The sequence below is a fragment of the Saccoglossus kowalevskii genome, chromosome 11, assembly GCF_978046115.1.
Source record: "Saccoglossus kowalevskii chromosome 11, keSacKowa6.1, whole genome shotgun sequence".
NCBI classification, from domain to species: domain Eukaryota; kingdom Metazoa; phylum Hemichordata; class Enteropneusta; family Harrimaniidae; genus Saccoglossus; species Saccoglossus kowalevskii.
Window position 1 is genome coordinate 11,353,224 of NC_140651.1, and position 144,179 is coordinate 11,497,402.

Here is a 144,179-nt window from a genome sequence, read left to right on the forward strand (position 1 = left end):
TTGATGTAACGACATGAGAGATACTTAGAAAGGTGACCTAAGTATCTTGTATGACATGAATAGACTGATGACATATGCTTCAGTATCATATGTTTAGTCTAATGACATAATACGTGACTGGTGTGACATGTTGAGCCAGTAGTATGACCTACATTTCAGGCTCCAATGTATTTAACGGTATTGCACACTTAATTTTTCTCTAAAGCTGCTTTGTGCAATCCTTCATGCATTTCCAGCGATAACTCAAGAAAAACAATATATATATATATATATATATATATAAAGAGTTCATTATAATATATATAAATCAGATATCATGTCTTATTGTGGCAATGTACTGCACATTGAAATGAGTGGACATGACATTTATTAGGATAACACAGTGTTTGGAGCGGTACAATACGTTGTAATAATAATCAGCAACTATTTAGTGATTACGCAATATCAACATCACTCTCGGTTACAGGCGAAGACTCGTCATTTGCTTGTATCGAAAGCTGTAATACAGGGAGGGCTTTTTCAAAGTGTTATTTGTATAATGGCTATATATTAGCGGTGAAATATATTCTGCATATTGTTTGTGACGTCAGAGACACTTTATGCGCATTTTACTCCACACTAGATATAGCATAACGGAAAGCACGTCTGCAAACAAACACTAGTACTGTAAATATTACATCTAAAGTATTTAATAGTACATGTAGTATAATTACTAAGAAATGATTGTAAATTCATAGTAGCTGCTGACATAAAAAGTAAAGTAAGTAAATAACACCGAATACACGGCAGAGTAAATAATATGTCAAATCAAAGTGAATATGTGTGCGTAACTCGAACCGACGCCCCTGGAATTCTCCAAAACGGATGCTCAATAACCGCGTTTATGACCTACAGAGAGGGTATACCTCGTCCACGCCGACCCACATATCGTAACATGGGACATTCATTCAACTGTGACCGTATAGTAGACAAAACTTATTGACGAATTATTGAAATAGTAAATCATATGGCGGTGCCAGGCTTGTATTGACCGCAAATTATGGTTATAGCTTTTGTTGAAACTAATACTTGTTGAAACTAATTGTACTTATTGATATTAATTAATTAAACACATTTCGATAACTTGAATTTGTATTTATAAAATGTAGTCATAGGACATTGCGACCTCCAGTTCAGTAATACTTAACACCCAACCCCACAACACAAATACGCACATTGTTGTTTGTAACAAAGTCTAAAAACGGATTACTGTTATTTCAAAAGTAATACAATAATCTTTCACAAAGTGGACGCGAGGGCAATATACTTAAACTCTCTCACCGTACAAATAAGTCTTTTTAATTGTTTAAAATTGTTTCATTATCTCGAGTTTTAAAAAATCGCAAGGGAATTTTCCAATTGAAAGGATCAAGTTTTATTTTCCCAAATAGAGTCCTGTAATGTTACCCTCGCAATCCACATAATAACATATTTGAGTCCTTGACCCTATTGTTTCCATATATAATTTTGTATGGCGATAGGAATAGAAAACAAATTCTTTCATAAAAACTGCACTGATCAACCATAACTCAATACTGTTCATAATAAAACTGACGACACAACACATTAATCAACTAATTATTCAAAGAATTGGGCATATGTGAGTGCAAGCGTAATGAAGTGTCTGCGTTTATCTATAGTTTATAACTCGTTTTATGATATTGGTTTGAAAATTATGTGTCGTAAATTATGCATTTTAAGGAGTGGGAATGGATGAGATATAAAGCAATTAGAAAAGGACAGGGGGGTTGGCATGATGATGTTAGTGTATACACCATAATTATTTAATCTATGGAGTGTTTTATTGTTGTTGTTTTTTAAAATGTTTTATGATGTATCTTAGCATGGCACAGATCTCGTCCCCCCCCCGTACATTCGCAGGTACACCTACTACTCCAAAGCGATTTACTGCTGAGATGTGAAGATCGCTGATAGAACTACCTCAAAATGCATTTAAAATGTTGCCAATGTGTCGCCATTACCGTAAAGAAAAAAAATAATTATGTTTTAATCGCATGTGATAAACTGACCTCAGAATATATTCATGAAATGGCGTACTTTGTGCAAATGCGTAGAACGCGCAAAAAGCCGTAGACTCACTCACACAAATAACGATTTAAATGTTAGGTTCTGTTGACGGAATGCAACTACTTCTTTGATATCTAAACAATCATGGAACTTACAATAACATTTCCTCATTTCTAACAATTATAATACAAGAAGCAAGTCTTCAGGAAACAATCCAAAGCTTTCATTTGTGAATTGACAGTGAATCACATATTGTAGTTTTTTATGTATTTTTTTCATTGTATGTTTTTTATATACTGATAAGGGACCACATTTTGCATGACTTGCTGTTATATTGCATTAAATTTGCAAATAAAATAACTGATCATATATCAGAGATCTAAATTGTCTAAAAGTAATGACATTTATTGAAATTCTAAAATCCGAATACAAAATATCGTAAAGGGTAATTTGCGATATTCCGTACACACATTACTACCGGTATATGCTCGGTGTTGAGCATTCACGCAAATGAGTCTTCACGTTGCGATCTCTACAATTTGTCTAATTCTCTATGTCACATAGAGAAAAACATTCATCATGTCCAGTCTAAGATAATTATAACCTGGCAACGTGTAATTATTTTGCATTACAACTAGAAGACAATTTCAGCTGGATATACTGTTACAGTAATCCAGGTGAACATCACAGTAATCCGTGTCGACCGAACTATGTTCAATAATGACTTGCAATCAAATCAGGGAATTTGGCAGACGCTGAACTCAGTGCACGATTTTTCGCGTTCCCCATACTCATGCAAAAAGATTCATACATGCATACCACAATCATTGCCGATAAATACTTCCCCCACCTCTCAAGGTTTCTCCGCCGTCATGTTATGAAATAGATTGACTAATGTCAATGTCAATCTATTTCATAACATAACGGCAGCCGTTGTTTATTTGTTGTTCAACATGTTGGGGTCGGTCAAGTTGTCCGACTATCGTACGTAGGTGGGTAGTAATTATGGGAGAAAAACACATCAAAACATTCCGTAAACTTGAAATTTGCATTACAATAATCTTGATGTTGTATTCAGTTTTCACAAAGCACTAACATGACTAAAAAACGAGTAGCATTTAAAAAGTTGTTCTCATACCGTACTGTCTGGTTCACTCGTCGAGTATATGTTCAACAAGATTCATGAATGAATTGGTTCATTACAGCTTCGAAACTCACTATATATAGTCCGTTCAGTTTTATTGTGCTCCCATGGCCCGAATACAGCCATATTCGTTAAATATTCCAGCAAATTGTTTACAAATAGCGAGGATTATCCTGCCACTAAGCCTGACAAACTGAGACGCCAAGTATCCCCATGGAGTCATGACTGAATGGTAGTATACAGTTTACAATTTATTTTAAGAAAACTCTTCGAAAGAAATAAAAATGGTTACATAACACAGACAACATGCAATTGCGGAATATTACAAACTCATACGAAAAAGTCCCCTGATGAAAGGATTCATAAAAGTGCCAGTGAAATTGCAAATAGAGTCGTATCGCCGCTCGTGTCATTCGAGCCGCATCACACAAGTCGAGGACGTGTATACGAGGCACCAACTTTTGTGATGATCACGGCCCGAACGGCAAAATTCCACAAAACACCGTCCAGTAAAACAATTTTACATAAAAACCCACCCCTTGAAACACATTTCAAGGAAACCCCACCTCTTAAATGGTTTGAACATTTTTGTGTGCAGAAGCAGAAATCATGGTAAAATGGAACTATAATTTCCACATATCATACATTACACGCACTAGTAGTGTACCAATACAGCTTTGATTCCTGAAACATAATTTACATGCCCCTTGGGTGTCTCATTAATAAGTTTCTACTTGTGGGATACCAGGTTCAAACGACGTTCGCGTACACACGGGCAGTCAAAACCGACGTCAATGCCTTAATACAGCCATCCATCCATACATGTATATTTAAATTAGCAAGTGGGGGAACTGTAACATGTATATACAAGATTGTTGCGGAATGCGTACGTGGTCATTAGCGTCACCGATAGATGTGAAGTTCCAGCCACAAATTACGTAAACCAGTTTCCTGACACGGATAACCATCTTTACAATTTGGATCAAATAACTTCAAGAATGGTTAAAGAAACAACACCAAAAAATACTAATCATTTTGACCAAATAGAATGAAAATACATCTTATCACAACATCTGTTAAAGCAAGTGAAATGTGTCAGGGAAATCAAATATATCTTGTCACCGTGCGATATTTTATCATGAATACAGCTTATATTCTTGGCAAAGTAAAGATGCAATTTACATAAATGTGGTCATCCAATATTTTGAATTATAGTATTGTGTCCTTGTGAAATGAAATGCTACTAATTTAAACGTAGAGTATAGGCCGATGCGACTCCGCTGTTAGAGAGGGCACACACAGCATATATTAAACGGCTGATGAGCATTCTAAATTCATGATAAATAAAAAAAAAACAATCTCGCTAAATCATGCTATGAATGGCTACCGACTGATCATTTGAACTATGTGGCTGTGGGAATTCGGTTCGAATAACTCGCCACGTTTAATAAATCTCCACAGAACATACAGCAGACTCAAATGATCGAGTTCAAAAGAAAGTCGTAATGACTTCTTTATTCATGGGTAGAACGCTGAACATTTCAACCAGTAATTACATCAGTGGTACAAACTTCTGTATTAAACTGTGAGTGCCCTTGATGAGGGGCAAATAGGTGAATAACTTGAAAACTATGAACTAAATTCAAATGTGGACTCCATTGATGACCGCCATATCCATCGAGAGTAGGAATCATGGGTAACACTGCATAATAATTAGCATGTTTGAGGTCGATTCCATTGCTCATAGGGGGTAACTCTTAATGTAAGAACACATGAAAACGATCTTAACAGTGAAATAATAGGGTAATTTCCTCAGTTAATAGGGAAATATGAATAAACTAGAATAATCTAAACTGTTTATAAAGATAACACTAGATGAATAAATGTAGAAATGTATTGATACATATTCTTATGCATTTAACTAATTAACAAACACATGTTGACCTGTGCCCCGACAAACTATGAGCCATAGGGCTTTTGGCTTTGATATCCAAATGAGTAAACTATTCATTGCATCAGTAAGCAATCTGACATTCATAGACATATTATCTAAAACTAATACGAACTACTGTTTTAAAGAAAGAATCTTTTTAATGATTATATTCAAAGTCACTTAAAAAACTTTGCTGACACTGATAAAATAAGGGCATATCGTGCTGAAAAATACTAAACAATACTATACATGACAATCAAGGAACAGAAATTGAAAATGATATTTTCAACTTAACAACACCAACAAATTCGAACATATATAAAATGACTTATAATAATCTAATCTGATAGTAGGTTTTAGTTTATTATCACTCCTGTCATTATTCATTGCCTGTAATGTTTGATATCATGGAGTCACCGACCGTATTGGCACGTCGGTGACCTAAGAGATTCACGAACCCTTGACGAAATTGCTTATTTTGGAATCCATATATGAAAGGGTTCATGCACGAATTACAAAACCCTGTTAAAGTAATTAAATGATAATATACGCTACTGAAATCTAAATGCATCCCAAAATTATAGCAAAGAAACAGAAACTGATTAGGAGCCCAGCAAATGCCGAATGTTAAAACCACGATGAAGAGCATTTTCACTATCTTCTCCCGTGCTCGAAGAAGTGAAAGTGCTGGTCTTCTCTGTTTATTGTCGCCAAGTTCTTTAGAACGTTTTTTTAATATTATCATGATGCGCCAATAAGCGGAAAACATGATAATTACAGGGAGAAAATAAGTTGCAAAGAACAGTCCTATACCCACAAATGCTTGAAATGCCAATGATCCCGGCCAATCCAGTTTGCAGCCACCCTCTTCGCGATCATATTGCCAGATATATAGACAAAAGCTATGCGTAACGACCGATAAAGCCCATACACCAATAATCAGTACTTGCATCATCTTCTTCGTGAAATGGATTTTATGTTTTATCGGGTGGACGACTGCAAAATATCTCTCGGCGGTGACGACCATAAGGTTGAATACAGAGGCGTCAAAATTCATCCATAGTAGAAATCCCGAAACATAAAATCGACAGACAAGTTCCCCAACAAATCCCGATGGAATGTGCACTAGTGGATATGGAATAATAAGAACGGACGTGAAAAGATCAGCAACCGCGAGACTGACAATACATGTGTTTGTTATACTCTGTAATTTCTTGGTTCTTAAAACGATGATGATAACGATTGCGTTTCCAATGGCACCTATGATTCCCATAGCGGATTTACAGATATCAACCCAATTAAAATCCACCTCTCGAACCATCGGGGTACCTTCCGTCACATTGTGTGACATAAGTGCTGTCGTGTTATCTGAATTGTTAATTTCCATTTCAATTTCTTGAGTCTTCAGCGAAAATGATAAAGGTCCGAACTGCCTAGTTGTTCCTATTAAAATAGTACAAAATTATGTATATATTATGCACTAATCGAAACAAATTGTGTTTAAAAACACGGACTAGAATATCATTTTAAAACATGAAATACACGATCGCTGTGAATTATTTTCATGAAAGAAAGACGCTGCAGTGATATCATTCCAATCTGATAATTTTCAATATTTCTAAATTCCCCGTATGGAATAAGCTTTTTGATTGGTTATTAACTTGTACATCCGGGATAATAACTCCGTCTTGTCATCGATTGTAGTTATTGCACACTAGAGAACATTGAGTATGATTGATATATGTCAAACTTGATATAAATATGGAGATGAAAGATATACGTCGAAAATAATTATATAAAATATAAGATACATTTTAAAATAAGGTTGAAATAAATATGTGGAGAATTATTTATATGTAACGTGAGTGAACATGGTACGCTGGTTCTAAGGTAAGTTTAAAGTTGAAAATCGGAAAAGCAAAATGAATAAAAAAAATGTTGAGTAAGGCTTTGTGAGGACTAATATGAAGTATTCGATTGCACGTGGTAACTATGACTTTGGTAATGATGATGTATCTCGCCCGGTAACTGATTAACCTCGTACGCGCGAACTGGGCCTAATTATAAGGAATGTACAATACAGCACCCTACAATGAATGTACTACTCTAATATGATAGGAGGATACTGTCATCACCTTCAAAACTACGTCTCTTGCGAAACAAAGTACATACGTAGACTCTCCATTCACATAATTTTTCGATAAATTTTTTTTGAGAGACTAGATATTTTGTTTGTCATAATGATTTATCGTGTATGGTACGAGCGGCTTCCACGTCGAAATGTTGAATTCTTGTTGAATTATTGCTTTGGCTATAGGTACTGAATTTAAACCCATTTCGAGTATGAGACAGCGGAAGTACTCTTGGATTGAAATGTTTAAGAGTACAACAAGTTAACGGGTAAATATTCACCGTTCGCCACGAGTACTACACTCACTTGCAGCATATGGTCGAGTGGCCAGATATGATCACACACTAGAGGAAAATGTATTCCCAAATTTGTGGTGAATTCAGTGAGAAACAGCGGCAACAGATTTTAAAAAGTCCGAGTCACTGGATACAATATTCTCATCGCATAACAATTAGACAACGACCAAGCTTATACAAGCGTTGTAAAACAAGAATTTAAGCATGTTTCAATGTGTGTTCGTTGTCTAAATACTGAGCAAAATGTCCCACATTGTTGTCCCCAATTTATATGTAAATATACACAATATTGCTTAAAACCGAAACTTAACATGCACATGTTGGATATAACTACGCACGTGCATAAGTCCTAGATACAGTTTAGGATTTGAGTTCTTGATGACATCGGAAATCAAGTTTTATCGAACATACGATTTTCCAGACTACAGTTAGTACCTAGACATGGTATTGCAATATCTGGTTCTTTCACTGACAATGTCATACATATACGACATATTTATTTATACACAGCTAATGGTTATCACTATGTGAGGGATACTTACTCAAACGTACCGATAAGAAACAAATTACAAGAACAAATCCTCAGTAAAAACAAACATATACATGGCAATTGTGTTAAATGGCACAACATATGATGACTAACCTTAAAGACAGCAGAATATTCGACATATCGTGTAAGGACGGTGATGACAAGGTTCGATAAATGCACACCCCGCGATGGTGGTACACATAATCAGTCGTCCAACCACGTATATAATTAGCATAATGTATTTAATATATATAGCACAAGGGGGGGTGCACACATTTTAAATAGAAAGTAATTGATTGAAACTGAATATGAAGACATATACTACACTGTACAAATGTTCATCCCAACGGGGGTGGACATACAATTTTAGATCTCAGAAGGTCAATAAAACTGTTTGTCTACCGCTATTGGCGTGAACATTTGTATTATTATAACGTATAAATCTAAAACAGAAATTGTGGCACTTAATCGTACATTGCAATCTTTCTAGGCATCATCGCAGTGCAAATATACAAGTTGAATGAGTTCAAGAGCAGTGATTGCATTTATTGAGTTTAATCATGGTTGTATAAATCTAATTTCAGCAACTTCAGCCTGGCGAAGAATTAGCCGGCACTACCTTATGATCTCCGGGTCGCCGCTATACGCCACACTGAAACAGCTGCACAAAGAACTGCACACTGCTTGAGTATAGGCTTATGTCAACATCATTCTCTTTCAAAAAATATATTATGCATAATATGTTAATATGTGGATATAATGTCAAAACACACAAAATCAAACACAGTGGTACCGTACTGCGGCAAAGTCTACGTCTCTCGGATTCTTTAGAGAGAGGAATCGCGCAACCACAATTATTTCATGAATATTTCCGCGTAATGTGGTCCATTGATAAGTTATTGGACAAGTAAATTCGGGAGGAAGGTACACGGATGGAAGTAGACATACGAATATGTCAACAGGAAGTCTACTTACAATACGCGAATCTGATTGGCTGTCATAGTCATGTGGTATAAAATACATATATAATAGTACATATAATAACTAAGATACCTACTATATAATTCATGCAGATGAGAGAAAGGTACAAATAAACCTTAATAAAAGATACAGGTTGCTAATATATATTACATACATAGCTACGTGATACATGATTCAGATTGCAATATCTGACAATGAGAGATGGTCACGATGATTGCAATGATGTTATCAAACTAACAATGCGTACTAATTTAATAGATGTCTATTAATAACGATGACGTGATTGTGATAATGTCGTGATAAGCCCTCAATCACGTGGTCATTTACAACTAGTATACGTGCAATGAAGACAAGAAAATCTACATTATTTATAGATAGTACATCGTCAACAGCTAATCATGCATCATTGCACATCACATTGCCAGACTGAATGGCTTTCTTCATGAATGTCATAATTTTTATAAACGCACACATATCATTTCAACACTGAAGATATGCACACGGACTGATAGTTGTGTTGATCTGTTTATTACAAATGACTTCTGCAAGCATGATTCGCCCGTGTCAATCAATCAATCAAATATCCAACCATCTATTCTTCTATCTATCTACCCTTTTTTTCTTTCTATCTATCGACCCTTTCGTTCTTTAATTCTTTCTTTCTCCTCCCTTTCTTCCTTCCTTCCTTCCTACCTTCCACCCACTCATTCATGTTCATTCCATCCATCCAACCATAAACACTGCCACCCATTCGTCCACATATCAATCCATCCACCCATACATCTATCCATACATCCATTCACACACGCACGCCAGCTTATTTTTAGCTTTATCTGATCAGCAATCATCGATAAGACATACAGGGCCACTTTGTATATCTCGCCGTATTTCTTTTTGTTACAATTAAGCTTGAGGTTGTATTCTTGATTTTGTACAAATCTCCGTATTACATACTAAACTGTGCTGCAGCTATTGGTGTCATGTCGGTTGTGTAGCTGAGGGGGTATACACAGAAAATGCTTAACTATATTAATATAATGTGTCTCTATTTGCTGGCTTATTTATGGCACATAATCACATGTGGAAGATTTCCCAGGACTTCAAATACAATGTAAAAAATTAAGATTTACGTATTTGGGTCGGCGGGCTTAATTGACCATATGCATTATTAAATGAAACCATGTTTATGTTCAAATACAATTAGCGAAACAGATACATGATTAGAAACAAGGTGTAATCAAAATATTACCAACAAAATATTGTCAACAACACACAAATCTGCTTTTCATTGATTATTTGTGTTGCTTTTGTGGCCATTTATAAGATTTAGCTTACGCCATTCAGCTATGTAAATATTTGGCACGTCTTACATACTTACGTTCACGTTAAACTGTGAGTTATCTATATTAACTATTTGACTTCTTCGAGAACTGTTCTTAATATTAAGGTGCGAAGAGTGAGTAAGTGAGTATTGTTAATATGCATCTTTATACTAATAGTGACATTGTACTAATGGTAAAACTGAACCTCGAAAATAATTCATTTATAGGATTTTATTAAACCATCATGGTATATTTATTTAATAGTAGGTCACATCTTTAAGGTTTTTTTTGAAAATATAATGATTGATTTATAACAAATTATTATATTATTGTTCTCACATACAGTCATTCAGGCGATTAGAAAACATTAATGTGTACGTTTAGTGATTGCTTAATATTTCCTTACCAATAAATTTTACCTATAATACAATATTTCACCTGTCGTGAATTGCCCGGCCACAGATGACGCCGTGTCAGAGCCCAACGCGTGACACCTTCCAACGCATCAGTTGATATGCTACCTAGTTTTGTAACACGTGGTTTTGTATAATTCCATTTCTGTTCAATTTTATTATCCTGGTTATTAAAATGATTAATTTTCATGTTTTAGTAACTTTATTATTAGCATTGTGTTCACACATACAATACAAAACTAAGTTTATGAGAAACAAAAACCCATAATTCGTGGAATTATGCTTAAACTTTTGAAGGCTGCTTTAAAAAAAAATCGCGATCGTTTATATGGATCGTAGTAATATTTCGTAAACTCTGCTTCATGGCCACAAATATTTCAGTGGCACCCGCGTATAGTTACAGTGAACTTTAACAAATGTGGCCTACATTTGAGATACCCACGAACGAATCACAATGCGTGGTCACATACACGGTATATCTCAACAACCAGTGAATTTTGTTTCATAAGTCAATTTGATAATGGAAAACCGTTATCACTTAAAACAGGCCTGACAACGAGTTTCTTAGTTTATAGTTATATGACAAAAGAACCAATATAAGACAAATGTATTCTAGTATAAGGACAATTATAACTTTGATGTGCTTTTAGTATTTTCGACCATATTGTATTACCCGTTGTGATTTCCTTTGTACTAATAACGTATCTTTCTCGTAGTAATGCACAATGCATGTCACATCTAATCACTCTGTCAACTTACAATAGAGAACATATTAAATTCATAATCAATTTAAAATACAATTTTCCAAATTGATGCTTTTCAGTTTCGTTCTTTGCTGGCAGTATTAATATTCACAACCATTACGAGTGTATGTGATATATGTGCTCTTATTAGACTTAATTAATTCAAACGCATATTGACAAATCGTTAGGAACACACGACGTCTTGACACGCAACAAGAATAACGAGCACTTTCATGGGAACTAAAAGTTTTCCACATATTACTTGGTGATGTATGATGCAGAAAACAGCCGCAATGGGTAACATAATCTAAAAAGCATTGCCCCAGCTATTTGCGATATTAAAAGCTGTATCACATTTCAGAAAACAGTGAAATGCAATAGCTGTTTCTTTCTATGAACAGACAGTGCCTTAGAGAATTATAATATTTTCCAGTTTCAAAAATTAAATTCTAATTCTATCACAAATTGTGTTAAATTCTTTTAACACACTTTTAATACACCGTGTTTCATCTCCAGCATGGTATTCCAGATGATTGTGTTGAATATTATGCATGCATATACTTTACGCGAAATATAATAATTTTCCCCTCCCAGCCATATAGTTTATTTACTGCAGTCGATATACATGGGATGAATGTACGTTATATCTAATCTTCCTCAATCGTCGAACACTCCAGGGCATGTCGCGTTTTAATTCATCAAAACATGTTGATGCTGCAAGCTTTTAAATCATTATGTGCTTCCAATCAATATCACTGTATTAAAATGATGTTTCTGATATAAACTGATATTTTATTTATATGACATCAATGTCATTTATCTAAATTAGAAAACGAGTTTCTAACGTAAACTTCTGGACTATACATTACTACAAGAATACATTACTTGAGGTTCATGTATATGTCACTGAGTTCTTGAACTTGTAAATTCCATGTAATAATTATAAATTTGGATATCAATGTTATTTTACTAGTATAATCGATTGTGGGGCCCCACTTTTCGTAGGCGCTTCGTCATACAATTGAGTTATGGTTTAAACAACTATATGAAATTACCAGGTTGATAAACTATTAAATAACCCGAGTCAGAGAATTATAAATTGACATACAAAAAGTAATGTCCTTAATGGCGAAGGGAAAGCGACATTTTTATAAAATCTATGGAAGGACATTATTTTCACTTGTAATATGTTCAGTGAAAATAATATCCAGTGAATATAACTTTTCCCCCTATATTTTACATTTAACCCATCAAATTACAGTGAAAAACAGCCAAAATGTTTTTTTCTTCAGCGAAAATTAAATCCAGCTAATAATGTATGTTACAGCAACTCCAAACAATGGACATGGGAAAATTTCTTCCTGATTTAACCGAGATCCTTTTGCTTTATCAAGAACCTTGTAACAAAATACATTGAGTATATTCTATAGCCATGAATATAATGTTCTGTACTTTTATCATGGATTGACAGAGATGCATATCAACTACAAGAAATTATAAAGTTAATAAGATATTAATGTATTATATGATTTCCAAAATCCAGCTGCCAACACATGGTCAATCCATTGCGGAGCACTATAGAGTTGTCTAGTACCTTCAGATCTTGCATTTTCATAGTATACGGATCCTCATGTCCCTGAGTTCGCATATGCAAATCTGATGACTACAAACACCAAAATGGAAATGTTTAAAAAATATCGGGTCTAAATATCTTTTTAGACAGTGTCACTTATAAAATGGACGAGAAACCGATTATTATTATTTTTACTCACCAGCATTACCTGATGCCTTCTCAGCTGTTATGGATGCCGCTTCTTTTGTTATAACAGTAAATAAAATATTATCTCCATTGTTATTGAGATCACTCAGGGATAATAGTATCTCCCTTGTTGTTGGAACCACTCAATGACTGCCATTCATAGGTTTATGCAAAACCCGAGCTGTTTGTTTATTCTATGGGTATGTTTATGTAAACATGGTACTAATGATGTTAGTGATACGTTCTGAAATGTTTGTCCGACCACTTATGCAAAATATATATGCAAAACAAATTCAACAACACATACTTCTTTGGAGTATCAACACACACAGATACACTAGCGGTTACAGGGCTCGTAAACTCCGTCTTTTCTCAGCGGGAACGGAGTAGAACGCCGTCCTGAAGAGTGAATCCATGAACGAAGTTTCGATAAATGAACATGAAATTGTGTTCACCACAATGTCACTAGGAAAAGACGAACCAAGCAAGTGTTCATTCCACGGCATTGATCTAGATTCAATCATTGGCTGGTGCGACGCGCCTGGTTGACTCTGTGGCAGTGATGATGAACTCTTATACTGGCAAGGGGACTTCTTTTTTATTTCGCGATCACGGCCCCGTTAAAGGAGTAAAAATTTAGCTAAAATATTCAAGAAAAATAAATGTGCAATGTGAACTGACGAAGCAATAATATACTAGTACTGACAACGCTTTAAATTTAGATCATTGTATCATGCAAACGCACGTAAGGGAATGATATATTCACGTCAAACCCAATAACGAACAGTCCCGGTAGAGTAGCATTGATCTGTAATTATGTTAACTCACCATCGCGTAATTCTAAAATGGCGGAAGTTGCGAAGCCATGTGTGAACCCACCTGTGCCTGAAAACAGAATTGGCAGAATAAAAAATAAGATTTGAATCTACACGTAGCTCAGTTTCAAGAGACGTTGTGTCCGGTCATTTTGCGAAAGAAATGACCGAAATTCTCGTGTTATTTTGATTTGTTTTATTCCAAGTAATAAGTTAGAACCGGGGATTTAAAACGGCAATAATGTAACTAAATGTTCGAAATTCATTGATCTATATGTACATGCAGAATTTTATTTTTAGAAAAAAAAATGCATCAGAAGAAGCAACTAAAATGGCAAATGAGCGTCAATAAGTCCTTTCAACAAAGATAATGGTCTCCGGCAAGATGTAAGCACACGGAATTAATACCTCTGGTTGAAATTATAACATATGTGTAAAAGTAGGCGAGCCATACAAATTTCATTTCCCATGATGTACTAGAGCATTACCTGGCATTACAGTGCTTTAATTATAGATTCAAGAAATATTACATATACCATATTAAAACACATTTTTGGTGAAAATGAGAATATATACGATATAAACAGTAAATAATCATAGTTCATAAACATTGCCCATTTTATTAGTCTGATATGTGATAATTTTCTTATGTGGTGTCATTTGAACAACGCCCTCTGATATGAGATATCACCCTCTATGTTATGAGCATTGTTCAAATCATGATAAAAGCATGAAATTTGAATGCTCTTATCGAAATGACCCACATGAGATGAGAGTGGGTGTTTTTCTTATTTTGGGGAGAACATTAAACTTTACATGTGTACCAAGTTCCATGCTTTTATCATAATTTGAACATTTCTTATCTGCTGGGAAACCCATAAAAACATGAATAATTCACAAATAAATGAATTCCTTCAGGTAAAAGATTAAAAGATCACATATTATTCATCATTGATATTGATATCCCCACACTGACAGTGACAATTCAGCCTTTGAGAAAGTTAACTTTTAATAAAAAAAAAAAAAGAAGCTTTTTGGCGTCATAATAAGAACAATGTTTCCAAAAAACAGAGAACAGAAGCAAGTCTGACAAATGTCAAACCTATATACCCATCTATAAGATATGAAAAAAAGGTATATTTGGCAAATCGAAATACTCATCTAGACTCTTCAGGTAAACATGTCAACACTTGAGAAGCAGAGATTCACACAATGTCACACGACTTATCAACAGATCATTTCAATATCTCAACAGATTGTAAAAAATTCTAGCAGAACTATGGTGTTGATCAGTACATTAGATTATATTTATAGTTTAAATATTTTATAAGATGAAGCTCTTTAAAACATGTTTCAGTGTTAAAGGGCAAATAAATAGTATGAAATATAGCCATCAGAGACAGAAATCTTTGAGTTTAGTAGTACCTTATAAGTCTTAAATTTATTCGATTTATTTTGATTTGTTTTGTTTTGCTAAATATAAATACTGAGGTACAAATCACGTCTCATTTTAGGAGATTACTTTCCGCTTCGTATTTTCACGTTTATTTGTCAGAGATCCTCTTCAAGAACTGTTGATAGATCTAATCTTTGAAAACTAACTTCTTGTTCAAACCATTTGGCAACTTGCAACATTTTGTAATCTTGATACCTTTGACCTATGAATTGCAAACCGATGGGAAGTCCAGATGATGATAAATATGCAGGAACAGTGACTGCAGGCACACCTGATAAAAAGAAGAGACAGTAACTGCACAGGGACACGATAATTGTTCATATTTTTGGATTTGCATCAGCAATCTTAATGCAAAGATTGATTGTTTAAAAAATATTGCAGTTTTATAATATATATTCATGACATGCATAATGTACATCTCCACAGTGTGATAAGATAAAGAAAAAGTTCACATCATATATTGTTGATATAGGGTATGTTAATACAAATTGTGGTGAAAATGGTTCATTTTAGCATAGACCTTAGAGAACAGGGCCATAATACTGTGGGGTATCCCTTTCATGTAACCTTAGTTATAATCCTCTGACAATAAATCTATGTCAACACCACTGTTACATTCTCTCCTCTTCCATAAGCCAAACATATGGCTGCCAGGGAGTAGCTACACAAGATGAGCCAACTTTGTGGTTAGAATATTATCAGAAAAATTATATTTGATTAAAACTGAATAGCCAAGTCCATTCTATTGATACAAGTGAAACTAAAAATTGCAAAGTTAACAGTTTTTATTCCATTATGAAAACAGGAAAGGAAAACAAAAATGGTCAGTTTTCTCTACAAGAAAACAAAACTGCCTAAACGTAAACAATGACCTGTCAAAATTTGTGTCATTATAGAAGTGGATTTTTCATCATATTTAGAAGAGATACAGCATAGTGCACCCGTTATACACTGACAAATGTGAATATTGGCACAGCATAACTTATCAAACATATAAAAAAGCATAGAAAGGTAACAACTAAAACTGTTTCTGACGTATATTAATGGGATTATCTACACAGGAGATGATAACCCACGTTGCATACAGGAAATTGGATTTTCCTTTGTCTCAGACTTAAGTTGCATGTCCCTGTTTTCTAAGGTCTATGATTTTAGCAAGCTCAAGTATTTTTAGAATTATTATTCAGTCCCTCTAAAAAATTTAAATTATAATAAATCCTAGCAAAATTGGAGAAGATATCACAGAATTGCCATAAAGTAGCCATGAAGTAGAATACTGTGACAACGACAAACTTAGAATACAAGGCTGGAAAATTATATACTGTAAAACATGTTGAAAAAGCGGCATGCAATTTTAGCGAATTGTAGTAAAATGACGTAATAGTGAAATGTTGATTTTATAGCGAATCTCTTTTGTCATTGTTGATTTCTTTGTTTGGCGACCATTTTGAGTTGATAATAAAGTCATTAGCGACATCTTGAATTAACGAATCAGTTCTCTCGCTAAATTCGCGAAAAAGACATGCTCGCGAAAAAGAAATGTTTTACAGTAATCACATTCAGTGTCATTTCAAAATTTTCATGTGAAAATGGATCCCATTTTTAAATGTAACTTTTTTGTGATCATTATATCTATATAGAACAGTTAAATGTTACAAGATTTTAAACTTACCAGCCATATTTATTGGTTGTGTTAGTACATCTTGTTGTTCAGACTGTTTTCTATGATCAACTGTTGTAAAGTCTTTATACGTTGGTGCATCACTAATGGTTGTTGGGGTTAATAAAATATCCACACCACTGTTAAAAACATTCATAAAATCGTCACTTATTAATCTACGTATCTTCTGAGCTTTTAAGTAATATTTCTCATACATCCTGCAATAAATGTAAATATAGTGTAGTGTTATACATAAGGTTAATATTGGTATGAGGTTTATCAAATTGACAAGCACAAAGTTCGTTATTTAATAAAAAAATCAAAGAAAGCTTAGAAAGAACTCCCGTGTGCTGAGAGTTTTGGAGACACATTACAAATTAATTCAAAATTACTTATAACTGAGATATTGATGGAATAGCTGAAAACTAATTATGCAAATAAGGTAACTAATATGAACAGATTTATGTGTAAAACTAATAATTTCTGCACAATGTACCAAGTTTCATTGAAATGTGATTAGAACCAAAAAAATATTAATTATTATACTAATTAGAGAATTAATATGAACAGATTTTAACCCAAAATTAATCAGACTGTCTATTGTCCTAGAGAATTTATGTACCAAGGTTTATTCAAATGTGATGATCAATACTTGAGATATAAGTATTAAATAATTATGTTAATTAGGTTATTAAGAAGCATAAATATTTACCAAAAACTAATATGGTGCATAGTCTTAGGTTCATTGAAATGTGATGGGTACTCTTTAAATGTTTCATTGAAATCCAATGAGTGGTTTTTAGACATCATAGAACAGCAAAAAATTAACTAGTTATGCAAATTAGGTAATTAATAGGCACAATTATTTATCCCAAAATTAATCAGGTCTCTGCATAGTCCTAGAATATCTATGTCGCAAGTCTCACTGAAATGTGATGATTAGTACTTGAGATATCAGGTGAAAAGCTGAAAATTAACTAATTATGCTAATAAAGTGATTAATATGCACAAATATTTACCCAAAAACTAATTAGGTCTCTGCACAGTCCTCAAGTAACTATGTACGAAGTTTCATTGAAACGTGATCATTACTACTCGAAATATCAAAAGCTGAAAATTAATTAATTATGCAAATTAGGTAATTAATATGTACTGATATTACCCTAAAAACTATCAGGTATGTGCAGTGTCCCAAGTTTTACTGAAATGTTATGATTAGTACTTGAGATATCAGTGGAAAAGCCGAAAATTGATTAATCATTATGTAAATTAGGTAATTAATAATATTAACAGATTTTTACCCAAAACTAATCAAATCTACGCATTAGTTCAGAGCATCCATGTGCCAAGTTTCATTGAAATCCAATGAGTGGTTCTTCAAAAATCAGTGGAACAGTCATAGAACAGCTTAAAATCAGTTAATTATCATGCAAATTAGGTAATTATTATTCATAGATTTTTACCCAAAACTAATCAAATCTGCGCACTAGTTCAGAGCATCCATGTGTCAAATTTCATCAAAATCCAATGAGTGGTTCTTTAGATATCAGTGGAACAGTCTTGGAACAGCTAAAAATCAGCTAATTATCATGCAAATTACGTAATTAATATTCATAGATTTTTACCAAAACCTAATCAACTCTGCGCATTATCCCAGAGCATCTATGTACCAAGTTTCACCAAAATTTGATTAGTGGTTCTTGAGATAACGGTGGAACAAAAAAAGTGACATACATACATACATACATACATACATACATACAGACATACATACAGACATACAGACAGGGTAACTGCAAAGACTCCCTTTTGTGCTCGCACACGGGAGTCAAAAAGTTTGCATTTTTAAAAACTGTAATTATTTTTAGATCAAAACAAGTCCAGTGTAGACTCCATTAAAATCGACTTACCGGGGTATATCCCTAATAATAATTCAACCAAGGTGGCCCCTGTTTCTTTTTCTGCTTCTGTTTGGATCTCGACTGATTTTTCTCGGCAAGACCAAGGCCAAAGAGCAAGTAATACCCTTGACTTTTAGATGCTTAACCCTATTTTATTTTATTTTATTTTTTATCAGTTTCACTGATCAGGAATTTCAGAACAGAAATTAACAAAGAAAGGTATTTCATGTAGCTCACAATACTCAAAATTAAAGTTGGTTTGTTTGAGTTTTTAAGGATGCTATCTGTAATAATTTCACAGTGCATGTAAGTATATATTCCAGAATGATACAAACAAAACAGAAACACAACATTTTCATTGGGTGGCCACATTTTTGAAATGCTGAATGCACATTTCAGAAGGGAATAAGCACTCCATTCAACAAGTTATTGTCTCTCAATTTGTATATTGTAGTTCTCGGAATTGTTGTTTGACATTAATTTCATCAAAACAAAAAAACAAATTGACTATAATGAAACTGAATGCATTACAAAATGATTTGAATCGATTTGACTTTGCACGATCAAAATACATGTATGAGTAAAACAATTGCAGATACAAATGACCAACTGTTAATTGAACTTTTCTTAAAACTGAAAACATGGGTAATAGTTTATTTTGTTTGACGACTAGTTGCATGCCAGACAATACATGTATTTGCAATGCTATATGTTACTGAATTCCAAAAACACCTGTGAATTTGTAAATACCTCTGAATTGACTGATTTTGGGATAAATTAATTGTAGGTAAACATGATCGCGAAGTATAGTATACTGCTGCAAATAAATTGTGTTTTATATCTACCTTGTAATTTGTAATTCAAAGTAAACGTGTTACAATATTAAGTCTTGTCCACCTACAAAACCAGTCATACTATGTCCAAGCAATGACATGATCCATTAACAGATAACCAACAAACTCATTTGAACTACAAAAAATGTACATGTGTACTTTGTTATAAAACAATGGTGCATGAAATGTGAAAGAGGAATAAAGTCAAACTGAAGTGAGATGATGATACCCTTTAAGAAGAAAATAATTGCCAGCCAGTATTCTGCCTCTAACCACATCATTAAAACCTTCATGCCTCGTCTCAGAAAACAATTCCTCCACTGAACGGTTCACATCAGCACGATGACCTGTGAAGATAAGAAATATTTGTGTCTTAATTGCTTTTTTCATTTATCATTATACACACTGGAAAGTATGGACAAATTGAAAGATTTGGAAGCCCATTAGAAGAACCATTAATTCAAAGAATCAAGTTCCACAATCACCATGGCGACACATGGTTCATGATGCAGAAAAGCTGTGGCTAGATAATAGAGGTATATAACAAATAAATTGTGAACATGATATTTTGAATTACTCAATTAGAATGATTGTATAACATCAGCTTTGTGGTTAACAACACTCAACTAGATGTGATTTTACCAATATGTGCCTATCAGGCTAGACACAACAGTTATGTTACATACTAATTAGGAATGATTAGACTCTGCAACACTTTTACTATGTTGTATAATTGATTGAGGCAACATTTGATCTGATATGACTAATTTTGAACATATATTGAGCCAAATGATGTTCAGTTATCTACATGAAATCAACCCAATTTGCATGAGGTGTTTAGCAAGTCAGCACACTGATCTCTTTCCAGAACAAATCACCAACAACAAACCATTTTTATTTGAATAAACACAACCAAATAAAATATGATCTAGCACAGATTTAAAAAAAAATGTTTGTGGCCTTCTGGAAATTATCAGAACTAATTTTCAAAAGTTGAGGTGTCACTCAATACAATTATGCATAGTGAGTCAAATATAGTTGAAGATAATTTTGCAGTAGATATAAGAATAACTTACCAAATTCAATTCCGTCATAGCGTGCCATATTGGATGCCACTTCTGTAGCACATAGTACTGAGTAACATACAATTGAATATTGTGTATTTGGTAGACTCACTTCACTCACTTTAGCCCCTGCGTTGTCAAACAAATCGGCCGCTCTCTTCCACGATTCGATAACATCATCTGATAAAGATGGGGCATAATACTCCTAGAAAGATAATTACTTTATAAATAAAATTTAAAAAAAAAATCACTGAAAAAAGTACTCCCAACTTGTGTATACACAAAAACGTAACCAAAGTTAGGGACAACGTCAAAAGATCGATGTTGGATAAAAAACTTATTTTCTTTAGTTTGGGGGTGGGGGGTGGGTGGTTTGACCTCAAAAAGTTTCCATCCTACAAAAACGATTTTATTTGTTAATGAAGTCAAAAAAATCTTGGAGTATTTGTAGTTCGTTTTTTTCTATCCAATCATGGACAGAAATAACCGAAAAGGGGAAAAAATGGTTTGGTTCGAGTGTAAATTTGTGCGTCAAACGAGGTGCATTTGTAAAATCTTTTTACACCCACCCGACAACCAACTGCTATGCAATACTACTGTCCGATTATCAATTTGTATTTAATGGTGAATGTAGTCTGACGCCATGACCAATATTTATCAATTTAGTTTCAGTGGGGGGTAGGGGGGTTTGGAAAAAAACTAAAGAAATTAAGTTTTTTATCCGACATTGATCTTTTGACGTCGTCCCTTACTGTACAAATATTTCAGTAAGTCTTTGATCTACAAAATCCATTAAAATCTGACATGGGTATTCTAATTGTCATTGTTCAACTTTTTTGTTTTGTTTTATCAGCAGTGCAGTTTTGCATTTAGTGTTTTTGCTGACTCAGAACATTTCAAAACACTTAGTCTAGCAGTTCAAGCAGCAACATTAGACAGGGAACCAATAACAATTCATGATCAATAACCATTTATAATTTAGAAACATTCCTATTGGTGGAAATATAATTAAATCTATATAATAAATTAAGTAACATTTTTTGAAATTTTCTGTCTGACTTTTTTTCAAAGGACAAATTGACATCAATATAATAATTAAAACTTGAATGGCATGCAGTATATACACAAAGTCAAAGTCAGAGTCAACAAACCAAACTATTTGTGTAATACACATAGTGACAGTACTATTATAAGAATTTCTTTCTCATTAATTCAATGATGAAAATTCAAGTTAAAAATGCATTTTGACTGATGTGTGTAAACTTACCTTTGGAATACCTATATGTAAATTTTTAACTGTGATGTCATCAGGAAGTATTTCAGGATGAAATGAATCCATTACAGTTGTAGAGTCAAAAACATCATGACCACCAATAGCACCTTATAATATAAGTTTATAATATTATACATCTATCACCGTAATGCCATAAGTTACAGTGTGCTGTAATTTTGCGGTATTTTACTGGGTATTTTCATCCTACGATATTAGGAAATGCGAATTCCAAATATGGAATGATTACGCACGTAAGCGTCCTCCAATAATAAAAACAAACATGGCTGACACCAGGGTTTGACCGGACTCCACACAAAGTTTGCTGATTCTGTTCTAAATTTTTTGGATTTCGGTATTCCCATGATGTACCGATATCCTTGAAAAAAAGGAAAAGATGTATATTACGATACCTCAATGTATACACACAGATAGTACACCGTCATCTTCATAATAACCTCATAATATCATATGTGCAACGTTTTCCACGTTTGGGTCAAATAACAGATTGACATACGAGGGCATGATTTTGGCCTAGAGGGTCTTGACTAACATGAACGCAACTGCTGTAATTTTTGTGCAAACATAAAAGATTTGGGCACATACCAAGATTCCATAATGTGAACATAATGTCACCAACATTGACTCATTCCAGGTTATTGACATTATTCTTGAATATTTTCCTTTGTTTACATTGGCCACAGACACGCTATTGAGTGCAATGCAAATGTTCACACAGTTCAAATTAGTAATGAAGTTACAAAATACACCTGGAACATACTATCAATTGACCAATCAATTCAATCTTACCTAAAACTGTTGTAACATCATTTACATATCTACCGAATACACCAGGTACATCCAATGAATTGACCAATGGTATTCAATCTTACCTAAAACTGTTGTTACATCATCTACATATCTACCGAATACACCAGGTACATCCAATGAATTGACCAATGGTATTCAATCTTACCTAAAACTGTTGTTACATCATCTACATATCTACCGAATACACCAGGTACATCTAATGAATTGACCAATGGTATTCAATCTTACCTAAAACTGTTGTTACATCATCTACATATCTACCGAATACACCAGGTACATCCAATGAATTGACCAATGGTATTCAATCTTACCTAAAACTGTTGTTACATCATCTACATATCTACCGAATACACCAGGTACATCTAATGAATTGACCAATGGTATTCAATCTTACCTAAAACTGTTGTAACATCATCTACATATCTACCGAATACACCAGGTACATCTAATGAATTGACCAATGGTATTCAATCTTACCTAAAACTGTTGTTACATCATCTACATATCTACCGAATACACCAGGTACATCTAATGAATTGACCAATGGTATTCAATCTTACCTAAAACTGTTGTTACATCATTTACATATCTACCGAATACACCAGGTACATCCAATGAATTGACCAATGGTATTCAATCTTACCTAAAACTGTTGTAACATCATCTACATATCTACCAAATACATTAGGTACATCCAATGAATTGACCAATGGTATTCAATCTTACCTAAAACTGTTGTTACATCATCTACATATCTACCGAATACACCAGGTACATCTAATGAATTGACCAATGGTATTCAATCTTACCTAAAACTGTTGTAACATCATCTACATATCTACCGAATACACCAGGTACATCCAATGAATTGACCAATGGTATTCAATCTTACCTAAAACTGTTGTAACATCATCTACATATCTACCGAATACACCAGGTACATCCAATGAATTGACCAATGGAATTCAATCTTACCTAAAACTGTTGTAACATCATCTACATATCTACCGAATACACCAGGTACATCCAATGAATTGACCAATGGAATTCAATCTTACCTAAAACTGTTGTAACATCATCTACATATCTACCGAATACACCAGGTACATCTAATGAATTGACCAATGGTATTCAATCTTACCCAAAACTGTTGTAACATCATCTACATATCTACCGAATACACCAGGTACATCTAATGAATTGACCAATAGAATTCAATCTTACCTAAAACTGTTGTTACATCATCTACATATCTACCGAATACACCAGGTACATCTAATGAATTGACCAATGGTATTCAATCTTACCTAAAACTGTTGTTACATCATCTACATATCTACCGAATACACCAGGTACATCCAATGAATTGACCAATGGAATTCAATCTTACCTAAAACTGTTGTTACATCATTTACATATCTACCAAATACACCAGGTACATCTAATGAATTGACCAATGGTATTCAATTTTACCTAAAACTGTTGTTACATCATTTACATATCTACCGAATACACCAGGTACATCTAATGAATTGACCAATGGAATTCAATCTTACCTAAAACTGTTGTTACATCATCTACATATCTACCGAATACACCAGGTACATCTAATGAATTGACCAATGGAATTCAATCTTACCTAAAACTGTTGTTACATCATCTACATATCTACCGAATACACCAGGTACATCTAATGAATTGACCAATGGTATTCAATCTTACCTAAAACTGTTGTTACATCATCTACATATCTACCGAATACACCAGGTACATCCAATGAATTGACCAGTGGTATAAGACCATGCCTTGAACATAATCCATATGTTGGTTTCAGACCCACAACACCACAATATGAAGCTGGGTTCCTAACAGATCCACCAGTATCTGATCCAAGTGCACTATGGAACAATTAAGCAAGAATATATATATAATATTCAAATACATCTATGAATGGTGAAAAGCATGCAAGTGAAATTATTTGATGTGAACTTACATACTACTAAACTAAGTAGTATTAGTGCTTTATAGTAGCTTTTATTCTTTCTTTAAGTAATACATTTTTGTTTATACATAGTTTCCAGTTTAATCTTGTTTGTAAATGTTTTGTTTTGTTTATTTCTTTTGTTTATAAAAACCATAAAAAAAACTTCTGTAGTAAGTTTTTTGTGTTGAATTATCACAATCAAAGTCTCAGAGACTTACAAGATTACAGGTAATTTCATTTTTCCCAAAATAACAAGTTATGACATGGCATACTCTTCATCATGCAAATGTAAACCCAATTTTAACATTTGAAACAGAAACTGAAATGAATGCATGTCAATATGTGTGACATGATAACATATGCGTATAGTTTGAATGTGATCAGTCCACCATGTCTGAGATACAGGTGCTAGCAGCCCATACATGGATACACTAAAGAGGAACTCGAAATATCCATTTTTGAACAGTGACTAAATATTGATTTGAGTTCAATTGTAATGAGAATCAGAAATCAGAACAACAATATACAGATGGTATTTTAAAATCAGCAGATATTGCTTTAGACAACAGTCACAATATCTTAATTTTATCTACCTAATCTTTTTTAAATATACCGGTACTTTGAAAATCAATATTACACAAATAAACTTACAAAATATAAAATAAAATAATTCCATGCAGTTTTGAAACATAATCACACATTAATACACATGAAATACTCACACAAAGGCTGTGCCTGTTGCCACTGCAACTGCACTACCCCCAGAACTACCACCACTGACAAACCAATCAGATCCATCAGTACCAGTCACATGACTATGTGGTGATCTGGTTCTTCTTTTGATTGGTTCATTCGTCGTCAAAGGTGATTGTGAAGCATGTTTCTCCTTATATGGGTATTTCCAGGGATTCCTAACTGGTCCATGTATACTCTCTATGCTGCCAGATCTAAATAGATGGAACAGGAATTAATAATTTATTATTATTAATAATAGATAAGTCATCAATTTTATGTATTAAAAATGATGGTGATTGGTGCCAAATTATTTATTCATTACAATATAAATATACTCACAAATAAAACATTCATATAAAGTTTTAAGGATACACGTAAAACATGTACCAATTTGTCTGTGCACAACTGAGATCCAGATCGAGAATTACAGAACTGTAATTTGGCCATCTTGAATCGTATCACCAAGTGAATAAATATGCACATGTGTGACATGATGTATTTATAAAGTTTGAACATGATCTGTCATGGCATGTCTCAGACAGCATTCATTGAAACATAAATAAGCCTACCAGTCAGCCATTTTTAATCCAATCCGAAAAATAAAAAATAATTTCCATCAAGATCCCATAATGTCTGATCTGTGTGCCAAGTTTGATAAAATCTGTCCATACACGTCCAAGATCCAGTAAACGTGCATTTGTATTCCAATAATGTATTGCAATAAACGTGCATTTGTATTCCAAGATGCATGATGATCTAGGCATATCTACGATACAGATGAAAATGGGGATCATAAAACGGTATTGTAGTTAATACAAAATATAAGTTAGGTATAGTAACTTACCCCATCGCAAACTCATCTAAGTTGGTTTTACCCATTAACACAGCACCATTATCTAATAGTCTCTGCACAACTGTGGCTGTATAGGGAGGAACATAATCTGAAACAAAACAAAGCAAATGAAAATAGTAAATAACCATGTTATATTGACAAAGATGATTAACACAGTATATAACTAGAGAGTACATGTATTACAATATTTAATAGAATGTCATTAATAACTATTTTGAGTTTTGAATAATTAATTTTCATCCAAATTCTTAAAGATGTACTTATGTTTCTAAAACCTAACATGAATTTTATAGACCAATATTAAAAGGACCTGGTCCTTTAAAGACAGGTAAGTTAAACTATTCGGGAAAGCCTAGAATTTCTGAGCTTTTCAACACCCTAAACAATAAAATATAGCCTGCTAATCTTAGCTATCTGATTATAAATATGCAAAATTATTTAACTGCCCAATAATTGAAACGCAAGTTGTTTCAGATTTCACCAGTCCATAGTATGTGACATTTGAATATATTTGCATGGGTAATAAGCTAACCTGACAAATGAACTGGGAGTATTTTACTTCCCATGATTCTGATTTGACAGCCCAAAGTATGTGACATTTGAATATATTTGAATTGCTAATAAGCTAAACTGACCAATGAACTGGGAGTATTTTACTTCCCATGGTTCAGATTTGACAGCCCAAAGTATGGGACATTTGAATATATTTGCATGGCTAATAAGCCAAACTGACCAATGATCAGAGAGTATTTTTCTTCCCATGGTTCGGATTTGACAGCCCATAGCATGTGACATTTGAATATATTTACATGGCTAATAAGCTAAATTGACCAATGAACAGAGAGTATTTTACTTCCCACAGTTCAGATTTGACAGCCCAAAGTATGGGACATTTGAATATATTTGCATGGCTAATAAGCCAAACTGACCAATGATTAGAGAGTATTTTTCTTCCCATGGTTCAGATTTGACAGTCCATAGCATGTGACATTTGAATATATTTGCATGGCTAATAAGCTAAACTGGCCAATGAACAGAGAGTATTTTACTTCCCATGGTTCAGATTTGACAGCCTAAAGTATGTGACATTTGAATATATTTGCATGGCTAATAAGCTAAACTGACCAAAGAACAGTGAGTATTTTACTTCCCACAGTTCAGATTTGACAGCCCATAGTTTGTGACATTTGAATACATTACATGGGTAATAAAACTAACCCACCATCTATGCAAACCATCAGGTTGCAGAGACCTAGTGCATGGAATACAGACTAGTATTTAGGAGTAAAGTACACATGGTCTTGATGCTAGACGGAAGTTTGATATTTGCAGTATCAAAAATTAGCTATTCTCAAATTAACATAAAGAAATGAAATTTATTAACAATGTGTTGTACTTACTTCTTAAAATATTTGATGCACATGTAGTTCTGATATTTGTAGTACTGAAATTGTCTTTAACTGCTATTGGTATACCATCTAGAACACCTTTACTTCTGCCTGGAAATCATTTACAATAACATTGACTGTTACATTATACATGTATGTCCTGTTTGATGTGACGAAGAAATGCAATAGTATGATGTTTACTTAACATTTGCATAGTGATCATGGTTTAAGCATAGACCTTAAAAATGGTCTATGGTTTAAGCAACACACAAAAAATAGCATATTGGGGTAGGCAATTTCCTTTGGAATTAGCACTTTCTTAGAAAATAAGAAAATATAATTTAATTAATTAGTTTAAACATTAATATCCATGCCAAAAAACTGCATGCTGTAAATGTTTTAATTATTTACTGGTTTTTAATTTCACTCTTTTCTTTGATAAGTGGGATTTCCTAAAATAAAAATGAAAATAGATGGTTTTAGAGTATCGTGCAATTAAAGACCATCATGTTGTTAATGAAATGAAAAATGAATAAATAAAAAATGCAAATTGATATAATGCTTACCTTTCCTGAGTCTGCTATCAGACTTCTTCCCTTCTTGCAAAGCAATATCATGAGTCTCTGTTACATAGGCATTTAACACTCTTAACTGCTTGGCTCTCTGAATACACTTTTTACACAGCTCTTCAGCAGAAAGATGACCATCTTTTAACTTTGATGCAATCTGAAAAATACATCTCAAAACAATTACTACACTTAAAACTCAAACAAACAATTAAGAATGATACCCAGTTCTGAACTTCATACACAACCCAGATTGTAAATATCTTTTTATTTAGTGATTTCGACCTCTACAATTCTTTTTCTGAGCTGCTCTTGCATGGGACAACACATCAACTGAATGAAAGCAGGGCTGCCTTGAAGCAACAAATTTGAAACAATTCTTCTTATACACAAACCCATAACTGTTATCCCATTCTAACACTAATTCTTATTGCTCCAATTCTTGGCATTTTCACCACCTGGTAACAATTACGATGAAAACAGAGGCCAAAAACTTTCAGAAAACTGTACTTTGGGATGGTTGTTGAGTATCCACTGAACAGCGTAACAAGATTACCCCTACATGTACAACATATATAAATTTTGTTGATCAGGATTACTTCAAAGTTGAGTTTGTGCTGTTTCCCTAATTAGTTGTTTTCATCGGCTCTTCTTCTAAAATGTTGTCCTTGTGTATTGTGGAATTAAATAAAGTGATGAATCCACATTCTATTATTTATTGCATGTAAACCCCAAACCAAACGACTTAACCCCAGATGACCCCTTATGATACTTATTTCCAATCAAGTGCAATTCTTTAGATGAGTGCGCAGATCCTCAGATTACCCACAATGCTATGTATTTTTCTAATAGATATTGGCTGGTAAAAGTTTGGTAAATGTCACCAGTACACACAAATCTGTGGATATGCTTCATGCATTCTGAAAACATTAATTTTTTTCAAAATGTTTTTCTTTTTTCCTAATGTTTTAGTCAAATGTAAACAAAACTCAGTTCATATATGTCTAATGGCATAAACCACCAAAGAATTCTGGGTAATTTATTATGCTGCTGTTTCTACCAATCACATTGCAGGATTCACAATCTATATTTTCTGCATCGATTCAACCATAGACCTTAGAAAACAGGGACCACAGGACGGCACCAGCGAGATTCGAAAGCCAACCGTTCAGTCAAAACCAAAGCAGTTAGCCAATTCGCTAGCGAATTTGCAAATTGGCTGCCCCAATACTTCTGAGACTTGCTATAACACACCTCTCTCAATAATGCAGATGGTTCAATATTAAAACCATAAAAGATGAGCTGCATGTGGATAGCCACTTAGATGCCTTTATTGAATATTCACACAACACCTCTGACCATTTTTGGTTTATTCATGAAAGAAGCATAATGAATTTGCAGCAAGCTACATACATCTGTTGCAATAGACAGTAATATTATTGATTAATAACTTATTAGGTTTTCACAAAAACATTGTTCATGATCACTAATATAAGAGTTGTCTCGTCTCGAGTCGGGCCAGGTTTAATACATAACCCTAATTATTAGCACTATAATAATTGCATACTATATACAATAAGTACCATTTATACTGCATATATGGATGCAGGGATGTAAAACAAAATCTAATTTTACCTCCGTGATCATTGTCATCCTACGTATAACTGAACCCTGACTCCAACACTCCAACCCCATTGTAATTAAATATGCCCCTCCAAATGATTACAAGTGACCCAAAGAAGGCATTTAAAACAACTGAAATAGAGGAGGGGTACTGGAGGGGCAGGGTTAGGATTAGTTCATGAGCAAGTGGGCCCTAAGGAACCGTTACGCGTTACCTGTTGATCGGGCTGAATGACGATGTTCCTACACGGCGGCTGTCGGATCACTTGTCAGAATGATACTAACTACCGACATCTCGTTCATGATCATACGATCATCAATGTATATCACATATATTTACAATAACTGAAACTACTGACGACTAAACAGTGCAAGAAATATTACGATTACCTCTCGAATACTCATTCCCAACATTTTCACGTGTTGTTTCTCAAGATGGCGTCTGCTATGACCTTTGACCTGCTGAAGTTTCGAAGTAAAATATTTTTAGTTGTGCAATATCCTGATAATCTACTTATTGATGTTTCCATATTTGAAAATATTCTTTCCAATAAAAATGATTTGGGATAGGCATAAAATCTCGTATTACCATCCGTCAACTGAAGGGGCAAAAGTTCAAAGGTTAGAGTTCAAAACAAGGTTTGCTGCTTTTGTGAACTCAGTTTGTATATCTCACAGGGACCTAACGGTATATCTATTTAAACTCGTCTTTTTTGTCTATTTTTGTTCAGTATTTATTAGTAAATAAGGACTTCGAATAATCCAGAAGACGTACTTTGCAAATCATGTAAAAATAACATCTGAACAGTCGAATATTTTAATCGGTCGAATCTTCCTGAAATTGACAAACCACGCTTTTCCTTCAACGTTTGCCCTGGCCCACCAATCGAGTACGTTGAGTCAAAAGACACATGTAATCCAGTGATGTCATCTTACGTAATTACACGTGTCACTTGGGTTCTACAACTTGGAAGCATACGATGCTTTGCGCGCAGCATGACGTCACTGCCAACGCAGATGAAAGCTTGGCAGATTCATAAGTACGGGGATAACAGAGTACTAGAATTGCAAAATACACGTGTACCTGTCATTTGCAAACCAAATCAGGTCATTGTCAAGGTTCACGCTGCCAGTATTAACCCTGTGGATATAGCAAATAGAGGTAAAGTTATTAACTAATTAATTAATTCCATTTTGTTAATTTTTGTACTAATATTATGCGCCAGTCTATGTAAGCTGAAAATATCCCACCGTCTGGGGCAAATTGGAAATCTGAACACTCCAGCCCCCCAAATTGTAATTCAGTATGCCTTTCCAAATAATTATAAGTGACCCAAAGTAGGGTATATACAATTGAAAATGGGGAGGGATAGGGTTAGAATTAGAGTTACCCAAAAGAACTCTTACTAAAAATGCAATAGTCCCATCCTAGAGGCCTAATCCACGCCCCCTCGAAACAAGCTTCGTCGCTTTTAGTTTGGTCTTGACAAGCTGAAAATTTACTGCTATTTGCCCTGTAGTGCTATAGTCTGGTTACTATCTATAATTTTCATAGGTTCTCTCCATGCTAGTGGAGAAAGGTTGATGTTGCTTATTAACTATGTAAATTTATTCTAACATCATGAAGAAAGGGGCAGTCTCAATTTAATATTTGCAGCAACTATCAATTGATACAGCACATACAGGGCACTTATAACTGTCGTCCATGGTTACTGACTTTAGCATAGTCAGATTAGTGGTGTGCTATATTTATCAACCAATCAACATACAGTTATCCATTGACCATATAAGCAAATTTGAAACAACATTTCCAGACTAGTATGGAGGAGAGAAGAACCCATGACATTTATTGGAAGATAACCAGAATCTGTAGTGCCTAATTATCCCCTTTATTTTTTATTATCCCTATTTTTTATAGCTATTTTTGTTTGTTTGTGATTATTTTTTTGGTTTTAGCTACTGTTCTTAAGTTTCTTTTATATCAAAAACTACAATAAAAAAATATGAAAATTGAAAAATTAAATAAAAAGAAAAAAATTACCTTAATCAGATTGGCTGGAGCCATTGTTCAAATCCTGATGTCATAAAATCTGCAGCTAGCAATGACGGTCTCTTTAGTTATGATTTTTTTTTTGTTAAATTCAGGTGGTTATGGCCGACAAATACTTTCAAAAATGAGGAGTGAAGGCAGTGGGGGTGACAGTTTTCCTATCACTCTAGGAAGAGACTTCTCAGGAGTTGTCATGAAAACTGGACAAGACGCAAAGAAGTTCAAATATGGTGATGAGGTTAGTATTGTCGCAATTTGAATAATTTAACGCATTTCGTGCTCAAATCCTTTACAGATGAATGGTAAATATAAGCCTACTCACCACCAGACTGTCTTGCCCAAATTATTATGCACTTTTTTTTCTATATTCTTCAATATTTCTGCAAATTACCTCCAATTTTGGAGCCAACACACAAAATTTCGATCAATTTTCAGTTTTTACTCAAAAAGTTTGCTATTTGTATCCCAATGTTCTGAAGGGAAATGCAGACTATAAATGGGACTATTTTGTGATGAAGAGAGGGAACTGGTGGTGAAAAGGTTAAAAGATCTCAACCACTGGAATTGTATCTAGAATTAAATTACATGGATTACAGATTTATCATTGATCTCATACCTTCACTTCCATGCAAATTTGATGTATATTATAGAAAAGAACATTTGGGGTATTTTGTGTTCCACAGTAGATTGTATTGTCACTCAAAATAGCAACAATGTTCATTTTTTATTGTTACAAATCAGGGATTGAAATAGAATTTTTTCCCTGCATGCACAGTGTGCATGTTGAATTTGAAATTTACCTGCACTAACTTGTTGTGAAATGCACCACTTTTAAAGTTTAAATAAAATTTACGGTTTATCGATTGATGATTGATTTTTTAGTTGTCTTACAATGTTACTTAATTTAGGCTTAGTGAATATAATGAAAAAATTTCGTTATAATTTCTACATGCACAGCGTGCACATTGTATTTTGAGTTTACTTGCACTAGTTAATAATCTATGTGCATAGCACAGTGTGCACCAGAGTATTTCGACCCCTGCAAATTATGTATAGGAGTGGAGGCATATTTCTGAGAAACTTTAAGACTTTTCCTACGAGCCAGTGTATTGAGCCTTATGCTCCTTAACGGGCAGTGATTGTTGCACCGCACATGTTTGAATTTCGTGCACATCGATATGAGTCCCATATCAAACAGAAGGCAGCACGATGACCACCGCCCTTTAAAGATCAACACCATAGTGATAACAAAGGTAAAAATCATGGAAATAAAAATTTTTGCAATTTTTAGACTGCAATACATGTAACCACCTGAAAGTGACAGAATGTGTGACCATTATATTCCAATTGCAGGTGTGGGGGATTTCATCATTCCAGAATCAAGGAAGTCATGCAGAATTTGTCTTAGTCTCTACAGATGAAATTTCTAAGAAACCAAAATGTCTGAATCACATTGAAGCTTCGTCTATGCCATATGTTGCCTTGACAACATGGGCTGCTCTTATTACATTTGGAGGACTAACCAAAGACACCACGCTTGATAAAAAGTAGGTATATTACTTATATTTTTGGCTGTAACATTGATTCCTCACAGAATTTTGATGCAGATCCTCATTATATTACATTTTTAGTCCCCGTTAAGACGCAGTCCGAAAATGGGGACTTATGTTTTGACTTCCGTGTGTGTGTGCGTGCGTGTGTGTGTGCGTGCGTGCGTGCGTCTGTGCGTGCGTCCGGACCTGTATCTTAGAAATGCCTGGACCAATCACAATCAAACTTCACACATACATCATACATGATATTATACATATGCACGTCAATTTGTTTCATGATCTAATTCAAGATGGCCGAATGGCGGCCATTTTTGTGCTAAAAAAACATCAAAATCGAGCATTTCTCGGCTGTTTACAGATGGATTTTGTTCAAACTTAGTATATACATTAGACATTATAGGACCTTGATGCACATCATTTTGTTTTATGATCTGATTCAAGATAGCCGAATGGCGTCCATTTTTGTGCTGAAAAATCCTAAAAATCAAGCTTTTCTCGGCTGTTTACAAATGGATTTTGTTCAAACTTGGTATATACATTAGACATTATGGGACCTTAATGCAAATAATTTTGTTTTTCAGATAAGATTCAAAATGGTTGACTGGCGGCCATTTTGTATCAAATGAATGTGGTTCTCGTGCCATATCTCTGACTTGCTTTCACTGATTATGTTCAAATTTTAAATATTCATTATACATCATGTCATAGATAGACAGATATATTGGTTTGACGATCCTATTCAAAATGGCCAAATGGTGGCCTTTTTTGTGCTAAACAATCATCAAATATCAAGCATTTCTGGCATTTATGGATGGATTTCGTTCACACTTTGTACATACATTAGACATTACGGGTTCCTGATGCATGGCATTTTTTTTTTTCAGATTGGATTCAAAATGGCTGACTGGCGGCCATTTTGTTTTAATGATTGGGCTTATAGAGCCTACTCTTAAATGCTTTGACTGATTATATTCAAATTTTATATATTCGTTATACATCATGTGATATATATACATGTATTCAAAATGGCTGATTTTGAATGCTGTTCCAGAGCAATATCTCTAAATATGGACAAGTACTTGTTTGATGATCAGATACAAATGTCAATCATTTTAATGTTAAAAAACCATATTCCTGACATGGTTATATTCCAGCTATATTACTATAAAATTTAATAACTAACGGGGACTGTGCCATGCATGGCTTGTATAAAGATGATTTTACAAATCGGGTTTAAATTTGGTACAAAGGCAAGATATAATGGGTTACATGTGAATATTGCTTTGTTTTATTTTGTTGACCTTCAACTGACAGCCATTAATTGTCCCAAAAATCAACTTTTAGACATGTCATTAACAGTTTCTGGAGCATGCCTCGACAATTTCATTCAAACTTGGTCTTTATACCTGTTTCATTTCATGCACATTTGTAGTTAATATGCTAAATACCAGTACTAATAATTTAAACATAATCTGACTGCTTTTTATTGTTTGACAATGTCACTAAAACATGATGGGACTATGTCATTGACATGACTTGTTTAACTGTTTTTCTGAAATGACCTGCATGGTTTCGTTCAAACTCTGTACAATAATTCTATATACTGGATTTTGATTTTTTTTGTGATTACAGTACATTGCCAGCAATGATTGATAGCATCAAAGCACTACCGGGGGTATTTACCGAAATGTACACCCACACTACTGGATTGCTGTTAGTGGTGGAATTTGGCATTAAATACAAAATGGTGACTGAGCATTGTTAATGTTTGTTTTCACTTACTTTGTGGTTATATGTAACATTCATGACAATTTCAAAGACAGGGAGGGATATAAAGTTACTGCAGGCAATAATTCATTTTTGAAAACAACGACAATTCATGTATATTCTCAAAACCCAACAAATCTGTAGGATTGATCTCAGTGTGCAGTTTAAACAGGAATAATTTGTGCAGATTAATTATTAAAAATTGATAATGGTTTTATGTAGTCCTATAGTTTGCACTGCACCTCTCCATTTTCCATATGGTTCCCATGTGAAGAATACATTATTTAATACAATACTGCCTTTATAAGTAAAACTGATTTGATATCTTCAATTTTCAGTTTTAGGGCCATGGTCTTGCATATTAAGTAGCTAATTTGCATATTGTTTCAATTCAGTCTTTGTAAACAAAATCTCAAAATTTTTTTGGATGGATTCCCGTCAAATTTGTTATATATTGGTGCAGAAAACCTGCTGGCTGATTATTTTAACCTCTAATTCTATTGCTCTTTTACTGAATGTTGTGATTCTTTCATCTCCTAGATAGGTTTTTATAAATAAATCAACATCGATTGCATATTTTGTATTTACCCAAGAGTTTTTGCAGAGTTTAACTTTGATATTGTGTTTGTTTCCAGAGTTTTAGTTTATGCTGGATCTGGTGGAGTGGGTTCATTTGCCATCCAGGTACATAAATTTATTCCAATATTATTGTACAGTATTCTAGATTTGATATAATTTAATTTGTATGAATAGATTTGTGCAGAGCATGTGACTATGAGATCAGCAGCATTTGCCCTTACAATATAACAAAGAATGCGCAAAAGATACAACACTGATATACAGTGACCAAGTGTGCAAGATGTCAACAGCTACAAAACTATTTTTTTAAAGCGAAAAACATGGTGTACTTTATTTCATGATGTGAATGTGACAAAATAAAAATGAGTGATGCATACATGTAGGTGGAAACCGATGGTGCCAGGATTTTTCATGCTGACCATTTTACACTTACATTTTCCAATCTTTTTGCTTGTTATAATATTTTTGGAAAACACACCTACACACAGTACAATGTTGTTGAATCTGTAACGATGTTAGACAAGTTACAAGAACAAAAATAAATTTTATTTACAACCATTCATAATTTGTATCCATTTATGGGAGTCTGAACAAAAATCAAGTGGGATTTTGTCTGGGAGTTTTGTTCCACGCTGCAATTCATGATTTGTATTTTCTGATAGCTTCTCAGATCGATGGGTGCTGAGGTGGCTACTACATGTAGTACGGATGCAGTTGCCATGGTATCATCCCTAGGACCTGATCACATTATAGATTACAAAACACAGAATATTAGATCAGAAATAGAAAAGCTTGAAGGGTAAGCATGTTATGAATGAGAAACCTTTCTTGTGTCAGTGTGAAAATTTAGACTATGATTCTATATCATAGCAAACACAATTTTCTGGTCAGTCTGCTCTCTCAAATGTATGTGATGACAACAGTGCCCTCTAAGGAATTTGGTAAATATTTGTGCATTTTATTAGTTCCTCAAACAAATGGTACTGTTGTGTATTCAGAAATGAAAATGTACAAGAAAATACAGTTATACACTGTAACTAATTTGTAATTTGTAATTTTTTATTAACACTTACACATTCCCCGGAGGGATTGGCAATGGTTACAAAAGTTTAAAAAGGAATAAAAGGTTACAAAACAGTAAATAGATAAAAAAAGCAAAAAAACAAAACAATCTAAGCTAATACATTACAGATAATAGCAAGTATAAAATTATGATACTACGATAGATAGAAGACAAAATGCAATACTCAAAATGGTGAGAGAAGGTTGTCACTGGGGTTGCTGTCTTATTTCAAAACACTTCTTTAGGTACCTTGCTACGGGGAGTGTTAGGCCACTGTTGTTTAGCAAGGCTGTGAATTGTGTCTTTGGTGGCAAATTTTTAAAGTATTAAACTAAGAGATTTAGGCGATGTATGTTCTAAGTCTGTGATTGATTCAGTATATCATAGCAAACACAATTTTCTGGTCAGTCTGTTCTCTCAAATGTATGTGATGACAACAGTGCCCTCTAAGGAATTTGGTAAATATTTGTGCATTATATTAGTTCCTCAAACAAATGGTACTGTTGTGTATTCAGAAATGTAAATGCGTAACATACAGTTATACACTGTAACTAAGAGATTTTGACGGTGTAAGTCTGTGATTGATTCAATTGTTTGGTTTACATTTTCAAAGGTCACAAAAATTGCAGTTGAAGTTGAATAGGAAAAGTTAAAGGGCTGTAGTCATTGCACCATGTCCTGTTCGATATGGGACTCATAGCGATGTTCACAACACATGTCAAAATACATTGTTAATTTTCATGAAATTCAAAGATGCGCTGCACGACGACCACCACCCTTTAACATATAGTATCAGTTTTGGAATTAATATATTTGTAGATCATTATAACTGTTTGACACTCATCATAACTTTGCATGTTGTCTGGCTCACCAAACCATGAATGAGAACTGCTAGAAGCTTCCGGGTAAGGTAGTAAATACACAACACTGATTAAGTATTAGTTGACCTACGTGTACGTCTATCACTTACAAACAAATTGTGTTCCAACAGAAGCATATACGAACAATGATAGAAAATAAAATACATAGTCCTCATGTCCTTTTTAAATACTCACAGAAATTATGTTTTTTTTTTTATCTACAGGATGGATTTTATTTTAGACACACTAGGAGGAGATACAGCTGAAAAGAGAGACCTACTGAAGAAGTGGAATAATTCAACATTGGTTTCCATAGTTACACCTTTAATTAAGGATACAGATCAGTATGGTCTTCCATTTGGTCTGGCCTCAACCGGTTTTTCATATATGAAGAATCTATTTCAGGTGAGAGACATGTTCAGTATTTGCTTGCTACTTTTCAGACCTCATAATGTTCCAGTTGTTGTTTTCTCCTTGCAACATTTTCAAAGGACAAGGCTATAATAGTTTAATCATGTCTATTCAAATTTCAGCTGTCCATGATTGCGCTCATTGGTCTCACTGCTATGTATTTACGGTGTAGCAGCTAGATTCACTATACACCATAGGAATTGGCTCGAGAATTAAGACAATATGTGTCCAATCACAGACATTATTTTACTGATGGAGGCATATTACTGAAGATAATATTCATGTCAAATCAGATCTTGCAATAAAGCATCTCCCATCAAATATTAAAACCTTCATTCTCACTGAAAAACATATACGTCAAACCTGTGTTGGTGACCACATCTATATATAGACCACATTCCTCTAGTGACCACTTTTTAGGCAGTCCCAACGCATGACATATGAGCAACCAGTGTATTAAGACCACATGTTTTGTTTGATCACCATTTCAGCAATATTTTTACAGATTTCCTCTTTGTTTATAAGTCAAAATAATAATTAGCATTATTTTTATAAAATAATTTTTAATTTCCTCAAGCTAAACTTATTTTATTTTGATCAACTCAAATAAATGTGTTTTTGTTGCAACACTACCATCTTATTTTTTTCTAGACAAATATTATATCAAATAGGCAGAGATGAATAAAAAAGTAATCCAACCTCTATCCTCGGGGGAGCTAAGTCACAAGACGTTCCACATTGCTAAGACACAAGCTCTGTGGGACTCCGGTCAAAGAGCCTGTGAAAATAGCTAAATTCGGGAAAACAACAAAAAATCAACTTTGAAGTAATTCTGAACATCCAAATTTATATATGCTGCACACGCAGGGGTAATTTTGTTACACTGTTCAACAACTATCGCAAAGTACCATTTTCTGAGAGTTTTCGTCGGTTGTTTTCACCGTGATGGTTGCCAGGCAGTATAAATGCCAGGATGTTCGTCCCGAGAATAGAGAGACAATATGTCTATAACAACCATTTCAATTTTTCTTTAGTGATCGCTATATGAGCGTACAACGCAGGGATTTTTTTAAACAAGAGAACAGGGACGCAGCGCCCTCATGCCCCCTTACCCTGGGGAGCAGATCCTCTGGCAACCATAACATTCTGATTGACCAAGGATCACATGTGGCCACAGTCTTTAACTGTGACCTGTCTGATAGTAATTTTGGCCCCAAGGAAGCCATAGAATGCTCCATTTTAACTTAGAATAATCAATAACTCCTCACCCTGGTAGGAAGAACCCTATCTCCCCCACTTGGTGACGCTGCTGAATTGCAGTGCTCCCTGTTATAATTTTTTTCTAGAAAAGACCCTGCAACGGATTGACTAATGGACTATTTTATGACAGCTGACAAAAGTTAATAATGGCATACAAATTTGTTTCCTTTGCATTTTATAGTATGAAAATAATATCTATTATGAATTTTATTTGTTATTATTTTGTTTTCAGGGCTTACGAGGTGGTAGAACGTACAGATGGGCTTTCTGCATGCCAAATGCAAAGGCTTTAGAAACAATCAGCAAATTAGTGGAACAGCAACAGGTGAGGGCAGTATTTATATCAATGTTGTGACAATGTTTTTCCAAACATTAAATATGTAAATTTTGTTCATATTTTGTGTCTATAAACCTAACATTAATCTAGTTGTATGTGAGGTGTAAAGTAACATGTTTGACAGCTGTTGACTCACCTCACATATTGTATATGTATCTATTGCTTCTCAGCATACACATTCTTTTTGAAAATTACTTGTAATTAGAAATCTATATTCTCTGTATTCAGAGATCAGCTTAAATATATGTATATGTTTTATCTTGCTGTAAAAAAATCATTGAGACAGCTACTAATTTGTCATTGTTTTTTCGTCTTATAGATCAGACCAGTCATAGATGAAGTATTCCCATTTGATAAACTCCCAGATGCATTTGAGAAATTAGAAAAAGGAGGAGCCAGGGGTAAAACTGTTATAAATGTCATTGGAAAATCTAATTAATTAATTCAAAACCAGAGACTGATGATGCATAACAAAAAACAGGATTTTCGGGCCTTAATGACAGTTATGTATTGAGAGGAACGAGGATTAATTTTAGGAATGGGGAGCTGAATATATATTGATTAAAATGAGAAACACAAGTTTGTTACAGATCTGGAAAAGATGTCCAATATAACTAGAGAATTGTACATCAAGTTTCTGCTGACATTCTTTTATTAAATGCAAATGAATTGTGGTATTTGTGTTTTTCTTTTTTCTTTTTATTTTGTTTCAATAAACAAATTGAAAAGAAAATTGCAGTGCTGTGATTCATTTTTCTGAGGAGGGGGGGGGGGGCATTTAAATACTGAGATACTGTGAACGTCATTCACTTCCCTGTTTTTCAAGAAACATTAGCATTGCCAAGAGCTGGGAACAAAATTAATTGTTCGTTTCACACAAAATTTTAATAATGCAGAATGTTGAGTGGATTACTGCTCTTCATAATAATAATAATTGTGCCATGATTATATCCTGGACTACGACAATAATCAGTATTCATACTTTAGTGATTATGTCAAACCTACTTTTTTCTTCATTCTTATAAAAAATTAAATACATACATCAGTCTACTCTCAGTTTCCATTCCCTATCATTATGAGAACAGCTTGCAGCGAGAGAGACTTTGAAAACTTGTAGTCTCCCTTGTGTCTGGCAATCATACTGAGATGTGAAAATAAACAATATTACCATAGTAACAAATCCTTATTAAAATATAAATCAACAATCAGTTTTTGATTTATATACTCTCAAGTTCAAGTACTGTAAAATGACTAATTTTCACTGGGTTTAAATTTCACTGATTTACCATTTCAGGCACATTCAATGGGTTTTAAATTCACGGTTTCGTCATTTAGATAATGTGTTCTATGCTAAATTTTACATATTCACTGGGTTTTAATTTAGCGCATTTCTCCAGTCAGTGAAATAAGCTAAATTAAAACCCAGTGAATAATTACCCCCTTTACAGTATTATGTTGTCATTTCCTTGTTATTTAAAAGCACAACATTATTTCTTCAGTTTGTGTCGTATGTTTCTAACATTGAGGCCAGTATAACAGGAATATTAGAAAAATCGCAAACTATATTTATTATAGTGTCAATCCAGATTATCACATGAGACTGTTATGTGAGATTAGTGAGATTATTACATTGAACAACATAACATACTTTATAGATAATCATATTCATCAGAACTCTAGTAAAATTACTTACCCCCCCCCCCAATGGTTTGCATCCAGTTCATGAAAAATCAGTGATAAATAAATTACTCTGGTGCAGTTTTATCTAAAATATAAAATAATCCACATCACCATACTAAACCATTAGATTACATTATTGTATACCAAATCATTACATTACATATCAATCTATTACATTATGTTATTATATATCATACCAAACTATTGCATTGTAATGTATAAAGTAAAACCATGAACCCTAGAGAATCACAATGCCACAATTATAATTTTTGTTCAACTATTATGATTATATAACACCGTTAATGAAGTGGGAAAGTGTTCCTTAAGCCCCCCCCCCCCCCATCCCTAACCTAAACCCCAATCATAACACTACAGCCCCCCTAATGTAATTGTATATGCCCCTCCAGATAACCATACATGTTCTGAACTGGGGCATATACAATTAAAATGGACGGAGAACTGGAGGGGCAGAGTAAGGATTGGAGTTATGGGTGAGGGGGCCCTAATTTCTGTTGAGACAGATTGTTCACAATTTTTTTCCTAAATTATATCAAACAGTTCACAAACATCCCATTGTGCAGGAACTGCACATGGCGACATGTCCCAATGCAATATATATACAACCTGTATGTTGTGAAGGGAATCTGCCAAATGTGACTTGTGTCCACAGTTTTGCACACACCCCCGGAGCCTGTTTTTATGGAGGTTTTCCCTGCTCGACTGAAGAAAAACACAAATCTAGTTGATGAGATGAAGCTGTGTAGATTATCTCAGAGTTCAACTTTAAAGTAATTATTATAGTATGAAACATTCAGTCTAAACTTCAATGAATTTTGTCGAATTTTTCCTGTATCTAATTATTTTAAAAAGAACGCATCGTACCGTTCTCTGATCACAAGGAATATAACGCGAAGAGGACAAGGTACGAGTTTTCTTCGTGTATTGTTTTGCGTTTGAGGGCGCACTTATCGGAGTGATTTGCATCTGTTAATCTCGCAAAGCCCTATGGGTAAATAATGATTTCATTCTACCCCCGTTATTGACCGCTATTTATATCATGATATTTACAATATTTAATTGACTACGCATATATAATTAGTTTCATTGCCATTACAGCATGCCTGTATCATTTACGTTAACAAATAATTAAGCATCGATATCATAGTCGGCTACTCACCGTGTCTAGTTATTTGGAAAGTTTATTATATTTTCTTTTCCGGACCCAATTGACCTTCATGCCTTAAACTAATGAGTAAGGAAAATAACGAATCCGAGTGACGTCGGGTTCCACAGCTACCATAGTCTGTGACGAATTTTTGCCGGGGGACAGGTCGCTCTAGGTGTGACCCGCCTACTTTCGCGGGATGCCCTTGCCGTGTGATCTACCCCATATATTTACAAAACAAGAATAGAATTCAGCAGTGTAATATATGTCAATAGAAAAGCCAAAAAACAGGTGCCAAAAAAATATATCTTTCGTCAAATTTGTTTCAAAATTCTGTGAAGGATAATGCTAGAACAGATTATAATCGGTAAGGCCACATCGACTTAATTTTATGGATGACACCCGCGCGCGCATTAGTTTTCGCCTGTTCTCAAAAAAAAAAAAAAAATCTCCGACGACGAGACTCCACAGATCGGTTTTCTGTCCGGAACTTGCCGACTCATATTGTCGCAAAGCGCCGACTTGTCGTAATACTCGTTTTGGACTACCTCAAAAACCAAACTCCGCACAGTTAGATGCGCGTTACGTAAAGCGCAAAGACCTATGGGAAGGAGATTGCGTCGAAACATGCCAATTTTGTCATAAATGATCCAACATGACGACCACACCACCAAAATTCGTGAGCATAAAAGTTCAGAGGTCAAACGGAGGGATTGTTGTAGACTGGTACGCAATTGACGTTGGCCAGGGAAATGCGACGTTTACACAGCCATATGAGAGATCGGTAGCGGCAAGCGAGTTTCGCTCAGACAATTTTAAGGACATATTATCCAGAGTGGCTGTCCCGCGTTTCTTCTGCAACGATGAGAGAAATGGGAGAGAAGTGGAAGTGTATGGTGACCTAAAAGTCGGCCAGGCGACAAGTCAGTTCGGTTGCTTTGTCCGCATTGAAGTCGACAAAACTGCAACAAAAGCAGCGGAAGCTCCTTGGCCGAAGTCCCCTTTCGGGTGAAGAAAAGTTTCTTATTATTTTTGTTTTCATTTTCTGATTCGGATAATTTGCTTGCACGCACAGTCAGTAATATTTTGATCATATGACAAATTTTCATCAATTTTCTGCATTCAAATTTTTGTTGACTCTCTGTTGGTGTTTTAGTTTTTGTTTCAATATCGAGCCTTTTATAATTTGTTACATAGTTGAAGTAGTTCTAGAGCATTTGTGTGTACACTTAGTCTATCTGAAGTGTCACTTTAAAAGCTGTAGTTTGAATGTCAAAGATGTTAATTTCCAGGTTGCTGTTGACAAACTTATTGTTCATTTTTAATTAATTTTTTTTTCAATACAACACAGTAAGTTTTTCTTTTTTATTGAGTTGACGTGTATGCCTTTGGCAAAGCTAACATCTGCCTTATCCTCTTGCCCTTTCAAAATCAAAGGTGATGATACTTGTGACAGTAATACAGTACGAGATGTGTACATCAACATGTGCCTCCTACAAATAAAGACTTGTTGTTTTTTGATACACTGTGTTCTGTGGTTCAATTCGTAATACCGGTAACAGCTCCATAGCATTTTTTTTTTTTTGCAGGTTTTTTTTTTCGCCCTCTCGCATTAGTTTTGGGGTCTTCGGAGGATGTAAAAGTTCTAGTAAGCAACTGCACTGATTTAAAAATAGTAAAAGTATTCAAATTTTGATTAAGATTCTATCAAACCCTAAAACAAGATGTAAACTGTATACCAGTTTAGTTAAATATTATTGTACATATTAATTGTTTGAGCTTGTCAGCAACATGTTATTAAAAGTTAACTACATCTTTAAGTTTGTAACATTACAATCAGGAATGAATGAATACATAGTTTTTATTCAGCATTCCAAAGGGGTATCAAGGTCGGTCGGTGGGAAATGGCGCCACCTATAGTCCAATGAGGTTAGACCTCAAATCGTAACCATGTACTACCGGTAGAATGAATTAAGCGGGTCTCCGGTGGGATTGCGGGAAGCGATATTTGTTAACAAACCGAAGCAACAATAGCAGCAACAACAACAACAATAATATTATAAAAATCATGTATGAACAAAAAATGTTTTCGTGATAGTGATTTACTTTAATTACTGTCAACGTGTTTTCCTTGAATTGCATGGAGTGATACCACCCACATGACGTACGTAATACTTCACTTGTGACTGGTACGTATTACATAGTAACATGATACTACTGGATGTAAATTAAACTCTACATTTCCAAAAATAATTATAATAGCTAATAATTTATTATATTTACGTAAAGTTTGTACATTAACTCTAGACTAGAAAGTAACTCTATTGCATTGCAAATTAAAACTTTCACTAATTAATTTGCATATATTTAGTTGTTACTCATCGTATCTAGTTGTTTTGAAAAGCTATCATTTATTCCTCCTCGAAGCTGTTTGAATTTCGTGCCTTAAACTAATGAGTAAGGAAAATAACGAATCCGAGTGACGTCGGGTTCCACAGCTACCATAGTCTGTGACGAATTTTTGCCGGGGGACAGGTCGCTCTAGGTGTGACCCGCCTACTTTCGCGGGATGCCCTTGCCGTGTGATCTACCCCATATATTTACAAAACAAGAATAGAGTTTAATATTATGTCCTGCACCAGTCATTAGAAAAGCCACAAAATATATCAATTCCGTCAAATTTGTTTCACCATTCTGTAAAGAATAATGCTTTAAAAGAGTACGATCGTTATAAGCAAAAGAAATAGATGAACCGTTGTAAAAGTTCGTTATAGTAAGGTTCAGTACAATCTCGTCGGTTTAACACAAATACTGATTTCAAAATGGAAGTATTCAAATTTTAATAAAGATTCGATCACAACCTAAAATAATATGTAAACTGTATACCAGTTTAGTCAAATTGAGCAATTGAGAAACGATAAAACAATCAAAAGAAAAAGAAATAGACGAATCATTATAAAAGTTCTTTATAGTAAGCTACTGCACTGATATTAAAATATAATATTCATATTATGTATCCTCCTGTGAGTGACAAGGTACACCAGTGTGGCTTGCACCTATTTATTAGAAAACGCCACAAAATGTATCAATTTCGTTACAGTTGTTTCAGAAACGATAAAACAATCAAAAGCAAAGGAAATAGATGAACCATTGTACAAGTTCTTTATGGTGTGTTACTGATCTACATACTCGTTTGATATCTATACTCCAAGTATTGATTTAAATTGAAAGTAATTATATTTTAATAAATTCGATCACTGCCTAACATAATATATACACTGTATACCAGGTTAGTTAAACATTTTATTATACATCATTTGTCAAGATTGAACAAAATAAATGTTGTTCTTTGTTATAGTGATTACTGTCTACGTCATAGGTGCGTTATTTGCTTGAATTGCATGGAGGGATACCTCCCACATGACGTACGTAATACTTCACTTGTGATTGGCACGTATTACATAGCAACATGACACTACTGGATGTAAATAAAACTCTGCATTTCCACAAATAATTATAATAGCTAATAATTTATTATTTTTTATCAAGTTTGTACATTAATTCTAGACTATAAAGTAATTCTATTGCACTGGGCTGTAAATTATCATTTGGACTAAGTAATTTGCATATATTCAGTTAATCACCGTATCTAGTTATTTCGAAAGTTATCATATATTCTTTCCCGACGGCGTTTGACCTCCATGCCTTAAACTAATGAGTAAGGAAAATAACGAATCCGAGTGACGTCGGGTTCCACAGCTACCATAGTCTGTGACGAATTTTTGCCGGGGGACAGGTCGCTCTAGGTGTGACCCGCCTACTTTCGCGGGATGCCCTTGCCATGTGATCTACCCCATATATTTACAAAACAAGAATATAATTCAGCAGTGTAATATATGTTAATAAAAAAGCCACAAAATATATCAATTCCGTCAAATTTGTTTCAATATCCTGTAAAGAATAATGCTGGAACGGAGTATAATCGTAAAAAGCAAAAGAAATAGATGAACCGTTGTAAAAGTTCTTTATAGTAAGGTTTCACTACGCTCTCGGTTAATAACACAAAAACTGATTTAAAAATGAAAGTATTCAAATTTTAATAAAGATTCGATCACAACCTTAAACAATATGTTAAATGTGTAACCAGTTTAGTCAAATTGACCAATTCAGAAACGATAAATCAATCGAAAGTAAAAGAAATAGACAATCATTGTAAAAGTTCTTTATAGTAAGCTTCTGCACTGATTTGCAAATATAGTATTTATATTCCAATAAAGATTCGATCAAAAACCTAAAATAATATGTAAACTGTATACCAGTTTAGTTAAACACTATTGTACATATTAATTTGTTGAGCTTGTCAGCAACATGTTATTAAAAGTTAACTACATCTTTAAGTTTGTAATATTACAATCTGGAATGAATGAATACATAGTTTTTATTCAGCAAGCATTCGAATGGGGTATCAAGGTCGGTCGGTGGGAAATGGCGCCACCTATAGTCCAATGAGGTTAGAACTCACATCGTAACCATACCGGTGGGACTGTGGATAGCGATATTTGTGAACGAACCGAAGAAAATAGCAACAACAACAATAATATTATAAAATCATGTATGAACAAAAAAATGTTTTCGTTATAGTGATTACAGTAATTACTGTCTACGTGTTTTTCTTGAATTGCATGGAGGGATACCACCCACATGACGTACGTAATACTTCACTTGTGACTGGTACGTAACATGATACTACTGGATGTAAATTAAACTCTGTATTTCCACAAATAATTATAATAGCTAATAATTTATTATATTTGTATAGAGTTCGTACATTAATTCTAGACCAGAAAGTAACTCTATTGTACTGTAAATTATCATTTGGACTACTAGTAACTAATTTGCATATATTTAGTTAATCACCGTATCTAGTTATTTCGTAGGTTACCATATATTCTTTCCCGAAGCCGTTTGACCGTCATGCCTTAAACTAATGAGTAAGGAAAATAACGAATCCGAGTGACGTCGGGTTCAACAGCTACCATAGTCTGTGACGAATTTTTGCCGGGGGACAGGTCGCTCTAGGTGTGACCCGCCTACTTTCGCGGGATGCCCTTGCCGTGTGATCTACCCCATATATTTACAAACAAGAATAGGTTTCTAACAAGAAGTCGTGTTTGCGTCAACTGGGGGATTCCATTACTGATAGGAAGATGTAAGCCGACAACGTACAACAGCGTGGCTTGCACCTGCCGTTAGAAAAGCCGCAAAATATATCAATTTCGTTAAATTTGTTTCACATCTTTGACCGACACGAGGACCGCGGGCTAAATGCCTTTTCTTTTAAATAATTTTCTCAACCGGGATTTATCATTATACTAAGATATTGCGACGTATTATATAATTGTTATAGATCAAAATGAGTGGTAGAATTCAAGTTGACCAATTCAGAAACGATAAAACAATCAAAAGAAAAAGAAATAGGCGAACCATCGTAAAAGTTCTTTATAGTGAGATACTGCACTGATTTAGAAATATAGTATTTATATTTTAATAAAGATTCGATCAAAAACCTAAAATAATATGTAAACTGTATACCAGTTTAGTTAAACACTATTGTACATATTAATTTGTTGAGCTTGTCAGCAACATGTTATTAAAAGTTAACTACATCTTTAAGTTTGTAACATTACAATTAGGAATGAATGAATGCATAGTTTTTATTCAGCCAACATTCGAAAGGGGTATCAAGGTCGGTCGGTGGGAAATGGCGCCACCTATAGTTCAATGAGGTTAAACAATAATATTATAAAATCATGTATGAACAAAAAATGTTTTTGTTATAGTGATTACTTTCATTACTGTCAAAGTGTATTTCCTTGAATTGCAAGTAGGGATACCACCCACATGACGTACGTAATACTTCACTTGTCACTGGTACGTATAGAAACAGGATACTACTGGATGTACATTAAACTCTACATTTCCACACATAATTATAATAGCTAATAATTTATTATATTTGTATCAAGTTTGTACATTAATATTAGACTATAAAGTAACTCTATTGCACTGTAAATTATCATTTGGACTAAATGATTTGCATATATTCAGTTAATCACCGTATCTAGTTGTTTAGAAGGTTGGCGTATATTCTTTTCCGAAGCCGTTTGACATTCATGCCTTAAACTAATGAGTAAGGAAAATAACGAATCCGAGTGACGTCGGATTCCACAGCTACCATAGTCTGTGACGAATTTTTGCCGGGGGACAGGTCGCTCAAGGTGTGACCCGCCTACTTTCGCGGGATGCCCTTGCTGTGTGATCTACCCCATATATTTACAAACAAAGAATAGGTTTCTATTCCACGCTCTGGTTTATTCGTAGCATATCGTAAGGGACGACGTCAAAAGATCGATGTCGGATAAAAAACATAATTCCTTTAGTTTTTTTCCAAACCCCCCTACCCCCCACTGAAACTTAATTGTTAAATATTGGTCATGGCGTCAGACTATTATTTGCATACTTGTTTTCATCTTCTAATTGTGACTAAATGACTGCAAATAGACCCGGGAAAGTATATATTTTTAGAATCGCCAGACGTCAAGCTTTTCACAAGTGTATTTTGCATGCCCGTATCTGCATTCTACGGTGCGTTACTCAATCAAAGGTGAAAAATTACTTTTTCTGTAAAAAAAATAACTACGCATTTATGCTGGCGATAAGAAGTATTTTTTTCACTTTTCCTAGTTGTTCAATAGTCTGGTAAATTGAATGTGTCTGGTTAGTTTTATTCAAGCAACGTGTTTTAAAAAATAGTGTCCTGAATTTCAATTACTGTTTTAGTCGCATTGCCCCCAACTCAAACCACAACTCGTTGGTAAATAATCGATGAAATAGTTTGTCTAGACACATTCAAGTTCCTCTCATTGTCACCTTAAATCTGTGAAAATTTGGTGTTAATCCGACGACAATAAGTATACGTTATTTTTTGTTAAAGACCTTGTATTTTGAAAAACATAAACTCCTAGAAAACGTCCATGAAGTAACAGCAAAGATTTTCAAGCTTGTTTATCGGCACAATCAACTTGTTTTCCAATCAAGGTCTGTTTTACCATGTGTAGGGACATCCAAATGTGTAAGGCTATTGGAAACCAAAAAAATAAAGGAATGGGATAGCTATAATTGGATAAATTCGGCATATGAAAACACCAAAATCAATGATTTTTTTTCAGTGGCTGTGTGACCTTGTGTCTGACACATTCATATGCAAATGACTAATCTGTGAAACAAACAGGGGCGGAGACAAACCACTCAAATGTTTGGAAACACTCATTGTGTGTCAGATAGCTATTGATAACACATCCTAACATTGCTTTGTCTTGAGTTTATCTTTGAAACTTATAGGCACACAGATTAAACCTGTGTTGTTGATTTTGGAAAACACTACTGAGGCTGCCTCGTTTCCCTTCAGAAAATCTATATTTTAACCAACTTACATGACATTCTATGTTATATTGACTTTATCATATGAAAGTTTATGGTGCATTTCATCAATTAATAAATAAATGTGAAAATCGTAATTTTCAACACAAATAATAATCTCGCTACCTTAAATACAAATTGATAATCGGACAGTAGTATTGCATAGCAGTTGGCTGCCGGGTGGGTGTAAAAAGATTTTACAAATGCACCTCATTTGACGCACAGATTTACACTCGAACCAAACCATTTTTCTGTTTTTTTTTTCCATTTTCGATTATTTCTGTCCATGATTGGATAGAAAAAAAACGAACTACAAATACTCCAAGATTTTTTTGACTTCATTAAAAAATAAAATCGTTTTTGTCGGATGGAAACTTTTTGAGGTCAAAACCCCCCACCCCCAAACTAAAGGAAATAAGTTTTTTATCCGACATCGATCTTTTGACGTCGTCCCTAACAACAAGCTATTAGATACAAAAGCCCGATTTGGTCTTTCGGTTCCAAGAAAATCTTGACATGTATGAAGCTGTGGACGTGTAACGCTTATGTCGACTATGACTACCTCTGTCACTTCGGAAAGAAATGATTCAGTTACAAGTTTTTTTTTATAAGTTGTTAAATAATTTGCACTCCGAGAGAACCCGTACAGATGCGAGTAGACAAAGTTTTACAATTCGTATTTTTAACATATGGAATGAAATACCAAACAGATTCATCCTATATATAGCACCATTGTTGCGAGAGAATTATTTTTTGAATCCTTTGATACAAATTGTAATTGGCGATTGTTAGTTTTAGAGATTATGCTTACACTGACGACACCCGTTTTACTTATCACTTCACTTACTCGACCCTCTCAACAAAAAACAAACTTTATTGAATTTTGCAACAGGATTCACTGAATATGTACCCCCATGGCTTGTCTCTCATTACTAAAGGAAGTCACCAGCTGTGACGCTGTCAATAATTTGGCCTGTGTGTAATAAATTTGGTACAACTAATATGATATATAGTAGAAATATTTGGTAATAGTTTACTTAAACATGGAAGGTACCTTCCATGACTTAACTATTAAAATAGGTAGACGTTTCAAGCAATGGCTATTTATCAGTAGCATAGATTTGAAACTTCTTGCTATTTTTTATAGTTACATTACCAAATAATGTCTACTATACATGTATATCATATTTATCAGTCCGAGCAGTGTTTATTTACTGCTGGTATAAACATAGTTTGGAAGTGGGAGTCCCCATGTTGGTTTCGAGTATAGGTAGTTTGTACTCTTTGGTTCTAGGTTCATAAGCAATTGTGAGCAGAATCTTGAAAAGAATCCCATTGGGCATTACAAAGTAGAATAAAATATTTTAAAACATGAATTGAAAGTAAGATTCCCAACCAAACGTAATAAAACGCAGCTTGTAATGTATGGCTATACCAGCCATCAAGATATTTAAAGCAACCAAAAATTAAGAAAATATTACTGAAGAATGAAGATTTATAGTAACAAATTTTTATTGATACTTGGGGGCCATTACAATGAGGTTCTTGGATTGATGGTTTACTATGAAAAAATATACTACCTAGTCTATATATATCATGACAAAACCAATAGTATAAATGTCATACTACAGTTTAATATGTTAAAAACACGTTTGGTTTAAAAAAGATTCTGCATGTCCATAGCCTGTAAACCTCCAAATTTAAAAAAAGAAAACTGTGAAAATCCACAATTCTTTGATTCAACTTAAAATCACACATAAAATGGGCAGCAGAAAAATTATCTTTTTGGGGGTATGGACATTTCATTATTATTCACATTATACATTTTATCTTGTACTGTAAACTAGGAATGTAAACCAGAATCATACCGGAAACTGAGCACAGTGATTCGGGAATACATTCACAAATCAAAGACCAGAATATTCAAAGAGTTAAAGAATTAATATGCTTGGGCAATTGAATTTGGATTGTACAGTACAGGCAAAGTGATAGGAAGTAGCCAAGACAGAAATCATTTCCTACTTGGCCACATCAAATGCATGCACAATACTTTCCGACAGCTGCTAGATGCAGTGTGTATAAAATACAAAATGAATTTCACACAGCAAAAATAATCGAAGTAAATACATTTCAAATTACAAATCATTTCTAAATAATAATCAAAATGCTGAAATAATCTATAGGATCAAGTTTTGTAAAAGAAAAGACCATGCTATTTTGAATAGACATACACATTTCAGTATAAAATATAAAATTATAAATATACATTATTACACTCAAATGGGATAACTATCAGGTAAAAATACAAAATAATAATGTACAACACATTTTTGAGCAGTTTCAATATTTGGCGTCACTTGTATTACAATGCTCATTACATTAATATGATACTAACATTCAGGAAGAGATATTTAAGTTGTATTTATGGAAACTAGAAATAAACTAACCGTATATCACATGAAATGAAACAGAATGAGGAAGCACTGCATACAAATAAATTATGATCATTAATACATTACGACTATGAAATCTCAGTTGCATTATACATAACCTCTCAGTCTCGCATTTCACTTCCTGGGATTATACACGACTACCCTGGTATATGATATGTACTGCAGCTGAACAACAAAAAATGCATATATATTACAAATAAAAATACAATCAATCAAAGAAAGCTTAGAAAGAACTCCCGTGTGCTGAGAGTACTGGAGACACATTAAAAATTTATTCAAAATTACTTGAACTTGAGATATTGATGGAAACGCAGAAAACTAATTATGCAAATAAGGTAACCAATATGAACAGATTTAAGTGTAAAACTAATAAGGTCTGCACAATGTACCAAGTTTCATTGAAATGTGATTAGAACCAAAAAATTATTAATTATTATGCTAATTAGAGAATTAATATGAACAGATTTTAACCCAAAATTAATCAGGCCATCTATTGTCCTAGAGCATTTATGTACCAAGTTTTATTCAAATGTGATGATCAATACTTGAGATATCAGTATTAATTAATTGTTATTTAGGTGATTAAGAAGCATAAATATTTACCAAAAACTAATTAGATCTTTGCACAGTCCTCAAGTAACTATGTACCAAGTTTCATTGAAACGTGATCATTCCTCCTCGAAATATCAAAAGCAAAATATTAATTAATTATGCAAATTAGGTAATTAATATGTACTGATATTACCCTAAAAACTATCAGGTTTGTGTCATATGACATCTATGTACCAAGTTTTATTGAAATGTTATGATTAGTACTTGAGATATCAGTGGAAAAGCCGAAAATTGATTAATCATTATGCAAATTAGGTAATTAATATAAACAGATTTTTACCCAAGACTAATCAAATCTGCGCATTAGTTCAGGGTATCCATGTGCCAAGTTTCATCAAAATCCAATGAGTGGTTCTTCAGATATCCGTGGAACAGTCATGGAACAGCTAAAAATCAGCTAATTATCATGCAAATTAGGTAATTAATATTCATGGATTTTTACCAAAACCTAATCAACTCTGCGCATTATCCCAGAGCATCTATGTACCAAGTTTCACCAAAATTTGATTAGTGGTTCTTGAGATAACGGTGGAACAAAAAAAGTGACATACATACATACAGACATACATACAAACAGGGTAACTGCAAAGACTCCCTTTTGTGCTTCGCACACGGGAGTCAAAAACAAGAAAAAAATAATTAATTAAATATGCTTAAGTTAATTTAATAATAAAAGGAATTAATAAATAACCCCAAAAGCTGCAAAGTATGTACTCTAAAATGTAGGATGAAGTGTCAAACTAATATGGGGAAAATCTGCCATTCAGCTGTGAGATATCTGAGATTTGGAAAAATTTATATCAGAAAACGATTGAATCGTTAATCTTTGTCATAATCTGCATACAACTGACAGATAAACGATCTTCATATAAAGATTTAGTTGACAAATTATGGAGTTTAATATGGTGAAGGTAATAAAGATATTTTCTGAACCAAACAAAGTAAACTGAATCCAGATATACCCCCCCCCCCCCCAAAAAAAAAAATCAGGTTTCTAATCTATACCCAAACCAAACTCAAACTCTTTCAATTATAACATTGGAAAAAAACTGTATTACTACAATATTTACAATGGAAGGAGTTTTCTAAAAGTACATAGTAGAAAAAAATTATAAAATAATAATACACTAATTTGTCAGCTTAGTTTGGAAACAAATTTAACTAAAATACAAACACAGCAAGTCACATCAAAATGGAGTATATAAAATACAAATAATGTTACATTTTCTACCTTCATGGACATCAAGTGATGACGCAATACATGTAAAGAAATTTACTTCACTCACTCATTCATAGAAAAAGTGCCAAAACTTGGAAATTAAATCATCAATAACTGTCATGTTATATGAAGTTAGGGATTCCTAATGTGCTTTTTCTGGCAGTGACAAGCAGATTTATATCATTTTTTGAGGAAGATGTTTTCTATTTAAATCCATGATCCTGAGATATTAATATGGACATGACAATTAACTGCAACCCTGGAAACTGATGAGCTGATTTGTGTGAATAGTATTTTATTGGTATTATTTCTTTTTTGTTCTTGATAGTTTTGAATATTTGTAGTGCAATAAGCAAATGTCTACTGTAAAAACGAGTGGTTTTGAATTATTTGAGAAAGTTACCAGCTAACACACATAAACAAAAGCTCATAGTAAATACCAGCGATATACTGACAAGAGAAGAATGATGGTGACAATGCAATGACGTTCACAAAAACAGGATGGCGATAATCCAAAGATGATAACAATCCCACTTGACGAAAAAATGTTGACCATGATAGGATCTACGATTGAATGTATCCTCCAGCATGTTTCAAAATCACTATCTGCTTAAATCAGCTGAGGATTACACATACAGGATACAGGCATGCACATGTTGACAGACGAACATCGCTAGAAAGGTGAAACTACACAAGTAACTATCAGCATATCTTTCAGCTAAGGTGGAACAAAACAGAATGCCCATACTAGGTAATCTTAAGGCGATACAGAAGACTTAATCCACATTATCTGAAGACAGCAATGACATTTGGAATTCTTCTCAAAACAAATTCTTGAAGAGCTGTACCACTGTTGTAGAGGTTGAAGCGTAAAGTGCCACATTAACTGCTTTTATCCAGCAAAATAACTCACAATGTGGTACTTTCAAATCCATAAATAGTTGGTATTCAAGGCAACAGCTCTTGATTTTTTGTTTATATAGTGTGAAAATTGGACTAAACGGAAGCCCTAACACATGAACACCACTATCAAGTATCTGATTTACATCTATGAAGACTTGGACTCTTTCTTTGACACCTGTGATAACTGCTTTGTCAAATTACGATTTTTAGTCTGAAAGAAAAAACAACAACTTTACATTGATAAGAGGTACGTGTATGAGCCGTAATGCAATGTACGCAACTTTTCACATGCAAGAGAAGACCAAGTATTTCTACAACATAATATCTATCAGATACAACTCAGATCTGCAGTAGCTTTGACAGTTATATCACAATGGATTATACTTGTAGGTCTGTTGATAGGGAGATGTTTGTTACATATCAGATGGTATGAATAAACACAAAGAAAATCAAAACTGCCACCAGTCGGCCATTTTGAATCAAACTGAAATTAAGTTAAACACATGGACAGACCACAAAACACAAGTCCCTGTATTTGACGATGTGGAACATAGACTGAAAGGCATCCACTCAGAATACTATGAGATGCCAATGTCATATAAGGTAAATATGATAAATATTTTTATAAATATCAAGAAAATACGTGATGTGTAATAGAAAATGCTGTTACCAAAGGTAGTGGAACAGAAAGTCATAATAAGCATGAAGATAATATATAGACTACACCCCTATTCTATCAACATGCAGTATTCTTGTATAAAACTTACTTGCAATACTTCAATAGCATCCAGGTGAGTTTTCTGTACAGTGGTTATTTTATTTTTGAGTAATTTCTCTGTCTCCCACAGCTGGGCTTTTAAGTCGGTAATCTACAGAGGGGTGGAGAGATTAAGATAGATCACCAAACACATTCAATAACGAAAGATTATTCATCCCAGATATTCTAGTCTGTAAAACTATAGTGGTGAAAGGTCTGGAGTATGCAGAGCTCAATGTAATTTCAATATGTAAATTAAAATCCATGTTCTCAGGTTATGAGTTTTATATGCTGTCTCGCAGAAAACTAACATCTTGAGAGAGTAAATTATATTGAATGCTACAGAACTGAATTAACACATCAGAAGTAACAATTTGATAAGATCTAATTTATGATTATTGTAGTGTAAAAGGCTTGCTGTTCATTTTTTAGATACACAATTTCAGGCGAAAACCATACACACGAGTATATAGTTTGTAAAATACAGTCTTACATGATCCATGCAAAGAACAATACCGTATCTTTATGTTTATGTACCTTCTTATCTTTTTCCAGTATCACTTTATCTTTCTCATTGAGTTGTTTCTTTAAACTAGCAACTTGTTCCCTAAGTTGTGTCATGGCAACCATGTGATCGGTATTGCCGGCATCCATAAAAGTAATATCTGATGACACTGAGGTGGCAGAGTTTAAACTGAGTGGGAGAATAACAAAAATTTAGTTCATGTTACATGTATAAATACCACAAACAATCATGCAAAGGTTTGAGCTACTGTAAACAACTTAAATTATCACTGCCAAGGAATTCACATGATTTTATGGGTACAGTATTTGTGAAATTAAAATTTTGTAAAAGTTGATGACGCTCCAGATGGTATGAAACCCTTCCCCCAAATTTTCACTACTACAAAATTTCACAGTAGACACAAACTGCCGTCAGACTTGTTTTTTGTCCCTCAGCTAAAGCCCCCCCCCCCCCCCCCCCCCATCATCACAAGCACTGTTACAAAAACCATTGTGATGTATCAGGGCAACACTGCTTACGATGACAGCAGAGAAAAAGGTACAACATTTGCGGGTTAAAAAGAAGTCTTTGCAGCCATTCACATTTATACTATTTACAACAACGACAAAAAATTTAATTTCCTATTCATGCATGAAGTTAACTCTCCTAAAACAATTGCATACGATCAATGGTTAACAAAAGCCAGTCGAATTTTGTCAATCACTGCCATCTCAGCAATACATGCGTCACTGGAATGGCAAAACATCCTGAATGATTTTATTTCTAAACCATGTAGTAGCAAGTCATTGTCAATGACACGTCCCTGTTCCGTTCATATTTGAGTGACATGTACATTCAAAGCAGATCATGACCGAAATGCACCTGCATATGTACAACACATTGTACTAAATCTGAACAAAATCCATCCATGCATGACTGAGATCTGGTTCCGGAATTGTGAAAATACGTGATTTTAATGCATTTTCGGTCTTAAAATTGCCATCATTCAGCTATTGTTAAGCGGATCATGAAACAAATGCACATATCTATTTGTGACATGATGTACCATGTGTGTGTGAAGTTTGAACTTGATCAATCCAGACATGTCTTGGATACGGATCCAGAACTGAATTCTTTAAGAAAATGGCTGCCAGTCAGCCATTTCGAACTTGATCCGGGAAAAAAAATGACGTGCATCAAGGTCCTATTATGTTTAATGTAAGTACCAAATTTGAACGAAATCCGTCCATGCATAACTGAGATCCGGGTTCGGAATGGTGAAAATGTGCGATTTCAATGCATTTTCGGCCTTAAAGCGGCCGCCATTTGACTATCGTAAATGGGAACATGAAACAAATGCACATACATATTTGTGACATGATGTACCTTGTGTGTGTGAAGTTTGAACTTGATCAATACAGACATGTCTCAGATACGGATCCAGAACTGAATTCTTTAAAACAAAATGGCCGCCAGTCGGCCATTTTGAACTTGATCCGAAAAAAAAAAAAGACGTGCATCAAGGTCCTATTATGTTTAAGGTATGTACCAAATTTGAATGAAATCCGTCCATGCATAACTGAGATCTGGGTCCGGAATGGTGAAAATGTGCAATTTCAATGCATTTTCGGCCTTAAAGTGGCCGCCATTTGGCTATCGTTAATGGGATCATGAAACAAGTGCACATACATATTTGTGACATGATGTACCTTGTGTGTGTGAAGTTTGAACTTGATCAATCCAGACATGTCTCGGATACGGATCCAGAACTGAATTCTTTAAAACAAAATGGCCGCCAGTCGGCCATTTTGAACTTGATCCGAAAAAAAAAAATGAAGTGCATCAAGGTCCTATTATGTTTAATGTATGTACCAAATTTGAACGAAATCCGTCCATGCATAACTGAGATCTGGGTCCGGAATGGTGAAAATGTGTGATTTTGATGCATTTTCGGTCTTAAAATGGCCGCTATTCGACTATCGTTAATCGGATCATGAAAAAAATGCATGTGCATATGTCCCATATAATGTGTGATGTATGAGTGAAGTTTGAACTTAATCGGTTCATGCATGTTCGAGATACAGGTGACCACGGACGCACGCACGCAAACAGGGCAAAACATAAGTCCCCGTTTTCGGACTACGTCCGAACGGGGACTAAATATGCAGTAATGTGAAGTCAAATAATAGATGAGAACGCTGCATTTACATACAGACTAACTGACAACAAATTGGTTGTCACACACTTTCAAGTATACAAACAAGTGCTCCTTAAAAAGCACATTAGAAAACTATCCTAATTATGCCCAATATCTAATCGATAAATTTAACAGTTTCAAAAATGCAGTTGTTAAGAAGCATTGGTTTAAGCATGATATGAACTATTTAAAAAAGCAGAACAGATATGTTTGGTGTAGATTAATTAATATGTTGTATTATACAGTGTTAACATGTATAGCAAAAGAAGAGAGTTGACCCAGAGTTAGGGTTAACCCACTGTTGAAAAACGTATTAACCCGTTGTCGACCTGACCTAGTTTAGCTTGGAGTGTAAGGAATGTTCTCTACCCAAAGATCACTGTTTTAGGCTGGCATGGCAACTGAATAGCAGGTGAAATGGTGTGAATGCAGAGTTTAAGACAATGGTTGTCGCACCACATCATGGGACTCATAGCGACGCACACAACACATGTAAAATACATTGTTTACATTAAATTTTAACATGCGCTGTGCAATTTCACAAATTTACAAAAAAATCTAATCCTTAATCTATCAGTATGTGTGAACAAGGTTTTATTAAACACATGGACGAGATCTAAATATTAGTATATTGCGGTATAGTTTGAGAAATAATATATAAAACAAATGCTATTTAGAGCCATAACTTGCAATTTTAGACTACCAGAATGGGTTTTAATTTCAAAATTGTGTAAGCAATTTCAGACTAAACTGGGAGTACCGTTAAAGTCCTAATATAAACCGCATACGTAATAGTAACCGCACCCCCAATTCCGGCTTCGGGGTTAAAGAGTTCTTAACAAAAATTGAAAACTTGAAAAGTACCTATTACTAACCGCACCCCCAATTCAACAAGACCGTGACTGTCTTCATTGTTTCAACCAGCTGTTCCAAAACGGCATTGTTCCTAATCCTATTCTTTGTTTCGACAACATGCCTAAAAATATTCACACCTATTTATTGTTCAGCGGTGATAAGATGTCAGACAGGCAATGAAACTGCTTTTGTTCTGGCGGCGACCTCTGTCAATACTCTTTCTGAATACGTCTGTGTTTCGTAAGTTTTAGACAATGAGCTTTTATCACCGTAAAAGTGTTAAACTGAGCATTGAAGAATAATTTGTCTTTCGAAAACAAATAATTTCTTGATTTAAAAAAAAATCATGCCGTTTTCCCATGGAAATCAAAGGCAAAAGATCGCACTACATTATCGGTAAATCTCTTCCGTGTTGCGTTCACCATGAGGTCGCTGAACTGTCATTAACATATTTAAATGAGCTATGTAATTTAGACACGTGGGCACCATCCAGCATTTTGATTGGTTAATTAGCGACTTGACCTATCTGGGTCAATAATACGTCACGTGAGCATTCAAAAGCATGGCGGATATCGTATCGGCTGTTTACATGTGACTGAAATCATTCGCTTACGGGGAAACTAAGTTGAATTTTACTTGCATTTTATAACAATTCAACGAATTTATTTTTCGTGCGTTATTGTAATCACTACTAAATAATAATCACCAATATCAACACTTCGAAAACAAGTAAGTTATTCACTTGAGACCAGCAGCATGGCCCGATCGAGCTACCGTTATGTGATCATTTGCTACTAAGCAGTGCATTCGTGTTTTTATTTGAAACTTCTGTTAGAATATACTTTTCGTTACCAAGAAAATTAAAAAAAATAAATGCATATTACATTAAAAATACTGAGTATTTTTTGTATCATGTAGAATTTTTTTTTGATTGTAATTTTTCAACATTTCGTAACGCCTATTTTAGAACCAAAATAAGGCCTTTCACTCTTCCCCGACGCCTATTCAAGAGATTGTACGGTGTATTGTTTGTTTTGTGCATGTGTTGTGGACAAAAAATGACCACGCCCATTTAGTGATTGCAATATGTACGTAATAGAAACCGCACCCCGAACTTGAGCTTTTGATCCCAATTTTTAAATTGATACATTGTAATATAAACCGCGGTTTATAATAGGACTTTAACGGTAAACACAATTGTTAACACTGAAGTCTCCTTCAGATATGTAATGTACAAATCTACTATATTGAAACAAAACTTGTGCAATAAAAAGCAAGGCTTACTTGGAAGGAATAACACCATTGCTTGAGTGCTCAGTTTTCATTCTTTTATTTTGATGATGGTGATGATGTTCACGATGAGATCTGAAAAATTAAAAATATCACAAATTAAATGCTTTGGTTGCCATTAGTCTTGCTACAGAACAGAACATGTCTTTCATTAGGCAATGAGTTTCTCAACATATTGAAAAACAAAATGTATTGTTCCTAAGCAAAAGATCTGTGAGGCAAGCACTCTTGGTTCTGCAAGTTGCTGAAATTGTTCAATCTAATTTATGTTTGATTTGATCATTATGTATTAATTTTGACCAATTTTCAATTAAATATGGCCAATATAGCAATGCTTTAGGGAAATAGACGAGTTTCCAAGCAAACAAGCCCTTCTTATTTTCATTGTCATTCACTTCACATATCACCTCCTGATCTACTACAGTTTTTTTCATTCATTTTGGCTCTTTGGGAGGCTTCCGGCAAATTATTCGTTAATGTAACATTACTTCCAACAAACATCAAGAAGCTATTCAGTTTAGGCAGCTCCAGCCAAAACCTATCTAGGTTGACTAACATAATAAACATTAATTAAGCTTACTTGTGTTTATCATGACTTTTAGACTTGTGATGAGTACTTGTACTATTTTTGTGATGGTGATGATGGTGATGGTGGTGATGGGAATGCTGCGATGAACCATGTGATGAGCTGTGTCGATGACTACCACTGCTTCCCGATGTACTGTGATTCTGTTTTTTGGCTTTCTGTAATACCCTCTTATATGACAATGTACACAACCAGCATAAGAGTTTACCATTCACCTGTCATCCAATAAAATAGTTGTTAGTTAGTAGTGTCATGCGATATTTGTATTGTGCTACAATAAATCTCATGTAATTTGGCGACCAGCGCTCATTTGGAGCAGAGAATTCCTTTAAATATTACTTGCAATAATTTCTCATTAGGTTCAAATAGAGATTTGTTACAGTTTACAAACATAGAAAACTATGCAAACATTTATCAGATACAAAGTTTTTAAATGTTTTTAAAATAAAGTTATACATTGTGCATAGAAAAATAAACACTGGGGGAAAGTGCCACAACTGCCACACCACACGGAGTTCAAATGGGCTCCATACATAGTATACAATGCATATGAAATTTAAAGATGCGAGACATACCGATCATGGTACTTTAATTTTAGCAGATTTTATGTTGTATTAGTTTTTGTTTCACTGATTTGTGAAGAAAAAATGAAATAAAAAATCACCTGAGTTTTATGTTTAGCACATTTAGCTATCAGAAAAAAAAGTTAAAATAAAACTCATTTAATTTGCTAAGTGCAACATTCATCTTTATAAATATTCATAAATTTCAATGGCAGTTGAATCCAACCAGCCAATCAACAAGTACAGTGTGCAATGATGTCATTTGAAACATTCCAATGTTATCCAAACGACCAATAGAAACATCTTGTTTCAGATTGAACTGTTCAATTTATACATATTTATAAAGATGAAGGGAATGTCATTGTTGCGCTGAGAGTAATTATGCATATAGAATGCATTACAAAATGGAAATTTTATTTATTTTTACCTTCTTTCTATCTTCTGTCCTGTCAAACGCACATCCTTGTTTACATTGTTCACATGTGAGTGGAGGACCATATTTCTTTTCTGAATTTGTACAGCGCTGACATTTGTTACCGATGAAAGCTGCTATGATATTGCAATACTCGCAAGACTTCGGCTATATAAAAACAAAAGACAGATCCATTAATTACCTAAACGCAACTGAGAAACAATTGACAATGTTGACAAAAATCAACATTGCATTATGTTGATGCATAGACTGAGTGGGAACAACTAGTATTGTATGCACAACAAGAAAAAAACAAATTTTTAATTGCCTTAATTCGGAAGAACCTTGTAAAATCTCCTACTGTAAATGCATTAATTAATTATTTACTGGGTTTTAATAATAAAATCTACTACATTGAATCCACATAGATATGTGAAATAACAATAACACTAATTTTTAAAGTTTCACAGTACCCAGGTATTTTTATATTTTTAAACTACACAGATGTATAAAGATTAATATGAAAATACCGCATGTATGCACCTAAACAAATGTCTATTGCAGCCAGAATGCACTTTCACCACAAGGCATTCAATATATTAATTTATTCAGGTATGTACTGTAAACTACTTAATTTTCAGGATTTCATAATTTCATGGCATTAGTGAAAAACATTTCTCGGCAGTCGCTATTACTTTGTCATAGCATAAAGCAACAATTGATAACTGAAAGAAGTATCTATTTTGGCAAAAACTTGTGGACACAGTGGATTTGCACAGACATCTAATAATAGTATAGCAATAGTCTGGTTTCAATAGTAGACCACTACTCCAAGGACCTAGCATCCAAAAAATTAACACAGAGATTCAATTGTCTCAAAAAGATAGCTTAGGACATTTCAAAATTAAACTAAAACTTACCGTTCCGTACTTTTTCACGAATTCTGAACATTTTTTACAAATTGAATTGGTACTACTTTTACTGTAAAAAAAAAATACATGTTAGTATTCCAAAGACATTCATCTGATGGACACCACTTTTTCCACACTAACACTGAATCATGCGAGAGTGCAGTGCAATTTTGGGCACAGGGAAACAACATTGATACTACAGACTACGTTATTTTACCACTAGCCAGTTGACTCACCATCTTTCCTTTGATGTCAGCAGGCAAATTGTTGGAAATTGTAGACACAAGCGAAGGACTCAATCAAAATGTTAACAAGGAATTTGGCAGTTCTGTACCAAGAAACTTCCAAATGTGAAAGCATTCAAATTTATGTGTGGTAATCCAATGAAGCATTCATTAGTGGATAGCAATTTTATAAACAACACAGAATGGGAAGTACTGTGGAATTCTTTATTTTCGCTGGAATTAATTTTCGCTGAAAAGGCTTTTTGGGAGTTTTGTATGGAATTTATTTTCACTGATTTTTGATGAGTGTAATGTGAAATATAGGGAAAAAAGTATATTCGCTGGATTTTATTTTCACGGAATCATCCCTTCGGCGAAAATAGCGAAAAAAAATTCCAAGCGAAAATAAAGTATTCTACAGTAATTGTTCCCTCATTTGCTCTATTCGAAGCACAAGTGAATGACACAGGTGAGACTATTGACAAAATAATACATCATATTTCAATTATCTAGCATACAATAAGTTTTTGGCTTATATTCCCTTTTAATAGAACAAATACTGAACACTTAATGGCAGATTGCAGTGACATGAAAACCAATGCATGAACACTAATATCAACCATTGCATAGTGAAGGCCTATATGATCATGTACCAATATTGCTCGGGCTCATACTTTGCAATATTCCCATAGCAACTTTATTTTTACCGGTATACATCTTCCAAAACAAATTGCTTGATGTGTATGATACCCTGGACTTGGCAATGTAGTGAAAATTAGTGAAAATTTCTCTGTCAACTTGAAACATGTATATTGGAAATATCTTTTAACCTGTCACTATGTTTAATATAAGCAATACATTTATATTGTGACAAATATGAACCAAAGGGATATGATTTTTGATTTTTTACTGAAAAGAAATACACGCATATATGTACAATGTACATGCTAATATTTGTATTTACATTGAATACAGTGTTTACACACGTACCGAAAGGTGGGGTACGACCCAAAGTTAACTTTAAAGCGCGGCTCCGCAATCCCAGGAATTGCACCAGTGTATCATGGGAAATGTAATTTGCGTGGTCCGCCCAGTTGCTTACATTTCAACTGAAGGCGTTAATTCCGTAAGCTAACATCGTGCATTACGCTATAATCTGATTTGAAAGGACTTGCTGAATCCCGTTGTTCGACGTTCACTCTTTTGAAAGCCGTTTTCTGTGTTTGTTTCGCTCGTGGTCGACTGTGAAGCACAATTTCTGTAAATGGCGTTACGGCATTGTAAGGTTCTCTCCGAATTGAACTCATGCCTTTGCTTTCTTGCTACTAATTGTACTAATATGTTACAAGTGCGACCTTTTTATACAATGTATTTATTCATTCACAACCCGTACATTACGAGCGCGATGTATTCATACTACGTACTGCGCTATGTTGCCTTGGGTTTATTTATAAATATAATGAGTACGTAGTTGCAACAAGCCAGTTATTATTAAAAATCTAAATAGGCAAAGTTGTGATGTTGCCTCACACTTCTAACGTCCACTGTCATGAAATCGTATTGTCCAAAAAGGGAAACTATTGTTTATTTGCACTTGTTTCCGGAAGCATAGCAGAACTTCGCATACTTGAAGTCAAGTGTACGTGTTTGGCTGGACATTTGATTGCACCTTTACCGTGTAACAGCCAACATGCACAAAATAACGATACGTGTCTCGGAAGCACAAGAGGCCGCGATACGCGCTCTATTCTCCCACTCTGATTGGGATCTAGTTTACGAGAACCAGGCGGAGGAAGAACTAGATTTAGATGATAGTGGATTGGAGCCTGATCTGGTTGTTGAGAGAGTCGTCGGGCAAAACGAGTGTGGGTTGTGTCTTAGTCAACCTTGTGTGACAACAAACAGGCAAGATTGGTTGGGAAATGGCCAGGGTCCGTGTGACAACAACGCTGCTATTAGGCGTCGTTTATTTCAAAAAGTATTGGACGATGCTCGGACAACGAAATGCGTGGACTGACGAAAGATACATCCAGCGCAAGTCACAACTTATGATGGCTGATGACGCTGTGGTCACACAAAGAGAAGTGATGCCGGAGTGTGTTATAAGACAGATACGCGAACTGTATCCCAATCTCCCAGGCGTGCCTTATAAGAGTCATCTCTGGTACTGAAAAAATATGTGTCTTTCATTGATACAAACGAACCAAACGGCCTTTTTCAGGGCCAACCAATATTCCAAAAAGAGAACTACCGTATTGCCAATTCCTTGCATCATGAAATAACTGTAGTTTATTTGAATGACCTACACAATGTAGTTGTCGTACAACGTTTGCCACAATGTGTCTTGTCGGCTAGGCAATAATGACGTTATGCAACGTCAAAAAAAAACAAAACAAAAAAACTTCATTATACGTATACGGCTGTGCGGCACGGGTCCGACGCCAAACATACATAAATATATGCGCGGCTCATACTAGTACGTGGCAAAAAGGGCTAAATATTTCACTGCGGGGACATGTTTCAGGGAACATTATAATTTTTTGTGAGACCTTTCAATTTATTTATTTCGAGAACGAAGAGAAATTTGAGAAGCATACTCGACATATTGTCGGGGACGTATTTGGAACTCCCTCGACTCTTTTCATCGATATCGGAGTGAAAACCATTTTTTTTTATTTTCCCAGCCCTGTAACCGCGAATGTCTTTCTTTGCGCACACACACTACATAAATTTTTGGTATGTTTACGCAAAGTCTCTCCCCTCTCGCGCATACCCCAGCTCGTGCGATTCGCACTTGCTCAGGTCGGACCGCTTCGTGGAGCGCCGACGATGTCCCCTGAGATGAACGGACGGACAAACAGCTCACAGCATATCATTTCTTATTAGCTCCACGATATCACTTACATGATCAACTCGGTAATTACATAAACATACCTAGAGATTGAACAAATAACTTGGGATTAACACCTTACATTTGCATAAACCCATGACTGACAGCCAGTTTGAGCAGTCAAAACGACTGTTTGAATCATGCTTTTCCGTCGCTTTTACGCGGAATTCACACTGACATCGCACCGAACTCGTAAATTAACATCGCAGTTGTATCGCGGACATATTCATGTTTGTGTACGACATGAAAATAAAGCACCACAGGCGTTAAGATTGCCGAAAAGAGTGATTTTGCGGAGCACCCCGAAGAGTTGTTTCACGCTTGAGTGTCATTTGCATACTGAAAAGTGGCGGCCATCTTTCCTTTTATACACCCAGACCCGCGGTTTAACCCACATGTCTAGGTGAACAGATTAACTATGTAAACCGAACAAGACCTGGTTAGATCCGAGTCAAAGCACTAAACATTGATATAACAATTGTGAACAAGAAGGTTAAAAAACACCATCAAAATAACACCTTGACAAACATGTTATCGAGAGTTTTTTGAAGTTCAAAACACAGTAGGAAGAATCACATTCATATTATTCATATTACAGCAAGTCTTATTAGTAAATAATTTGCCAACTACTTTTCATTGTTATTAAAACAGATGAATATAACCTGTTATTCTGTCACCATCAAATGCTAGTAATATCTAACAGTATTTTAAATACTGTGGAATACTTTATTTTTGCTTGGAATTAATTTTCGTTATTTTCGCTGAAGGAATGATTCAGTGAAAATAAAATCCAGCGAATATACCTTTTTTCCTATATTTTACATTCAACTCATCAAAAATCAGTGAAAATAAATTCCATAAAAAAACACCCAAAATGTCTTTTCAGCGAAAATTTATTCCAGCTAAAATAAAGTATTTTACAGTGAGTAAATAGGTTTTACAAGACTGCAAAGTATCCAAGACACCTTGTAATGGTAAAATCTGCTTTTTCAAAACCGAAGTTGTCAGCAAACTAGTGAGACTGGACCTGGTGAGTCAGACCCACTTGGGTTTAATGCACTGATAAGAAATATTTACATTGGGATTTAAACCCTACATTTGTGAACAAGGTTGCAGACATTGCAGATAGATTTCTGCAAATCAAAATATACTTACTTTTCTTGTTGGAATTCAGCTCTGCAATATGTACATTTAACGACTGGATATGCTCCACGGCATTCCTAAAATGAAATAACGTTGTATAAAGAATCACATGATGATACCCCTGCTCAAGTATGATTTAATGCCAAGACACTTTTCAGTAAACCAGACAAACCAAACTTAAAGCATTCTGTATGATTGTACCTCAACCAAAAGCCCAAAACTTGTCACAGGGCGCTAAGGCTACAGAAAGATAAAGTCTTGACCCAGGATTAGCAAAACTTCAATTTGAATGAGTGGACAACATTTGAACAAGTGAGTTTAAAAGTAAAAGTTCAAGCACGGAGTCATTGTGACCCTCAAGAACATGATGACAGTGACAAGGCCAGGCAATATACAGTGTACACCACTGACAGGGGTGAGAAAGTGTAGCTAAAAATCACAATTCTACTAGAATTTGATTTAATTCATTCATTCACAATTAAGTTGATTCCCCATAGTATTTATATGCTCGTCTGTAAACAACAGATGTTTGATGATAACGCGAGAAATTTCTGACCTAGTTTCTAACTAATGATGATCAATTGTGTCAGAGACATAAATAAATGAAAAAAGCTACACAAATAATAGAAATGCTAGGTACTAGTAATATACAAATCCACATGACAGTGTCACGCACATACAGCTCATTTAGAGAACAGATTGCGCGATTCTAGTGTCATTGTCAAGGCAAACTTGTGAAGAGGTCATTAAGCATGCTTATATTGTATTCAATACGTATATAGCATGTATGTACTGTGATGCGTGTTATCTACCTATCCAATTTACTACCATGTGAAACATATTTTAGAAATATTATACAACGGCTTATTCAAGCATAGATATCACCTCTGCTCAAGTACATGTATTGATTGCACTGTATTTTTAATGACAATATTTAGATCTCGTATTAGTCCATGCACTTCTTAAACTTAAAAACTCTTGGCGAGATTAAAGTTCAATAAGGGTCAGATAAAGATTGAGCTGGATGAATGGACCACTTGATAATAAGATGAGTTGACTGGAAAATATTCAAGTGTATTCTGTCTTATTACAAAGTAACATCATTTCATTACTATTATACTTTTATTGCTACTGTACTGATAGAAATACTGTATTTCTAAAGATGCAATAAATATTATTATTATTATTACTGGATTGTGTACTATGGAAGTGAAAAATAGACATGACATGCTTGTTGTATAACGACTAGAATAAAATACAATTATGCTTAGGTTATACCAGTAATTTGAAACCGTCCAATAATTGATTTTCAAAATAAATTTGAAATTGAAGCAACAAACTGCAATGACGCACGAGACTCTATTTTTTTCAAGGTCAAAACCACGTGATATACCGTACGCCATCAGACAAGCAGGATGTACGATTCGGTCGATTCAACAGCAATACACGTAAATTCCACTCAACTAAATGCAATGACAATGATTTGAACAGGAAATGTTTACGAAATGACAACAGTTCAGCGAACTCAGATTTCAAGGTTTTCATAACACATTGATCTCTTTGTGATTTCCAACATTTATAGTTTGAACACACCACATAATACTACAACGTTGAACAGTATGCCGGCCTCATGTGTATTGACAGTACCGTCCAACGTTATATAAACCCCGCGTGATAAATGAGATTGGAAACTACTGACTGTAAATTAAATGAAAAGGAAAATTTCATAGTAATTTTCTACAACGTTTTCGGCAACACTCGTTTACCTTACAGAGTTGTTGTCCCTGAGACAGTTCTTCGAACGGATGGCGGCTGTTGCATTTTGTGCAGGCAAAAAGTGGTTGAGATGACATAGCTGTCAATATATTGCAATAATCTGTGTAGTCAAGACGGTAGAATAGTTATAAAATCACAGAATTCAAACCGGAATGTCATGAAGACAACTCAAGTTTATTTTTCCCGTTCGGATATGCAAATTCGCCGGTAAAGCAATGCGCATGCCTATCACTAGGTGAAAAGCATTCTGGGTGAAATATCTAGTATGAACTTTGAGGGCGCATTTTACACTACACCTTGTGGGCTAGCACTGCGAGAGTTGCGGCTCATTTTATTATCACAGCTACACAGGTACGAAATAAGATTAATGTATTTTTCTCAATTAATACATAATTTATATGTACTTGTTTTTTTTACCAATCCACTTCCACCTATAGTATTTGTCAGCACAAACGTATTAACTCTTCTGGGATTTTTTGGCTGGGCGAATTACAAACTTGATTTTTTTTGGCCGGCCGATATATTTTTTTTTAAAAGCTTGACAGTCAGATCACACCGTGACCAGCAGTTGAAGTGTGAAAAGCCACGGCAACGCTCAAAAAACTTGAATTTACAGCCGTGGCTTCGCACAAAATCGTCGGAGTACAAATCGCGGACATACCTCACTCTACTTTGCTTGAGTGTGTGCCCAAAGTTACTACATATTTTGTTTTTGAGTCGAAGTAAGTGCTTTCACTAATCGGCACTCTATGCTTTAGTCAATGCCAACTTGCCACATCTCAGTCATACTGCACTGCGTTACAGCCAACTGTGGAAAATACTATCCAATCAAAAACTGCAAATATTGGAGGTGAATTCAGCGCTAGCCAAAAGCGTTTTAAAACTCATTCGTTGTTAAAAAAAAAAAAAAAAAAACTGTCCTACCGTTGCCATGGCAGCGGCCAACAAAATGCCAATAGGTCATCAGCCTACCGGCTTGTTTATTCTTTAGTTCCTACATACCAATATGAATGTATTACAAGGACAGAATAAGTTAACTTACATTTTAATAGTATGGCCAGGTAAAAAGAAAAGCTTCTGTTGGAATGATGTTTGTATAATGCAAAAGGAATAGACATAAATGTTTGCGTTACGAAATGACTTAGTCACGTCACAAAAATCGCGAAACTCACATTTGTACTTTTTTTCAGTATTAAAAATACAAAGCGGTCCGAAGACAATGGTTATATCCACTTTTAACCGATCATTCAACGGATTTTTCAATTTCAATCTCAGCAGTCAATAAACTGTTAATTGGCTAAAAACACGAGTTTCTTTGAATATCTTCCATCAGTCTGCTTGGAATGTATCTGGAATATTGAAGATAACATGTTTTATGGTATTACTCTTTTTCTACAACGAATGTATATTATATTAAACTGATTATAGTAGAGGGATATATACTATTATTATACATCTGTCACCGTAACACCATAAGTTACAAAGTGTGGTAATTTTGATGTATTTTACGGAGTATTTTCATCCTACCATATTAGGAAACGCGAATTACGTGCGTAAACGTCATTTAATAATAAAAACAAACATAGCTTCCCCCGGGATTTACCCGGACCCCAAACAAAAAAGTTCGCTAAATCTAAACGTTTGAATTTCAGCATTTCCATGATGTATTCCTGGGAGGGAAAGATGTATAATAATAAGGTTATTACGAGGATACTAGAAAGGATCACTCAGACAGCACGCGGTCGCATCGACTTACGCTGCGCGTCGGTTGATACTTCCGAGGTACTGTCGTCGTAATACTTTGCAGTATTCTCGTAATAACCTCATACAAATTTAACGTGTTGTTAAGGTGCACCATCTTCTAAAGAAAGTATCCGCATGTTATAATTCACCGCACATTCATGCATAATAATTGGTTACTTTGCATATATGCTTTCCAGGTCAAAGTACAAGTGCCACCAACTGAAAGAGTTGCGAGTTGCATTATTGCAATCATAAAGATTTAATCTTTGTAATACTCAAAATTACATGAAGATTATTTGTCTCAACTAGTAGATTCAGGGCAACCTACACTATAGCTCCGATTTATTGTAAACAGTTATGTACCCCTCCCGCAAGTGTAATTTGTAAAGTGACTAATGCAATTTCAAAAAATGCTATCTTGTGTATTCATAATTATGAGGATAAAATTGTGTAAAGTTAAAATGTTATGCAATGCACCTCAATATCTATCTTGATTGCTACAGAAATTATATCACTGTGTTTTAAAATATTGTGTTTCGATTCCAATTGTGGAGAAAGTACAATGTAAGCCGGCTCACTCCGAGTCTGTCTGGGAAAAATATGTTACGAGGAATCAATGTATGAAACACCTTGATACATGACATTTTAAGCACACAATGTTGTTACATTTTGCAATCGAAACACAATATTTAACAACTGCGCTAACAGATAAATCAACTGTTAGTTGACACGTGACAGAAGTTTAAAAAAATATGCTTCAGAAGGTCTCTATTTCGACTTGTAACGTTCTGGCACTCAGTGGACATAAAAAACATAGCGCCCTTTTAGTTAACATACAACTTGTACAAATAACAAAACAGGGATGTTCCTATATTAAAGCGGGAGGGTCGTCACCTGCGCACGCGCGGGAATTGAGTCCCAAGCGACGATAACAACACACGCTAAAAACGCAAAGACTTATGGTAGACGCTTGTTTATAAACAATGACACGCTATGGCCATCATGACGCGGGCGCAGGTGACGACTCCCTCGCTTTAAGTGAGAACGAATGAACGAGTCATAATGACCACCGAGGTCGATTTTCCCGGGATCCTCCGAGTCATCTTCCATTTTTGCTATACTTCCCTTAACGGCGATTCTTCACTGCTACTCCGAGCGGATAGTTCCCGCCTCAAGTTTCATGGCACCCAAACCTCATATATTATACAGACATTATGACTATAGGTAGTCAGTTTGGATGACACAGAATGTGATGATAAAGTACTAATACCCACAGAGTCTTCTTCAGTTTTGTACCGAGCTTAACAAATCATGCCTCGATGAATAGATAACAAGAGCCCGGAACATAAGATCTACAAGTAGCGACAGTCTATGATCGACTGAGTTGGTCTTTGGTGGCGTGCTCGCCCAAACCCAGGCTAATTGTATCATCCACACCCAGTGCACACGTAGCAGCCAGGAATAATATGCACTCATATATTTGGCGAGATGTGGTCAAACTGAGAATTGGTACAATAAATAAACGAATTTTAAGTGACATTAAAAAACTTCTGGTAAATTCATTTTCCATACCAACTTTGGTCAACCATGTCTGTTATATTTCGCCCAACGGTATTCGTTATTAATACAGCGGGACAATAAGAATGTCACCGTTCGAACATACAGGCACAATTACTAGCAACCGTGATACAACGATAACTGTTACAATGAATGCATGTCAGTTATGAATTGTGTGCATTATTTTAGTTATGAACTCTATGCCAATTGCAATCTTTTGCAATGTTTCGACCTAATTAATTATCCGATAATTATGGCACGGCGTTATAGTACGACACTTGTTCGAAAGCCATTATGTCAATTGAGTCAATTTCCGTCTTGTAAATATCCGTTTATGATTGACATAATGGAGCTGGGCTGTTAAATGAAAACCACAACCGGAAATTGTCGTCTGCTCAAACCGTTATTCAACTAAATTGTTAAATCAGGCACAAATTGTTAGGAATTTGAATTTGTTGTTAACTACTACAATAGCTCCAGCTGCAACGAGTCACGTATTTCGAGTACACCGTCTCCCTTCGACGTGATTTGCATACTCAGTCAATATGTAAAATAAAACAAATTTTCCTGGAATACACTTTGAGTTTTAGTTGTTTCTATAAGTATAATGGTATATACCATGTCAGTACATTGGAAAATAAATATTATTACACCATAAACAAACACAAACCGTATAAATAAATAAATAAATAAATAAATAAATAAATAAATAAATAAATAAATAAATAAATAAATAAATAAATAAATAAATAAATAAATAAATAAATAAATAAATAAATAAATAAATAAATAAATAAATAAATAATGACAAAACCATGCCAATGGAGACTAGTTTTCATGAGTGCTACGGGGTGAAAACGTCGAGTATTTACCCCTGGTATTTACTCACTCAACTGTCGGCATTTGCAGTTTTTACTTGGTAAAGTTAGTACGTCTTGGTATAGACGCAATCTGATTAAAATCTGATGTAGTGTACGGGCTTTAATTATTTTGGCTATAAACTTATTTTAATTTTATTTTTTATTACTTTTATTACTAATGCCCTTTATTTTACTTTGATTTTGATTTTGTGATTTTTTTAATTCCGCCCTACCTGCATCTGAGCCGATGCCTATGTAACGAGATTTCAACGAGACCCACTATCGACGATTTTAGTCAACGAATCACATACCTCCTTCTATAGCGCACATGATGACGTCACCGGGCGGACACACTCAAATAAAATGGCGGATTATACCGACCGAGAATAACACGGCTTTTCGGTAAGTTTATCATTGTCAAATGCAACGAAAGTCATTTTTATGTTAATATTGTGGCTCGAATGGTTCGACTTTAGATCGTTATTTTGCATAGTTATTCTGGGAGTGACGATTTTGTTTCCGCCGTTTCGACCGAACACCAGTGTCTTTTTCCTGTCGCCTGCCCTGGAGACGGGTGATGTTTTGTTGAAGATCGGGCCAACATCGTCTACGGTATTGAAACCGTAGCTGTAAATATTCATCAAATTGTATCATCATTTTGTACATTATACAATAACTCTTTATTAAAGTGATTGAGCTGATTTGGACTGGAATAATATATTTTTTATTGGAACACATCGCAATTGATCAGGAAATATTTTTTTGCTTCAATTTTCTGCCAGTGCGTCGATGCCGTGGGCCGGTGACCGTTATACAATTTAAAATCAGTTTGCATTGTTTACTATAGCTGTTTGCAGTGTTCTAATCATTACGATTTACTTATTTTTTTGCTTCCATTCTAGATAATTATGCTCAGTGATGTAAAATTGAAGCGATGACTGAATGAACGAACCTTGGTTGGCGAAGATGTATCTGGAAGTGTACACATTTGTTGGAAGTGAAAAAAATATTCAATGTAATGACAAAAATTGTAAAATGCTGTGGAATTTCTTTTGCAAATAAAAATATACTAGCAATTTTCTATTAATGGTTTATTCAAGTGAGCAAAATATAATGTACAGAAAGATTGCCGTAGAGTATCGCCACACTGAAAAGTAAGCAACCGACAGCCTGTATAAAAGGGGGGCTGTGATTGGCTGTTACTTATGCGAGATTTGAACGGGACTTACATAGGCGTCGGATCAGATGTAGGTAGGGCAGAATTAAAAAAAAATCACAAAATCAAAATCAAAGTAAAATAATAAAATAAAAGGGCATTAATAACAAAAGTAATACAAAAATAAATTAAAATAAGTTTATAGCCACAATAATTAAAGCCCGTACACTACATCAGATTTTAATCAGATTGGGTATAGACGGTGTGTGTAGGTCAAAGGACCTGGTACCATGAATTATACTATGGTGTCTTATACCATGGAAGTACCTTCCATGCTTATACACTGTATCTCTGTCCCTCTATGGACTGTGGTTTATACTCCCGCGTACAGAGACTATAAGGCACTGTATTCAAATAAGGTTGTTTCCGGGGTCGATCAGCATCTGATTCACATTCCACTTGGTATTCGTTCAGTATTTGCATAATTGGTGTTGGGTCAAACCATAATATAATAACTATATAGCAGTGATGCTGGGATTACTAAAATAATCTTAAAATAATGAATTTGAAAACCCGAAATCGTTCAATGTAAATAACTTTGAATAACACGTGTTTTTTTAATGAGTTGCACTTGGCAGTGAATTGGGTGAATTGATGCAAAAATCGTCAACATCGGTTATGCATAATGGCCACCCCGTATTGTAATGGTGAAGTCTAAGGAAACCGACTGATACGTACACACGGCCTTCCGCACTAGTAAAGTTTCTGTGATCGCAACCATGGCGGACATTTGAGGATCAAACCGCTGGTTTAAAATGTCTAAATTTCAACAATATTTACGACCAACAATCGGCGGAGTGGCCCTGGCATGTGCACTTGTTGTGTTAATGGTTTTCACCGGAAGCGAGACGATCCAAAAAGTGACGAAATACGAACCGATCCACGCATCGAGTAAATCAGAGCTGAATGGTAGGTACACGAAACTTAATCTTGGTAACTTTATACAACGTCAACCTTGTTTACCAATTCACAATGTTTCACCGTGTAAAGGTGGGTCTCCCTGTTAATCGTAGCAGTTCCGTTTGGACAATGCAGCTGAAGAGCAGTCACACGTCTGGACGGCGGTTCACAAATGGTCACCAATCTGATGTCCGGCATGACAGATGCGTGCTCTAAATGCCGCTAGCTGACTGCATGGTCTACATAACAGTACTACGTCCTTGTGGGCACTGAGCGGTATTGTCGGTTTCCAGACCAGATTATAAACACATACCACTCGCTATCGTATTTAACTTAACTTAAAACATGGAATACACAACGTACTCAAAACAAGGCAGTGTAAATAGATATCGCCATGGTATTTGATGTAATCACCTTGACCTTTATCCTATCAATGAAAGCCAGATAATTAACTTCCTCAAACAATCCACCGGTCGTTATATAATTACACTATTTTATTGGTGCCGACACGGGTTAACACCGTCACGTATACAGGGGTCTAGTTGTCTGGGGTCAGAACAGAACAGTAATGCTGACACGACTAAACACAATTGGTGATTAATTCATATGTTCCGAAGGCACCACTTTGAAACGTACAACACCACGCAGGAAAAAGGCTAGACTCGATTTCCAGTCTTTGTGTATCGTGTATATAATTATCGTTCCGTTGTCGTTAATAAAAAAATGATAATAACATGTATTGTCAAATGTCATCTTTATTGTGAAATATTCGTTTGAAAATAAGTAACTCCGAATGTAGGTTTCATCCTTGGGTTATTTTTCTTTATTTCATTTATTTGTATTTTTAAACTGTGTATTACTTCTGTGCATTATCTGTGCATTTGTGTGTTTAAGGTCCATGACCTGAAAGAACAAGCGTTACACAACAATAGTAAATATATTTGTTGATAATAGATTCAAAATGCGCGGTACACGGTAAAAATGGCACACATAATAATGGCGCAATGGAAATTGGTGCTCTTTTTTAGCGCTTTTAATCACGTTATCAAGACTGATCCGATATCACCGCGGTCTTTTAAAATCATTGGTTACAATCCCTGTCTATTCATACATTTATTCGCTAATATTTAATTACAAGTACTGCTTATTTGTATTTCCTCATAAATTGTACATTACAAACATGGCGTATTTATATTTATTTAAATAATAATAATAATAATAATAATAATAATAATAATAATAATAATAATAATAATAATAACTTCTACGTTACAAGTACCGCTCACTATATATGTATTTACTTGTAACGCGCGAGTTACTAGTATGCAAATGATTATAAATACACCGTGTTTGTAATGTACGAGTTGAGAGTAAATACGATACTAGAACATATATACTAGTAAATACTTGTGACCAACAATTGTTGTGACCGTAAAGTTCGTGTCGAGTCAGCCTTGATAAAGCTTTTAAATGTGCCCCAAAATATCTCGGTGTCGGATATTTGTTTAGTAAATAATGTACTACATCTGTTACACGATTCCTGAAAGAAAAAAAGTTCTTGTTTCTATTTGTAGCATTATGTCTTGTAACATGATAGTGTACCGCCTAGGTCATTCCAACTGCCATTTTCCCTAAATTCGAAACGTCCGCCCACCAACGCACCCTATGCTAAGATTCAGCTTTTCGTCTCCCAACTTCGCAAAGTGTGATCACGTGACTGCACTCTCCCCAGGACGACGCATTCCAGGCGCAATAAGTTGTCACTAATGCCCTCGGGCGCCATGACAACTACAAACTTGGATGGCTTATATCACCCACGTATGGGATGACATCCTAACGTTACACTATTCCGAATTGTTAAACTACGTCCAACGGGAAATTATTCTCTTCTCGATAATAAATTCTATATACCCTCTTTTCTTAGTAACTCATTGTTTAGGATATAAATATTTTGGTGTGAAAGCTACCTTGTTTGAAACGCCTCGCTTTCATATCACCATTCCCCGGCTTCTATGGACGTGATAGTTTACACAAGCAAGTCTGACTTTGACAACGAATACACACTGTACAATGCCGGTAGTTATGTGTAATGGGATACTACATGTTGCATGGAGGTAAAAAGAGATACCTCCATGCATGTAGTATCGACAATGGCCTGTTTTCCTTCTTTTATTCCAACAGGAAACTAAATACTCATGGATTTTTTTTCACGGAATTAGCCGTATCAAATATCAACCTTTAAATGAGGCATTGCACAAAAAAAAGCATTTCCAAATATCGCTGACATACTGTATATTTTGTTCGCTGTGAATAGAACGGCACTGTACTACTGTGCTGGACTATGTGCTGCTGATCACAAGACCCACGCCACGTTGCATTTTTCTTCCCTAAGTCTAAAAAACGTGTACACAAATACTAATAGTATATAAGTGTGTTTGGCAATATACTAAGTTTTATATACTTTTCTTTTGCTGTCTGATACCTTTTGCTGAGTTGTATTTTTCAATCAAATATAATATTCTGTGAGCGTATAAACGGAGAAACAAACAGAGACTTACGTCCCTTGTATCCGCCATCTTGCAACACCTGTGATGATTGCCACCGGTCTGGGGGTTTAGTACATGGTCGCAATGATTGAGACGCCCTTTTGTGGCAATCCGGCCTTCGCCTTTTAATGTACACATATAGTCTACATCAACGTGAGTAATGACTTCAAAATTAAAAACAAAACAAAAAACAGGTGGATTGTTGCATCCATGAAGCATACAAATATTATATACTTCTATATTACGATAATGTAGAATGACCAGGTTAGTTTACAGCCGTTAAACTAAACATGGCAACGCATATGCATATAATTATCATACAAAATGAGGCTTTATATTGGACTACTAGTATCTGTCCGAAATACTTTGTGGGAAACAATGTGCGTCTCTATGACCGTTAGCAATAAAGCGTACAACATGTGAAGCTCAATGTCTCTGAGTCATCTTAGTCTGAGTCGATTTATTATTCTACTACAAGAGTATACGAGTGCGTATATGTTATCAGATCAATATACACGAGTATGGAAAAATACAGATGACCCAGATCGCACAAATGACGTGACCAGATTTTATTTTGGTTCCATGCTCTGTGTGAGTAATATAATCGAATTATATTTTGTAAACATGCCTATGAACCTCCTTGTTTCAGATTCCCCACCATGGCTAAGTTTAGCTCAGACAGAGGATGGGGTGGAGTTCGACTCTGACTCCGAAGAAAAGTCATACGAGTCTGCCACCCATACGAATGAGCCTAATCAGCAATTGCAACTGGTGAGTGAATAATGAATTTGTATACAAACTTTACGTGTATATTCTAATATGTGTATATTCGAGGCTTGTGGGCGGTTTAGTCATAATCCGGATGTTTATTTAAAAAAAATATAATATTCACGTAAGATAAGGAAAACAACACAAATCTAAGCTGGGTAATGCTTTGACAAGATAATCTGTATGGAGAAAACTAAAAAAAAGAAATTATTAAAGTTCTGATACAATAATCATATCCCCGACAAGATTAATATAGTTTGCGCGTTGTATGATGTGTGATAACTAATGTATCGTAATGGATAACAACAGACATGTCGTGTGTTTTGTTCTGGCAATATACCAATAAGTTGCATAATTTCTATTTGATATCTTACTAATATGTAACGTATTTGACGATCCTAATATGCACGAATCGTGGAAACATATGATAAACATTCAGCAGTTTCCTGTGCGTCTGAATGTTGGCTATCATTTCTTCCTCTCATTGCGTTCGAGTTCTATTTGCTCATGTTTTTGAATAGTATTCTGGCGTAGAAGATTTTGCATAGGTTCGGAATTCCTCAAGGTAAATCTTCAAACTTGTCTCGCGTTTCCGCATATGCCATCACATATTTCACATAGGGCCAAGGCTCCAGTAAATCTTTAGGAATGAACTTAGTAAGTATATGAACATAGTCAGGGCGTCAGGCAAAAGTGTATGTTTGAGACGCACAGTATAAATAGAGAAAGCCCCCAAGTTACGATTGAGATGGCGCATTGAAAGTGAACAGCGCCGCCACCGGCATTTTATGTTTTGTCAAATTGAGAAAAAAAAACCTGCAGTGGCGCTGTTCAACATACCTTCTGCAGCATACTCGTCCAAAAGCGATAACGCAGTACCCATTCTTAAAAACCTCCTGTTCTAACATTTAGTCACCAGCGGCAATGGGTGTGTATTGCTATATAGCGTAAATAACATGTGCACTCTCAAAATATAGTTGATGAAAGAAGAAGTTACAATTAATGTTAGTGTTAGCATACTGACAATACATACGCATGTTTGGTTCACACGATGTTGCATTATTATTTAGGATCAACAACTTGCATGCATAAATTAGACAATATAAACATACATGCTACTTGTATTCAGTAGTGGCAATTTCGCAGTGCTTCAACCCTGAGACATATTTCTGGGAATCACGTGATCAGCCAATCGCTCCAGCCATTGGTTAGGCTTAGGTTCAAACCTTTTATTCAATAACATTACCACAGTTGATCGCTGACCGTAACAGATCTAGAACTGGATCAAATGGGACGTGCGTACTCTCAAATTACATTAATAAATATTTAAAGGGCGGCAGTCGTCGTGCCACGTTCTGTTCGATATGGGACTCATAGCGACGTATACAACGCGTGTAAAATACATTGTTTATTTACATGAAATTCGAACACGCGCTGCGCAACGACCACCGCGCTTTAACGACTTTGCGCAGTTCAATCTAGCAATAACGGGTTCTAATTTTGATATTTTTTATGTTTTGTATATGCAGAGCCCCCAAAGTCGGGTGGTGTATAATCGTGTTGGTAAATGTGGGAGCCGTACAGTTATTGCTGTGTTAAACAAGCTGTCTACACGCAATGGTTTCACGTTATATTCTTCAAATGTTTACAATAGAACGCATGTTTCGTTGAAAGAACAGGTAAGGAATTATTCACGCTTCCGGTAGATAGGTGAGCGGTCATATCAGCTTCCGGTTATGAACACTGTAATAATACGGGTAGGGCTGGGTGATGATTAACCCGTTTCAATTCGCGAGTGAGACGTACCTAAGTTTGGGTACGAACTACTTTGTTTGAATTACTAACAATATGTTTGACCATGGATGTACATCCATGGTTTGACCTAGCAGTACGCAAAACAGCGTGCAGAGTTTTGCGGATTTTCAGTGATTCAGTTTGTCATCTCATTGTGAGTAAGGGTGAAAACAGTGCTTGAAGTGGAACTGACGTTTGCTCACGGAGCTTTGTCGGAAGGAAATGTCTCTAATATAAATGTTGTTTTTCACATTTTGACAGATGTCTAATAGTGGATATAATATGGGCGATAATCAGCGCATTTTTTGTAAATGTTTCTCTGTGAGAGTGAATTAAAGCTTTACACAATCCCACAAAAATGACAAACAAAACTTGAGATGCGGAATTTTTACGGGAGTAACTTCGAACTACGGGATACACACAACATAAAACAAAAAAAACCTATGCTGCCCGTAACTAGAAGTTTGGTTAACTAACTTTTAATTGAACATCGAGTTGCAATTTGGGCGTGGTTTCGCAAAAGTGGGCGTGGTTACGAAACTCGATGCTTGTAACTCAGTATCCGTAACTTGAACAATTCAACATCTCGCAGAACGCAAAGTTTTAGGTATGTTTCAAATGCTATATGGATGAAATGTAAAGTATCTAAAGCATGTAAAGTATCCCTTATGTGTGTATGTATCTGTCACAAGTCTCCGAATGTGTTGGCACAAACTGTGGGTGGGAACACCATGTCATCAATAGTTACAAGGAATTTCCCTGATTCATGTACACCTAAAATTATATCATACTAGTGATATACATCCACAATCACTATGCACTCGAAAATATATCAATAGTCTGCTGTGGGCGAGTATAGGGATAGTTGGTACAAGATGATGCTTACAGTATGATGGTTAACACACAACTGGTTTATTCAGAAAGACACTAAGCTATTAAATATACAGTACACAGGATGTAGTAATTAAAGTCAAACATGATCCAGATGTCAGGCGACAGTTTAGCTTTTTATTTGATCTAGCTATTCAACTTGGTATCCGGGTTGTTACGTAATCGTAACGTAGACATCATGTCTGTTCCCGACATCTGCTTTTCACAATACCACGTTATCGCGAATAATATTACGCTAAAAAAAACGTATGCATGTCAATTAGGCTTGATCGCGTCTTTTAGAATGTTTTCAGATCCGATCGCGTGCATTCATAATTTTGCTAGGGGTTTACATTATTTGTTTCAATACATTCTTTTTTTTTTATATTCCAGATTGATATAGTTAACACAGTTTCTTCATTGAAACCACCGTATGTTTACCAACGGCATTTTCATTATATCGATTTCCCCAAGTAAGTGTACAATTTGACAAATTGACCATTTCTATGAGTGTAGAGAGGGTATGATGTACGTTTTGTTGGATATAGCGCATTTTATTCAAAGGGAAATTTGCAAATATCAAGGAATAACCTAGATTTTTAGCTCCGCTGTCGACTTTGTCGAGCGGAGCTTATCACATGAGTGATTGTCCGTCGTCCGTGTCAATGTTTTACTTTTTCGACTTCTTCTTGAAAACTACAAGCCTGAATGCTTTGATACTTGGTGTATATGTACCTTGGGTAAACCTCTCTCAGATGTGTTCATTTCATGATGATATCTTTGATTCTCTAATTTTGGTGAATATTTTTGTCATTTTTGGTAAATAGTGATATTTTTGACTTGTTAAAAACCGCAAGTCCAATTGCTTTGATATTACATATATAGATGCTACATGTGAACCTTTCTGAGATTTGTTCATTTCGTGATGATATCCTCAATTCCCTAATTTTGGTGAATATTTTTGTAATTTTTGGTAAAAAGTGTTATTTTTGAATTATTGTTGAAAACAGCAAGTCCAATTGCTATACATACTTATACATATTGTTCATTTTCTAATGATATCTTCAGTTCTTTAATTGAAATGTGCCTTGCTAACAGCGGAGCTATCTCAGCCGAGAGGCTGCTTGTTTTAGGAATATACTGTTTGAAATTCTAGTATACTGGACACAATCCAGTAAATAGTGACCCACAACCTAACGTTGTGAGCGAGTACTTCCCCTCTTCATATGCGATATCACGTATGATGTAGGTCGCCCGTACATCTAAGAAAGACGCGCTACAGTATACATTCTGCACTGTACTGATAATGGTGTGTATCATTGCGCCCTCTACGAGGGTGCTAGTTCAAGGCACCCAATCTCAGATTGTGAAGAAGCATTCCTAAGCCGCGAAATGTTGTATGAATTAACAATTGTTTTACTTTTATTCCAGATTTGGAGCAATACAACCAGTTTATATTAATATTATTCGTGACCCAATCAATCGCTTTGTATCAGGATATTATTACAAAAGATTTGGTGATGCGGATAACCAGAAATACATGAAGAAATCTTTCCCTAGCAAGAATATGGCGAGTTGACCGAATATTATATTTTATATCGCACATGTTCTGTATTGTAGTTAGAATAGGTAAATTGTTAGTTTTACACGGCAGCAACTATCGGAGGTGAACTATTGCTTCTTCCCGGCAATTAACAGGGGATTGAGTCCCTTGTGTTGACTGATTGTAATGCTAAACCATCGCGATACAACGTTGAGTCTGTGGTCTCATTTCACTGTGTTATTTAATGCTTTGCACCCCGTCGTTGTATAGCGATACTAGTATTAAGATTCGGATAAGATCTTCATCGTTTAGTATTCGTGAAATGTCCAAATTTCAAGCTTGGTGGCGGATTTATTGCGTGCCTGTAACCCAGCCACACCCTTGAAAAAGGGTACCTTGACTTTTTTGATATCTATCTTCAGTCAGTGTCTTTGAAGAGTTTTGAATCTGCTCACTTGTTTTAGTTGAATAATTTCGTATACTGATCTCCTATTTCTAGTCGATCTGTTAATCTGTCGCAGTACTTTTTCATCCTCTTAAATTGTTATCAGACCGCGGACACTTTGTTGAGTCAGGAAATGAAATGCCACATTAAGAAGGCAATAGAGGGCGTGATTTCGGCCCTATTCGTTCACATGGCCGGGCCCAGTCCCGGTCCTATCTGAGCTCAGCCTCGAGATTTGTCTGAGCCGAGCGCGCTTACACGGCGATTTTTGCTGGCTCCATTAAAATGCTGTCGTGTAAACGAGGTAATTGTGTAGCTTATTTCGTTGTATATAATACACTATTCTAACATATGTAATTGATAATCTTGAAACTTAAAAAAGATCAGGATACGTTATATGAATGATTAACAAAACTGGTATGCGTTATGTATGTAACCAAATGTATATTATTGTTCATACAACCTCAAAACATCGATCATTCGAAAGCGGTTGAAAATCGTTAAAGGGGAACCAATGGATTGCACCAAAGAGTCATGGGACACTATTGTTTATGTTGTTTACAACGTTAATCTATTTTTTGTTATCCATTGTTATTTTAATCCGGAAAGTAAATTTGCTGTGAGATTAGGCTTAACTGGAAGTGCCCCTTCAAGGTATTTTATTAATCTGAACACCTATTCCCAAAAGCAATATCCCCAGACAATGGGAAATGTATTTACTCATTCAGAAATTATTTTTGCATAACATTTAATTTTAATAATACCGGTATTGCTAATAAATTGGCCCACGTAACTGAGCAGTTATTAGCACAGAGACACTTCGAAAAAATGCATAGATTCCAGGTAAATTTGACAGTAATTCACTCATTTTTCGTCTTACATTTGCGCTACAACACATTTTATTGTTAATTTCACCTAGACCGTGGACGAATGCGTTTTGTTGAACAAAGAAGAATGTAGCGATAAGAAATTGTTTTATATGATACCTTTCTTTTGTGGTCAGCATCCTTATTGCTCGTAAGTAACGTAACTTCAAGCGCGGTAGTCGTCGCGCTGCGCATGTGCCACATGTGTGTTGATAAACATTGATTTTCCCACAATTCAATGCGCTCTTCAAATGGAAATCACAAGTGTGAGATTTGACCTGGGCGCGACTTGCACTGATTACCGCCGGTGACTTCTTCGATACCTTCCAATAACATGAAAATTACTTAATTAAAGCTTGGAAACGTCTCAATTCGTACTCGTTGATCTGCACAACAGTCAAAGTCGCCATATTTGTTTATATGAGACCCATATATCTTGCACATGCGCAGCGCGACGACTACCGCGCTTTAATAATAATACAAATAAGCTTGTCGGTAGATTTATCCTGACACAAGCGAATGAAACAGTTTTGATGATCGAAATGTTTTTTTAAACATATTCTAATGAGCTTAACTAATGCACAGATGGTATGAACATTTATGTTTCCAGGACACCGTCCCAGCTAGCCTTGGATAGAGCACTGTCAAATTTAGATAAGCGGTTCTTGGTCGTAGGCTTCATAGAAAAAATTGATGAAACTATGCAAGTTCTTGAACAGCTATTGCCAGATATCTTTGGAGGCGCTGTTGAGATTCTCTTACATCCAGGTAAGTTATTTAAAGGCAATCCTTTATCTCATTGTTAATTCCGTCCGTGTGTGTGTGTGTGTTTGTTTGTACAGATTCATTTCGCGGATTTTAAATACCATTAGATCAAATGTGGCCATTTTGGCCCCCAGTTTTGCTAAATTATGACACTCAAATTGTCCAGAGCCGTTTCCCGGAAATAAACAGAGCGATTGCATTCAAACTTTGTAACAAGATTATTTATATTGGGTTACAGATATACGTCATATTTTTTTCGAGATTCGAACAAAAATGGGCGGTTGCCGGCCGTTTTGTTTTTCTTCATGTCTATGCCGACTCCTCACTAATATATCGTCTTATTCTGTTGAACGTTTTTACACATACCCATAAATAATACAGTAGGTTGTGGTATATTGTGATTAGATAAAATTTGTTGATTTGGTAGTCACTTTGTCTAAAATTTTAAAATCACAGTCTGTAAACGGAACTGTATCTCGGACATGAACAAGACGATTGTATTCAAAATTTGTTCCAGGCGCATGTCGTATTTTTTCAAGATTGGAAAAAAATGGTCAACCGGCTAAAATATTAGAGAACAAAAATAGCCGATGGTCATTGGTAGTCTTCTTTAATCTTTTAATGTTTTTGTTATGTTTAGTAAAAAAATGCCATTTTCACTGTTTAACTAAATTGTATACATTTCGCCCGTCTATTTCAGTCGTACTGAAATTTATATACACATGCATGAACCCTTTTGCACATGTGACTTTCACTGAACACAGAAATAAGACCGCTAAAAACACGAGACTGTGCATTGTCAATATCTATTACCTTTTAACGTGGACAACAAATATATTGTAATTAACAACAACAAATATTGAGATTTAAAAAAAACAAACTGTAATCATTATTTATGCATTAAATATTTTGCAATACAGGACATTTAATATTTCCATCAGAAAATGTACGCAAGAACGAGATCACACTGTCGTAAATGTACTTTATATTTTCAGGAAAAAAACACATGGCGAGTCAGATTTGCAGCGGAACTGTTGTATGGTTATATCCGAGAGACCGTTCAACGCTGTTTTTTTACTTGTTTTTTAATTTCATACAACACCGACTAAGTCGCATTTTACCCCTAATTTACATTTACAGGTGCATTTTCTTTCTTTCCCGTAGAAACGTCCGCCAAGACAAATGACACATCGTCGAAAAACAAAATCCCGCCCTCTAGTCACGTAAGAACAATACTACGCGACAGGATGAAATATGAATACATGTTTTATGAGGCTGCATTATCGCGATTTACATATATATTGAGAAAACTAGGGATTGAAAAAACAAAGAAACGTTGGTGATGACATTCTATAATGAATTCCACGTGATTAGTGGAATATGTGTCCAATTGGATGGGATGCTGCATGACTTTGTATATAGTTTATTGCATGAAGGCAAATGTGTCATTGGTGCACGAACAGCACGTACAAAGATACTTAACTATATCAAATAAGATGTACAAAGATAGAGGTGACATAGACTCAAACCATGTCGTGCAAATCGATAAGAGGCCGATAGATATCCGACTGATGCATGGTGAGAGTACTCGTTCGTTGATGTCAGCAGCGGGTCGTTCGATGATCATCATTACAGTCACCAAGTAACTACACACTTTTCAGCAATATTTTATATTACTCTCAGTACACTCAACCTGTCGCCCTAACACATCGACAGGATACAAACCGATTTATTTCCATTAACTAATAAATGGTGAATACGATAATTTGCGCTTATTATTTTTATATCAATAACTGTTAGCACATGCATGATGCGACAAGCTTATTTATTTTCGTCTAGCAATAACTCGTGCCTAACAATCTCGACATACTTATTTTTTAATACTGAAATATTACTGAAAACAGGAACAAACCGAGAGATCGCAAGCAGTCTATTTTTTTTCTTTTGTTATGCTAACGTCACCAATGATTAGTCAATCATTTCGGGAGCACCCCTCCCCGATGCTAGCTTGGGTCGAATTAGCATATTAAATTTGGCCACCTTCTCGTGCCCCTTTAACAAAATTACTGATAACCCGGAATAATTACATCAGGTAGTCTAGCGGTACCGGTATAATGTAGCAGGACCAACATTTTAGTTTCGTTCGGATGAACTGCAATAATCATGGGGGTGGGGTGGGGGCTGGCTAGTATTGGCTATGTTGAGTTACCAACGAGTGTTCTTAGCAAAGTAGACTGCACATAAAAAGCATTCGGTACAGATCACATTTATTGATAAATATATTCTTCGAAAAATAAAAGTATTTTTTACATATTATTTCCATCTGTCTCGTTGTTTTTGCATGTTGTTTTGTCCCATGTTATGTTCAATGTGAAAAGTCATGACTCAAGTATCACTATGAAGCTATATGCTAGTGATGAGCATTTCTGGTGATCCACGCAAAACCTTCTAGATTAGAGTCTGGTGAGGTTCGCGTATTTTATCTATATTTTCCCCAGTTTTATGGGCGCTAAAGGATAAAGGAAATACACACAATTTTGCTTATGAACGTAATTATATTGAAACCGTGGTGCAAAATACGTACTATCAAGAGAAACGAGAATATGTGGCAACACTGACTACCAGTAATTACAATTCCCACTATATGTCAACTTAGCTGCCGCTCTACATTATTAGAATTCATGCAGTCTTGTTTACTTTACGCAATTCCGTAATTATCTCATTTTCGATATTAGTAATAGACTAAGTAAACAATTGTGACTGTGTCGAGCGGAGCCAATCATATAAGTGATTGCCAGTCATCCTCCGTCGTCAGTGTCAACTTTTTACATTTTCGACTTCTTTCTGAAAACTACAATTCCTATTACTATTGCTTTGATACTTGGTGTATAAGTATCTACCTTGGGAAGACCTCTCTTAGATTTGTTCATTTCGCGATGATATCTTTAATTATCTAATTTTAATTAATTGTTTTGTCATTTTGGGAAAAAAAGTAATATTTTTGAAGTCTTGTTAAATACCTCAAGTCCGAATGCTTTGATAATATATATATGGATACATTGCGCAATAGTTTCAATTACAACATGTTATAGTTGGCATTCTGTGATAGGAAAATATACACTGATATTGTTCATGTCAGTATCTTTCCTCTTTCGATGCAAGATGAATAATATGAGGTTATTACGAGGTTACCTCAAAGTATGCACGAAGACAGTACAGTATGAGTATCAACCGACGCGCAGTGGAAGTCGATGCGACGGTGTACTGTCTGAGTGCATACTTTGAGGTATCCTCGTAATAACCTTATTGTTAAACATCTTTTCCATCCAAGGATACATCATGGGAATGCCGAAATCAAAAATATTTAGAGCAGAATCAGCGAACTTCTTTGTGTAGAGCAGTCATGTTTATTTTTATTATTAGAGGACGTTTGCGCGCTTAATTATTCCATGTTTGGAATTCACATTTCCTTATATGGTAGGATGAAAATACCTCGTAAAATACCGCAAAATTACGGCACACTGTAACTTATGGCGTAACGGTTACAGATGTATAATTATATTTTTTTATTATGGGCCTATAAATATAATCATACACGTACGCACTACTAACCTAAAAGAAGGACAAGGCAGATATGTCATCCGGCGTGGAAATATGTAGGCGTTTACCAAAATACTAGAATACCTAGTAATACATTACATATGTTGCAGTATAACGGCAATAAATATATTTCCTGAAAACAGTGGTATTATGTGTAACAAATATTTTGCTTGTAACAGATTACGCAAACATATTATTGTAAACAACTGTGAACTAATAAACTGCATTGTTTACAACACGACGATCATTAACGCTACTCATGAATCGGACAAATTTGTTTCATAATGTACTGTATCGTGGAACCACTGAACATTTGAATGACCTAGTGCGAGGGAACATCATGTTGATGCGTAAAGTGTTAATTCTATTCTTTCTCACGTGATGCACTACGTAGAATGTTACAACGCGGGTTCATGTGTGTTATCGCATATCTTCTGTCAGAATATGTAGAAATTGCCAAGGTTACATGTACAAAACGTTGGAATTTTTTCAACATGTTCTGTAGAACCGTTGATTAGAAGCAGTTAATGAACACTATTCTGTTCTGTGATGCAAAACAACGTTTTGATTAAAAAAAATCTAAAGCCATAAACCATAAAGCCATAAAGCCTCTAAACATGGCATTATGATCCACAACTATACGTACAATAAAATACGATTTCAACGAATTCTGGGTATTTTTTCTACTGAGTAACTTTTCAATTCAAATGAAGGTCGGAAGATAAAATCCAAATTATTTTGTTTCCGGTGGCATTTCTCATATATTTCCGAAAAAAAATAGTAATTAATTCAATGACCATCACAGACTGGTTGGCAGCAAATCGAACCCACTTTGTGGAATTCAGACGAATATTTATCTTAAAAACAATTGTGTAAGTAATGACTAAGAGTGACTAATAAATAAGTAGTCTAGCATCACGCATCCATTTTATTCGTCCCAATTGCAAGAACGAAATACGTTTTTATTCTACCCTCGAATAAATCTATTCTAAAATGAACCATGTCGTTGGCATATGTCTGTTTCAACGAAAAGGCAATGTAATGAAACAGGACAACGCACCTCTACAACAAACATTCAGAATATTTCTTTTTCTCTTCAAATATCCTAAATATTCATAAATAAATTAATAAAGACACATTATAGACGAATTATTATATTATATTAGAATTTTATATCGATGTGTGATGCAGGGGGTGGATTTGAACAACGTTAATTCATGTTTCATTACGCATTGGATATACTATAAATTACAGGCGAGTATACGAGTGTATGAATGTGAAACGCAAAATTGTAACTCACAACCAACTCTAATGCGCCTCGTCGAAGTACAACGCCCTGTTACACTACCACGCACTGCCCCCAAACAATACCTGTGTAATGAACGCGAACTTACAGTGAGTAGCTAGGACATGCGCAATTCGAATCTTGCTCGGATCATAAAGTTTTATTTAATAATTACCAAGGACTAAGTGGTTAAATTTATTGCAGATCGTTGATCAATGCAGAACCGTTGAAACAATGTACAACTAAAACACATTACCACCCAAGAATAACGATGGTATACTATCATACTTATTTTTAGACAATTCATTTTGGGCGGTCAAATGTCACTATATATGATGATACTCTGACAAAGACTGACATGGCATATACTTCAAATCCACAATTGTGATGGTTGGTCGATTGCTTATCAAACAGCATTTTGAATTTAAAATAGTATATGTTTAAACCCTAAACTATTTATGTAAACTGGAGCACAGAAGGCCATTCAAGATGACACATGCGGGTATTGATATTAATTTTAACTTTCTGTTCTGTTATGAGCTTAGATATTAAAATATGAAATATACATTTAATACTTGATATATTTATTCTTCCCACATATCATGGCAGTTCAGTGTAATAACTATTTTGTTTGTTTATATAGCTCTATACTATGAGATAAACATTAAGGCAATCTGATTGGTCCGTGCAAGCAGACCGACCTTTCACATTGTGGTTGACTATCGCAAAATGGGCTGGTATTTAAAAATATTGGTGGTTTATACAATATTTTTGGAATTATTATTAAAAAATATTAATGAATTTCTCAACGCCAATATTCTTTTTCGCCAATTAATTGTGAAACGGCCAATGTTTTAATTGCCCTCAAAATTAGTAATTAAGTTACAAATGTATTCTATGAACCATAAATATAGTGATGACTTAAAAAATAACGGCGTTCATGCACGGCGATCGCTCATTCGAATGAGCCAAACACTCAACGACCTTGAATACGCACTCACAAACTACCATCTCTTGGTTTGTATTAGCCTTTATATGATGTGAAATGAATACATGGGATAAATAAGAAATCGCATTCGTTGCCCTGCAATATGAGATTTATTAAATTCGTATTAGTAGTAATTTTTATTTGTTATTTATTTCACTATCTTGCAAAGTATAACATCGAGAAAAGGCACATTTGAATAGTGGAAACTACAGTGGTAGTTCAACTGAACTAGTCAAGTTCCTAGCGCCATTGAAGAAAATTAGTGGCAAATTAGATATTATAAAAAATAAAACAAAAATAAGAATAATAAAAACGGGAATGTGTAAGGAAATATCCTCAAGCAATAATAGCAAATATCAACTGAAATTGGCAAAATATCCGAGAAAAGGAAAAAAGATGTAAGCAGACATTGTAAAAAAAATTAGGCAAATATGACTGATATGTGAAAAACATTTTTAGTTATTTAGACGTACCTAGAAAACAAATCCAAATAAAAAAACAAATGAGACGCAGTCTTCCAGTTTACAGTGTAATAAAATTGTCAGTCATGTAATCTCGTCTTAGACAAAAACTATTATAGATAATGCATGGATGATGCATCAATTTTAAATTGTTTTTCTCCTGTTGCTACCTAGATGTCGGAGTTCTAGGAAACGTCCATGCCCGCAAGTCGAGGTTAACGTGTTTGTGTTCAGTCCCATAGCGGGTTGTGTGTGTATGTGTATTATGACAAATAGCACATGTAGTAGTAATAGCATTTGATTCATGTACATATCACCACAATCTATACATTGCTTTCAACCACGAACTGCCTGTTTAGATCATTCAGTAAAGTCACTATACATTCACACAGCTCGTCGATCTGACCTATCCAGGGTTTGATTGCTTAAGGTAGCAGGACTATTATTTGTGTTGAAAATTACGATTTTCACATTTATTTATTAATTGATGAAATGCACTATAAACTTTCATATGATAAAGTCAACATAACATAGAATGTCATGTAAGTTGGTTAAAATGTAGATTTTCTGAGGGGAAGCAATGCAGCCTCAGTAGTGTTTTCCAAAATCAACAACACAGGTTTAATCTGTGTGCCTATAAGTTTCAAAGATAAACTCAAGACAAAGCAATGTTAGGATGTGTTATCAGTAGCTATCTGACACACAATGAGTGTTTCCAAACATTTGAGTGGTTTTTCTCTGCCCCTGTTTGTTTCACAGATTATTCATTTGCATATGAATGTGTCAGACACAAGGTCACACAGCCACTAAAAAAATCATTGATTTTGGTGTTTTCATATGCCGAATTTATCCAATTATAGCTATCCCATTCCTTTATTTTTTTGGTTTCCAATAGCCTTACACATTTGGATGTCCCTACACATGTTAAAACAGACCTTGATGGGAAAACAAATTGATTGTGTCGATAAACAAGCTTGAAAATCTTTGCTGTTACTTGATGGACGTTTTCTGGGAGTTTATGTTTTTCAAAATACAAGGTCTTTAACAAAAAATAACGTATACTTATTGTTGTCGGATTAACACCAAATTTTCACAGGTGACTGTGAGAGGAACTTGAATGTGTCCAGACAAACTATTTCATCGATTATTTACCAACGAGTTTTTGTTTGAGTTGGGGGCAATGCGACTAAAACAGTAATTGAAATTCAGCACACTATTTTTTAAAACGCGTTGCTTGAATAAAACTGACCAGACACATTCAATTTACCAGACTATTGAAGAACTAGGAAAAGTGAAAAAAATACTTCTTATCGCCAACATAAATGCGTAATTATATTTTTTACAGAAAAAGTAATTTTTCACCTTTGATTGAGTAACGTGTTGTAGAATGCAGATACGAGCATGCATAATACACTTGTGAAAAGCTTGAAGTCTGGCGATTCTAAAAATATATACTTTCCCGGGTCTATTTGTAGTCATTTAGTCACAATTGAAAGATGAAAACAAGTATGCAAATAATAGTCCCGCTACCTTAAAAGTACTAGTAAATCCAGCGTTCCCATTAATACGTAATTAAAACACGATGAAACCATTACTTATTAGATATGTAATTCCTTTAATTGTAATTGGACGAACCCCTAAACACGCCGCATTCTCCTCAGGAACAACAGTAATACATGAAAATGTTTCCACCTCTCTAGTTTTGTTTCAAGTAACGGTAGAATAATTACCAGCATGCATCGTTCCTATAACATGCCCTCATGCGAGGAATCGAGATTGTGACGTAATTACAGTGTCAGTAAAGGCGACATCATTCAAACGTTCAAATCTTCGATATTGTTTTGTTCCCGGGCTTTGTTCCGTGGTTTCCGCCAATACTGTAGTCAAATGTAGTCAGTTACTGTCACGGTAAATCATATTCCTAATAATCTAAATGAATGTCACGCATTCCAGACACGTTAGTTGTTGCTGATGCTCTTCAAAATCTCTCTGCTTTATCTGAGAGTTCCTGCATACGAACGATAAATGTGAATCGGAAAAGCGATACGACGGGCTCATGCACTGACATACAGAATGTTATACAGTTAAACATCAAGTAACATACGTTGAGTTCTGATCGGAGATGTAGATGTAGATGTCTACATTGAATTCAAGTGTTTATAGTGTGCGGTTGAGGAAAAAAGATAACATGGAACAATAATAAAATTTAGATTTATATAAAGATTTTAATTATTCAAAAAATTATTAAGACTACATCGAATGTTTGAATTTGATTAATATCCTCCGAACTGTTATAAGACTCAGACAAAGTCATGATACATCACCTACTTCCATTTGTACGTTGATATCCACGGTAGACTTACTCAGTACACTGGTAACGAACCGGACTAGTTGTTGGAAAAAAAAGGAAGGTATTCATTGTTGAATTCAGACAAGACAACGTCCAAGTTTATAGTCTAGATGTGCTGGTAAACGTTCGGGCAGATTTACTTAGTGTAACTAGTCATAAACTGATATTATGTTTTAAAACCGAGGTTCTTTCCATCCGTCGGTGTCAGCGTTGTGAATTGTTGGGCGAGGTATGTAGATTTTCAAGGGTAGCGATATATTTTGAGACATACACATATAACAATCCAATGACGTCACTCGGTTCGACGAACAGTTGATAGTAGGTAATGTAGCTCATTGTATGCATCCAATGTCACCTAATTAAAACATTGGAAATACATCATTATTAAGTTTTAATTATATCAAATGGTTATATGGAAATTGATACACCAAGGACGGAAATTCTGTTTTATCTTAATTCATGGCGTTTAACATAGCCACCTGTCCCCGTAACACGAACGCGTTATGATTAATAAATAACCCGCTTATATCATGACATACGTATTCCTCCTACTTATTACAGCCATTTAGACACAGTAATACATGCGATTTAATACAAATTGTTCGACCCACATAAAAGCCGTCGATAATATATTCATCTATTGCATACTGGATTTATTTTGATCTGACATGATGATGTCGTACTTCTTGGAATTGACGTATGGTGCTGTATTCAGCACCAACCCAACCAACGCTTATTCAGATATAGTTTAATTATTTGAAAACACCCCGCAATACGCATGCGTGGTTATACATTGTTGCAGCCAACGAAGCTGCCCGGTGGGACGCTATGTGCTTGGTTAGCTGTATGAATAATCTTCTATACACAAAAGAAGAGAGCTGCGTACAGTTGTCTGAGGAATAACACAGCAAGAACTAAACACCTATCTACCGGACGTATTCAATACAACACGGTAGATGCAACAGAGTGAACGGCGAGTATATTTCTACCTTCCTTTTCTTCAGCGCCACTCAGTATATAACAATTTATAATTTTACACACCGCGCCATGTTACACCGATATATGTTGTAGGACACGTCGAGATATAAAATCGTAACTTGAACTGTGTTTGACGAGATGTAATCCCGGATGCAATACTAATTCTTATTAGGCTTCATGCAACGGTAGAAATGGGCAAGCCAAAATCATTCAAATACTTGTAGGATGAGTTGTGTTACATTATATTACATTAACATTACGACGTAAATTGGCTTACTTTTTTAAGTTGCTATTGTCAGTAAAATCATATCATTAACACTACACTTCACTGCTCACTTCATTGTTGCTGCCCCGATCATCGGTAACGCATACTATAATATACAAAAAAATCGCCGGGTCTATTTTCCAAATATAGAAACTTGTAATTAACAACAATATGTGTACAATAGTGGATGCATATCATTTTCGGAATGACAATTACTGCTGTATAAAATTCCGTAGGATAATGTCGCAAAGTGGGGCGAGTTGGCCAGTAAGTCCAATCAAATGCCGTTCTGCGATGTTCCATTGAGGACAGAATTACGTTATATATATTTTCTTTATGGGGTAAGCTAAATAAAACCATGTTTATTAAGTAATGAAAAGATATGCAACCACGCGATACGTCTAATAGACAATAAGGGCTGCGACTAACCATTACAGTACCAGAATAGTAAGCATTGTGACGTGTTCTAAACTATTATATACATACAATGGTGGCAGCATGGTTGCTCGCTGTTCATGCCATGTTTCTGTATCGCCATGCACATGTGTATGTCATCGACATACATTTATTGTGGACCGTAGGTCTCTCCGGTCGTTTGACATATCAGGTCCCATGTTCACACCGGCTAACAGATTCTAAGTTCGCATCGCATGACAGGAAGCTCTACACAATTGTGTCAAATCGTTATACATGTTATAATAATTGTTCATGTTACGAAATTGTCTGTCAAACAGTATCACGAATACTACACTTTCGTTAATTATAATTTCGCAGGACTGGAGATATGATTGAAGAAATCTATCTGTGACCAATCTTCAGAGTCGATTATTTACGCTTGATAGTAAACATTTGCTTGCACACTGTCACTAATTTAGTCACGGTCACCACGCATACTACTGCGCCGTGAGTGTTTCATATATAATATGTAGTAGGTTTTGTCTGGCGAACGAGCACAGGTGAGCGGTTTTATTTTTTACTAAAAGTTACACTAGGTAACCATAGAACGTCGGTAGTCCAGTTCACGCGCGAGTTGACCGAAATTCAAGTTCAAGATGGCGCCGCGGACGATTAGTGTGTCGCCGTTGATCACAATGGCCCGAAATTAAATTTTTAGTTCAACTATTTTCAGTCCTTTGTCAGAAAACGTTTACCCTATCATTAGTCAGCATTCTTAAGATGCTTTACCATGAATGAGTTGTCTCGCTTTGCATATTTTTTTGAAACAAACAAACAAACAAAATGGCGCCGCCCTGCACCGTCTATAAATTACTGTGGTCGTCGCGCAGCGCGTGTTCGAATTTCATGTAAATAAAGAATGTATTTTACACGCGTTGTATACGTCGCTATGAGTCCATATCGAACAAGACGCGGCACGACGACTGCCGCCCTTTATTATTCTATATACAAACATGTTATCTATAGAGCTCATAATGTATCGTAACAATGGAGATTGTATAGCTAGCTATATGGGGAATTCTCTGCGAGCATTAATTCTCACTGATTTATACATGTCTGAACATGCTACTCCATAGTGTTGATATATAATAAATTATTAACGACACATTGAAATCAAAAAGTCAATTTGATGTCAGCGAGATAGTGCAAAAGTATGAATACCAACAAAAATGAGGACTGTGCAAATTAAATTGCCAAGTGTGTGTGCGTTGACAAGATCTTTTAACAAGTAATTGTTTTACCGAAATTGTTTGCAAACACAATTATTATCTTCTGACTGAAATGGCAGACACACTTGAGAGCACACTCAGTCATCTCTGGCCATGTATTATGCTGAATCAGTTTAAATGGAGCCTGAGGATGATCCACATTTTCCCTAATCTACAAATGCTATTCGGCACTGCACGTAACCGTCACATTAACCTGTATTCTGTGTACCGTTGAAACAATATTATTAATACGTTAGAAACGTAGAAATAATAACGTACAATACGATTCCAATACTAATTTGGGTACACTACATTATGTAATCATGTCAGTGAGATAAAGATATATATACCTTATGGTATGTACCAGAAGAGATGTCAGGCGTTTCGAAAATACTAGTAGTAAACACATTCCGTATAAATCAATGTTATTCGTTGAGGGCGCTCTGTCGCTTAGGAATGACACATGAACAAAATCGCATACAATTTTTACTGAACCTGTGATCATGGGTTCTTTCAACCCAACCAGCAAATTCCATGGTTTGAAATATGATCACAGTGGCTTTGGAAGTCCGTTAACGCGCGGTGGTCGTCGCGCAGCGCGTGTTGGAATTTCATGTAAATAAACAATGTATTTTATACATCGTTATGAGTCCCATATCGAACATGACGCGGCACGACGACTGCCGTCCTTTAAACGTCTCAGTCACGTTTTGTTGTAACGGTTCTTATAATACGGGCTTGCGATTTTTCAGAAAACTGCAAGTAACGAATGGTTGGGTAATCATGGATTTGAAGAAGACTTGTCTAAAATACAAGGCCGAGGAAGCCATGAGAACACTCGGCGTTCTTCGTTATAACAACATTGCTGGCAATATTAACTCTATCTATGAATAGTAAAATTAGTAAAACAGGCTATGTTGTAAAACTTAAAATATATTCAAGATAAAATATATTCTTTGTATGCATTATAACAGATTTGAGTTGTGTATAGTCCGTGATAAATCTTATCCAACATAATCCTGAAATCGAATTTAGTAACACTCCCAAAAACAGTGCAAGTCATTAAAATTCATGTCTGCAAATGGATTTCAGTGGTTTCAGTATGTTCGATTTAATAAGTATGCACCATTACGTTGTTTCTGTCAAGTGCATATAATAGCGTCAGCGCTCCAATTGTTGATAAACCAAACAATTTCGTCATTTATAAAAAATAAAACTGAAAAAAAGGGGTACCGAAAATAAGACGATTGCATGCCTTGCCTCCAGAACTTTAGTATAAATATTTAAGGTTCATTAAGCCGAGCTAGGGAGCATGTCATATAAAACAAGGAAATTAGCCGAACGACCATGTAATCTTATTTGCTATTGAATTACAGTAATGTATACGTGAACAATTTATACTACCGTTTCGCAATAAAACTGAATTATTTAATGCTTTATCACGCTAGCATATAAATATGTATGTGCGAGGTCTCAAAGCGACGTAAATGCGCGTAGGCATTTGTGAATAAAATGAGCGATGGAAATACAGAAACTGCTACAGAGCAGCTAGAGTGTGATAAATACATTGATTGCCTCAAACTCTCGGTACTTAGTGTTATTGCTATATCATTCAATTGCCAACCGTCGGCAGTCATAATTTCAATCTAACACCTCGCATATCATCCCTTATTCTGCATAGTATTTGCATTAATCGTTAAGAGCATCATTGGCGAGGCTGATTACCTTATCCAAGACTTGTGATTGCATTTTGAGAAATGAAAATATTACAGAGGCAATTGTGTACATTTCAAGGAAAGCTTTCGATTTCCTTGAGGTTGTGTCACACTTATTAGAGTGAACGGACTTTACCATTGTTTTTTAGTAGTTAAGTGATGGGCAGACGGACCTCGGATTACCTTTGGAAATAAACTGGTTGCTATGGTGTCTTGCCGGTGTTGTGACATGTAATTAATTTGGTTGTTGGAGATGTACAGTGTATATACGCCATATATTGATTGGGGCGTCGCCCCTCCAAAATCAAGCTGAAACCTTTTGTGTCAGCAAAATTTACCCCTCAAAATACAGGGAAAAGCGTTTCAGAGAGTTTGAATTTCATTTTTTTAAGGGGAGCATGCCCCTGGACTCCCACTCCCCTCCATGTGAAATTTCGTGCCGCCGCCCCGATGACAAGTTCAGCCTGGTATAAATGACTGTGCATATATTATGACGAGTGAACATTGTGACGTCACAAAGAATATTGCCAAACAATGAGTTGTTTTGCAGTTTGTCGCGTTATGGCTTCCGTCGTGTGTAATTCCGCTCTTAAATACCCTTTCTCCCTCTCTCTATCGGGACCACATGCTGTTATCATGAAGATTATCGTACCCAACATACATTGGTTAGTTGCCGGGTTTATTTGTTCCTGTTCCACACAAAAACCTCGGTTAAATACTAGGCTTTGAACAGCGCCAGGCATCATGGATCCAAATGCTTTCACAACACATGGTAAACATTTGCCGCAGTTTCCCGCTCTGGTGCACGTTTGGGAATTGTAAATATGTCGATGCCTGTACCAAATTGTGGCAATTCTCTTGCTCGAATTAATCCTACAAAAAAAAAAAAAAAAAAAAACTACACGGACAGCTACATCGCGACGGAATATTTATCTTTAACATATTTGACAGCAAGAATTAGAATGTGACGTAAACAACGAATTCATGTTAGATGGTAGTAAAATGGTATAACAAGTATATCGTGTTTATGTTCATGTTTAGGTCTTATACAAAACCGTACACCCACCAGTGTCGTCTTCCTCGCCACAATGCGAGTAACTTGAATAAAATGGCTTAACATTGTACAACCTAATATCACGACGGTCTACCGTAATGGCATTACGAATAAATGGGGTCATTCACCTTGGATTCGTAATTTTACAAACATTTTAATGACCAGCTTTAGTTCACTATTTTGTGAAGATAAAACTACCATTTGATTGTGATTTGATATTGTCACGTGGTTGCAGTACAATATAACCGACAATAATTCATTATATTTATATCCATTTCTCATATCCAGGTAATCACAGTTTCCTGAATCAGTCTCGTCACAATGACGTCACCAGCCTATAATATCGCTTATTCTAGGAATACAACTTCAGAAGAAAACATAGTTATAATGACTTCGACAACTTTTAATATCACGTATTCCGAAAATTTGACATCAGAAGAAAGTTATCCAATGTCATGTCCATTCGCGAATGCAGACGCCGAGTTTATGATCTATATCTTATCAACTATTATTGCTTTGGCTGGAAACTTGGCTTTCTTCATTGTGGTAAGCAAGGTGAAAGTCATGAGAACTGTGACGAATGTGTTTTTCATGAACCTGTCAGTCGCTGATATCATATTCTCCTGTTACTATTTGTTTTATTCCATAGCTGAAAAATGGCAGTTGGAATCTTTCTTGAAATTTGACATGCAAGGCGGACAGGCCATCACGGATATTGGATTTTGTGCTTCCTTGCTGATAGTCGCATTGATCAGTATCAATCGGTACATTGCAATTTGCTTTCCATTCAAAGCATTACAGCTAAGGCTACAGAGTAAATCCAGAGTTGTCACATCGCTCACAGTCTGCTGGCTGTATAGTATAGTCGTCGCCTTGCTTGATGTTATCAGTTATATCAATTACACTGACAGAACGTTGATAATTGTCGTTATTCTTCTCATGATAATCTGCATAACACTCTCTGTCGTTACTGTCATGACAACGTATACACTGATAACCATTAATATGTTTACGAGGACCCCACCACGCTACTCATCCCCGAATAACAGTGAACAATTTCATACCTCAGACGAAACCCGAGTATTGTTCGTCTGCGTGACGATAACAGTCGTTTTCTTCATTTGCTGTATTCCTCTTGCCGCATACTACGTAATTTTAGCCATCAAAATAATATCAGGCATATCAGTAATACCAATAAGAAATTCGATTTGTTTACGTTACATAGCCAGGGTAATGATACCACTCCAGTTTGCAGCGAATCCTATAATATACAACACTGGAAGTAAAAATCACAGAGCCGCATTCAGGAAAGTGTTTTGGCCGAAAAGTCAACATGCACAACTTGATTCTAATCGTGAAATCAACCGGTCACCTCGGAGTTTAACCAAACTGAGCATGGAAATGCCCACCTGTGTGGAAAGGCCAGCCACTTTAGAAACTGATACCTGATAACGAGTCTAGTCTTATGAAGTGCCATTACAAAGACACTACAGAATTTCATTCCAAACGGAAATGATATATATTCATAGTATATAGTATCGACAAAAATGTAGACAATAGAAGAAATGATATAATGGTATTCACACACTAGTTAGAACACACAATGTGCATTTCAAATATATTTCAATTACAGTATGTATTTATACAATTGTGTATGTATTTAATAATTCCTGGCCTTTCGGTACAATTGTTTAGCTATATATCAAATTGAATGTCACATAAATGTCACAGATGATATGTAAACATTCTATATGTATATTCAAATCAAGTAAGTCAATGTCAAAGTCAATTGGAATAGTATAAGGTGCCGAAGCAGATAATGAAACCAAATATGGATGCGAGAGATTTCAGTAATATAAAGGAAGTACAGGTACCTTGTGAATTGCAAACTATTCTATGGAGTTCTGTAGTTATCATTGTTCATATTTCTACCTGATGTATGTTGCATTCAGATATTGTTTGTTTACGTGTTAAATATGATACAATATTTAATGGTTATTACGAGAATACCTCAAAGTATGCACAAAGACAGTACAGCTGGAGTATCGATGTCTGAATACTGTCTGAGTGCATTGTTTTAGGTATTCTCTTAATAACCTTATTATTATTATTATTTTATTATTTTTTCCTTCCAAGGATACACCGTTGGAATGCCAAAATTCAAAATGTTCAGAACAGAATCAGCGAACTTCTTTTTTTTGGAGTCCGGTTAAACTCTGGTGGCAGCCATGTTTGTTTTTATTATTAGAGGACGCTTACGCGCGTAATTATTCCATATTAAAATTCGCATTTCCTAATATGGTAGGATGAAAATATCCCGTAAAATACCGCAACATTTCGGCACGCTGTAACTTACAGCGTTACGGTGACAGATGTATAATATTAACGTATATTTGAAAATAAAACTTGACGAGATTCTTCATGTCTTTGATGTAATATGCGGGCGGAAAGACAGACAGACAGGTAGATAGCGGACTAACTCACTGACAGACGTAACCTGACATGTAGGCGTGAGTGGTGCTCTGACCGGCTGAACGGCATCAGACCTTACTAACGCCTGGCAGAATAGTGTCTCGTCGGCAAGATCTATACTGGAATTCGCAAAGTTCACGCCTTCTTGAATTTAGTTTTAATGAATATTCATTTTGCTGGTCATGGTAATATCGTCAATCAAAGCCGTGTTGGCATTGTTGGTGAAAATCAAAGACTATTTTCACCAAGATGAGAAACATGTGGCGGAAATAAACTCTCCCGTAACCCTTTGATGGCTGTCACTATCACTAGGGTTGATCGTTGAGGGCGTTTACGAATGCACGTAAGTGTAAATCGTCTCCCAAATTTCTCCAATTTTTGCTGCTCCACTAGATAAAATCTCACGTAAAGATTAACTGTAAGTACTGTGAATACATACTTGATTTGCTGTGAAAATGCCAGCAGTATGGGAATAACCATCGCTGCGTACAGAGCAAGAATTGGTTGTTTTACACAGCCAACTGCCGCCAAGGTGAGGTGTCCATTAGTGACACCTATACATCATTTACATGACAATAGAATCAGCCTGGTGACGAGTATACGACTTATCCTTCTGCTGCTGTGTATTGGCAATGTGGAATCCAACCCAGGCCCAAAGGACACAGCTAAGGCTGACGGCAATACTGAAATATTGACAGAACTTCGCAAAATGGGCATAGAACTGAATGGTAAAATGGACAACATAACTGCAAAAATCTTCGAAATAAAAGCGACCCAGGATAAACTACAACAGACGTGTTCACATTTAGCCAACAAATTGCAAGATTTATCCAAAACAGTATCGAACATAACTGCTGATGTGGGTGCATTAAAAGATAGCACGCATGTTAACAAACTGGATGTAGAGGTACTAAATGAGAAACTAGACACACTTGCAAATCAGGTCGAAAATTTGGACGATGACGTTGACAAACAAGAAGCAATTAGTAGAAGAGACAATGTCATTTTGTATAATATCAAACAAGAAGTTGACGAGACTTATGAAAACTGCAGAGACAAAGTGATTGAAATTCTGAACGGTAAGGTGAAAGCAAAATCATGGATAAATCGCGATATCGTGAGAGCACATCGCCTGTACGGTCAATCAACTGGAAATCCAACGCCAATTGTCGTCAAATTCCATCATTTCGAAGACAAACTATTAGCACTGTCGGTACGCGCTGATCTGAAAGTAGACGGAATTGGAATTGGTAGTGACAAAACCAAACGGCAGCATAGATGTCTGGCTAATCTGAGAAAACAAGGACGCAAGGGATACTACAAAAATGGCAAATTGGTCGTGATCAGTGACGACAATACCTAGATCATTTTCAGCGACAAAATGACCCACGCCACATAGGGACGGTGAATGAACTTTTGTTGTCGACTAGAACCGGACCAAGAACTCGCCTACAAACAATATTAGGCAATAATAACGACCCGGGATCCTCTACAGAATAGGAAAACGGTAACGGTCTGAAGCAATTGAAATTCGTAACATGGAATATTAGAGGTTTGGTAAATAAACTAAATTCATTCGAATTTATTAATTATATCTATAATTATGACGTAATTTCACTATTAGAAACATGGGCAGAAAACCATGACCAATATAATACCTAGTTTCCTGCAGTGTTTACACTGTTTTCGGCATTTCAAGACCAAGATCTCAAAAACGTGGGCGATTTGCGGGGGGGGGGGGGAGTATGTGTATTAGTTAAGGACTGCGTATCTAGCTACGTTAAACGTATACATGTAACATTACACGATTGTGTTATTTTATTATTCAAAGGGCAACTGTTCAATACAGAGAAAGATGTCCTCTATTGTAGTGTATATATTCCGCCACAAACATCCACCGTCTACCACAGTTTGGACACTAACAACGGTATCAACTTGTTAGAGTTTGAATTAACAAATATTTTGACAAACCTCCCAGATGTTCATATTATTATCGGCGGTGATTTTAACGGGCGAACCGCAAATGAAATTGATCACATTTTAGATGATAATTCTCAATTTGTGGTAGACAATTCGGTTGGCTATGTGGAAGATTTCTTCCAAGTACCACGTATATCAAAAGATAAAGAAATTGATCTATTTGGTCGTTCACTTCTAGATCTCTGCTGTACTTTTAGTATTCATATGCTGAACGGTAGAATGAGGAGTGATAAAGGTGTAGGAGACTACACCTGCATCACACACAATGGGACAAGCACTGTTGACTATGTTCTCGTCTCATCGTCATTGTTTTATAAGGTGCTAAATTTGTCTATTGATACTCGGGTGGAGTCTGACCATTTGCCTTTGACCTTTACGTTGCCATGCTGCAGCAGGCAGAATGAAAAAGTTCAAATCCCTGATAAAGTCGGTACTCTGAAAAAATGTGTCTGGGTGGAAAACCGTGCAATTTCTTTCACGCAAACTATCTGTTCAGAGGCCACAATAAATAAACTAAATACTATTCTAGAAACTCCAGATATTGGAAACACAGTCTGTGCTAAGATAATCCATAGTATGTTAAAGGACGCAGCTGGGAAATGTCACATGATTAGATCGAATAAAAGTACTAAGCGTGACCAGCCAATATGGTTTGATACAGAATGCACTTCATATAAAAAGAAACAATATAAGCTATTGCGAAGATTCCGCCAAACAAATAATGTACACCAATTACGCGAATACCAGGTTGTTCGCAATGAATTCAAAAATATATGCAGGAACAAAAAACGTGAATACTTGGAAAACCAAAGAGCTAAACTTATGTCACCTCAAACAAATTCTAAGCTGTCAACAATTAGACGCAATAGTACAATCAGTAATAATATCCCACCTGCCATACAAGCAAACCAATGGCATGACTACTTTGAAAAACTTTTTTCTTGTGCATCTATAAGTAATGAATTCGTCTATCAGAGCAAACTGTTAAGTTACCTAGAGTCTGTGAATGAATATAGTTATGCAAATGAAATTGACTGGGACATATTAAATGGTCCAATTACTGAAATAGAAATAATTGAGAGCATCAAACGGCTCAAGAATGATAAATCACCAGGACCTGATGGATTGCCTGGCGATTATTTTAAATCTTCTGTAAATATACTATTGCCATATCTACACGTCTTGTTCAATAAGATCTTTGATTCTGGCGAAATACCAACTGACTGGTCAAATGCAATCATTATACCTATATATAAAAAGGGGTCGAGGGTTGATCCGGGGAACTATAGGGCAATTTCACTACTTGATATTTTTGGGAAAATTTTTACGTCAATTCTTAATGTACGTTTAAACTTTTGGGCAGATGCTTTGGGGAAAATAAACGAAGAACAGGCGGGTTTTCGTCATGGATACTCGACATATTTCCATTTGAGTATCCTATTTTCACTTTACGCGGTTTACCAAGTTAGAACATGCAGTACTATGGGGAAAAACTAAAAAATGAAACTCGAGATACTTAAAGATTGTGTTAGTGACTACCACATATTTTATATTAAAAGAGGGGGTATTGTTGACCTATCTGTAAATAACGGCAGTTTCATTTCTTTTCCCTGTGCTACAACATGGTCAATAGGCCAAAGATACGTGCATATACATTAGTGGAAGCCACTGTTTGAATTGTATCTACCAGCGTTCAGCACTAGCTACAGACAGAACAAACGCGTGAAGCTCGTCGGCAAGCCTAATAACCAGAATAAAAGTACACATCTCGGCCGCATTCGCTTCAAGCTTACTACAAGCCTAATTAACAATAAATAGAAAAGAATATAAATATACATTTACAACGATAATAAAGATATATTCTACGACTACGATATATTACGACTTAATATGAAAATAAATAATGTAGTAATATTGTATCTTTCCACCGATTGCAAATTTTACCACTCGTATGTAAACACTATATGATACAAATTTGTACAATCTTCGCCATATATTATATTCCTTGGGCACTGTTTCAATGTTTTATATCGACATGAATCCTTTTTTTTATCCACGTATATATTTCAAGGATTAAATTATTCTTGGCTTAAGGACCACATTTTGTGAATGCAGACTGGGCAATAAATATGTGTTTGTATATTTGTTAGAAACATCTAACTCTTATCACACAAAATAAAATAATATAATATAATAAAATATAACACGTTTGAACCCCGAATAATGTTTTATTTCTGCAGTTATAATGGCACAACAGATTGAAGTATTATATGTAACTGATATGTTCAGGATACGCCTTGTTCGAATATACGTAATTTGCATATCTGTTGTTACTTTAGCTCGAGCAATCTGTTTCCTTTATTTAACATTTACGAATTCGTGACAGTTAGTACCACGACTGTACTTGTAGTAGGTAAGTGCGAGTAAGGGTGTCGACTTATTAATGAAAGTTATCGCTACGATTACACTTAGTACTTGTTAGAGCCACGAGTATAATTAGTCAAGTAAGGTCTACATATAATAATGTAGCTATAAGCATTGAACAACTATGCCACGTTTCTGTTTTATGCAGAACAGTAGTATGGAAATTGAAAGTGAATGTACTCTCCGAACTCCCTTGTATGATCGTCATAACTCAATAGTTTCTATATTATAAACAGGGTGACGGATGAGTGTACAGACAGTAATAGTCATGAAACTGTTAGCTGTGCTCACCTATCTGCTGGTAACGACAACAACAGATGCCAATCCTATCACAGGTAGTTTATTGAGTTCTTATATGTCATATCGTTTTATTGTCTACAAGTACGGATCATGCACCGACCTCCGCTGTGCGTCGGTTGATACTCCATTGTACTGCGGTATTTTCATTATAGGCTCATATTATTGTCGGAATTTTAATATTAATTAGCCATGTCAGCATTTGGTGTTGATGTACCTCATTACCAGGATGGCTTCTCTGACACGGTCACTCACATTCACTGATGTTGCGAGTCAATACATTCGACGATTAACTAGTTAGCAATTTTAACCGTGAATCTAACATTGATATGTATTTGGGTGTGGCCGCTGTGGACTAAACAAGGATGCCATATAAAAACGGAAATAGTATTGACATTGCATTTTTGCCTGTGAGTTTTTGTGATATATGTTTTTTTCCGCGATGAAGGGCTTTCGTGATTACAGATGAATAATTGGCCTCTGATTATTTCATTTATAGATAATTGATATTTTATATATTTCAAGAATGTCGCAAAACGTTACCGTGACTAGATTGCATAAGAGACGTGTAAATATACTAATGTACATCTCATCAATTGTATTCATAACAAGTCATCTGCATAGCTGTATTTATATATATTCATTGCGTACACACACATCAACTCTCGTCATCCTGGTCAAAATTGTTATTAAAATTAATTATAATCGCAGATGCTTGGATAGACTAGAGGCACAATGTGTTTTCAGTGCTATGTCAAAACGATATTGAATGACATCCTCAAGCGGACAACAACGACCACACCCAACAACGACCACACCCAAACATATGTAGATTCCAACTATCCTTCCAGAGTTGAAATCAAGCATGACCTCTCTCTCCTCTCCCCAGTCAATTGACCATCCTCTACCAACTCTCTACGTACTACAACCGAACTACACGCACTATCACGAAGGACCTCTGCCTCACTACTGCTAATAAAGCCTTGAACAACTGGCATACCACTCACCATCCTATGGTGTAACACTGGCAATACTAATAATTGGCAGCTCATGTCCACATTTCAACTCAACTCTATCTCGTCCCTGAAATGCCTACTTGCATCTGTAACTCCGTGAACTACACAAGCAGCACTGATTTCCTGTGAATCATTACTTTTCTGATCACATGTCAACATCTCAGCTGACTTAACCAGAGGTTTGGAACTTTTATAACGTTTAGGACAACTGACAGCAGAGTGATTTGGATCACCACAAATATAACAGCCTGACTTTGGCTTAGACGGACCAAATCGTGCTCCAGAACTGACCTTTCTGATTCTGACTACCACTTTGAAACTGACTAGATTTCAGATTGTTACCACCTGTCTGTCTACGTGCATCTCTAAGCTTATCAGCTAATTCAGCCATTTATTTAACTAATTTGGGTGACCTTTCACCTATGAAAATAGACGACTCATTACCAAAGGTACTCAACAATTGATCTCCCATCACTAAGTCCTTTGCTCCATCAAAACTCTTATCAACTTTAGACAGCTCTACCATACGGTCAAAATAACTACCTAATCTAGCCGCAAATTGCGAAATGCTCTCTCCACCTTCTATGCAATGTACTCTAGTTTATGCTAGAGCACAGTCCGATAGAGGGACTGTGGCTAGAGTTATAAACACTTAGTGAATGATTATTCAAATTAGCTACTCCTCGAAGTTTTATAGGTGATGACTGAAATTCAAACTTAAATAATTCCCAAAATACTGCCTTGTTTCCAAATAAAACTTGTACACTAGGTTGGCGGTGTCTTATATGTTTACAAAGGATTGTCTGGGACCGTTGATTGTCTGATTTGTGTTGTTGTAACAATGTTAACTATGTTGTTAGCCATGTTTTTGAACCCACTCATTGATTTAATATCTATTGTATCATTGTCTAGAAACAAAACACGATATTGCATGGAGCACAGTCCCTCTATAGAGGGAGGTTCTTTGTTGAGAAACATGCAGTGTGATAATTGAAAATCTAATGAGCATAAATTATGAGAGATATTTAAATTTGAACCAACTGAATAAAGTAGAAATACCATACCCAACCGTAGACTTTAAGATACAAGTCGTATAGAGAAATATTCAAGTCTAAGAACACAAAATAAATGACTAAAAAATGTTGATTGGCAACATATGACAACATTATGCTGACAACTTGTGCAATGAAGATTTGGTTTAAAACACAATCGAAATCCTTGTTAAGTACAATAAAGTTTTACTCCGGCGTTGCGTGCAAAGGACTTTCCGGGAGTTATGATGAGCACTGGAAAACAACCGCTTGTTGAATTCGACCAGATAATTTCCGCTTTATTATTTCGAACGCACAAACCCGGAAATAACGTTCGCCCGGTCGCTGAACATGTTCTGAGGTTCACATTGATTTTCTGGTTTTCACAGACGTTATAGTTAAATACTTTGTCTGATTTGCAAAGTACATTGGTGTAATTTTGTTTATTTGTTAATTTTGTGTAAGTTTGTTATGACAGTATGTTTGTAAATATCTCGAGAAATCTCGATTATAATTTCGATTGTTTGAAGTTCAGGAGAGCGTCGGTATCGACGTCTGTCTTTTAACTCAATCAGCCGAGGCAGGACAAATATTGACCGTAAATCATGGGGAACATGTTCTGTGAGTTGAGGGTTAAAAACCCAGATAATTAAACAAGTACTATTTATTATGTGTACATTTAGATTTTTCATCGCTAAACCATGAAAGAACTGAGTTGTCCCCTTGAAACAGTCGCCTTGAAATCAATGCATTGGTCAATTACATCTATCCATTTTTTTTACCTTGCTAGCATTATTTTAATCGAACCAGTCTTCCGACATTTGTTGGCAACTTCAATGCTAAACTGGTTGAATACGTGGGTGTTCTCTCGGAAAATCATGTAGTACAGACAGATATGGTTCCGTGACCCAGGTCGTGTTCCGATAAGGTGACATTCAGGCAATCAATCACCGGTGTCAATTCACGTAGTGACCACAGGGAGCCCAGGAACTATGATCAACTGTGAGCACTCCCTATGAGCGCGCGCGGGGGGGGGGGGGGGGGTATCGGCTGGTATCTAATGTAAGAAATAGACAAGGGAGGAAGGCTCCAGCCAGCTCACATTTTTTAAACTCGAAAAAACAGACGAAAAGAATGAAAAATAAAATCGAAAAAAAATACCAGGTTGAAGAATATTAGTTGCTCCTTCAAATTTCGCCAAAGCCCTACCTACATTTTACCGATATCTGCAGAATAAATCAAGAAAACTACACAAATTTACTCCATTTAGGAATTCCTAACGGTTTGCCCGAACGCACGACACAGTTGGAGGCGTGGCCTGTTCAGCATTTGTCAACAACCAATCACAAGACTGGTTACGAACCAGTTGAGCAAGGCTAACCGAGTCGTGACCTCGATGTGGTTCGTCGAAGATACACGTCGAATCAGTTTTCTTTACAAATTGAGAAAATAATGTTCGATAATTTCCAGTACAGAATTTTTAACTGTTCATCGACCGACCACCAAATATTTTACGGCTACAACTGAATATGTTTATTTCAGAAGCCCAATAAACTATTTATACATGATATACAAGCTCTGTTCGGTTTTTTCAGAGCATGTCGCCCGTTTTTACTCAAAAATATTTATTTGTGAGAATAACATTTTTTAAAACACTGATTGTTACGTATTTTTGATTTCAAAATTTAGCACACCGACGTGGCTTTGGCATCGTATTTTTTTTGAAAACACATTGCCACACCCCAAACTCGGTGTAGCAAGGGTAAAAACTTTGAATGGTATCAATCACCACTGCACTGGGATATCTGTTATATGGTACTCGGGAACCTATATATCTTCACAGATCATTAATAACTTGTTTGGCTCTGAGAGTGATAGCACCACAAAATAAAATGTTAATTATTGTTATAGAAATAAACTCACACTCACACCTGTCAAAGTTGTGTTTCAGTCTTCCCCAAATCTCAGAGGAACAACATTTAATCAACAGACCACTAACGGCAAACAGTACAACGCTACCCACAATGCACTATTACAATGGGTATTGGAAAAGCTCAACAACTGTAGGAAATACAAATGTATGACCTTGAAAAAGCACTTCCGTGTAATTATCAAAAAAACGAAAGACCAGTCAAATGAGAACTGACCAATGAGGGCGCTCCGTCAATACCAAGAACTGTCTGACTGCTCTGTCAGGCGACCAATATGCTGGTAAAGTTAACTCACCAGAATGTGCTCCAGCATTTATAGAACACGAACACAGTTACTACTATAACGCGATATCGCTTACAATAAAGAAAGTAATATCAATCTGCTTAATTACAGTCTTCAGAACCGTAAGAGTGGTGGTTCCACGCTCAAATATTGATATATTGATCAAACGATAATAATATAACAACGTCAGGAAAGCATTCACAATTACTAAGAAAATTAGCAATAACAGTGATGGTTAACCAGAGCATAAATAGCCTTTCACTGTGGCTGTTAAATAAATGTAACTTCAAAATATGGCCTAGCAAGTACTCTAATTAAAACAGAATATGTAGCCTCACATATACACAAATTCACTTGATTATAATATCTCGTCGGAAAGAACTCAGTTTAGCCTGTTTTGCGAATCGCCGAATGAAATAAATGGCCTGGATCTATCCAGAACTCGTATTATAATCTACAAACACTCTCCGAATCACACGGGGTTGTAATGCGAAGTGCGGCTTCAACTCGATTAATTATATTTATCGGTGGAGTTCAGTGAAACTTTTCACGCTATATAAAGGGAACGGTACCTGTCGATAAAGGTTGCTACTTCGGTGTTGGGGTTAGGATAGCATCTACGATGCGAATCGGCTCGTTGAAACGGTTGTCTTCGTGATCACTGTGCCGTTTCTGCGCGGAAAACGTTCACTGGCTTGAACGCGTACACTGTACTTGTTTGTACGGTCTCGTGCTCCCAATATGGCGGTTTCTTTAGTCGTCGGTAACTTGAACTTCTGGTATTCTACGAGTTGCAATCAATTTCAACTCAAATCACGAGTCCTGGAAGATCTCAGTATTATCGTTCACCAGTATGTGCTAAGATTATAATGCACGGTCCGTTATTTCAGTGAAACACGGCAGAGTGAAGAGTTGGCACACAGTCCCTCTATCTTATGTCTTGTGATAGTCTTGTGATTGGTTGTTGACAAATGCTGAACAGGCCACGCCTCCAACTGTGCCATGCGTTCGGGCAAACCGTTAGGAATTCCTAAATGGAGTAAATTTGTGTAGTTTTCTTGATTTATTCTGCAGATATCGGTAAAATGTAGGTAGGGCTTTGGCGAAATTTGAAGAAGCAACTAATATTCTTCAACCTGGTATTTTTTTTAGATTTTATTTTTCATTCTTTTCGTCTGTTTTTTCGAATTTAAAAAATGTGAGCTGGCTGGAGCCTTCATCACTTGTCTATTTCTTACACTAGATACCAGCCGATACCCCCGATACAGCCGATACCCCCCGCTCATAGAGACTGCGTATTACAGTTGATTATAGTTCCTGGGCTCCCTGTGTACACACCACAACAATAATAACAATATAGTGAAAATAACCCAGCTCGGAATTGCCTACCCTACATAGGTGCAGAACTCGTACTGCGTAGTTTCAGCGATAGTATAGTCATTCACAGCAACGTCGACGACGATATCAGTTCTACAGCTCCGAAAGACGAGGTTTCAAAGAATACCAACTACACGACACTGACCGTAATGTTACGCGGCTTCCATACCGTCCGCGCAGAAAAAAGACCGAGATCACCAAACCACGCTTTCTGGTGAAACACAGGTCTTTGAATAATGTTGGTTGCATCTATCAGTCCCACATGTCGAATTGGATAGGCATTATCCTGAGACATGCACAAGCACGAATAAAATTAATTGAATTCTTGGGACAAATCCAAATATGAAGCAGAAGATTATGTAGTCTCCTAGTCTGAAGTTCAATATGATATTTCATTTTAGGATTATTGATGGAAAGTGTATAATCCTTATATCTGAGTGTGAAATTAAATGATTTAGCATTTCTGTACTGTTTGTTTTCAACCAACTTCTGTGGAAAATATGATTCATATGAAAATAATAGTATACTGATGATGTCATCTTATTATAAGAATAATTGCATCCAATCAATAATTATTTATAAGGATCAGAACCACAACTATTGAATATTGCGTGATGGTAAATGTTTCAAATGCGTAATTTCAAGTAATCATGTGGTATATTAGTATAAATGATAGAATAATAAAGTGTAAATAGAAGATATTTTTGAAAGTGATCTTGATTTAAATTTACTCAAAAGCTGAATGTTTTTAAATCGAATTATAATTTATTTCCGCTTCTAGAAAAGATGACATCACAGTAATGCTGCAAATTTTTGAAGGACTTAAGAATTCATGGCAAATCATTCCAAGCTGAAAATGTTGGTGCATTTCAATTGAGTTATATTATGCGTTTTTACAACATAATAAACAAATTCCGCTTCCTCATCTTTCGAAAATCAAAAATAAATAAAACTGACTATGCTAAATATAATAAGAAGGGTGAAAGTGACGAGCATGGGAATACTGAATACGGAGACTTCATGGAATAAAAGAAGGCAATTTTGATTTTGTTTGCCTGAACTATACTGAGCGATAGGAATATTGTGTAAAATTTCTTCAGTACACCAACTTGTACTGCAATACCTTTGACATGTTTGCCTATGTCAATTGCAATTAACAAAAACATATGGCATAGTCGTAACTTAATAATTGTTATAAAATACATTTTTCATAGAAATTTGCTGAATTTTGAATTAAACATATTGGTAATTTAATCTAGACTTGCTTGCAGCCTGTTGCGATTCCGATGGAATCTGGCCGGTAATGAGAGGGCGGTTACACTGATGGCACGTCTGTTAGGATTTCACGGTCACATGACTTTCGCGTTCACCCCTCGTTTACGTATTTTATATTTATTTTTCAATAATTTTTCATCGGAATCGCAACAGACTGCAATCATGTCTATTCAACATCTAGTGAAACATTTTATTAAATTAATGTAATTTAACTTTCTTAAACATACCTGAACAATTTATTAATAATATATGATGTTGCAGTGATAATAATATGCCCTACTTGAATAATTTCCCAGAGAAAATATATTTGTTCATAGTGCCAGTACACTGCATATATTATAGTAAATTGGCATTGAGGTGCATTTGCTACACGCACATGTGTTGATGAAATAGCAAATAGAGAAAAGCATATATAATATAGCATGCTGTAGTCTACATTAAGGAAAAACATCCATGAATCTAAATACTTGTTATTTCCACTCTTATACAGACATGACTGATGATATACTGGCGCCAGTAGTTCACAGACAGTATCGAAATAGACTACGACGCCAAACAGCGGGTCAGTATATTCTGGTGACTAACAATCATGATTTGGTAATGCTTGACTCAAACACTGGAACTATGTCAGAATCAATACCTGGTACAGCTCTTACAACTGATGTAGCTTTGTACATTGATGGGGAATTACTCGGAATTACAGAATCTGGCGATCTTCAACATAAATCAACAATAGACACACCCTGGTCAATTATTTCACCAAGTCGTTTCAGTATTGTATCAGTGATGTTTAGTGATCAGAATATCATATGGGCTGTTGAAGCAGACACACGTCAACTAATTTACAGAGAATCACTCAATCAAGACTGGCTTGATATTGTACCAAATAGTGGTCCAATCCTCGGAATTGAAGATTATGGTGGAGGAATAATTCTTGGTATTACTTGGCCTGATGGTGATGATATTTTGTATGGTCCTATAGGGGATACATTCTGGGGATCTACAGGTGTTGATCTTCAGGGTAAACGTTTATTTGATATTTTATTAGAAAATGGAAATACTGTCATTCTTACAAATCCTAATACTTTAATGGCAATTAAATGGTGTTTGTTGCAACCAGGTGAGTGATTTAACCTAATGTTAAAACATAATTAAAAATATAATTAATCAAACTCCCACTTCGCTCTTTGATCTGTAATAAAATCAAGAGCAGGTGCAGGTACTTAAACTTATGTATTTGATTCAATATTATCATGTGTTTTTTCTGTATTGATATGTCATTTATTGCCAACGTAATTTCGTACTTTGAATGTTAATTTGGCATCTGGAGTTGATAGAAAGGATATACAATATCTTGACAAGCCTTATTTATCATTGAATTTTGTCCGCAAAAAAAGTAATTCGTACATCACTATACTGTCAACTACACTAATTTCAAATAGTGTTGTTATACTATTCACACTATACATATTTTCTTAATACTGCAAAAAATATAAGTTGGTAGTAAAATTAATCTTATAATGAAGAAAGTATAAGTTTGTGAAATTTCCGTGAAACAGATTAGCATACTTCTTCACAGAAAATTTTAGCGACATTGATATGAAATATGCTAATTTGTAGCAGCATGGCTTGAACGATACATAATATCAATAATTTGCCTGTATCATGTAACACATGTCTCCATAATTGACAGCTGGCTCACGGAAACAAATAATGTTATATTGGTAATATGTGAGACAGCTACATTTTTAAAGCACTGTATGGTGAAGTTGATTTAACCAAATTAACCTGTTCGAAAAAGACAGAACAGAACAGCACAGAAATAAAGAAGCATATTTATCTAATTGAACTCAGTCATGGACACTGATAATGCATAAGGGGCAGCATACAGCAAAATTTGGTTAATAAATTCTCAGGAAATGCTTTTAGTTGGACACAAAAACAGTCATAAAAGTCCCATGTTGCAATGGGATAATCAAAACTCCATTGATGCAATTCAGTGTCATTATAAGACAAGGCCATTAATTTATGTGTAATTTAAGACCATGGAGTAGCTAACACACAATTAAATCAAATTTAATTTAACAGCCGGGTCACTACCTGAATTGAAATGAACCGATTTGAAATAAAAAAACCCATAACTAGTACCTCCAACAACATTAATTTTAGTTTGAAGTCACATTTAATCCAAGCTTGCAATGGGCACACATACTGTTCTCACTGAATCATTAGGAAGTAATTAAAACGAAACATTATGATATCAGAAACAACCACTACAATTTCCAATCGGCAATGAATTGGGGCACTTTGTCAAGCAGTGCATCATCACTAATGGAAATTCAACGTCAGGTAATCATGAACAATCCTAGACAAAATTTATCATAAAACGTACAAAGACAGAGCAATTCAACAAACTTTGCTTAAGACAAAAATCATCTTATACTCACACAAATCATGATCTGAGATTGTAATAACATGTATCTCCATTCTAACCGGAAAAAGATTTCCGCTAAAATCAAATCACTTGGTTTAAGTTTTAATCTAACTACTGTTTGTCATTTGGAAAAGAATACTCATTGAAACATTTTTATTTCAATGGCTATGCGATTCAGCCCTCAACCAACTTCAAACAAACTGGTGCCCCATCTGAAAGCGTTTTTTTTCTATAATTCTTGTAAATAAACAATGTCTCCCTATTCCATGGCAACCAGATCAGCATATTCACCAACATTTAATGAATAGGGTATCCTCTCCTAATGAAGAGTTAATTTATAATTTCTTGATGTTGTTTTCTCACGGAAACAATATATGTATAATTGCCAAGATATATTCAATTGGTTAGTGTTAATGGAAACCACTTGTGTGAGTTTTACGAGAACTCATTTTTATCTTTCATAATTCATGTAGCAATTATTCACAAAATTAGTTTTAACATGGCAACCTGATCCACATTTTATCCAAGTCATGAGGAAAAAAGTGGATTTGCTTGAATCCTAGAAAACTCACCGAATTGACAATTGGTGATTCATGTAAAATATGTTAAACTCAGGATTTCAGTCTATGTTATTAAACATATTCACATAGCCGTATACTGATTAAAACGTATTAATATTTCAACAACCAAGGGAAATGGCTAGACCAAATTATTTAATAATATGTTATTAGTGATTTAAAATCCGATACAATATAGTTGGTAACTGTTTTTATTTGGTGTGCAATTACCAATTTTCGCTCATGAACGTATAAATAATATATATCGCTTCATCAGCAGTAAATGTCAATGTATATTATTATCTGGTCTAATTGGCAATATAGTTTGCACAAAACATGTATTTTCAAGAGGTCTTATTATTCGTCAAGCGTTTTAACTGAAAAACAAACTATTTACTTATGTGTTTCATTTTGGTTTTATAGAATCATTAATATAGATTGTTTTTGAATATTGCATTGCATATTAGGTTCCACTGGTGGTTCTACAACGACAGATGGCTTGGAATTATTGGTCATAAGCGATGACAATCAATTATATCAAACAGATTTTCAATTTCAATCAATGGTTGGTCCATTAACCCCTGATGTACCCTTGATAGATGTTGATATGTCTTCGAATGGGTGGCTAATTGGTGTAACAGATACTTATGAATTGGTACATATGGAATCGTTAGCAAGTGGAGTATGGTCAAGTCCTGTTTCAGGAAGTGCTAGTGTTATCAGTGTATGTGTAGGTTCACCGAGTGGCGAAATATTTGGAATAACTGCAAATAACGAATTGAAAGTGAGAGAAGATATCCAATCATCATGGACAATTGTGGTGAATGGGTATGAGGAACAGGTTAGAAAAATAGCATTTAGTGCCGGTATATTGGGACTTACACCAACCACTGTTGTTTTTCTTGACCAGTCTGGGGTATGGATGGATACTGAGGTTGATTTTGCTGGCAATGAAATTGAAGACATGACTTTCGTGGACACAGATAGTGCCTTTCCATTGCTAGCGAATAATGGCTTTATAGCCGTTTGTTATACTGGAATAAATGAATCACAAGCTATTGAAGACAATACTGAAGAAGGCGGAGATAGCGGTGGAAGAGAAGGTGTAGTATTATTATTATTGCATTGTTGTTGTGTTTGTCATTTGGCACCTGCAATTCATTTTTCGAAAGATAGTCCAAGAACGATATAAAGTATGTCGATGAACACCAATATTGAGTGCATGTTGAATACATCTAAGGAGAGTAGACAGTAGGACGGCATGATACCGAATTCACTATATACAGAAAAAAAGGTCTAACTAGGCGAAGGATATTTTGCAATAGCGTAACTTTGCTGACTATTTGTAGATTGATATGTATTTGTGAAAACAATAAAATATTCGATACAAATTTGTTATTATCAGATTACGTAGCTTTCAGCTTTTAAAACGATTTATTGTATATAATACTTCAATGCAGCAACACATTCACACATTACGGACTAAATATCACATGCACACATTATTTACATTGTCATCATAGGGTTACACAAACAATAACTATATTGATATGTATTTACTAACATACGAGCCTGTGCGGGAATGTAGTATGGCTAAGGTGCTCACGTATTTGCGTTCGGTAAATATAATACATTGTCGTTAATTATCATTACTATTAGCATAGGCTTTTTCGATCATTGTTATCTAAAATGTTGTAAACAAGAAAAAAATAATCTAATGCTAAACCAACCAGTAAACACATCCTGGTCTACAATGCTCTATTTTCACATTTTTTCATTACCGATACTTATTCATTTGTGCCTATGTATGTGACATCTTTTTCTCAAAACAAACAAATATTACAATATGACACAATTTTGAACTGATTTGTCATCCGTGGTACAATTATCGTCTGCTTATGATAGGTATTCCTTTGTTTGGTTATAACCGTATATTCTGCACACACTTCTACAGCAGATGAGTAAATGTGTTTAAAATAATCTTTAATTGGTTTATTCGGAAATAAATTTATTAACCGATTGTGAATGGAGATTCAAGATATGATTTTTATTAGATAATTTGTCTGTATCATGTAACACATGTCTCCATAATTGACAGCTGGCTCGTGTAAACAAATAATCTTATATTGGCAATATGTGAGACAGCTACATTTTCAAAGCACTGTCTGGAGAAGTTGATTTAACCAAACTAACCTGTTCGAAAAAGACACAGAACAGCGAAGAAACAAAGAAGCATATTTATCGAATTAAACTCAGGCATGGACACTGATAATACATAGAGACTAGCATACAACAACATTTGCTTAATAAATTCTTAGGAATTGCTTTTAGTTAGACACAAAAACAGTCATTAAAGTCCCATGTTGCAATGGGATAGTCAAATATCCATTGACGCACTTCAATGTCATTACAACACAAGGCCATTAATTTATATGTAATTTAAGACCATGGAGTAGCTAACACACAATTAAATCAAATTTAATTTAACAGCCGGATTTGAAATAAAAATAGCCAAAAGCAACAACGTAAGTGAAAACGTTACACTTGCTGGAAATCTAAAATACTCTATGTTATTAAACATATTCACATAGCCGTAAACTGATTAAAACACATAAAAATATCAACAACCAAAGGAAATTGCTAGTCCAAATTAATTAAAATTATGTTATTAGTGTTTTAATATCCGATACAAGATAGTTGATAACTGTTTTTTAGGTGTGCAATAACCAATTTTCCCTCACGGATGTAATATATATCGCTTCATCAGCAGTATATGTCAATGTACATAATTATCTGGTAAAATTGGTAATATAGTTGTCAAGAAGTTATATTATATGTCACGCGTTTTAGCTGAAAAACAAATTATTTACTTATGTGTTTCATTTTGGTTTTATGGAGTCATTCATATAGATTGTTTCTTGAATATTCATTCCATATTAGGTTCCACTGGTGGTTCGACAACGACAGATGGCTTGGAATTATTGGTAATAAAAGATGACAATCAATTATATCAAGCAGATTTTCAATTTCAATCAATGGTTGGCCCATTAAATCCTGATGTACCCTTGATAGATGTTGATATGTCTCCGAATGGGTGGCTAATTGGTGTAACAGATACTTATGAATTAGTACATTTGGAATCGTTAGCAAGTGGAGTATGGTCAAGTCCTGTTTCAGGAAGTGCTAGTGTCATCAGTATATGTGTAGTTTCACCGAGTGGCGAAATATTTGGAATAACTGCAAATAACGAATTGAAAGTGAGAGAAGATATCCAATCATCATGGACAATTGTGGTGAATGGGTATGAGGAACAGGTTAGAAAAATAGCATTTAGAAACGGTATATTGGGACTTACACCAAACACTCTTTTCTTCCTTGACCAGTCTGGTGTATGGATGGATACTGGGGTTGATTTTGCTGGCAATGTAATTGACGACATAACTTTCGTGGACAGAGATGGAATCCTTCCATTACCGGCGAATAGTGGATTTTTAGCCATTTGTTATACTGGAGTAAGTGAATCACAAGCTATTGGAGGAAATACTGAAGAAGGTGGAGATAGCGGTGGAAGCGAAGGTGTAGTATTATTATTGCATTGTTGTGTTTGTTATTTGGCAACTGTAATTTATTTTTCGAAAGATAGTACAAGAACATATTGCAAGGATGAAATCACTAACGATATAATAAAGTATGTTGATTAACATTGATATTGAGTGCATGTTGTATACATTTGAGGAGAGTAAACAGTAGGACGATTTGATACCGAATTCACTATAGACAGAAAAAGAGGTCCAAATAGGCGAAATATATTTCGCAATAACGTAATTTGCTGACTATTTGTAGATGTATATGTATTTGTGAAAACAATAAAATATTCGATACAAATTTGTTATTATCAGATTACGTAGCTTTCAGCTTTTAAAACGATTTATTGTATATAATACTTCAATGCAGCAACACATTCACACATTACGGACTAAATATCACATGCACACATTATTTACATTGTCATCATAGGGTTACACAAACAATAACTATATTGATATGTATTTACTAACATACTAGCCTGTGCGGGAATGTAGTATGGCTAAGGTGCTCACGTATTTGCGTTCGGTAAATATAATACATTGTCGTTAATTATCATTACTATTATTAGCATAGGCTTCTTCGATCATTGTTATCTAAAATGTTGTAAACAAGAAAAAAATAATCTAATGCTAAACCAACCAGTAAACACATCCTGGTCTACAATGCTCTATTTTCACATGTTTTCATTACCGATACTTATTCATTTGTGCCTATGTATGTGACATCTTTTTCTCAAAACAAACAAATATTACAATATGACACAATTTTGAACTGATTTGTCATCCGTGGTACAATTATCATCTGCTTATGATAGGTATTCCTTTGTTTGATTATAACCTTATATTCTGCACACACTTCTACAGCAGATGAGTAAATGTGTTTAAAATAAACTTTAATTGGTTTATTCGGAAATAAATTTATTAACCGATTGTGAATGGAGATTCAAGATATGATTTTTATTAGATAATTTGTCTGTATCATGTAACACATGTCTCCATAATTGACAGCTGGCTCGTATAAACAAATAATGTTATATTGGCAATATGTGAGACAGCTACATTTTCAAAGCACTGTCTGGAGAAGTTGATTTAACCAAACTAACCTGTTCGAAAAAAACACAGAACAGCGAAGAAACAAAGAAGCATATTTATCGAATTGAACTCAGGCATGGACACTGATAATGCATAGAGACTAGCATACAACAACATTTGCTTAATAAATTCTTAGGAAATGCTTTTAGTTAGACACAAAAACAGTCATTAAAGTCCCATGTTGCAATGGGATAGTCAAATATCCATTGACGCACTTCAATGTCATTACAACACAAGGCCATTAATTTATATGTAATTTAAGACCATGGAGTAGCTAACACACAATTAAATCAAATTTAATTTAACAGCCGGATTTGAAATAAAAATAGCCAAAACCAACAACGTAAGTGAAAACGTTACATTTGCTGGAAATCTAAAATACTCTATGTTATTAAACATATTCACATAGCCGTAAACTGATTAAAACACATAAAAATGTCAACAACCAAAAGAAATTGCTAGTCCAAATTTATTAAAATTATGTTATTAGTGTTTTAATATCCGATACAAGATAGTTGATAACTGTTTTTTAGGTGTGCAATAACCAATTTTCTCTCACGGACGTAATATATATCGCTTCATCAGCAGTATATGTCAATGTACATAATTATCTGGTAAAATTGGTAATATAGTAGTCAAGAATTTATATTATATGTCACGCGTTTTAGCTGAAAAACAAATTATTTACTTATGTGTTTCATTTTGGTTTTATGGAGTCATTCATATAGATTGTTTCTTGAATATTCATTCCATATTAGGTTCCACTGGTGGTTCGACAACGACAGATGGCTTGGAATTATTGGTAATAAAAGATGACAATCAATTATATCAAGCAGATTTTCAATTTCAATCAATGGTTGGTCCATTAAATCCTGATGTACCCTTGATAGATGTTGATATGTCTCCGAATGGGTGGCTAATTGGTGTAACAGATACTTATGAATTGGTACATTTGGAATCGTTAGCAAGTGGAGTATGGTCAAGTCCTGTTTCAGGAAGTGCTAGTGTCATCAGTATATGTGTAGTTTCACCGAGTGGCGAAATATTTGGAATAACTGCAAATAACGAATTGAAAGTGAGAGAAGATATCCAATCATCATGGACAATTGTGGTGAATGGGTATGAGGAACAGGTTAGAAAAATAGCATTTAGAAACGGTATATTGGGACTTACACCAAACACTCTTTTCTTCCTTGACCAGTCTGGTGTATGGATGGATACTGGGGTTGATTTTGCTGGCAATGTAATTGACGACATAACTTTCGTGGACAGAGATGGAATCTTTCCATTACCGGCGAATAGTGGATTTTTAGCCATTTGTTATACTGGAGTAAGTGAATCACAAGCTATTGGAGGAAATACTGAAGAAGGTGGAGATAGCGGTGGAAGCGAAGGTGTAGTATTATTATTGCATTGTTGTGTTTGTTATTTGGCAACTGTAATTTATTTTTCGAAAGATAGTACAAGAACATATTGCAAGGATGAAATCACTAACGATATAATAAAGTATGTTGATTAACATTAATATTGAGTGCATGTTGAATACATTTGAGGAGAGTAAACAGTAGGACGATTTGATACCGAATTCACTATAGACAGGAAAAGAGGTCCAAATAGGCGAAAGATATTTCGCAATGACGTAACTTTGCTGACTATTTGTAGATGTATATGTATTTGTGAAAACAATAAAATATTTGATACAAATTTGTTATTATCAGATTACGTAGCTTTCAGCTTTTAAAACGATTTATTGTATATAATACTCCAATACAGCGCCACATTCACACATTACGGACTAAATATCACATGCAAACATTATTTACATTGTCATCATAGGGTTACACAAACAAAGACTATATTGTGATGTATTCACTAACTTACGAGCCTTTGCGGAAATGTAGTATGGCTAAGGTGCTTAGGTATTTGCGTTCGGTAATTTAATTTAATTAAATTGAATTGTTGTTATATATCATTACTATAAGCATATGTTTCTTCTATCATTGTTATCTAAAAAAGTTGTAAACTAGGAAAAATTAAGCCAATGCTAAACCAACCAGTAAACACATCCTGGACTACGATGCTCTATTTTCAATTTTTTTCAATACCGACATTTATTCATTCGTGCTTATGTATATGATATCTTTTTCTCAAAACAAACAGATATTACAACATGACACAATTTTGATTTGATTTGTCATCTATGGTACAATTATCGTCTGCTTATGATAGGTATTGTTTGGTTATAACCGTATATTCTGCACACACTTCTACAGCAGATGAGTAAATGTGTTTAAAATAAACTATAATTGGTTTATTCAGAAATAAATGTATTAACCGATTGTGAATGGAAATTCAAGATATGGTTTTTATTAGAGATTTGAGTACAACAGACACTAAAGAGTTGAATATCGTATACAACTATTTAGCTTTTATTGACCGCATCTTCAATTTGTTTTTCCAGGTTCAAATACACTTCTCGTTGGAATTGACAACAATTTGTACACACGTGACAAAAATCATGTAAGCCTTGTCCCAGATTCCGATGGGATTATAGATATTGTGGTGATGACAGATGGTTCTCTGCTTGCTATAGATACAAACAACGAAATGGTGCGGAAGTATACAATGGACACTCAGGGATGGCCTGAAAAAATACCAAACTCTTGCTGTATGATTAGTATTGATTGCATTGACAATTCCATTATTGGTGTTGGAACTGATAAACAGTTGTATATAAAAGAAACTTTAAATGTCGAATGGAATGGCCCAATTCCGGGGAGTGGTTTTGTGGCAAAGGTGATTACATATACTGATGGACAAACTCTACTCGGAATAGATACAAATGGTGCAATAGTAATATCTACTGGTAATGAACCTTTTTGGCAAGATGCAGGAGTAGATGTCATTGTAAAAGATCTTACTGTAAATCTAGATGATAATATAGTGTTGCTCGGTAAAGACGACCCTACATTTCAAGCAATATGTCTAGGTGAATTACCGAGTGGTTCTGGTGAAAGCTCAGCTGTATCTGGATCATCCGGTACCTTATCTGGAAGCACGGGGGAATCAGTTGCCTCTGGTAACTCTGGTAAATCTGGTGAAACTGTTGACTCCTCTAGTGGTTCTGATGACTCACGCACAATAAACTCTGGCAGATTAAGTGCAGCTGGTCAATATACAGGTAAATACGTTTTGAATTCAATTTTATTGAAATAAAATATGAAATTACAACCTGACTGAAAAGTTGATAACAGCTGAATTATCATCTGTGTGTGAATAATATAACTTTCTTAAATTTTAAAATCACACATTTTTTTTATCAATTTATAGAAGTCCCCCATACTACTGTAGATATGCCTGATGCATCATATTCAGCAAGTCACTATATGACAGGAGAGATGAATCAGCGCAGTGTTATTGCTGTTGGGGCTGATGGTTATCTTTATACTGGAATCCCAATAGGTGCTCGTGTGTATCAATACGGTGAACCAATACAGGGATCATGTTGTGTAAAAGATGTGGCTAACCTGCATGATACCACACTTGTTGGTGTTCAAGAGGACGGTAGTTTGTATGTAAAACCAAGTTTAGTGGACGACGGCTGGATTAAAAGTAATACCTATAGTTGTTGTATTGTAAGTGTGGATGTAATGCCAAGTGGTCAAATAGTAGGAGTAGGAGTTGAAGAGGTGTTACTCATGAGATCAAGTATAAATGCTGAATGGGATCACACAATTTCTTCTGGCACCCGTCTTGCAAAACTCACAATTTTACCCGACAACCTTGGTATAATTGGGATTGGTGAAAATAGTGCACTCACTATTCTTACACATAACGATGTATGGATGACTCTCAACAACGATATATCGGATTTACCTATCACTGACCTGGCTGTTGATGAGGATGGGAACTATGGCATCCTGAATCCGGGAATGTCAGAAGGACCAGACGGGAATCAAATTCACATAATTAGTATGACTTATGTAGATCTTCCTCAAAAAGGTATGATCTTGTCATTGAGATCACCCCAAGTAACTGAGCGGATTTACATTGAACGTGTTACATTGATCAACTAACACTTTGAATTATGGTATTCACTAGTACCTGTGATTGATTTATTCTAATTGTGTTTATTTACTAATATTTTTACTTCATTATTTTTTTCTGAGGAAATTCCATAATGATGACCAGATATATGAGATTTTAACGTATTAAAGAAAGTTTAAATTGTTCATTTACATTGTGCTTCTTTGTTATAGAATCTACTTCAATAGTCATGAGTCGATTACAGTCTAGTCAGACGGTTCCCACAGGTAAATTACCTTTCCAAAAAATGCATATTCTGAAAACTTTTCAAACATATTCAATTAAAAACTTGATAGATTATACATGTTGTTGATTTTCGTTTTCTTCGCAGATTACAGTGGAATAATAACTGGTGACAATTTCTTTGGCGAAAATGATTCAATTATTGACGGCGGCAGCGGTTCAGGTAATCAAATCTTGCAAAAAATATTAGATAATTGTTTTTTTTAATTGATAGTTAATTTTCCTGTTATCTTTTCCTAAGACATGGCAACAAAGATTATAATACCGTTGATTGTAGCTGCTATTCTGATTGGAGGCTATATTGGCGTTAAGAATCACAGGAAAAGGCAACAGAAAGAGAAAATAGAAGCCGAAAGAAAAAAACAATCGAGTAAGAAGAAATCTGATTCAGGAAGTCGAACCAGACCACCGAGGGCCCTACAAAATTCGAGTCGAAAAAAATAAGTTCCTGGCAAACTGTATAACGTTGATTTCATAAGCGCTAATTGGATTATTGAAAAATGACGTATACTTTTCAATAAATATTGATACAATAATAAATAAATTTACTGCATTCTATTAAAGTTGACTCTTTTACATTCAAAATTAGTGAGTAATCTTCATGTGCTTAATTTTTAGTTTCGCAATCATGTTTGTTAGAATATATCAGTCAAAACTTGAACAAAAATATGCAGCTAGATAACAATGCAAGGAGCAATGTTACCCTCAGATTTGAGGATATAAACCTAAAAAGACGCTTATCAAATCGTTCTGAATTCAATTTTATCTAATGGATGACAGTAATTTAAGACTTTTGCCTTTGCTATCACGTGCGTGATATAGTGTCCCATAGAAAGCTAAATGCCAATGTGTTTGTTTTCTCTAATATCAAAATTCAAACTACATATAAATTATTGTTATGCAATACCACCAAATGAAAAAAAATAGTACATGTATTACTGAAGCATTCACACACTCTTAGCAAGTTTTGTAGAAATCTGTCTTTGCATTAGTTTTATATATTATTCAACCATGACTTTTATGAAATTATATTTTATTCACCGGGACCAGGAGTATAGTTGTTTGTGTTTAGATCAATAAAACGGGCACATAATATGAAAAATGGTTTGTAATTGCGAAATAATTGTTATTGAAAACATAGAAAACTCGTATATTACGGTAATTTCTAATTACTCGAATGAGAAACGATATTGTATCATATGGAGAACATCTCTGTGCCCGATGCTATTCACCCAAAAGTCATATGAAACAAGTACAATATATAAGGTTGTATATTTGTATTTAAGTTTTTGCTCATAAATTTATTGCGTTATCCAATACATGCAGTAGAGAAATCCACTATAAACCACTGTATACCATGAAGCAAAACATGTTTTTGATCAACATGGTTAATGTTATCAACGGAAAACAATGCTGCACTTGTGGCATTGTAGTTAATATGTTGACCACACTGTAAATTTGGCTCTCATGAATGGAGCCTCACGTGACGAGATAGGTTTTGCAAATTCTTGGTATTACACATATAGGTTTCAATTGATACAAATGGTTAATTACGAAATATCAATGTCATCATCTTGTTGTAATACACATGAACATAATAGCGTATTCTGATTAATGATGTGGTACTTTATGTACCACTGAGCAATACTGACACTGAATTGATAATACCTTGTGCCAGTGTGCCAAGGCTTGTGATATTTAGTAGGCGGTGTGCTCTCAGTTGTATATGTATATGTTTATGTATATTACAGTTAATTTATATTATATTAAATTTGAATCACTTTCATATACAAGGTATTTATTTAATTAATTTAAATAATATGACCGATTATTCATACTATTTGAAGTAAGAATTTTTGTGAAAACTTCTGTATTGAATAAAGAAACAAATAAAGACAGGATGATTGCATTGAACTGTTGAATTGACTTTTATATGAAATTAAAATATTGAATAATCTCAGCATGAGTGACTGCTAAGTGATCTTGGTTCATTTATTGCTGCATACAATTTGTGTAACGTATGGTCAAACAATTAGTATTTATTCACTGATTCTCCCCAATACACATTTATAATATGTATTTAAATATTCTCATTATTTGTTTGTAATCAAAGGCCAACATGTCACCTGAATTCATATATATAGTATATGCTCTTCTCATATTATTGTAAATGGGTCGTGTCCATTCAATGGTGTCCCAAAAATCGAGTGACATCAACTACTCTGAGAAACTGTATTTTGTCTCACAGGCACTCTATCGGGAAACTGTAAATGTTATATGTCTGTATAAAACCTCGTTATTTTTTGTCTTCTGGTCTGAATTTTCATTCTCGACCTAAAGGATTTTAGTCTAAAACAGAAATCCTAACTTAAAATAACTGGTCTCAAAGATTGATCAAAGGATCGTTGGCGTTGCGGTATTTGTGATTAGCTAATCAGTATATTTCAACAAGCCAAAATGGGTATTTTGAAACATCGGTACATTTCTATGTAAGAAACCACAAATCCATTAAACATAATGTATACTATATATAAAGAATAGAGCATAGTTTAATGGAAATAACATCTACTTCAATTGGCTTATGAATATTTTGCAAATTATCTTTAACTTTAGGGATATAATCCAATATAATACAAATGAATATTTGCCAGTATGCCGTAATTTATAGAAAAAACACATGCAACTATACAAATACATATTCAATTGACAAGTCAGTGAGCCATTTGTTTTAACATTACATTTAAGCTCAGGTACCAACAGCTGTCTTAACACATATATGGAAAAAAATGGGAATTCAAAAAAGACACGTTTTGTGTGTTGTAATTATCGACAACACCTTATTCTGGAAATATTACTATTGCCTTGAATGATTGTATGTTTGCTAAAACCCAGACTACATAAATGATTCTTGCGATCTACGTTGCCTGACTAATGACCTCATCGAATTACAGCTTACAAATCATAATTTCTCTCGAGCAGAAGGATATCGTTATGAAAACTGTATTCTTTTTATATTCCCGAGCTTTCAGAACAAAAAATAATATATATACATCCGTTCTATTTATGCAGAATAACCTCCCAAATATTACAAATTCTAATATTTGAAAAAAATAAGCGTCTGTCACAGAACCGTGCACTTTCACAATCAAGCAAGAGAAGAGAAACGTGAGACATACTGGTGAACTAGCCTTGTATTATGGGTATATCTTCGTATGCAGTTAGGAAAAATAAAAAAGGGAAAGAGCAGAACTAAGGGGTAACAGTATGACCAATAACAATATTAGAGAAAGTGGAATATTCTTATATTTAAATTGAATTTAATTAAATTAATTTGAATTTATTGTAAATTACTATTCTGCTTCGTTTATTTTCGAAAAGAAGTGTATTTTTGTTGCTACCGCTAGCTCATTGAAATATGCTAAAATTATTGCCGATTATGTCACGTGTCTCGTCGATCTATGCATATGCTCTATGAAAGCGGGTAAATTCAAAGCCTTCAACATGAATTTTAATGCCATTTTAGACAAGTAAAACCAAGAAAGATGGCGGTAGACATAAACAATTGTCTCAGTTATATCCCAGTAACTAGAGCTGCTAAAGTTAGTAAGATGTAATGTTTGTTGGCCAATTAATCTGACATTACATCTAAAAAACATTTTGTGTATAAACTTGCTGATCTGTTCTCAGTTCATTGTGAAATAAGTATGACGAATGAAGAAGAAATACCTACCGAATCTGCTACTCAATATTAGTCAGTCAACAGGTTGTGTACCCCATTCGACTTCCCTTGGAAACTGAAATAATCAAGTGTATGGAACAATATGTTCTGCGTTGCTTTCAGACGTCTCAGTGAAGTTACAGTGGGCGATTGTTTCCTACTTTCAATAGTGACAATTTAGCGGCCCTTATACAGGAGTTGTGTGGATTCATAAGGATGGCATATTACTACAGAAGATTTGATATAACAGCACCGCTGAACCCCATGAACTGGTGTATTGAGTTGTACCATTCAACTGGACTTACACTTGTCAACGTCGTTTGATTAGGCTAGTGCTTTGCCCTTGGCCCGTCTGTCCGTCCGTTTGTTCGTTCGTCTGTCTTTCAAGGCCCTTGACTTCGATATGCTCTGTCCAATTTATTTCGAAGTTGGCGCACTATACATCTCAATGCCATACAGATGCACACCAAGTATTTTTTTGATTCGCCAAAATTTTACTGTGCTTTCTTTGATTTTTACCATTTTCCTAGCAAAAATGCCGAAAATTACCGACTTTACACGACAGCGCGTAGAAATACGGATATTACCCGAAATGGATTCGAGTTTTAACAACAATTGGCATAACGCATACCGCATACACAGTTGTAGCCTCAGTGGAAATCAGCGTAATTTTCGTATCAGGATATTGTATCCCGGATTGTATATTTCTTTGAACAATGCTTATATAGACGAAATTATATCACTTCAATTTCAAAGGTAGGAAACTGTGCTTATTATGGTATTTATACACTTACGATTATCGTTTGTGCATTTGTGTCCAGGCTTTGGTGGTCGCGAGAAATAGTCGCTGACCTGGTGAGAAATATGCCAGAAAATCTGCCTTTCTATTATTGTAAGAACTTAATATGTAATGTGTAATTCGACCCCCGTCATTTAAAAGTCTTCAATCCAGTTCAAACACCACTTGCATAATCACTACCTCTGCTGTTTAGATTTCCATGCAATTCTATCTGTATTTATATATTAAATGTGTTATTTTTTGTATTTTGCTCAAAAGTAATTTTGTTATTTCTCTAGATATCATGGCACCCATTTGGTTCAGTTCAAGTGACATTTTTCGCATATTCCTGGTCAGCTGCAGTTTCATTCTGGCGAGTAGAAATATATTAAGTGATCTGTTTTCGTACTAAAAAGAATCAGTACACAAACATCTTTTTCAATTAAATTAAATTTAACAGTCAATGGGAGCACATGCTATGTTCTAAACTCAGTCAACTAAAATCGAATTTTTACCATTTAATACAGAAAACTAATAGCAGGACTTGTATTTCCAACAAACCACCTGAACTGTATATATTTCAAAATCTTACTATTGCGTGTCTGACAATTGTATGAAGTTTTTCAGAGTCCTGTTAACCAAATCATGAATTTGTGTTTCTCTGTGCATAAGAGTTCAATTTCACATATTTGTTAATATTAATGTATGATAATATTTTTTCTGGAATCTTGCACTTTGTTTGTATCATTGTTATATGAGAAGTACTCTTTTTGTTAGTGGAGATATTGAAACTAATCCAGAACCACAAATTATATCTGTATGTAAAAAAACAGAAAATAAAGTTGTTGTCACAGGTACTGTATACCACGGATCATTGCAGTTTCTCAGTTTCTCATCTGATGCTAGTACATGTTTGACAAATAGTATCATTGCCCGGGAACTAGCAATACTCGTGTTTGCTTTAAAGGAGGAGTTTTTAGCAAGTAGTTCCATAGACGGAGAAGGAAAGTGGACTAAATGATATGATTCTTCGTCCTAATCATCTGCACTAAGTACATGAACAAGTGAGTAGTAAAATTGTTCTTCTCCAGCAACAATGTGAATCCAGATTTAGATTCACACCATTCAGAGAGGATGATAAGTTTGGGTACAAGAAAGCGACATATAGGATTATCATGAACCCTCGTTAAGAAGAGATGGCAAGCAGCGATGACCATTAGGCAGAGATTTGGGGAAACGACATATAAATTCAAGCCACGTAATAGTCTAAGACCAGGGAAGTCACAGGTGATGAGCCAGCGAAGACTATAGAAACATATTTGTGATCGGCCTACACACCTCAACCATTGTTATAATATCTCTGATGAAAAGTACAATGCAGTGGCACATAGAATGATAGAAGAAATTTGAAATATACTGCGCACTAGTATTAACATTGAGAGTGATGATGAATTAGAAGCTAGGTTGAAGAATAACAATAAACATTTGGAAAATTAACTCATAAATCCAGCATTGAGATGTTCTCATAGAATGTGTAAGCCACTTATATATATCTATAATGTATTTGTTGCGTTCGCTTGCACCTTATCATAATATTGTATCATATTTTAGTGCATTCGCTTTTGATGTTATATTGAAATCCATTCGCTTTACTGAAATATTCTAGAGGAGAGTAGAACTATTCTAGAAGAGAATAGTGTATCATGTACTAGAAGGCGTTTGACCTGTTGACCTGGAGGTCATGCCCAGCGTAAAAAGAAGTACGATTTGAGTTAGGAAAGATAAAGTGATAACATAATAAATCCATAACGTGCGTATATCTTCAATGTAATCAATGAGACTAAAGTCAATTACTGTTATTCTATTCTCAACTATCGTTGAAGTCAGCCACATACAACACAATTTCTGGAATTTAAACTCTTCATTTTTTTTCGCACTGCAAAAGTCTTCAACATCAAATATTCATTGCATTTGTTACACTTCTGTGAGTGAAAGTAATGCATACTGAATGTACCGCTTGTTTTCTTTTCAAACATTGTACACATCTTCAACGAATTATTTGGCAGACTAATTAGTTATTTAATTTTATCACACCACACATCACTAGTTTACAAATTAATAGTACATGTTGGAAGTTCAATTTGTATGCCTTGACAAATCATATTATCAGGATTATTGCACAGTATGGTGATATATAGATACTCGCCAATCAATTATCGTTTAATAACGGGTATTATATAGGAGAATATTACATGTTATGTACCTTGCAGGCTAGCTTGACATGCTCGTGTATCGGCATACATTGGTAGAAATATCAGGGCCACCTATGCTGCTTCTTGTTTGAAGATAAATTTGGTATTTCCATTGAAGATATAATGTATAATATGTGCTATAAAACGTATTAATACTACATCTGCATTTGTATAATATAGTAACACTGTGATTCGGTTATTACATTCGAGCATAGATTATAGACAGATAATCAGATTTATATACATGCAATTGTATTTTAATACCAGTTAGAGAGGCCCTCTATGGCTGGCGCATTCTTGTTTAATTGTGCCTTAGGTGGGGGGGGGCAGCAACATTGATCCACCTCTTTTGAACTACACCGTCGACTTGCCGGCTTGCAGTTTGTTTCTTTTACAATTTTAGTCGTATTTTCGATAATTTTAAGGCAAGTTCTGGTTTACCTGGGGTTATCGTTCCGTATCGTTATCATTCTTTCACACGTTTGTTTAAGTCATCATGAAGCCTAAAGTTTTAATTTTGGGTCATTCTTTTGTGACGAGATTGAGTAAGTCCATGTCAAGTGGACGCAACGCACGCGCTTTGCCGCTTTCGTTCAATTTGAGTAATTCAGCAGAAATAAAACTACATGGTGTCGGAGGGCGTACGGTGGGAAAGATACGGCGTTTCGATTTACACGTCGTTCAGGATATCAACCCAGACGTGGTTATTTTACAGTTGGGTACAAATGATTTAGCATCACTTTCTGCATCCAATTTAGAGTCACGTTTAATTAAATTGGTGCGTCATTTGCATGATCGCATGAACGTCAAGGTCATTATCGTGTGTCAGGTTTTCCCTCGCCTCACAGCAGCTCGAAGTAACTTTAACGAACGTGTGGCTCAGTTAAACAATATCTTAGAGGTGGAGTTAGGGGGCCTGGCTTACGGACACTTCTGGAAGCATAGGCGTGTTTTTAGCAACACAGCAAAAATTTTCTGCCCCGATGGCATTCACTTTAACGGCATCGGTGAGGTCAGATATTATAGAAGCTTACGTGGAGCAATACTTAAATCCTTACAATTAATTTGATTGTATTTTGTGATTATCCAAATATATATATATATATATATATATATATATATATATATATATATATATATATATATATATATATGCAATTTTGTTGTTGTTTACGGATTAGATGTAGTACTTCTGTACATGCATATTTATTTTATTTACTTGACCCAGTGGTGGTTTTACTTTGATTGAGTACAGCATGATTAGTGCAATATTCATACTCGGTAACCGTTTTGGTGGCCATTTGCACTAGTGCTGTTTTTGTACCCTCTCCAAATGACACATCTTGTTCCTTCTCTTTGAAACTGGAAGGTTATTATCTTTAGTTAGCATGCATTTTGTTTTGTTAAACATTTATTATTAATTAATTGTCTATTTATTCATAATTACGTGCATGTAATTTTTATCGGTATCCTTTCACTTCTGTTGTTGCTATTACCATTGTTATTATCATGCGATAGAACACTAATATTTAGTACAGTTTATTTTCTGTCAATAATTTATTTTGTCAACAGTATGCCACCAAAGCGTTCAGCACCAGTCACCAGGGCAGCTACAGCAAAGCGTAAGGCAGCGACAACCACATGTTCTGATCCAGTGGAAACATCAAGTAATCCTTCTGCTGTGCTGCATGTCCCCACTACCGATCAACAAGGTGAACAGCGAGCTGCTGCAGTCACAACACGTAATAATGCTGCAGCGCAACACTTGGATCCAGAAGGGTTAGCAGCCTCTATCTCACGTGCAGTCGTTCAAGGTTTGAAGGATGCTGGTCTTTGCAACGTTGCAAGCCCAGCAGCAGCTACTGCATCTCAAGTCATCCAACCAGTTGTCAATGAAATTGCGGGTAATGGACAGGGGGTTCAGGCTGCTAGACAGCCACTGGGTCAGATTAGTGATTTGTCTGTAATTCAGGTTACACAGCAACCTATAATTCAGGGTTCAGAGAGAGAGCTGCAGCCAACCACACTGTTCACTAGCCAGTCTGTACCTTTGGTAGCAAGGGTGTCAGATAAGGTTAAATCTCTGGGCTGGTGATTATATTGATTTCGCTACTCTGCTTAGTAATCCCTCCCTGCGGGATGGTAGGTACACCGTTGTATTATCTGATGGTGTTGATAGGCCTCAGCTTTGTCTTGAGCCCGCTGCTAGTACTAAGAAAATTACGTCAATTAAGCAGTGGATTTCTGCATTTAACATCGTTGTAGCAGTGTATACTCTAAAGAAGCCTGAGGATATTTCAGGTCTTATGAAATATGGAGAGGTGGTGCGTGACCTGGCAGCCAAAAAGGCTGGCTGGATGTTTTATGATGAGCAATTTCGCTTTCTGAAGCAGTCAATTCCACTACCCTGGGACCAGACACACTGGGAATTGTGGTTACAAGCATTACATTTGGGAAAAAATGTCAATGCTGGTCGAAGCGTTTCGACTTCCAACAAATCAGAGTTTGCTAATTCATTTCAGTCCTTTCCGAAAGGGTTCTGTTGGCGTTTTCATGGGGGAAAGATCTGCCCTGGATGGCGTTTCGACCACAAGTGCTTCAAGTGTGGGGCAACTCATCCAATTTTCAAATGTGGTTCCCGCAGTTCCACTAGTCAAATCAATGGGGGATTGCCACAGCAAGCTAACACCAGAAAAGGGGAGAGCCCCCACTATACTCCCCGGGGTCCTGTTGGCTCCAAACCCCCAACTGCTGCCTTTAGTGGTAACCCCAGTAAAAGTGCCCATTCTGAGTAGATTACTGACGGGTTTTGATGTGGGGAAAGAGTTGTATTTGTTGGCAGGTTTTTCAAAAGGGTTTTCTTTAAAATATGTAGGACCGAGAGTTGGAGGGTCATCCCCTAATTTGAAATCTGCCTTGAATAATCCAGACATTGTTTGGGATATGTTTCAAACTGAGGTGCAGGCAGGCAGGGTTGCTGGTCCCTTTCAAGCTCTACCATTTAACAATGTGCGTATTTCTCCTTTAGGACTAGTGCTCAAGAAACAACCTAACAAGTTTCGTTTAATCCATCACTTATCTTGTCCATCAGGCTCATCCATAAACGATGGTATTCCAGCCGAGTTGGCAACTGTTCAGTATGCCAATATTGATGATGCAGTTAAGATTATTAGGGATTTGGGTCCAGGCTGTTTCTTGGCTAAAACTGACATCAAATCAGCATTTAGAATTATTCCAGTAGCTCCCCATGTCCATTGCTTGTTGGGTTTCAAGTGGGATGATCATTTCTTTTTCGATAGATGTCTTCCAATGAAGTTGCTCAACATCGTGCCACATTTTTGAACATTTTAGTTCAGCTTTAGAGTGGATTTTGCTTAAAGTTGTGGGTGTTGAGGCAACTATTCACATTTTGGATGATTTCTTATTTCTGGCACGAACTAGGGAGCGCTGTGTTTCGGATTTGCAGGCTTTTTTTGGATTTGTGTGCTGACCTTGAGATTCCAATTGCACAGGAAAAGACTATGGGAACCAACACTTCCATGGTATTTGCAGGTATTGAGTTAGACACAGTTCAAGGCGAGTGTCGACTGCCACAGGATAAACTGTTGCGTTGTCGCAGCTTGATTGATACTTTCTTAGTAAGGAGAAAGGTGATGCCCAAGGAAATTCAGTCTTTGGTGGGGACCTTAAATTTTGCATGCATCGTGGTAGTTCCAGGCCGGGCATTTTTGCGTAGGTTAATTGATTTGACAAAATGCATAAAGAAACCAAATTTTTATATCCGGTTGACCAAAGAGGTTAAAGCAGACCTTCTTGTGTGGAAGCAGTTTTTGGATAGTTATAATGGGAAGACACATTTTATGGATGCTATCTGGCATTCGTCCGAATCTCTTTGTTTGTTCACAGATGCAGCAGGGTCACTGGGGTACGGTGGCATTTTTAGTTCTCATTTGTTTTTTGGGGAGTGGCCAGCTGACTGGGAAGTTCTTAATATTGCAGTCTTGGAGTTATTTCCAATCATGCTGGCTCTTGAAGTGTGGGGGCATTATCTCAGTAACAAGCAGGTGTTGTTGTCGGCAAAGGAAAGGACCTGATGGTTTTAGTTTGTCGGATCGTGCTCATTGGCCTTCAGTGTAACATTCTTTTTAGAGAAAAACATATTCTGGGCAGGCATAACATTTTGGCCGACTGTCTTTCTCGTTTGCAGGTGGATCAGTTCAGATCGATGGCTTATGGCATGGATACCAATCCAACCCCAATTCCTTCACATTTGCTACCAGCCAATTGGAAATGGAAGTAGGCAGACATTTACAGCAGGCTATTTGCAGCTCCTCTAGGACAACCTATCAGCGTGCATGGCGGGTTTTTGCCCAATTTGTGTATAGCCAGTTGGGGGTACATTGACCATCATTACCACTTCAGGAAACAACCATTGCTTTGTTTATTGGCTACCTTTCTAGGCAGCACCTGGCACCATCCACTGTTTCAACTTACTTGTCAACCATTAGCTACGTTCATAAAATTGGAGGTTTTTCAGACCCAACCAAGTCTTTTATGGTACACAAATTGGTGCAGTCACATCGAAAGTTAAAACTTCAACTGGATGACCGTCTTCCTATCACTCGTGATATTTTTCATTGTCTAGTTAAGGCTATTCCACACGTTATTTCATCTGCTTATCAAGGGTGTTTATTTAGAGCAATGTTTTTAACAGCATTATATGGGTTCCTCAGGATTGGGGAAATTACAATTAAAAATAGGCATCATGTGGGTGGGGACATTCTCTTCAATCAGTTGCAGTTTATTGGAACTATGGGTAAACCTCAGTCAATGACATTAACCTTATCCAAATTTAAGCATTGCAAACCAGGCACAGCATTTGTTACTTCATTTTGTAGGAGGGAGGCGACTGACCTTTGCCCTGTGCAGGAAATGTGGGATTTTTGCCAGTTACGGGGAGTAGATGCGGGCCCACTCTTTGCCTGCCTGGAGCATTGGTTATTGGACGGGGTGATTTCACAGCTCAGCTTAGGCGTTCTCTTGAGTTTTATGGCTTTAATGTTGATAGGTTCAAGGGACATAGTTTTCGTATAGGAGCAGCTTCACAAGCTGCTTCAGATGGGTTGTCCGATGCTCAGATCCGTGTTTTAGGTAGATGGAATTCAGATGCATTCAAGGGATATATTAGGCAACCAGCAGTATGGTAACATGTTTACAGGAATAGACAAAACATGCTTTGCACTTGAATATAGGTCAGGCAGGGGCCGCTATATATGGGTGCCTTACATTGTTCTGTTTTTCCTTCTATTCGATATAGGTCAGGCAGGGACCGCTGTATTCGGATTCAAGCAATTTAGTTAGTGTTCACTTAAGTAATGTACTTTCATAAGGGTTTACCTCTGCTTCTGGTCATTTTGGGTGGGGCGGCCACACACTAGTGTGGCTTGTGGCGTTTCTGGGGCCACACCTTTGTGGGAGATTAATTTGTGCTTAATTTTCACTGATTTATTGTTTTGAAAGTTTTCTTCGCCAGTTGACCTTTGACCTGCGACCTCCTTGGAGGTTTTTCTGTTGTAATCTTTCAGTTTGAGGAAACTGGCGAGGAATTTTTTAAGGTTTACAAGCCTCTAATTTTTCAATAAATGTCAAGAATACTTGGCCTTTCATTCCATCTCATTTGTGTTATTGTCGTCTATCTCCCACAAACAGAGCAAAATGACCAGAAGTGGTTCAGTTTAAGTGCAGGGATATAAAGCATAGATTATAGACAGATAATGAGATTTATATACATGCAATTGTATTTTAATACCAGTTAGAGAGCGCCCTCTATGGCTGGCGCATTCTTGTTTAATTGTGCCTTAGAAGGGGGCAGCAACATTAATCCACCTCTTTTGAACTACACCGTCGACTTGCCGGCTTGCAGTTTGTTTCTTCTACAATTTTAGTCGCCCTCCACCACCCCGTGGACCTTCATTGTAATTATGGCGCATGTGGGTGTGGGCGTTTCTGGGGCCCACACCTTTGTGGGAGATTAATTTGTGCTTAATTTTCACTGATTTATTGTTTTAAAAGTTTTCCTCGCCAGTCGACCTTTGACCTCCTTGGAGGTTTTTCTGTTGTAATCTTTCAGTTTTAGGAAACTGGCGAGGGATTTTTTAAGGTTTACAAGCCTCTCCTTTTTCAATAAATTATAAGAATACTTGGCCTTTCATTCCATCTCATTTGTGTTATTGTCGTCTCCCACAAACAGAGCAAAATGACCAGAAGTGGTTCAGTTTAAGTGCAGGGATATAAATAATAATACTATATAATAATAATTTATTTATGTAATTATTAAATGTGTGTGTACCACGTGTGTACATTACTTGATCTTTTATGCACAATGTAAATGTAAATTTTTGTCCCTACTTTAAAATCACTTCAAGTGTTTTATAATTAAACACAATATTTGTTTTTCTTAAAATAACGAATGAGTTATTTTACAACACATATGTTTTAAAATAGAACATTTTTGCTTTTGGGGGATTTAAAGTGTTAATAAGCTTGTCTCCACACTAAACATGTTATAAGTATGTATAGTCTGCATAATTACAAAAAGTGTATATGATCACAACATTGGGGTGTTTTTGCACATAACACATTCTGTAAAGTGTTTATGTTCTTGTAACACAGACAAATTTTGCAAATATATTGCTTATTGCTATTAAAAGTCACATGTAATAAACGAAATTATGTCACGGACTCATTTTGTTTTGTATAAATGTGATATTATTTTGTGATAAATATGTCATGTATGTATCATAATGATTTGACAAAGTAGTGTTGTGTATGTGTTTTTGCTCTACTGAAATCTTTTTCGATTGAGTCACTATCTGTTTTGACTATATAAATTTCATATACAACTTCGTTAGCTGTTCGCATATTTCCATTTAGGTAACCTATTTCCACTTTACGCCTTACCAAATTGGAACATGAAACTCGAGATACTTAAAGATTGTATCAGCGACTACAATATATTTCAAATAAAAATAGGGAACATTGTGGACCTATTTGTAAATAACGACGATAGTGAAGATATATTGCTAGTATGACTAAATTTAAAAATGAATAATGCAATAATATTGTATTTTTTTCACCGATTACAAATTGTACCACTCGTGTGTAAACACAACATTATACATTTTTATAATATTGTTTGCCATAATTTTTTTTCTTGAACAACATTTCAATGTATAAATTTCAAGAACTAAATAATTCCGGGCTTGAGGCTTATATTACTTGAATTAAATTATTTAACTGAAGTGGCTTTTTGTGAATGCAGACTGGGCAGTAAATGTGATTTTGTGTGTATTTTGGAAACATCTAGCTCTCATCACACGAAATAAAATGTCAAATAACACGTTTGAACCACGAATATTGTTTTGTTTCTGTAGTTATAATGGCACAACAGATTGAAGTATTATATGTAACTTATATGTTCAGGATACGCCTTGCTCGAATATACGGAATTTGCATTTTTGTTGTCACTTTAACTCAAGCAATCTGTTTCCTTTATTTAACATTTACGAATTCGTGTTAGTAAGGCCCATAACTGTACTTGTAGTAGGTAAGTGCTAGTAGCTAGTAAGGGTGTCGATATATCAGTGAAAGTTATGGCTACGTTTAAACTTAGTACTTGTTAGAGCCACAAGTATAATTAGTCCAGTAAAGTTCACGTATAATAATGTAGCTATAAGCATTGAAGAAATATTCAATGTTTCTGTTTTCCATATGCAGAACAGTAGTATGTAAATTGCAAGTGAATGTACTCACCGAACTCACTTGTATGATAACTCAATATTTTCTATATTATAAATAGGGTGACGGGTGAGTGTACAGACTGCAATAGTCATGAAACTGTTAGCTGTGCTCACCTATCTGCTGGTAACGACAACATCAGATGCCAATCCAATCACAGGTAATTTATTCAGTTATTCTATGTCGTATCGTTTTATTGTCTACAAGTACGGTTTATGCACCGACCTCCGCTGTGGCGTCGGGTGAAACTCCACTGTACTGTCTTGCAGTAGTCTCATAATAAGCTCATGTAATTTTCAGTATTTTTATTTTAATAAAGCCCTTCATCATGGAACCTGCATCCTTGTGCAGTCCACACCGGCCACACCCAAATACATATCAAGTTAACAGATTTTGCGAGTCAATACTTTCGACGATTAACTAGTTAGCAAGTTATGAATTTTATAAATGAATCGAACCTTGATATGTATTTGGGTGTGGCCGGTGTGGACTGCACAAGGATGCCATATACAAACGGAAATAGTATTGACATCGCACTTTTGCCTGCGAGTTTTTGTGATATATGGTTTTTCCATGATGAAGGGCTTTTGTGATTAAAATAAAATTTCATAGAGAAGATGAATAATTGGCATCGGATTAGTTCTCTTATACAAATAATTGACGTCGAAACATATTTTATATCTTTCAAGAATGTCGCAAAACGTTACCGTGTCTAGATTGCATAAGAGGCATGTAAATACATTAATGTACATCTCTCATCAATTATATTTGTAACACGTTGTCTGTATAGCTGTATTTATATGTATTCATTGCGTACACACACATCAACTCTCGTCATCCTGGTCAAAATTGTTATTAACATTAATTATAATCACAGATGCTTGGATAGACTAGAGGCACAATGTGTCAAAACGATATTGAATGTCATCCTAAAGCGGACAACAACGACCACACCCAACAACGACCACACCCAAACATATGTAGATTTCAACTGTCTTTCCAGAGTTGAAATCAAGCATGACCTCTCTCTCCTCTCCCCAGTCAATTGACTGTTCTCTACCAATGTTTACAAATGAATGTCTTGGACCGTTGATTGTCTGATTACTGTTGTTGTAACAATGTTAACCATGTTGTTAGCCATGTATTTGAACCCACTCAATTATTCGCTCCAGAATCATCGATATATTTTGACAAATCGCTAGGGTTTGACCATAAGGTCAAAAAGAAAAACTAGGCTGAACTACATTAAGATACACGTCGAATCAGTTTTCTTTACAAATTGGGAAAATAATGTTCGATGATTTCCAATACAGAATTTTAAACTGTTCATCGACCGACCACCAAATATTTTCCGGCTACAACTAAATATGTTTATTTCAGATAAACTATTTATACATGATATACAAGCTCTGTTCGGTTTTTTCAGAGCATGTCGCCCGTTTTTACTCAAAAATATTTATTTGCGAGAATAACATTTTTTAAAACACTTATTGTTACGTATTTTTGATTTCAAAATTTTCCACACCGACGTGGCTTTGTCATTGTATTTTTTTTTGAAAACATATCAATATTTCCCTCGTTGCTTCCCTCGTCCCTATCCAAAAATGTAGCATTGCCATTGACACGTAACTATCGCGATAATCATTGTTGAAAGGAGCAACAGCTCTGGATTTAAATGTAACACAGTTCCGCTCGATCAGCGTGTTATGGAATATAGTCTGTTCACGTAAGAGGTCACAGTTCAAGTTGCGTTAGCGAATGAATCAGAATTTACCATTATACCACAAATTAGACCACTCATGTACCAATGATCAGTGTTTGGGCGAGCTTCCGGTGTGTCTAATAAGCGAGCGAGAAAAGAAAGCAATACAAATGTGGTCGTTTTTCGGCCGAAAAAGTCCGTACGGTCAAATATGAAGCAATAAGTGGTCGATTAAAACATGATAAAAGCGATAGATTGGGCAAAATGGGTACTGTAGGCTGCTTATAGCTTGACAAGCGTCGTCAAGTGAGGACATGATATAAAGAGTTGGTAGTACACGCGGAGAGCGAGTCCGGGGAGGGAACTATTTTATTTAACCACAAGGTGTTATTTGTTGTTTGTGTTACAAACAGGAATACGATATAGTCTTCGCGAACCTGGCCGCCAATATCCCGCACTCCAGTACGGAACGCTAAAGGTCAACCAAAGGCACACTAACAGAATATGTCAAATGATACTAATTTAATAAAACAATAAGCATGAACCATTAACAGAAGTGATACAAGTCATAAACCGGTCAGCAATATACACCACAATAATAATAACAATATAGTGAAAATAACCCAGCTCGGAATTGACTCCCTTACCTAGGTGCAGAACTCGTACTGCGTAGTCTCAGCGATAGTATAGTCATTCACAGCAACGTCGACGACGATATCAGTTCTACAGCTCCGAAACACAAGGTTTCAAAGGTCCGTGCAGAAAAAGGACCGAGATCACCAAACCACGCTTTCTGGTGAAACACAGGTCTTTGAATAATGTTGGTGCATCTATCAGTCCCACATGTCGAATTGGATAGGCATTATTCTGAGACATGCACAAGCACGAATAAAATTAATTAAATTCTTGGAACAAATCCAAATATGAAGCAGAAGATTATGTCGTCTCCTAGTCTGAAGTTAAATATGATATTTCATTTTAGGATTATTGATGGAAAGTATATAATCCTTATATCTGAGTGTGAAATTAAATGATTTAGCATTTCTGTGGAAAATATGATTCATATAAAAATAATAGTATACTGAATATGAGAATAATTGTATCCAATCAATAAGTATTTATATGGACCAGAACCACAACTATTGAATATTGCGTGATGGTAAATGTTTCAAATGCGTAATTTCAAGTAATCATGTGGGATATTAGTATAAATGATAGAATAATCAAGTGTAAATAGAAGATATTTTTGAAAGTGATCTTGATTTAAATTTACTCAAAAGCTGGATGTTTTAAAATCGAATTATAATTTATTCCCGCTTCTAGAAAATATGACATCACAGCAATGCTGCAAATCTTCGAAGGACTTAAGAATTCATGGCAAATCATTCCAAGCTGAACATGTTTGGGCATTTTAATTGTTAGGTTATTTATATTTTTACAAGATAATAAAAAAATCCGCTTCCTTTTGTTCAATTTCGAAAATCAAAAATAAATAAAACTGTCTAGGCTAAATGTAAAAAGAAGGGTGAAAGTGTCGAACATGGGAATACTGAACACAGCGGCTTTATTGAGTAAAAAATGAGTTTTAATTTTAATTGAGTTATATTATGCGTTTTTACAACATAATAAACAAATTCCGCTTCTTCATCTTTCGAAAATTAAAAATAAATAAAACTAACTATGCTAAATATAATAAGAAGGGTGATGGTGACGAGCATGGGAATACTGAATATGGAGACTTCATGGAATAAAAGAAGGCAACTTTGATTTTGTTTGCCTTTACTATACTGAGCGATAGGAATATTGTGTAAAATTTC

General features: G+C 35.2%; 7 protein-coding genes, 1 long non-coding RNA gene and 5 other non-coding genes across 13 annotated transcripts; 10 read left to right on the forward strand and 3 right to left on the reverse strand.

Annotated features, from left to right (window-relative positions):
* Positions 1–5,523: 5,523 nt before the first annotated feature.
* Positions 5,524–9,880, reverse strand: LOC146736189 (somatostatin receptor type 5-like). Its single transcript, XM_085505193.1, has 2 exons — positions 9,775–9,880; positions 5,524–6,587 (listed from the first exon to the last, which is right to left on the reverse strand). Exons 1-2 carry the CDS (start codon positions 9,878–9,880, stop codon positions 5,524–5,526), a joined length of 1,170 nt encoding a protein of 389 aa, XP_085361319.1.
* Positions 9,881–14,404: 4,524 nt separating this feature from the next.
* Positions 14,405–30,732, reverse strand: LOC100370045 (glutamyl-tRNA(Gln) amidotransferase subunit A, mitochondrial-like). The gene is made up of 11 exons (XM_085505401.1): positions 30,688–30,732; positions 28,675–28,834; positions 28,121–28,219; positions 26,712–26,808; positions 25,855–26,079; positions 24,871–25,046; positions 22,315–22,427; positions 21,060–21,252; positions 20,213–20,330; positions 17,262–17,467; positions 14,405–15,860 (listed from the first exon to the last, which is right to left on the reverse strand). The coding sequence occupies exons 1-11, from the start codon at positions 30,709–30,711 to the stop codon at positions 15,685–15,687; spliced, it is 1,587 nt and encodes a 528-aa protein (XP_085361527.1). The 5' UTR covers positions 30,712–30,732; the 3' UTR covers positions 14,405–15,684.
* A 202-nt stretch (positions 30,733–30,934) lies between these two features.
* Positions 30,935–40,910, forward strand: LOC100370191 (NAD(P)H oxidoreductase RTN4IP1, mitochondrial-like). The gene is made up of 8 exons (XM_085505402.1): positions 30,935–31,459; positions 32,443–32,585; positions 33,701–33,894; positions 36,303–36,351; positions 36,909–37,045; positions 38,394–38,574; positions 40,073–40,165; positions 40,497–40,910. The coding sequence occupies exons 1-8, from the start codon at positions 31,222–31,224 to the stop codon at positions 40,614–40,616; spliced, it is 1,155 nt and encodes a 384-aa protein (XP_085361528.1). The 5' UTR covers positions 30,935–31,221; the 3' UTR covers positions 40,617–40,910.
* Positions 40,911–43,092: 2,182 nt separating this feature from the next.
* LOC144349484 (U12 minor spliceosomal RNA) lies at positions 43,093–43,246 on the forward strand. The gene has a single exon (XR_013419968.1). It is a non-coding gene; the product is annotated as a U12 minor spliceosomal RNA (small nuclear RNA).
* Positions 43,247–45,462: 2,216 nt separating this feature from the next.
* On the forward strand, positions 45,463–45,616 carry LOC144349479 (U12 minor spliceosomal RNA). The gene has a single exon (XR_013419965.1). It is a non-coding gene; the product is annotated as a U12 minor spliceosomal RNA (small nuclear RNA).
* Positions 45,617–46,723: 1,107 nt separating this feature from the next.
* Positions 46,724–46,877, forward strand: LOC144349486 (U12 minor spliceosomal RNA). The gene has a single exon (XR_013419969.2). It is a non-coding gene; the product is annotated as a U12 minor spliceosomal RNA (small nuclear RNA).
* A 1,119-nt stretch (positions 46,878–47,996) lies between these two features.
* LOC144349490 (U12 minor spliceosomal RNA) lies at positions 47,997–48,150 on the forward strand. Its single transcript, XR_013419973.2, has one exon. It is a non-coding gene; the product is annotated as a U12 minor spliceosomal RNA (small nuclear RNA).
* Positions 48,151–49,195: 1,045 nt separating this feature from the next.
* LOC144349488 (U12 minor spliceosomal RNA) lies at positions 49,196–49,349 on the forward strand. The gene has a single exon (XR_013419970.1). It is a non-coding gene; the product is annotated as a U12 minor spliceosomal RNA (small nuclear RNA).
* A 2,646-nt stretch (positions 49,350–51,995) lies between these two features.
* LOC100370340 (protein FAM76B-like) lies at positions 51,996–70,035 on the reverse strand. The gene is made up of 9 exons (XM_006811436.3): positions 69,788–70,035; positions 68,034–68,098; positions 63,774–63,834; positions 62,869–63,021; positions 61,873–62,093; positions 61,287–61,367; positions 56,983–57,139; positions 56,456–56,557; positions 51,996–55,899 (listed from the first exon to the last, which is right to left on the reverse strand). Exons 1-9 carry the CDS (start codon positions 69,872–69,874, stop codon positions 55,834–55,836), a joined length of 993 nt encoding a protein of 330 aa, XP_006811499.1. The 5' UTR covers positions 69,875–70,035; the 3' UTR covers positions 51,996–55,833.
* Positions 70,036–74,163: 4,128 nt separating this feature from the next.
* LOC144357352 (uncharacterized) lies at positions 74,164–74,985 on the forward strand. Its single transcript, XR_013421643.2, has 2 exons — positions 74,164–74,359; positions 74,860–74,985. It is a non-coding gene; the product is annotated as an uncharacterized LOC144357352 (long non-coding RNA).
* An 868-nt stretch (positions 74,986–75,853) lies between these two features.
* Positions 75,854–87,246, forward strand: LOC100370491 (uronyl 2-sulfotransferase-like). Its single transcript, XM_006811437.3, has 8 exons — positions 75,854–76,082; positions 79,269–79,390; positions 80,917–81,066; positions 82,445–82,524; positions 83,483–83,621; positions 84,959–85,056; positions 85,516–85,673; positions 86,835–87,246. Exons 1-8 carry the CDS (start codon positions 75,929–75,931, stop codon positions 87,011–87,013), a joined length of 1,080 nt encoding a protein of 359 aa, XP_006811500.1. The 5' UTR covers positions 75,854–75,928; the 3' UTR covers positions 87,014–87,246.
* Positions 87,247–100,351: 13,105 nt separating this feature from the next.
* Positions 100,352–101,479, forward strand: LOC102803237 (uncharacterized). The gene has a single exon (XM_006811438.1). It carries the CDS (start codon positions 100,352–100,354, stop codon positions 101,477–101,479), a length of 1,128 nt encoding a protein of 375 aa, XP_006811501.1.
* A 34,905-nt stretch (positions 101,480–136,384) lies between these two features.
* On the forward strand, positions 136,385–136,957 carry LOC102807130 (uncharacterized). Its single transcript, XM_006825007.1, has one exon. The coding sequence runs from the start codon at positions 136,385–136,387 to the stop codon at positions 136,955–136,957; it is 573 nt and encodes a 190-aa protein (XP_006825070.1).
* The last annotated feature ends 7,222 nt before the right edge of the window (positions 136,958–144,179 follow it).

What these genes read in the sequence shown, in the direction of transcription:
- LOC100370340 (XM_006811436.3), bottom strand. Translation starts at nt 69,874, where the DNA reads ATGTCATCTCAACCACTTTTTGCCTGCACAAAATGCAACAGCCGCCAT. An exon ending in TCGTGAAAAAGTACGGAACG is followed by an intron (nt 63,022 to 63,773) that starts GTAAGTTTTAGT and finishes GTTTTTATATAG; the next exon opens with CCGAAGTCTTGCGAGTATTG. An exon ending in GGACAGAAGATAGAAAGAAG is followed by an intron (nt 62,094 to 62,868) that starts GTAAAAATAAAT and finishes ATTGGATGACAG; the next exon opens with GTGAATGGTAAACTCTTATG.
- LOC100370191 (XM_085505402.1), top strand. Translation starts at nt 31,222, where the DNA reads ATGTCATCTTACGTAATTACACGTGTCACTTGGGTTCTACAACTTGGA. An exon ending in GACACCACGCTTGATAAAAA is followed by an intron (nt 33,895 to 36,302) that starts GTAGGTATATTA and finishes GTTTGTTTCCAG; the next exon opens with AGTTTTAGTTTATGCTGGAT. An exon ending in ATATGAAGAATCTATTTCAG is followed by an intron (nt 38,575 to 40,072) that starts GTGAGAGACATG and finishes TTTTGTTTTCAG; the next exon opens with GGCTTACGAGGTGGTAGAAC.
- LOC102807130 (XM_006825007.1), top strand. Translation starts at nt 136,385, where the DNA reads ATGGGAACCAACACTTCCATGGTATTTGCAGGTATTGAGTTAGACACA.
- LOC146736189 (XM_085505193.1), bottom strand. Translation starts at nt 9,880, where the DNA reads ATGGATGTATGGATAGATGTATGGGTGGATGGATTGATATGTGGACGA. An exon ending in CATGAATGAGTGGGTGGAAG is followed by an intron (nt 6,588 to 9,774) that starts GTAGGAAGGAAG and finishes CTATTTTAATAG; the next exon opens with GAACAACTAGGCAGTTCGGA.
- LOC100370491 (XM_006811437.3), top strand. Translation starts at nt 75,929, where the DNA reads ATGTCTAAATTTCAACAATATTTACGACCAACAATCGGCGGAGTGGCC. An exon ending in GAGTAAATCAGAGCTGAATG is followed by an intron (nt 76,083 to 79,268) that starts GTAGGTACACGA and finishes TCCTTGTTTCAG; the next exon opens with ATTCCCCACCATGGCTAAGT. An exon ending in TGAGATTCTCTTACATCCAG is followed by an intron (nt 85,674 to 86,834) that starts GTAAGTTATTTA and finishes TCTTTCCCGTAG; the next exon opens with AAACGTCCGCCAAGACAAAT.
- LOC102803237 (XM_006811438.1), top strand. Translation starts at nt 100,352, where the DNA reads ATGACGTCACCAGCCTATAATATCGCTTATTCTAGGAATACAACTTCA.
- LOC100370045 (XM_085505401.1), bottom strand. Translation starts at nt 30,711, where the DNA reads ATGTTGGGAATGAGTATTCGAGAG. An exon ending in TGATAGCAGACTCAGGAAAG is followed by an intron (nt 28,220 to 28,674) that starts GTAAGCATTATA and finishes AATGATTTCCAG; the next exon opens with GCAGAAGTAAAGGTGTTCTA. An exon ending in TTAGATGAGTTTGCGATGGG is followed by an intron (nt 26,080 to 26,711) that starts GTAAGTTACTAT and finishes CCATCTATTTAG; the next exon opens with ATCTGGCAGCATAGAGAGTA.